The sequence below is a fragment of the Balaenoptera musculus genome, chromosome 19 (genome assembly GCF_009873245.2).
Source record: "Balaenoptera musculus isolate JJ_BM4_2016_0621 chromosome 19, mBalMus1.pri.v3, whole genome shotgun sequence".
Classification (NCBI taxonomy): domain Eukaryota; kingdom Metazoa; phylum Chordata; class Mammalia; order Artiodactyla; family Balaenopteridae; genus Balaenoptera; species Balaenoptera musculus.
This window is the reverse complement of record NC_045803.1, coordinates 59,565,008-59,686,903: the sequence shown is the minus strand read 5'-3', so window position 1 is coordinate 59,686,903 and position 121,896 is coordinate 59,565,008. Positions and strand designations below refer to the sequence as shown.

Genomic DNA, 121,896 nt, shown 5'->3' with positions numbered 1-121,896 from the left:
GGAACCCCGGGCAGCGGGGCGAGGGAGACTCCGTGCGGCGAGGCGCGAGGAACCCCGGGCGGCGGGGCCCGCGTCCTGTCGAGCTGAGAGCAGCTTTCACCCCACGTCTTCGACCGCAACAGCCGCGCGCTACCGGGAAGGCCGCCGCCACGCGCCTGCGCACACCCCACGCCTGCGCAGAGCCGGCGCCTGCGCGGACACCGCTTTGGGACAGATCCCCGCGCCTGCGCAGAGTCGGAGCGCGGCCGCTGGCCAGCGGGGGCGGGCTCAGCGTCGGCAGTCCATCGTCCGATCCCGCTCATTGGCTGGGAGGTGGAGCGTGGACCGGGCCCGCCGCTGATTGGGCGGCACGCGAGCAGGTGGGGCGACGCGGACCAATCGCGGGGCTGACTGCGGCGCGGGTTGGAAAGGCCTGCTGCCGTGAGCTGGGGTCGCGTTGTTTTTCGGCCATGGCCTCGGAGGAGCCGGTCGAGGTGGTGACCTGCACCGCGCCGGTCAACATCGCGGTCATCAAGTACTGTGAGTGGCGGGCCTCGGGGCGCGGGATGTGGGGGCCCTGCGGACGGGGAAACTGAGGCTCGGAGGGGCCGGTTTGGGCGGTGGACCGGATCCTCCGCCCGCGGCAGGTGGGCTGGGCCCTCGTCTGGATGAGATTGTGTGTCCGTGTGCAGGTGTGAGGACCCGCCGCGCCCTCCACCCGGCAGGGCAGGGCGATCGCGGAGCTGGGCACCCCTGCAGCCGGGACACCTGGGGCACTGTCCTTACGGGACGTCCGTCCCCGCGGAGCTAGACACCGGGAGACACAGTCCGTACAGGACGCCCGTCCCCGCGGGGGCTTGGCTCCCATGGTCACGCCCACTCTGCCACCTCCACCTGCTCTCCGTGTCTGTCTTGTTCTGGTCTCAGGAATGCTCCTGGGATTAGCTCTTCTTGCTCACTAGTTTCTGGAGAGTCGCCCCGGTGAGTCTTGGAGTCAGTACTTCTCTCCTGTTCTGTTCCCAGCGTAGAGGGGCCGCAGTTTGCTTGGCCATATGCCCTTTCAAGGCAGCTGGGCTGTTTCCAGTTTGGGTCAATTATGAATAAAGCTGCCGTAAACTTTTCTGTACAGGTTTTTGTGTGAACATAAGTTTTCATTCTTCTGGATAAATGGCCCGGAGTACAGTTGCTGGGCCATAGGGTGGTTGCATGTCTGGTTTTTTAAAGAAACAAACTTTTCCTGCGTGGCTGTACCATTTTTCATCCCTACCAACAACATATAATGTAGGTGTGATCCAGCTTTTCTGCATGCCGTGTTGTCACCAGCTGTTATTTTAGCCATTCTGATGGGTGTGTGGTGACATCTCACTGTGGCTTTAGTTTGTGTTCTCCTGCCGCTCAGTGATGTTGAACAGCTTTCCCAGTGCTCATTTGTCCTCTGAGAGTCTTATGTGAAATGTCTCTTTAGGACTTTTGTCCACATTCTAACTGAATTATCTGCTTTTTACCGTTGAGTTTTGAAAGTTCGCTTTGTATTTTAGATACTAATTCTTGCTGGATGTGTGGTTTGCAGATATTTTCTCCCACCGTGTAGCTTCTCTCTCCATCCTCCTAACAGGGTCTTTCAAAGGGCTGAAGTTGTTAAAAGGGCCCAGTGGGTCGTCTTCTCCATCCTTGGTACCAAGTCAGAGACGTCTTTCCTAGTCCTACGTCCTGAAGAGTGTTTATGTTTTTTCCTAAAAGTTTTAGGCTTTTACGTTTTAAATCTAAGTCTGTGATTCATTCTGAGTGATTTTTTTTTGTCCAAGGTCTGAGATGTGGGGCTCGGCTCTGCTCAGTGGTGGATATCCAGTGACCCAAAAGTGTTTTCGGAAGAGGCTGTGCCTCCTCCGAGGAACTGCTTTTGCACTTTTGTCAGAAACCAGTTGGGCGTGTTTATGGGGGATCCTTTTGGACTTTCCTGTATTACCTACCAGGATTCGTCTTTCTTATGTCCCGTTAACTGTCTGCCACCCCAAAGACCCTGCACAAAAGTGCAGCACCTGTGCCTAACAATGGATTTGAAATTTTGGACTTTCTGGAAGGTTTCCTGTGTTTGCTGTGATATGACAGGAGTGGAAGTGCTCAGCGGAAGTGGGGGGAATGCTGTCTCCAGGGGGAACGAACAGGGAGATTTGAAGGGTTTTCAGTAACTGGGGCTCCTTCTGTTTGGGAGGAAAAGGCAAGGGCCTTATAATCAGAGCACTCAGCACTTGGTAGGCACTCCAAGACTATTTGTTGAGTGAGTGAAAGACAAAACAGAAGCAGTGAAGCAAGGGGTCCAGCCCTGCTCTCGGGAGCTAAGTGAAGTGGGGGAGCAATCCAGGAGGGCTTCCTGAAGGCAGGGGCACAGCAGGAAGAGGACTTAGATTGTGCAGTGAGAGAGCAGGGTTCAGGCAGCTGGGGAGCTGTGGGGTGGCAGTGAGTGTGGGGAGGGGTGGGGCGTTGGTGGGCAGGGGCAACAGTGCGCCAGTCTGCTGGGCTGGGACACTGACTGGCTTTGCCGTGGGCCATGTCTTCCAGGGGGAAAGCGAGATGAGGAGCTGATCCTGCCCATCAACTCCTCTCTGAGCGTCACGTTGCACCAGGATCAGGTGAGCCTGGGCTGGCGATACACACCGAAAAAATACTTACAAAACCTTTGTTTACAGATGGTGGCAGTAAACCCCCAGCCAACAAATGCTGTGTGTCCCATCGCCCGCTGTGAGGAGTGCTCAGCGCACAGGCATTCACACGCCTGGCCCCCCCCCGGGAGGTCCCTGCCCTGCATTCTCTGCCAGGAGATGGGAGCATGGGCCGCGCCTTGGGTAGTGGACGCCCGCCCATTGGGTGTTCCCACCGCCCGAGCCCGGCCCGCCTTGGCCTCCACCTCCAGCAAGGCCACTGCTCTGAGTGGGCGCCCAGGAGGGACCAGAGCCAGAAAGGCCCCCGTAGAGAGGGGTGCTTGGCCGATGCCCCCCACTCAGGTGGCCCTGCACTTTCTTTCCCAGTTAAAAACCACCACAACAGCCGCCATCAGCAGGGACTTCACAGAGGACCGGATTTGGCTGAACGGCCGGGAGGAGGACGTGGGGCAGCCGCGCCTCCAGGCCTGCCTGAGGGAGAGTGAGTGGGGGCCCCGGGGATGCTGGGGTCAGGCCAGGCCCGCTCCTTCCCCTGTGCCCCTTCCTTGCGCTGGGCGGGTCCGAGTGCACAGAAGGCGCTGCCGGCCGTCACCTCCCACCCCACCCCCCCGTACCTCCCACGCCCCAGGGGCAGCGGACGCCCGTCAGCACAGCGGGGTCTGGGCCTGGGGCCTGGGGTCTCCCGAGAAGGTCGGCATGCGGAGCTCGGACAGAGGCCGGTCCCCTCCGTGCTGACCCACAGCACTGTCTCCTGTCCCCGCAGTCCGTCGCCTGGCCCGCAAGCGGAGGAGCGACGGCCACGAGGACCCGCTGCCCCTCAGCCTCAGCTACAAGGTGCACGTGGCCTCGGTGAACAACTTCCCCACGGCCGCGGGCCTGGCCTCCTCAGCGGCAGGCTACGCCTGCCTAGGTGGGTGCCCGGGATGGGTCCCAGTGCTGTGCCCCGGGCATGGGGCAGTGGCCTCGGCCGTGTCACATGTCTGAACGCCAAGCTCCGTGTATAGGATCCTGTGCGTGACAGAACGCCCCTCAAACTGGCTTAAGCTAAGTGGGGACGATTTCTTGGCTTACGTAGCAGAATCCCAAGGACTGTGGCCAGCTCCAGGCTCTCGGACGGCCTACTGGGAACCCATCTCTCCCTCTGAATCTCTGCTCTGCCCTCCCCTCTGTTGGCTCACCCTCCAGCAGGGACCCCCACCCCCGAGCTGGGGCACTTACCGCAGAGGTGGGCAGCTGAGTCACGTCCTCCGTGTAGCCTGAGACCAGTGAGCCAGGCTGCATCGGGGGCAGACGGCCTGCCTCGTGGACCCCCAGGTCCGCATCCTGGCATCAGACCCTTGACCAGTTCTGGCCCTGTGCCCAGCGCTGCCAGCAGCCCCGGGCGTGCACACTTTTTGCCCTCTGTGCCTTGGGCCCTGCCCCAAACAGCGCCCCTCAGAGCTTCTCAGAGAAGCTTTCTCCGGCCCCTCGGCACACAGGCCTCCCGGTCTCCAGGGGGGCTTGCCCTCCCGCCAGAGCCCCCTGCGGAGGCCGAGCGCATGAGCACGTGGGTGCTGGATGCCAGCCGTGGAGCTGGGGGCCGAGCCTCCGTCCCCCGGGTGCCCCCCGCCCGTGGCACTGAGCACAGGCCAGGGCCCCTCCAGCCTGTCTGAGCCTCCCCGCCCCCATCACTGCCTGCAGCCTACACCCTGGCCCGGGTCTATGGCGTGGAGAGCGACCTGTCGGAAGTGGCCCGCAGGGGCTCGGGCAGCGCCTGCCGCAGCCTGTACGGCGGCTTCGTGGAGTGGCAGATGGGGCAGCGGGCCGACGGGAAGGACAGCGTCGCCCGTCAGGTGGCCCCCGAGTCACACTGGCCGGAGCTCCGTGTCCTCATCCTCGTGGTGAGTGGGAGGGCCAAGCGGGGGGCGGGAGGGCCTCCCCAGCCCCCGGGGCCGCGGGCGTGGCGCAGACCTCCCTCCCTCGCCGCAGGTGAGCACCGAGAGGAAGCCGACGGGCAGCACGGCGGGCATGCAGACCAGCGTGGAGACCAGCGCGCTGCTCAGGGTGAGGCCGCGGCCGGCTGGGCGGGCGGCTCCCGGGGCGCTCGGAAGCCGGGCCCCGTGGCTCTGCTGGGCTCACGGAGCGGCCGCCTGCCTTGCAGTTCCGGGCCGAGGCGCTGGTGCCGGCACGCATGGCCGAGATGAGCCGCTGCGTCAGGGAGCGCGACTTCCAGGCCTTCGGCCAGTTGACCATGAAAGACAGCAACCAGTTCCACGCCACCTGCCTGGACACCTTCCCGCCCATCTCCTACCTCAGCGACACGTCCCGGCGGGTCATCCGCCTGGTGCACTGCTTCAACGCGCACCACGGCCGGACCAAGGCAGGTGCGGGGCCGGGGCGCCCGGGGCCGGGAGCCGGTCGTGCCGGGGCTTCCCGGAGCCCGCTTCTCTGGGGGCTGCAGCTCCCTCTCGCTCGCGTTTTGGTTGCGCGGCCCCCCACCCTCGTCCTGAGCGGGCGGCCTGCGGGCACTGGGAGCTGGTCTGAGCCGGTCTGAGCCACCTCGTGGTTCCAGGTGGCATACACATTTGACGCGGGTGCCAACGCTGTGATCTTCACCCTGGATGACACTGTGGCCGAGTTTGTGGCTGCCGTGAGGCACAGCTTCCCCCCCGAGCTGAACGGAGACAAGTGAGTTGTGGGCCCCAAGCCGGGAGGCCACGGCAGGTGGGGACCCGTGGGGCCGCAGGCGGTGTGTCCCACGTGTGCCTCTGTGTGACCGCGGACGCTTCTCCGCTCGGCCCAGCCCCGGGGCCACACGCATGCCGCCCGCAGCTCCTGTGACGGCAGTATGTCTGGATTTCTTCCTCGCCGCTGTTTAAGGGACCCAGTTCTCAGGGAGGGGATGCCTGCCCGCTAGGGGCGCAGGAAGCGTGGGTGGGGCCCTTTGATCTGTCACCCAGAGGGGGCGGTGCCACTTCGAGTGGGAAGAGCCGGATGCTACCTTCCACACCACGTGGGACCGGCCCCACGACCGACGACTCATCGCGCTGGTCACCCTGGGGGTAGTTTGTAGGTTTAAGCACCAACCCGAGTGTCAGCTGAGGCCTTTTCTTCTTAAGCTGTGTCCCGCAACGGGCGCAGCAGCAGCCGTGGGCCAGGGTGAGAAGCAGCACCAAAGCCTTGTGGAGGTTTCCCGAAACCCTCCCCTCAGTGACGGCGCCTGGCCCTCGGCATTCCCGCTCAGCGTCTGTGTGCCTGGTGAACGCTCGTAACGTAAACCCACCATTCAACCGCTTTGAGGTGCACAGCCCGGGGCGTTAAGAACATGCTGGGCACCCTTGTCCGTCAGCCCCAGAGGCCCCGACTCCGTTGGTAGTCACGACCCCCCGGCCCCCGGCAGCCGCGTCGTGTTCCGTCCTGGATCTGCCCGTTCTGCACACGCCCCATCCCTGCACTCGCCGTCCAGTCCTGCCTTGTCTCCTAGGTTTCTGAAGGGGCTGCCCGTGGAGCCGGTCCCGCTCTCGGATGAGCTTAAGGCTGCGCTGGGTGCGGACCCCACCCCCGGCGGCATCAAATACATCATTGCCACGCAGGTGAGTCCTGGCCGCACACCGCACGTGCCCTGCGGGCTCAGCCCCAGACCATCCACCCCCAGTGTGTCCCGGCGGGAGGGACAGTAGAGTAGCCGTGAACCTGCTCCTTGGTTTCAAAGCACCTGGCGTTTCCCTTGCTCACTCACAGCGGATGTTTAAGGATGCAGGCGGTGTGCGGGGCGGTGCTCCCGTGCTGAGGGGTGGGGAGGGTGGGGCTGGAATGTGCGGACCCCCAGAACAGACCAGGGTCCCCGCTCAAGAGTGGCAGGGCCGGGATTTCCGCCACATCCATCCAATTCCCAGACCCGTGACCTGTGCACCCAGGCCTTGGCCTCTACCGTCCACCCCAGGACTTGCTGTCCAACCCAGGTCTGCCCGGAGGGACTGAGGCTCTGCTGGAGGATTGGGCCCTGGGCCCGGCGTCACCAAGAGGGTGTCATCTGACCGGCACTTCCTGGAAGGAAGTCGTTCCCTGTCACCTGCCCTGACATTGATTCCTCAACCCCCTAGGTGGGACCTGGGCCTCAGGTCCTGGATGACCCTGGCGCTCACCTCCTGGGTCCCGATGGTCTGCCGAAGCCAGCCGCCTGACCGCCTCCTCGACGGAGCCCTGGCCGCCGCTGGGAGAAGGGGCCGCTTTGCTGGGACTGGGAGCCGGGTGTGGCGGCTGCCCGGCCGTGCGTGTTGGGATTTGTGGGTGGCCGCGTGGCTCCGGGCCGGGCAGTGTGCTGTGGCCGAGTTGGACAGTGGAATGATGCCTGCAGGTGCCCAGGCGGTCAGGAGCAGGGGCCCCCCAGGTGCCTCACCTTTCCCCGACCTGCACCCAGCACCTTGCTGAGATGGGAGCTTGCTCCCAGATCCAAGCACTGGGGGACCGAGCCGGCCAGTGGGGAGCTGCCGGTGCATCGCCAATAAAGGGCTCTGTCCCTGAACTCGGGGGTCACTCCCACTGCCCCTAACAGCAGCTTGGCCACTGGAGATGAAGGCGTGTCAGGGGTCCCCCCTCGGAGCTGGAGCACGGGCCACCGCACAGGGTACAACCTCAGGACACCCCCGTGAAGTGCTCCGCCTGACCCTGAGCCCAGGCCCCCGAGTGGGTACAGGGTGTCTTCACAAAAAGACCAGTGTTGTGTCTGAGGGGACGGGGAGCAGCGCCAAGGCCGCAGTAAAGGCAGTTCAAGGACTCTGCCTGGCGTGCTTTCTCTTGGTCCAGGCAGAGCTCACCGAGGGGGCTGGGAGGGCACGGCGGGAGATGGGGCTGGGGACTCGACTTCTGCCCCCAGCTCGCCCTTTGTTGCCCAGCCACATATGGGGTGCTCAGCTGACCCTGCCCCACGGCCATGGCCACCACCGTGGTGGACGTGGTCACTCAGGCTGACAGGCTGGGGACGCGGTTTGGGCCTGTCTCTAAGCTCCGTCCAGGAAGGGAGGTGGGAAGCGGCTTTGCGGGCAGGAGCCCCTACTCAGCCCAAAGCTGTGGGTCTGCGACCAGAGCCCTCCCTCCAAGTGAGCTTCTCCATTCTTCTGACCTGACTGACCTCACCTTTCGCATCCCTCCCCGTTGTCCTAACCCAGCTGGGGGTAGGAGGGGGAGGGCATCTGAGCTCTCGCTCTCTGACCTTGACCCTGAAGCAAGGGAGTGGGGTCAGAGGATGGAGGTGACAGAGGACAGGGCCCAGCACCCCTGCATTCTGGGTTTTCCCAGAAGCTTCCCACACTCTCACCACCGCCCCTCCCAAATTAGTCTCTGAGCAAAGGGTTGCCTGCAGAGGCCACCCCTGTCCACACCTGCACTAGCCCAGGGCCAGATGAGGCGGAGGCTGGGCCTGCGCTGACCTCCGGGGAGGGATCCCACGAGGCTCAGGGGTCCTGGCTTGAAGCCCCGCCCCCACTCGAGTCCCCCGCAGCCGAGCTGGCTGGGTCTGCACGGAGGAAGGCCTGGCTGGGGCTGGGCGGGGCCCCTTCCTGAGCTCCAGGGCCCAGGCTCTCATGGAGGGGGTCCGGGACGAGGCTCCTGGGAGCACCGGTACCCCACCTGCCGCCAGGCCTGCCTGCCACCTGGGGAACCGGGGCTGGGGCGGGGCCAGCGGCGGGGCGGGGCCGGGCGGCGCCGGAACCGGGGGGACTCGGGGCGGGAGGCAGGCGGAGCTCTGGGGACGCGGGGTGCGAAGGGCCTGAGCCGTGTCCGAGCCGGGTCGCCGCCATGGGGCAGATCGAGTGGGCCATGTGGGCCAACGAGCAGGCGCTGGCGTCCGGCCTGAGTGAGTGGGGGGCCGCCGCACCGGGGGCGGGGGCTGCAGAGCGCGGCTGCGCCTGCGGTGAGGGGTGCCGCGGCAGTCCAGGCTGGAGCCCGGGCTGGGGAAGTGGGGGCCCGGAGACCCCAGGCTATGGCCGAGGAAAGGGGGAGGGGGCAGGCGGGAGAGGGTCCCGAGGAGCCAGAGACCCTGGGCTGCAGGCCAGGAAGTGGGAACTGCAGCCTGGGGGTGGGGGCCCCGAGACCGGAGGCTCCAGCGGGAAGGGGTCTGGCGGCCTGTGTTGGGAGCAGGCAGCAGCCTCTGAGCGGAGCCCTGGGGCTGGGGGGGTCCGGGGCCCTCCTGCCCCCGCAGAGCCGGGCACGCCCCACCCCATCCCCTGTCCCTTCACTCCTCCACCCCTCCCCAAAAGAGGAAGTTGCAGTCGGGGGAAGAAGCATTTGCCCCCGGTGGTTTCCGGAGAGTCACCGCCCAGCAGGGTTGGGGAAACCCGGCCTGACCCACCCCTGCCTGGACTGGCCCCCCTGCCCCGGGGGTCCTGGGGTGTGGAGGTGGGCTCCTCCTGCCTCCTGGCCTTGGACTTGGCCCGTGGGGGGCGACCGCTCTGTCTCTGGGGCCCAGCCCTGAGTCTGCGCAGAAGGCCATCGCACAAGGCGGCTGGAAACAGCCCGTGTGACCTCCTCCCACCCAGCTCCCTGGGGCTGCTTCTGGGGAGGGACGGCGCTGTCACCCTGCCACCCTGCGCTCACAGGGGCGGAAGCCCGAGCTGCACAGACTCAGGAACCTCTCAGGAGGCGGGGGGCCTGAAGCAAGAAGAAGCCGCTCACGGCTCTGCCCCTTCCAGGAAGGCCCCACACCCAGTCCGAGTGGGCGGGTGGGAGGACTGGGGGATATGGTGGTGAGGAGGGTCTCAGCCCACCACCGCTTTACCTGGGACCCACCCTGAGGCCCCCACCCCCGTCCCGGGGACTGGAGGAGCCGGCGAGGCTGGGTGGGGAGGGGAGCTCCGTAAGGTCGCGTTTTGGGAGGCGGGCAGCTTTGGGGCACCTGCCCCAAGATCTGTGTCCAGGCAGACAGGCCCCCTTCTGGCGTCTAAATGGCTGAGAACTCAGTGGGTCAGTACCTGGCTCTCCTCGCTTCTGCCCAGAGCTGCCCTCTCCCCCCACCGTCCCCCCTGCAATGACTACGGCTCAGCTTCCTCCGCCATCAAAAGGGGCGGTTTGTCAGAAGGTCCCCCTTCTGGCTCCGAATTCCTCCTTTTGCTGACTTTTCCTCCTGATTCAGTACTAACTACAGCCCCCCTGGGCTGACCAGGCCAGGCCCCACGAGCATCGCAGCCCGTGGGCCCTTTTTATTGTAGAAAGTCCCATCTAATCAGACCACGTCCCCTCCGATTCCGACCGCTCCGCCCCTGGCCCGCCAGTCCTCTGGGGCCCACCCACCCTGGCCTTTGCGGAAGCGGCTTCTTCTTGAAGCCCACCTCTCAGCTCACGTCCACCTGCTCAGAGAAGTCTTTCCAGAGCACACAGCCTGACGTAGACAGCACCTCTGCCCACGTTCACCTTGTTCACCACGAGCTGAAGTTTCCACCCCCATCGTGAGACCACAGCCCCATGGGAGCTGAGGCTCTTGCTAATGATGGAGGCTCAGGCCAAGGAAATTACACCCCCAGGTCGAGTGGACATGGTGCTGCCTGAATGCAGGGGAAATGTCCCTTCCCTCCTCCAGCTCGGGGAGGTGCTGACAGCACAGCAAGCGTGAACGTGAACGTAGCTGAGCCTGACACCAGCGGAAGACGATGAGGGTTCAGGGGCCGAAGGGAGGGGCGCCAGGAGTCAGGGCTTTTACCAGGTGAGATTCTGAGGCCAGAGCCGAGAAGAAACAGACCAAAAGATCATCCCCCCCAAGGAATTGTGCCATCTGCCACTGGAGCCTGGACGAAGAAAGTCTCGAACAAGACAAAACCGCTGGAAACTCAGGCCTGTGCTGCGCATGGGTGGGGGTGGGGGCGGCTGCCCTCCCCCACCCTGTGCCACAGGAAGTGTGACCAAGAAGTTCAGGTCACCGGAAAGAACTACTGAAGGATGTGCTCCAGCGAGAGCAAAGCTGGATCCGGAGAGAAGGACGGCAACACCAGCGTGAAGACACTGACTGTAAATAATTGATAATCGTGGGTAATTTGGGGTGAGACTGAAGTTAAACCTTCTAAAGTCCACATGTGGTTCAGGAAGAGGAATTTTTTTTTTTTTTTTGGCTGCGCCACGTGGCATTGGGATCTTAGTTCCCCAACCAGGGATTGAACCCGTGCCCCCTGCATTGGAAACGCAGAATCTTGACCACTGGACTGCCAGGGAAAGTCCCAGAAAGAGGAATTTTAAAATTAAAGTTTGATCAAGTCAGCGGAAGGCAGGAGAAGCAACAAAAAAAGCTAGTTCAAGAGAAGACACAAATAAGATAACAAAGTAAGTTATCTGCAACCATAGTCAATAAAAGGTGTTAAATTCACTATCAGATCGCTTAAACTATAAAGAATTTAGCTCTATCAGCTTATTCATTATAGCCCAAGACCAGAAGCAACTGACATGTCCCAAAGGCAGGAGAATGGATAAATAAATCGTGGTGGATTCACACAGTAGGAAACTACCCAACAAGACAAAGAGTGAGCTGGAGCTCCATGCAAACCACCGCAGGAAGGGCCTGGACAAACCTGTTCAGCAAAAAAGGGCCCTCAGAGAACTTTCCGGGGTGGCGGGAATCTTGGTTCGGGTGGAGATCACGTAGGGGGTCACACATGTAAAAAGTCTGTGCACTTTATGTAATAATTATACCTCAATAAATGACTGGAAGTCCTGGGGATGGTTGGTGGTGACGGTGCCACAACAATGTGAATGTGCTTCACGCCACTGAGCTGTTCACTGATTTTACCACAGTAGAAAAAATAAATTACTGGGGAGGAAAGACAGAGATACACTCGCTCGCGGCAGGCGCACACAGAGCGGCAGGTAAAGGGCCGGAGCGACCAAGTCCACTCCGAACTGGTGGGAGTTTCAGCATCAGACAAAACACACGAATGGGGTCGACCAGGACACCCCCAGCCGGGAGAGAACGTCCACGCAGCCGGTACAAAATAGGCAACCAACGGCGCAGTCTTTAAACATATCGAGCAAACACTCAGCGTGTTGAGGGTCCCGGGCCTGGGGGGTGTGTCCAGGCTGGAGCCCAGGCCTCGCCTCTCCCCCACATCCCTCAGCAGCTCCTCAGCCCCCTCCCCGGCGCGAATGCTGCTTCCCAGGGGGAGGCGTCCTGACCCCCATGCCTACAGCCATTCCCCATCACCGGCCAGGGGCTGCACCCGTCTGGGTCCCCTTCCTGGGCTAACACGGTGGCAGACAGAGGGCAGCTCTGGTGGACTGCTGGCCCCTCTTGGGGGGGGGCGTGCACAGGGAGGTGGCCGGAGCCCCTGCAGGGATGCGTGGAGCACCTACTAACCTGCTTCTCCTCTGTCCACAGTCCTCATCACCGGGGGCATTGTGGCCACGGCCGGCCAGTTTGCCCAGTGGTACCTGGGCGCATACTCCATGTATCCTCCCGCTGCACACCCCGGGTCGGGGCGGGGGAGTAGAGATGCCGCCGCCCCTGGAAGGCAGGAGGGGCTCAGAGCAGGGAGGTGACAGACCCACCGGGCCGGGCCCTGGCAGGGTGGGAGGTGTCAGTGCCCCCTGAGGGTGGCACTGAGGCCTCGGGAATGCTCGGGATCCCCTCCACACCCCCGTCTCTCAGCCACCCTCCCTAGCCAGCCGGGCCTATCCACGAGTGGACCGGGTCCCCCCTTCCCCCCGCCAGCCCGGCTGTTACAGGCTCTCTGGAGGCCAAGGCACGCGTGGGGGGAGGGAGGGCACAGGACAGCAAAGAAGGCAGCAAAGTGGCCAGAGCTATGGGAATCCCATCCAGCTGTTTCCCAGCTGCGTGACCTCAGGCAGTGGCCGCACCTCTCTCTTTTCTCATCAGCACAGGGGGCTCACTGCGGCCCCTCAGGCTGAGCGGGGCTGTTCCTTAACCGCAGCTTCAGTGCGGCAGGGGTGTTGATCTGCCTGCTAGAGTACCCCCGGGGGAAGAGAAGCAAGGGCTCCACCATGGAGAGGTGGTGAGTCTCCCCCACCCTGCTCTGGGGGTCTCCCTGGGAGCTGTAACCACGGAGGAGCCTGGTCCTGTCCCCAGCACCAGCCCACTCGCTGTCTGCCCAGCCGCCGAGCCCCCGGACCCCTGGGAGGAAGAGCGGGTGCTCTGGGCCGGGGTGGGCGGTGGGGTGTGCTGAGCTGGACGCGGTCTGTCTCCCCTCCCTCCCTCTGCCTAGCGGACAGAAGTACCTGACCAGAGTGGTGAAGGTGTTCGGGCCCCTCACCAGCAATTACTACATCCGGGCCTTCCTGCACCTTGGGTGAGTCTCTGCCCACTTGGCATCACCAGCACCGCCGGCAGAGGACTGCTGGGGTCAAGTCAGGCCCCTCCCGGGCTCTGCCAGAGGTTCCCTAAACCTGTATCCGTCATTACTTACAGGGTAACGATTCACCCCGACCTGGTAGCGTAAGTCAGGAATAATCAGTGTTCTGGGGCTGACTGGGCTCAGCTGGGCGGTTCTGCTCAGCCGTCCCACAGTGAGTCTGGCGGCCGCTGCCAGGGAGACCGCCACGCCCAGCGCCTCTGCAGCTGCTTGGGCCTCCTCCCTGGGTGGTGGCTGGGGGCCCAGTGCCCTGTCCCTATGTCTGCCTGGTTTGCCCTGTGCAAACAGCTCAGGGGCCAAAGTTAGAAGCCCAGCCTGGGCAGCACTGGGCATCCCCTCCGCTCAAGGTCCTGGGGGCTTTGTCCTGAGATCCTGTGGTCTCTGACCAAGGCCTGGGGCTGCAGACCCCGCTTCTGACTGTCTCCCGTCCTCCACCCCCTCCCCAGGCTGTCGGTACCTGCCGGCTTCCTGCTCGCCACCATCCTGGGCACAGCCTGCTTGGCCATCGCAAGCAGCATCTACCTGCTGGTGAGTGGCGTCCTCCGTGCTCAGCCCCGCTGGTCCTTGACAGCCTTGGCCCCATGGCTGGCCCTGCAGGCCGAGCCCGTGTCCTTGCTCACGTCGTGGGGACAGTTACAGTGTAGCCTCCATTTTGGTCCATCTAACGTGCTAGCCGTTCCCCTACGTCCTCTGTAACCTGCGCTGCAGCCCTGCGAGGTGGGAGGTGGGGCCCCCACTTCACAGACAAGCGGCGGAAGCTCAGAGAGGGGACGTGGCTGGCCCAGGTCCCACGGCCGGCAGGCCCGGCCTGGATTGGGATCCATTGCTCAAAGGTTTCTCATCCAGTTCGGTATGCTGTCAGGAGCACTTCCCGGGGAGCTCGTGAGCAGGGCAGATGCCACGTGCAAAACCCTCGGGGCTGGGTTGGCCTGGAGTCCAGGTTACTCAAAGCGCCCCTTGTCGGTAAGGCTGCACGAGGCCACCTTTACAGCAGGGCAGGGGGCGGCGGGGATGGGGCAGGGCCCCCACCAGGTGCAGGCTGCTGGACGCTCGCCGTTCTCCTGCGCGTGGTGCCCCCGACCCGCCGAGCCGTGGTTCCAGCCCCGCCACGGCCACCAGCTTCAGTCAGGCCGACAGGGCCTGATGATTTTGACTTGATTGCTCCACTGATTACGAGTTGGCCGCCTCCTCATTCGCTTCAGCTGTCTGAGTGCTTCTGTGCTGCCTGTTCAGATCTTTTGCCCATTTTTCTATTGGGGTTTTGTTTCTTTCTTGTTAGTTTGCAGGAATGTCACGTGTATTTTAATTGTGAATCCTTTGTAAGTTTTAGCCATTGTGGATACTTCCTCCCTCTTTATTAAGGATCTAACTTTGTCCATGAATTCTTCACTGAGCAGAAGCCTGTCTGTCTAAGATATTTATTTGCTTTATGGTCTGTGCTTTTTAGAAAGGGTTTTCCCTGCCCATATGCCCTATTTTCCTGCATTCTCTTCCTTCAACTTTCTAGTTTTACCTTCTGGGATACAGTGTTCTAGTTTGGTTTTCTTTTTTCTCTTAATTAATTTATTAATTTATTTTTTGGCTGCGTCGGGTCTTCGTTGCTGTGCACGGGCTTTCTGGAGTTGCGCCGAGCAGGGGCTACTCTTCGTTGTGGTGCGTGGGCTTCTCATTGCGGTGGCTTCTCTTGTTGCGGAGCATGGGCTCTAGGCACGCGGGCTCAGTAGTTGTGGCACTCAGGCTCAGTAGTTGTGGTGCATGGGCTTAGTTGCTCCGCGGCATGTGGGATCTTCCCGGACCAGGGCTCGAACCCGTGTCCCCTGCACTGGCAGGCAGATTCTTAACCACTGTGCCACCAGGGAAGTCCCAGTGTTCTAGTTTTTAACTTAGGAGGTGTGATTATAGAAATTCACTTTATTCTTATGCTTCATAAAGTATATGCTGTCACATTTTTTTTTTATCAACTAATGTATTAGGGGATACAAAATGAAAGATACACGTTCTTAGGTCCACTTGGCCTGTGGCCCTGGAGTCTGCGTTTCAGCAAATTCCCTGGGCCGTGCACTCTTCCTCCTCAACACACCTGGGCCCCTGGCCTCCCTGGCCACCCTCCTGGGCCTCTCCCCAGCCCCCTCACCCAGAGCTGCCGGCCTCAGTTCAGCATCATGGCCACTCGGGCCTGGGCTCCTGTCCTGCTCCTGGCCCTTAGTCCCTGGGAGGAAGGCTGTGCACCTGGAAGCTGCCTCCAGGGGATCTTTCAGGAGCCCCGGGGTTCAGCACCCCTCGCCCTTGTGGGGCCCCTTGTGTTGTGGTGAAATAGCTGGGATCTGGCTGTGTGGCCTCAGGCCCATCAGATAACCTCTCTGAGCTCCAGTCCCCTCAGGTCTCACTGAATTCGGTCGTGTCCTGGCTCCTGGCGGGGGTGGGGGAGCACAGGGGCGGGGAGGCGGTATGGCGGGGTGGGGGCGGCCCGGGAGGATCCCCAGCCCAGCCCCTCCGTGTCCTGCAGGCGGCTATCCGCGGGGAGAAGTGGACCCCCATCGAGACCAAGCCCAAGGAGCGGCCGCAGGTGGGGGGCACCATCAAGCAGCCCCCCAGCAACCCCCCGCCCCGGCCCCCGGCCGAGGCCCGCAAGAAGCCGAGTGAGGAGGAGGCGGCAGGGGTCCCTGCGGGTGGCCCCCATGAAAACCCCACGCCGGTGACTGATGAGGTCGTGTGACCAGGGCCTCAAGCCACTCCCGTCCCGCCAAAGCTTCGAGGGCTCCTCCTGCAGACGGGTGGGGGTGGGCGGCCCCCAGCCCGGGGCACCCCCTTTTCTGCAGACTCCTTCGGGTTCACTGGCAACAGGGCTGTCATCTTCCTCACTGGCACTGGGATCTTGGTGCATCGCCTGTTCCATGAAACACGTATCTGGAATTCCAAGTGTTTGTGTTTCTACTCTGGAAAAGAATGTCTCAGGTCTGGGGGGAGGGCGTGTGTGTCCCTCCAGCTCCCTGACCTGCTAGGACTCACCTGCTGGAGCACCCCGCGGACCACCCTAGGGCCGATGTGCTGTGGGCAAGGTGCCCACTCGGGACTTCCGCTCCAGCCAGGTCGCCAAAATTGTTACCAAACCAAACTTGGGTCCGCTCACCCACACACAGCGAAGCCAGTCTGCTGACACGCGTTGTGGTGAAGGCAGGTGCAGGGTTTATTGCAGGCACCGAGCAAGGAGTCCAGGCAGCTCGTGCTCAAAAGACCCCCCCAACTCCCTGGTGGCTTTCAGGGAAAGGTTTTTAAAGACAGAGTGAGTGAGGGAGGGAGGGTGGGGGAGTAATCAGTGGGTGAGTGAACCCAAAGTGGGTTCGGTAACACATACACACCCACACACCATACATGCCCCCCTCGCACATGCCGCACACACACCACACTAGCCATGGCGGGGCCAGGAGCCCCTGTGGCCCCCAAAGCTTTGCCTGGCTTCGGCTCACACCCCAGCCTCGGAAGCCCCTTCCTTCCCCGGCACCCACTCCCCCGAAGTCTGGAAAAGCCCTTACATCACTCACCTCCTCCTCTCACACTTTCAGAGCTGGGGGTCTCTAGGGACCTCTGGCCTGGAGGGCACCCTGCCTGTCAGCCAGCACTCTTCGTCTTCAGCATAAATCCAGTCGGCCCACCGTTCCTCCGCCCCCACTCCCAGGCCACTCCCAGCGCTGCCCTGTCCCGCCCGGTGCCCGGCTCGGAGCCCACAGGCTCCCATAGCCCAGGACGGACACTGTCTCCGGCCCCCGCCCCCATCTGCTCTGGCCCTTGTCACCCCGCCCACTGGGCTCCAGCCACACTGACCCCCGGGCACAGGCAGGCCACCTTCTCAGCCTCTGCACAGGCCATCCCCTCTGCCTGGAGCAGCGGGCCCTGGATGGCCACTCAGGTGGTTCTCAGGTGGCCTCCATTGCAGCCCCTCTCCCTTTCCTGATCCTTTCACCACCAGCCGGTCCAGGGCTTCGCTGCTGCGCCGTGGTTGTCGGTCACCCAGGGGGCAGGTGGGGAGCTATCCGTTTTGTTCACTGCTCTGATCCAGGACCTTCTGTCGTGATAGGTCAGGTGGTTCTCAGGTGGCTGGCTGGGTGCCTGAGCTGGGAGGTGCCCGTTAGCTTGGCTGCCCCTCGTCTGGCAGGTCACCCGTGGTGGACAGAAGCCCAAGGGGGTGTCCAGAGCTGCCTGGGCCTCTGCTGGGGTTGGGAGAGCATGACTCAGCCAGGCTCCAAAGACATGTCCCCCTGAGCGAACCCCCGGGGAAGTCACCCCAGGACACCTGTCCATGGGGTAGGGAGGTAGTCCCCAGGGGCCACACCCACGTCTGTGGGTAGGGGGCTGGGCTTTGGGAACGAGTCCCATCGCCAGACCCGGGAGCTACTGCATGGCCAGCGGGGCACACCTGGGCTCCACTCCGTGAAAACATAACCCCGCCCTGGGTGCACCTGGGTCCGTGCACAGACCTTCCTAGAAGGACGCACGACGATCTGGGCCAGTGGCTGCCCCTGGGGGACCAGCTGGGTGTTGACGACCAGGCAGGGGAGAGGGTGAGAGAGTGGCTTCACCCACTGCCCTCTGCCAGCCAGTGCTGTGCTCTGAGATACTGTTTACCAGGGAGACAACGCGTATTCACGTGTAAATAAATAGCTGTTTTAGAAACACAGGGGTGCTTGTTCCTCCCAGGGGGCTGGGGTGAGGGGAGCCCAGGGGCCAGGAAGTGGAGGTGGCCGTCAGAACACCTTTTCCCTTTTCTGCAGCTGTTTCAGCAAGTTCTGGAAGAGTGAGAGTGTTCCTTCCAGCCCAGCTGTTTTTGTCAAAGGATAAACTGCATCTCGAGCTGGGGGCTGCCCAGCACAGGGTCATCCCCCAGGCACCGGGGACTGGGTCCTTCCCAGGCCAGGTCTCAAAGCAGAGGCCTGGAGCCTCGGTACCTGCCCAGGGCCCCAGGGGGGCACATAAATAACTGATAAATACACATAAATAGGAGGGGCGTCCCTGAGGCCAGTCCAGGAGCCGAGCCGGTGATCACCGGGCCGACCTGGGCAGGACACAGGTGCAGCCCACGGGCACTCGGATGAACTCGGTGTGGAAGGCAAAGGCCCCGGGCGTGGGCGCCCCCGCCGCGTCCCGGGAGCAGGGCCGACGGCGCAGCACCAGGAGGCTCTGGGCCAACGGCACCGAGTTGAGCGCAGCCGTCTCGCGGCCCGTCTTGGCGCTGATGCAGCCCCTGCACAGGCACTCGGCGAAGGCCAGCTTCTGGGGGTAGCGGCTCTCGTCCGTGTCCACGCTGCGGGACAGGCAGGGTGTCAGAGAGCCTGGGCAGGCGCCCCCTTCCCTGCCCGCGGCCCCACGGCTGCCCCACGCGCTCAGGGCGGCTCCGGGCCGCAGGGCGGGAGGTGTGCGGCGCTGGGAGGGCTTGGCATGCAGCTGGTGCCCAGGAAGTGAGACTGTGCGTGTGCCCCACGGCCCTCCCAGAGCCCAGAAGCCCCCCTCTCTCCCTGCCAGTCCCAGCCCCACCCCTGCAAGGACTCAAATGGGGGACCCCCCCAATTTTCCCAGGGGGACCCCCCTGGTGTCTGAGGTCTGGGCTGAGGTCTGAGACACTGGGCGAGGACCAGCTCGCGGGAGAGCCTTGACCTCCCAGTGGTGGGGCCGGCCGGCCGGAGGTCAGCAGGTGAGAGCGCTGAGGCTCAGGGGGCCCAGGGGCCCGTGCCCAGGGAGGCCTGCTCTCACCGGTATCTCCAGGGCGAGATGGAGCGCTGGTGGACGTCAGCTTCCAGCACCTCCTCAGGCTGCAGCACAGGGCACTGGTTCCCGGCCGGGGGCCCCGCGTGCCGGCTCCTGCGGCCCGCCGCCTCCAGGCTGGACACCAGCGCCACCGGCAACGCCTGCTCCCACCTGGCCGCTCGCGCCAGCAGGTGGGGAGGGGCGTGGCCCAGGGGCAGCTCCTCCGCCGAGTAGCAGCGCGGGGTCCCGGCCGTGTGGGTGCGGGGCCCCGCCCGGAGTGGGGGGCTGTGGTGAGCCAGGCTGGTGGGCAGCCAGAGCAGGAGCAGGAGGACAGGGGAGAGCTGGTGGAACAGGCGGTGGGTGGTCAGCGGTGCCCAGGGCAGGGGCCCCGCGCTGCCACCCGCCGGCTCTGCTCCCTGTGGAAAGTGGGCGGGGGCACGTAGCCTCCCTCTACAGTTGGGGAAACGGAGGCCCGGAGGGGTCTGGGCTCCTGGGTCCTGGCTCCCTTCTGCCCCCAGATCTGGGCGGCTTCCTGGACCCTCCCGCACCGTCCTCAGCCTGGGTGTCGGCGGCAGGCCAGGCGGCACCGTCCAGGGGGGAGGGTGGGGAGAGGAGCGGCTCACCATCGCGGCGGGGACTGGGTTCCGGGATCTGCAGCGGTGCACCTGGCGGTCCCAGCGGACCCAGTGGCTGCCCTGGCTGCAGCCGGCTTGCGGCGCCCTTTATACCTCGGGCCACACCTGGGGAACATCCGGCACCCTCCCTCCTGGGGAAGGGCCTGGCGATGCTTCCTCCTCCCCTCCCTGCAACTGTCCCCTCCCCTCCAGGACAGGGGGGACCCACTCCTCCCTCCTCTCCCCCACCTCCAGGGACCCCACCCCAGGCCAAGCACTTGCTAATGGGGCTCAGAACGGTCTTTCCTGTGTGACAGGCACTCTCGAACCTTCTCTAAGTGCCGAGTCCTAACCACGTGCACGTTTTTGCTGTTTGGACCTGGTGACCTGAGGCGAGAGCTTGCTCACTTTGCGCTGCTGCCCGGTCCTCCACCAGGGTTGATTCTCCCGTCCCCTCCTCCTGCCACGTGGGGAGGTTCTGGAAGGGACCGGGGCGGCTGGGGGCCAGCAACCCCTTCAGGATTCTCTGCTGGGCTTCTGTGGTTTCAGTCAACAAAAGGGCAAGTCTGAGGTGGAGGAGGTGACAGTGCCCTGGAACCTTTAAAGGGCAGGGTGCCCTAGGAAGCTTCCTAAGGAGGCCCCCGGAGCCCACCCGCCCCAACTCCGTGCTGCTGGTGAGGGTGCTGGTGGTGCCTTCGTTATCCTAAAAGGGAGACGGTTTAGGGCCAGATCCTGCCAAGCTTTGAATGCTGAGGTTTGGATGCCATGCTGGCGAGGGCCCGTCTGCCCTGGTCCTCTCGAATCAGTATAAAATGTCCCGCTGAGGAGGGCCGGGGCGTGGAGGATGGAGTCAACCTGCCTTCTGGATTTCCTCACCTGCTGGCAGGAGCCAGAATGTACACCACGAAGGGGCCAGTCTGACTCTGGAGGCGCAGACTCGGTGGGCAGGAAGACCGCTGAGAGGGGGACGGAGAAGGCAGTGGGACGCCGGGGCCCGCCCAGGACCTCCAGTGGGCAGCGTGTGACTCTGGGCCCCGAGTCCGCCCGCCCTCCCAGCCTCGGTCTGGAGGAAATGTTCCCACAGCGGGCATGGCGTCACAGCTGTTCTCCGGCTTCTTTCTGACCGCTGGATGGATAGACACGTGGAGGCCCCAGGGCTGCTCCTGCCTACCGCACCCCTGCCCGTGGCCATCCACTCTCTGCTTGCACACCTCCTGCGGCAGGGAGCTCACCACCTGTATTCACCTCCTGGGGCGGCCATAACAAAGTGCCCAAAAATGGGGGGCTTAAAACAACAGAAGTTTATTCTCTCACGGTCTGGAGGCCGGAAGCCCCAAGTCAAAGTGTCAGCAGGGCTGGTTCCTTCTGGGGTCTCTGAGAGGGAATCCTTGCTGCCTCTCCCAGCCTCTGGCGGCTCCTGGCAATCCTTGGGGCCCCGGGCTGTAAACGCACCAGTGCAGCCTGTGCCTCACTCCCACATGGCCTCTCCCCATGTGTGTCTCTCGTCTCCGTACCTTCTACAGACATTCACCTACCCAGGGTGATCTCATCAAGAGCCTGACCTTAAGCACAGCTGCAGAGACCCTTTTCCCAGATAAAGACACATTCTTCCCAAGCACTGGGGCTAGGCCCTCAACATAGTTTTGGGGGACACAATTGAGCCCCTTCCACCTTCCACCGGGACACTCAGGTCCAGAGAAAGACCCCCCTTAGGCTGAGCTGAGGCTGGCCTTATTGCAGGGCACGCAGGGCCTCAGAAATCCCAGTCCCCGCCTGCCTCAGCCCCAAAGGTAGTGTGAGCCCCTCCAGGGCAGGGACACCGTGCAGTGGACCTGCCCTGTCCCCAGCCGTGGAGCTGCCCTCGCAGAGTGAGGGGAGGGGGCACCCATGCCTGGCACTGGCCCCTGGGGGGGGGGAATCCAAGGGGAAGCGGCATTGCCTTCGTGGGGCTGGGGTCCCCCGCAAAGGATCTTCGGAAGTGAAAGGCTCAGGGGTCCCTACGCCAAGGAGCTGAGCTTCAGCATTTTCTGTGTCTTTGGGTGGGCAAGTCGGGGACAAACCCCGGGGCCGGGGCTCACGCCTCCTTCCTCACTACCACCCCGAGCTGTTTTGTGTGCACTGGTGGCCTGCCTGGGGTCAGGGTCCCAGGCACCCACGGAAGGACAGGGCGGAGCCCAGCAGTGCCTCATTCCTGCGGGCAGCTGAGGCAAGCAAGCCGGTACAGGGTTAGGCAATACTGGAAAGGCAGCTGCAGGAGGAAGGCTGGAGAGCGTCCTGGAGGAGGTGCCCTGGATGGCTCCGCCCCTCAAACCACACCCACCACATCTCTGCCCCCAGACCACACCCATTCGACCAAGCTCCCAAGTCCCCCTGCCTGGAGAGATGTAGAAAGGGGATGGAGGGGCACAGAGAGGAGGGGGGAATGGACGTAGGGGAGGAGGGATGGATGGAGACAGGCACAGAGATCTAGGGAGACTCGGACAAATGCAGAGACCACAGATGGAAGGCAGGGCAGAGAGAAAAGGGCAGAGCCAGGGCAGGAAGGCAGAAACACAGGAGCCACCGGGACACTCAACAGGGCCAGTCCCTCTGAGTGCCTCTGGGGTGGCCCTGCCTGTGGCTCGGAGCCCTTGCAGCCTTGGCTGGACAGGAGCAGCCCAAGTGGGCCTGGGCTGGGGACGCGGCCTGCAGGAGGGGTTTGCTCCAGGCCCTGCCAGCTCCAGGCTCGAAGTTCTCCCCCGTCCTAGAGGGAAGCCCAGCGGCAGGCCTCAGTCCCGTCTGTGAAGTGGGGGTGGCAATACCCTCTCCCCCTTCCCTCCTGTGGCGTGGCCTTTGCGACCACGGGGCCCCAGGCAGCCCTGCCCACAGTCAACCTAGGACACAGCCCAGTTTTCTCGTGCTCCCAAAACTTGGCACCGTCAGGAACGACCTCTTTGCCTCATGCTTGTCCACGGCCCCTCAAGGGCTGGCTGCCCAGGGCAGGGGTCCCTGCCCACTCACCCAGGGCCTGGGCCTCCTCCCGCCGACGGAGGCTGACTGCTGTCCTCAGGGGCTGACAGACCTGCAGGGGCTGAGGCGCTGGCTGAACCGTCACGGGGGGAGCTGGACGGTTGGCAGAGAGTGAGAGGAGGGTGGAGGCCCAGGCCTTGAGGGAACGGGGGGCACAGGGCTGGCGCTGCGGGGAGGAACTGGCACCGGCTGTGCATCACCAGCAGGCGTAAGAAACCCACAGGGACTTATCCGCACTGAACTGAGCTGCCCCGCTAGCTCCATGTATTCACTCATGACGTTGGAGGTGACACTTCACACTTGAGTTCGGAAAGTTATACACTGAAAAAATGAAATCTTTTTTTTTTTTACCCGTTCAAGAGCGAGAGGAGGAGAGACGGGCACGCTCGAAGCTGGCGAGTGCCTTGGCCTGGGGAGGGCGGCCCGAGGGGTGCGGCTCCCCTTCGGTGGAGCTAAGCCCCGGCCCCTTCCCTCAAGACGAGGAGGGTTAGTATGAGAAAACTCAGAAGGGCCGAGGCTGGGCTTTCTGCCTCTGCTTTACACTCAGGAAAAGCACACCAAAGTTTACCCCTGAGGAGGCCAGCTCCAGGACAGCACTGGCGCAGCAGACAGGGGAAGGCCTGAGGGGACGGGGCAGGCCTGGCCTGAGCTGGGAGAGGAAGGGTGAGGTGCAGCTGGGTCACAGTTCCAGGAACAGGAAGCAGTGCATGCAAAGGCCCGGGCTGGGAAGGAGGAATGCAAACAGGCAGGGGAGGGGCTCGGTCGGTCGGGGTCTGCAGCTGCGGAGGAGGAGGGCTGGAGGGAGGGGCAGGGGTCAGTAGGCAGAAAAGAAACTTGAGGAACTGGGAATCACTCCCAGTGATTTTGCATGTTAACCGCCTGGCAGGGCCTCAGCCCTCACGTCCCCTGCGGGGCAAAGACGCTGAGAACCCATTATACCACAGAGCCTCCCTTTTCCCACATGCCTGGCCTGGAATGTTCTTTCCACTAGACCTGGGGGAGAGTTGGCTCGGGGTGTGACTCTCACCCCTCCCAGGACACACCCCTGCCCCCAGATAGCAAATGGCAAGCTGCTAGTTTAAACCCAGCTCCGGTCCAGGGGTCCCAGGGCCATAGGTCCAACCCAGGCGCTGGAAGCCAGGTCAGCCCAGCTCTTTGGCACAGGAGCTGGCTGGTCAGCAGGGCCGGGGGGGCGGCGTGCAGACACCTGCGTAGGGGACCCGCTCACCTGCGGGCTCCTGGCTTCAGAGGCCATCACTGCTCGGCTGGCTTGTGGGGCCCAGCGGCTGGGGTGCAGAATGCAGGGACAGGCTGTCACCCAAGGTGTCCTGGACTCTGGCTCTGTGTCCTTGAAAGCCGCCCTTCGGAGAATGGGAGTTCCCTCTGCACCTGGCTTTGACCCGAGGGCAAATCAGATAAGTCTTGAGAAATTGCCCAGACACACTATTGAGGCCGGTGACGCAAGCAGCATTGCGTGTGCTGTGCTGTGGGGCAGGCGTGGACTGCACTGCAAACAGTCCACGCAGGAGGCCCCACGGCGTGGCACTGGCTCCCGGCCGGCTCTCCTGTCCCACATGTCAGTGGCTACGCAGCCTTGGGACCGAGCACCCGGTAACTGAGGTAACTGAACGTAGCCTCAGGGTCACAACCCCAGACCAGAGCCCCAGGCCGTGGCCTCCTGACGGCCCAGAGCAGGGCTCTGGGAGGCATGTCTGCAAGGACTCACGGAACTTGGTTTAAAGTCATCCAAGAGCAGAGGTGCCGATCGGGGACCGGGCGGGGGCACTCCCAGGCCCCGGCACCACTCTGCAAGTTCAACCCACAAGGAAGGGTCTCCCCCTCCAGTGGTCTTGGTCCCGCTGGGAGGAGAGCAGGGGCTGAGGAGGGCACTGCGGGCAGCGGCTCTCAGACTCGACGACAGCCTTTCCCAGCCTGCAGTGAGTGAGACGGCACCGTGGTCCTGGCCGGGGCGTCTCACGCTCAGACACCCGCATGTCCGAGTGGGGTCCAACTGTGCGTTGAGGCACTGAGCGGAGAACTGGCTTTCGGGCTGGGGTCACCTCTCTGGCTCAGGGCCCGCTGCTGGGGAAGGTGGGCTCTCGCTCAGGCGGAGATCTTGGTGTTCAGGAAGCCCTGCCAGGCCAGCCCCCGCGAGGAAACCAAGGTGAGCGCTCCACAGGGTCGGGCCTCCTTCAGTCAGCAGCCCAGCAGGCACTGCCAAGCGGAGGGCCGAGGCGGGGGCCCTGGCACAGGCACACATCACCACCAGGGCAAGACAGCTGTTTATCAAAATATTTTATTTTAGGAGACCCCTCAAAAAAAGACCCTCCACATCTGACAGATGCCCAACAATACCCTCGGCCTTTTTTTTTTTTTGGTCTTTTCTGTATTTTTTTTTCCTTTTTAAATCAACTAAAACAATTTGATGCTTAAAATAAAAGACAGGAGTATTTCCCAATCAGACTTTAGTCAAGAATATATATATACTTTTTGATCCTGGGGGCGGCAGGGGCGGGGAGGACGCTCGGCAGCCTTGGTGTTCCTGGCGACGGGAGGAGGGCGGGTGCCGAGGGCGCGGCCGACCGGGTGGTGAGGACGCCTGACTGTCGAGCAGAGGGAGGACTCCTCGTTTACATAAAATCGACCCGGTCCTCACCGCGCGGCCGCCCGCCCAGCCGGCTCGCCGCACTTCTGCTCTGCGAAGGGGCTGCTTCAGTCTGGGATTCAGCGTCATCTTCGTTACGTGTGTGGCTTCTTTTCCAGCTGAGAAACTTTTTTTTTTTTTTTTTTTAGTTTTTAAAAAGAATCACAGCCAAAATAAGACATTAACTGCAAAATCCAAAATGGCTGCGCTTACCCTATTTATAAAAACAAGTGAGTCCCTGCCTCGGGGCGCAGAGGCCGGGCTACACCTTCCCAGGGATCTTGGCCCGCTTGCGGGCAATGGCGTCCTCCACGGCCTTCAGCTGCTTCAGCAGCTCCTCCCGCCGGGACAGCGTGCTGGCCTTCCCTGACTTGGTGCCTGTGGACGCGCCGGCGGCAGCACTGCTGTCCGAGGCCTTGCCGGGCACACTGGTCACCTTGCTGGAGCTCTTGGACTGGGGGGACAACGGGCGCTTCCTGTGGGGGTGGGGAGGCAGTCAGAGGGGCGGAGGGCCTCTCTCTGCGAGCCTCCTGCCGGGGGCCTGGACCCCAGGAGCGGCACCTGCCAGGTGGAAGGCGCCCCTCCCCAATGGGCGAGGCCCCCCACGATGGGTAAGCGTGCGGGGCCCGGCCCGGCCTCCTGCCTGCAGCCCGGGTTCTGGCCACAGTCGAGGTGGCCTCCCCAGCCCGCTCCCACGCCCCCGAGCGTGGAGCAGAGACTGCGCGGGTGAAGGCGCACAGCGTCGGGGCTTGCCTGGAGCCACGCTATCCCGCCCTCCTACTCTGGTCCTCGTACGCGCCCCGCTCTGTGCTGACGTGAAACCCCACGCTGCTGGACCCCGGCTTCAAGCAGTGCTGTGGGCCGAGGGCTGGGGGCTGTGCCCACCCTCCCCGCGGCCCCTCCCACCTGGCCCTTGACCCAAAGCCAGGGGTGCAGGTGTGCAGAGACTCAGCCCGCTTCCTGGGAAAAGGGGATCCATGCCCCTACTTCCTGTGCCTGACGTGGGAGGGAGGGGAAGGGGTGCCACCATCTGGTCCTGGTCCCCTGGCCGGGAGCTGCGCGCTCTGGGCCGTTCCTCATTCTAGGACCCACTGGGGCAGAGTTAAGACACGGGCCAGACGGCCCTCTTGCCTCTGGATCTGAGCCAAGTGCCACACCCCTGCTGCCTCTGAGCCTGCCCTTGGCTAGTCCTGCTGGCCTCCACCTGGGGAGGGAAGCTGCGCCAGCCCTCTCTGTGGCAAAGGAGCCAGCGTGCTGTGCCCAGGGCATGGGGGCGGGGGGGAGACACTCACCTGTCTGTTGGGGCCGCGGGTGCCTTGGAATTCTGGCCCCTCTGCCGCTCTGGCTTCGGGGAGCTGAGTCTCCCACCTGACTTTCGGTCCCGAGAACCTGGGCAACAGAGGACAAGGTAAGACAAGGGTCCCAGTTCCACACGGGGCCAGCTGCGCAGGGGCTGGTGTGCTCAGACAGGGATGGGGTGGCCCCTCTGGCCACTGGTGACCCCATGCCACAGAGAGGTGGCAGCTCAGTTCAGCTTCCTCATTTTCACAGAAAGACGTAAGGAGCAGAGCCAGTGAGAAAAAGGAAAAGGGGAGGATTGATTACACTGGAAAATGAAGCCCCAGAAAAACACGGAAGCCGAGGTCTAATTTCGGTTCTGGTTTCTTGAGCCAGCATCAAAACAGGCCACCAAGCTCTGAGCGTCCAACGCCAAGCAGACAAAACCCTCCTTCCGTGCCTTGCAGAAACTCACGGTGAGGGTCTTCAAATGGGGAACAAAAAGGCACGGCGGCTTAAAAACTAGAAGCAAAACCAAGAACGGCAAGGAGTGCTTGCTGTCGTGCAAGCGCGGGGGCCCTGAGCGAGGGCAGACGGAGGGGGTCCCGCCCCGCAGAGGCATGCAGGCGGCCCCGGGGCGGGGGGGTGCTTCGGGGCAGGCGGTGTCCACCTCCTGCTCCTGGTGGGGTTCGCGGGACCTCTCCATTTTAAGGGGGAAAGACAGCTTGGAAACACTCAGGCTTTTGCTTTACTAGTTAGAGCCAGTCAGGAAGGGGCCCTGCCTGGGCCAGTGGTTCTCTAGGTGCGGCCGAGCACCGCCGGGGCAGCAGTCAGGTGCGTCCCGCGACACCGAGATGCTGCGCGCCCTCCGCACGCTCACGGCCTCACAAGCCCGGGTGGGGTTTTCCAGAGGCCGAGTGATTCGTGTGACCAGAAGAGATGGGATCCCAGCCGTGAGAGGGTTGTTAAAAAACAAAAGACCAATGCCATTCCTACTAACGTCTGTTTTGGAAGATACAGTTATTTTCTATAAAAATCTTACCTGTGTTATTTAAAAGTAAGTATTATATATAGTTATAACTTCTAAAGTCGTAAACGTGGATAGACACGACCCACCCAATCAGAAGTCCCTTAAGGCCCTCAAGACTTTTTAAGGGTGAACAGGGCGCCGGCTCCAGACGCGGGTGGCTCACCTCGGTCCGGGGAGAGGTTGGCCCGCTTGGCTGGAGGTGGGCTCTGCCTGTCCTTGTCCGAGGGCTCGTAGCGCTTCCTGCTCCCTTTATCAGCAGCCTGGAACGACACGGTGTGTGTGAGGAGGACCAGGCCCTGGGGCAGGCGGCCACCTGCTCTCCGCCGCTGCAGGCACTCCTCTGGGGCTCCTGTGCCACGTGGCCCCGAGGGGGGCAGGGCTCACGGTCTCGAGGCCTCCACGCCAGGGGTGGGACTCCGGCCTTCCAGTCTCTCAGGGCATCGTGGATGTCAACTCAGAGGCCAAGTCGGCTTTGCTCCCTGCCCCAGGTCCCAGGGCTGCCGTGTGGGAACTGGCCCATCTCCCATCTACCCTGTGCCCACGTGGCACTGCCCACGGGGCTGGCCACGAGGGCAGGACGAGCCGGGTGACGTGGAGAGCCGCCTGCCGGCCCAGCCCTGGGCCCCGGAGCCCCAGCAGCACCGCGCACGGCCTCACCTTGTTCAGCAGAGTCAACTTGATCTCCTTGTGGGCGATGAACGCGGCCGGTGGGGGCTGGCCGGGCGGCGCCTGCTGGGGGGTCGTGGGCTGCTGGGAGGACCTGCCGCCCGCGGGGGTTCTCGAGGGTTTGGGCGGCTGCGTGGACGGATCCCGCTTCCGCTTATCTGCTTTCACACCGTCTTCCTTCTTAGACTTTCCTGCCCGTGAGAAACGCCCATCAGAGCCTCCGTTGAGGTGAGGCGGCCGCCCGCGGGCCGGCGGGGGGAGGCGTGCCTCACTGGCACTAACACACCCTCACTGGCACAGTGCCGCTCCCCTGCACACAGGCTCTACCTTTCTCCTTCTTGGCCTGGGCTGGGGTGGGGGAGCGCGAGCTAGCCGAGGACACGGGGCTCGCCAGGTCTGCATACATGTCGTCCGAGTCCACGCTGTGCGCTGAGCTGCTGCTCGATGTGGCGCTGGACACGGAGGAGACGCTGCTCACGCTCAGGGACCTGCACGCACAAGCACGTCTGCACCGCGGCCCCAGCCTGAGACCCGATTCCTGTTCCCAGGGAAGGGGAACCCACCCAGCCCGAGATTGTGGGGGCTCTGGGCACTCTATAGGTGCCGCCCACGTGGCTGTGGCCAGGCCCTCGTGCTCACAGGTGACTGTGCTGTTAGCTGGGCAGGGACACACGGCTGAGCGTGACCAAGAGCGGGACACCCACCCTGGCGACGGTGCATAACAGAGGGCGGACATGGGCCGCAGCGCGAGCAGACGCTGTGCCAGACACCCCAGCGGGCCCACTCGGGAGGCTCTGCACATGGCCGATCTCCTAGGCCCTGGTCCCCTCACAGCCCAGGCTCCACAGGGACTCCCGCCCTCTGAGAAAACCGGCAGCACCGCGTCCTAAGGTGTGTGGATGCTGCAACTGGGAAGGGAAGAGCCCAGCCTTTTTGAAAGGTTAGGTCTTTAACACACCCCAGACCTACTCAGACAGCTTTGGGCAAATGTATACACCACCTGCTGCCTGCAAATGAAAGAGAAAACCAGATTCAAGGAATCTAAGGACTGATCCGATCCTGTCTGCTTTCTCAACAACTGAACAGCAGAACGCTCTCCTGCTTATTCCTTCCTCAGATCTTTTCCATCGGCCGTCCCCCAGCTGCCTCAGCCCGTGCCCGCTCCTCACCGGGGCGGCTCAGGAACAGCCCCTCGGACCCGAGGGAGGGGGATGCTCACACCTGAGGCGGCCTCTCCCGGGGCGCCCTGGACCCTGCCTGGGGGACAGAGGCAGATGCTGATGGGACTGGGGCCAGGGAGACGTGATAATGACCTGGATCTGGAACTAGAGCCGCTGTAGCTGCTGCCGCTGCCGCTGCCGCTGACGGTCCGCCTGCAACGCAACCAACAGTCCGGCTGCTCACGTGTCTGTGGCCTTGACACGCGGGTGCTCCTCCAAGCCAGGGCTCGCTGGCCGGAGACCAACGTGCCCCCAGTGGCCCGCCACCGACCGGGCAGCGGGCGGGGCTCTGACGCCCTCAAAGTGAACCAACCACAGCCCTGGCCAGCTCCCCCACACTGTGCCTCCAGCGGGGGGACCTGGCATCAAGAGAGCAGCCGGGCCCCTGGGGACACCGAGGCTTGGTGACGTGCCGCCGCCCCTGGCCTCCGCTGCCTGGCCGCACTCCTCCGCCAGCCCTGGAAGGCCGGTGCACTCACCTCCTGGGCGGGCTCCTGGCCTGCCGCTCCCTCCTCCTGGCTTCCCGAAGGTCTCCGGGCTTGGCGGGCTCGGGGGCAGGAGCGGTGGTTTTGGGGGCCTGCGGTGGGGCTGGAGGTGGGGCTGGCTTCTTCAGCAGCTTCTCTCTGTGACGTGGGACAGAGGGAGGGTCAGGCCCGGCTGGGCAGGCGGAGGCGGCCCTGCCGGCCGACCTCGGGGCGCGTGCAATGCACGCACACACCCCCCCCCGTGAGGGGCTGTTTCCCGCCGACCCCACCCCACACTGAGCATCCTGCGGCCTCCCCCTCCAAGAAAGGAGCGGGAGGAAGACGGGGCCGTCTGAAGAGCCCCGGAGCAGTGCCGAGAGCTGGGCTGTGCTCCCTCAGTGACTGGGGACCCCACCGCAGTCGGGAAAACGGCTCCCAAGCTGTTCTCCACTGCTGTGTGGGGAAGGTACCCTGCCTGTTTGTTAATAAGCACCCTGAACACGCACGGCGCAGAGGGACCACAGAGCAGACGCTGCCAGCCACGCGACGCCAGCAGGAAGCAGAGTCTGGGTAAAGGAAGCTGCTCAGCACGGCAGCAGGGCTGAGCCCAAGCCCGTGCCGACCAGGAGGCCGACCTGCGCTCACCCCTGCGCGGCGCTGTCTGCGTGAAGCCTGGCGGCCCAGAGCGCCTGCACTGTGGTCGGGGTCCCCACCCAACAGTACAGTGCAGGTGGACGCGGTGCCTGGGGCCTAAGTCACATACCAACACCGTTCCCTTTCTAACAGTGAGCCACCCAGGACTCCCTAAGCCTGAGGCCCGGGAGTCGACCCCGTTCAGGAGGAAAACCTGCCACGGGGGCTGGGCCAGGCGCACGTGGGGACGGCCAGCGTCAGGACGGGCCTCGCGCTCGGCAGAGCTGCAGGAGCGGAGCCCACTCTTACCCGGCGGACCGTGCACCCCAACCCTGCACGCCAGGTATTGTGAGGTTTGTGTACTACGTTCTAGATGCTTCTAACCCCTCCCGTCGTCACATCTGTTGAGAAGGATCGATGTGACCAGCTCCAGGAGCAGCAGAGAAGGTGAAGGACGGCAGGGCTGAGGCTGCCACGGACAGAGCCAGGGCGGAGCACGGCAGGTCCCCAGGGCAAGGGGCCCTCACGTGCCGCGTTGGCTCCTGACAGGTGAGGCTCCAGCCCCAGAGTGAGCACGCTGGAGCACGGACGTGGCCCGTGGCCCCGAGGCCCACACCCGGGAAGCGCGGGGCCAGGTCTGCACCCCGCGCCCCTGCCCACTTCCCGGGGCCCGTCGCAGCACTCACCCTGCTTTTGCAGGAGGCGGAGCCGGCTCCCCCTTGGTTCTGACAGGTCTGTGCGGCGAAGGCGTCGGGGATGGGGACGGGGACGAGGAGAAGGACCGGGACCTAGGGAGTGAACCAAGGTGAGAGGAGGCGCTCCACCCAGCCCGCACCCCCGGAGGGGCTACCGATCGGCCTCGGACGGGTCTCGGTCATCTCCTGAAATGCACGTCAGAGGGGAAAAGAGGTGCCAAGGGGCAGGCAGCACCCCATGAGCCGTCAGCCGGGAGCCGGCAGGAGGCCCTGGAACAGTCAGTGGGGCTCGCAAACACAACCCGAGGGGAAGGTTAAGTAGCGAAGAAAGCATCCCCGACTTTGTGAGAAGAGCTCAGCCGTATACAGACCACACACAGGGCCTTCTTCCGTCTGTCCCCGTGTCACCCAGTGCTCACAGAGGGGAGACTGCAGGTAAGCCCCCCACACCCTGGGGTTTCCAGAACCCCCAAGTTTATCAGCTTGGTTCCAGGCTTCTTCCCCACAGCTCACCAGCCTTATTTCCCACGTGGAACCACAGAAGGCGTCTCCTGCCACTGATGATGGATACCTTTGCTGTCTCCCTCCCAGCCTCCTACAAGCAGCCTTCCCCTGGACACCCAGGCACTGCTTACACTTCTGGCAGGGAGGCCGTGAGGCCCCAGTGCCCACAGCTGGCCCTCTGGATACCCTTAGCCAAAGGCTGGCTTTCCTTTCTCACAGCTGTCACTCAGCACAAGATGACACTCAGGAGAAGCAGGCCCAGCGGTCATCTAACCCCACAAACCCAGGAACGCGGCCTTCAGACGCAACAGCTTCAACGACCTCCTCGTGCTGCTCCCACCCGCCCTACACTGTCCTAGGGTGAGACAGCCTGCCAGGAAGGGGCGCCACTGGGGGCCACAGACCCCGCAGGAGGACCCGTCGGTTTACCCCAAGAACACTTTGTGACGTGCTCCCCAGGGAAGCGGTGGGCACGTGCGTCTGTGTGGGTCTGTGTGTGGTGTGCGTGTGAGCGCGCAGGGGTGGGTCCATGCCCCGCTGCGGCCCTCTGGGAGAGCTGCGCCTGTCTGCGACTGCGGGGACAGAACCACACAGGCGGCCCCGCCCCGCGCAGCCTCCCTCTGGTCCCAGACCTGTCCTGGGTGGGGCCCCACCTGCGCGTCTCAGGCTGGCAGGAGGCAGAGAGGGCGGGGGAGTGACTCTGGGTCCGTGTGCAGGTGGCACCGGGGGTGGAGGCGCACGCAGCAGCCTGCCCTGGTTGAAAAGGCTGAAGAGGCAAAAACGGTGTCAGCCGTTTCCTATTCCTCATGCGAACCAGTGACTCCTCCCACCCAGACGATGGCCAGAAATTCTCTAACATCCCAAGCAGTCTGCCTATTTTCAGTGGGGAAATACTCCCCATCTTTCTGGAACAGGGCAGTAGCACCTTCTGCGAAGATGGAAACAGTCTGTATCTGAGCCCCCAAACAGGGGTTGCGCACACTCCAAAATTCCAGTGTGCTGGAATGTGACCCACCACGTGTGGTCAGTGCAGGTCCACAGGAGGTCACCCGAGCTGGCGCTGACCCTGTGGCCGCCTTGTTCATGATATGAGCACAGCCCCCAATCAGGCCAACAGCGGTGTGGCTTGCGAGCCCCGATGTGCACCGTGCACTGTGTCGGTTCCTCAGCCCCTCGCTGTGTATTCTTCAGAATTCACCAGACACCTAACCTAGTGAGACTATTCCTCAACAAATGAGGAGCTGGAAGGCCCCCGTCAAAACAGAAAGCTGCCGTCACGCAGGAACCTGGACGAGCCGGCGCTCTCCACACCTGCTGGGCCTCAGGGACGCACCTGGACCGGCTGCCTGAGAACGAGCTGCGTCTGGAAGACCGGCTGGAGTAGGAGCTGTAGGAAGAGGACCGGGACCGGGACCGGGAGGAGCCAGAGCCGGAGTAGGAGGACGACCGCGACGAGGACCTGGAGCGCCGGGAGAGAAGAGAAAGGCTGCGTCCCCTCCGCCCGCCCCGGCTCACACAGACACGCCGCCCTCCGGGTGCCTCGTGGACGCGCTGCATTCCAGCCCCCTTCTCGTGGCAACGGTGCTTGGAAACCAAGACCTGCGTGCCGGGCGCGCTCGCTGTCGCTGGTGACCCAGCTCCCAGGCCCTCGGGGGACAGAGCCAGGATACGTGTGCCCGTGTGTGTAGGTGAGCGTGTCTGACGCGGGCAGACACACGCGTGGGCATCTGTGTGTCCACCAGTGCGGGCAGTGGAAACCCTGAGTCCACAGACACGTCCAGCCCCCGTCCACCTCCGCAGGCCCCTCCGGGCCCTCTTCAGGGAGAGCCCCCGCTCTCTCCGTCCACAGCAGCCTCACTGGTCTGTGCAGACCTAGCGCACACGCAGACTGCACAGCTGCTGACCCAAACTCGCAGGTGACGGGGGGACCGACTGGGCACGGGGGCCAGGCCGCTCTTCTGGTCTTCCGCCACGCAGTGTCTCTCCCCACACTGACCCCTGCCCAGGGCTGTGCTCCACTCTGGGTGGCCTGCACCCCGGCTGACCTTGTTCTGGGGGGTATGTGAAGCCTCACCAAGGTGTGAAGTGTCAGTCCTGTTAGCCAGCGATGCTCTAGAACCCAGCTACGCCACACCCCCGCTGAGCAGACAGACGCTGCTCAGTCCGCTGACCTCCCTGCCTCCTTACCTGGAGGAATTAGAGGCAGAGGCCGACGAGGCTGATGTTTTCCGACGCCGTCGTGCCCGGCTAGGGGAGACCGATATCCCAAGTTTCTTCTTGGGAGACTTGGACCGGCGCCAGGGGTCCTTCCACTCGTCGGCTCTCTTCACCTGGGGCCCGGCAGAGGCCGTCTCCTTCTTTGGTGGCTCAGCTTGACGGCTGAAATCACAGAGGGGTTAGCAGGTCTAGGGCCACCTCCCAGCAGACAGCAATGTCGTTTGCTGAAAGAAACTGAGTCAGAGGAGAGACCGCGACCTAACGGCTCACTCCAGGAACGCCGAACACACAGGGCAGCAGGTGCTCTGTCTACGGGAGACCTCACCTGGAACCAGACACGCGGGGCTCTCTCCACGAGCGGTGCCTTCCAGGGCAGCAGAGTAGCTGGCCATCTGGCGCCATCCTCCCCCAGAACCCCTGCCTTCCCCACTGCGTGGGCTCCGGGAGCACAGGGAGGAAGGGGCATGTTCTCTCTAGAGCTGGCGCACAGTGGCCACACACCGGCACTTAGGAAGCTCAAGGGATCGAGGAACCCCTTGTCTGCAAATGAGTTAAACCCAAGCCTTACACATGTCCTTTGTTCTCTAAGGTTTAATTCACTGAAAGAACTTCATCTCCCAGCGAGAGGGACGACAGCAGGACAAGTCAATGCTGTGACGAAGAGCATCAAACCCGAGGGCCAGCGGGTTAGTGAGAGCAGCCCGCCGCCACAGCGGGCTACCCACGTGGTCACCACCAACTGGGAATGCAACAAGGCCGAACCACGCAGGGGAGTGGGAGCAACGGGGTCCTGAGGGTGTGAGCAGGGGGCCGGGGGCCGGCAGCAGCTCAGCAGCGCCGCACAGGGGACAAGGCTCAGCTCCAAGCCAGGGTGCCCCACACCCCACACCAAAGCACCCCTGCTTTACAGTGAGCCAGAGCACAGGGTCCTAGAACAACTGGCAGCAGTTCAATATGAAGGTATCTGCTGGCCTTGTGATACTTATTAATTAAAAAATCACACAGAAAGTAAAAACAGAGAAATAAAAACCCCAGTATCCCGCTCTCTGGGGTCAGCCACCGCTTAGCGTCTCTGAATCTCCTCTCTGCCTTTACTTCACTCCCCACGATGAACCCTGGAAGCACAGCTGAGCCCGCCTGGGGACTGCTCCGCCCGGAGCTGGCCTCCCTGAAGGTGCAGCAGTTCACTGTCAGGTGTTACGTAATTTAGACATTTCTCTACGGTTAGCTGTTTCTGTGTTTAAAAAGCACAAAGAACAGTAAAATCACCCTTTATGTAAGTCTTTATGGACATCATGTTTTTCCAAGGGCAAATTCCTAAGATGGGGAATCAGTGGGCCAAAGGAGGTGAGCGTGTAACAGGTTCTTGGTAAACAGTCACACGTTCCCTGCAAGTTGAGCAGCTTGCACTCAGCACAGCGGGGGCGCCTGTCTTCCCTCCCTCTCATCAATTCTGGGCTCCTGTGTAACCGGTGGGGGGCGCCACGGTGCAGCCCACGCAGAAGTAAACCTGAGCCCTGGCAGCTCCACGCACAGAAATGGGCTCCCACCTGTGCAGCGGCACCTGGCGGCAGGGAGGCCACCTGAGCTCTGGTGGTGCCTTGTTCTTGGCCAGTTTTCTGGGAACGCTTCTGCGTCCTGTATTTCTCCCAGGCCACTGGCTTTCACTTGCGCTGGCGGTGCTAACGCTTGTTACAAGTGTAACAGCTTCTTCCAGGCTCACAGAGCCTCCTCCGTTCTAAGCCACACTCGCTTCTAGCTGCTCTAGACCTGCTGTCTTTCTATTTTAACCCCCTCCCCCTCTCTGGTGCACGTTCCTGCCCACTATCCCGCAGGCCAGTGGACCCGCTTCCATTCCAGAATGGCTTGTGGGCGATGCCATCTCTGGGGCATATAAATTCTTACTCCGAGGGGCTGTGCTCTCCCATTAATCTGACTTCTCCTATTCTAGAATCTTATCTGCACACAGGACCACAGTGTTGTCACAATTCCGGATACTCTCAATTTTCAGAGGGTTCTGGGCGTGTCCTGTCCGTTGACCTAGAGAACAATGGTAGCGGTGCCGTCAGCCCTGCCCCCAACCTGCTGGGCTTTGGGTTAGAGCGCTGTCAGACTTAGGAACTGTGTCTTGCCTTTGATTCCCACCTTCTATGGGTGTCAGCAAAACATCACAGTTTTATTCAAAAATGGTCCTGCCTTTTGGGACTAGAATTTTAGAATTACATAAGTTTTCTATCACCAGCATCTACTTACATTACATCATAACATACAACAACCAACACCTGTTGATATTTTCAGACCTTTTCAATCAATCCACCAACGAGCAAGTTCCATGCCTACTATTTGCTAAGAGTCCCACACCAGGAACAACACCCAATGTTTAAAATCGTCCCAAGAACACACTAAACTGAGGCATAAAACCCCTGTAATCTCAGCCGCAAATGCTGAGAGCCACTGCCCCATCAGCTCCTCAGCGTGTCCTCCTGGAAGTGTCCAGGAAGGGAGTGAAACCCGCCTGATGACTCTGCTCTGGCCCGGGCCATCCCAAGCTGCTTTCACCTTTACACTTCGTGTGTTGTTCTCTCTAAAAATGCAACAGGAAACGGAACACCTTGGTCACTAGGTTTTTCATAAGTCATCACAATGGCCCAGCTCTGTCAACCTGTGGCTCTTCTAACACAGGGAGGAACAGACGGAAACCAAGGGCGTGATTCACGATGCAGCCATGTCAGTATGGAGTGTCAACAGAGTTCATTAACAGTTCTCTTTTGGGAAACTGTTCCTATACTACTGGGGAAGGGTGGGGAAGAGGCAAAGCAGGTCTGCTCCCAACTCAGGCCTCGGGGGAGCCGTGACAGAGGACGGGGCCTAGGTCGGTACCCCTGACACGCAGCCTGTCCCTCTGCTTGCTGACAACACACCAGAGGAGAGCCTAAAGAGACCTGGAAAGCCTGGCAGCCGGACAAGCAACTATTCTGGACCGCAGTAAACAGCAGGCGTACCAGGCTCTCCCCACGGGCCACCCACCGAAGGCTGGCGCACGGGCCGCTCCACGACGGGAAGCTGGAGATACACGGGAGGAAACCCGAGGGAGTGGGGACGGCTGGGAGGAGGACGACTGCCAGCCATGCTGGCATCGAAAGCTGACAGAACAGATCTGGAATTTGCATAAACCCTTCTGAACAGAGAGGGGGAAACACCCTCTAGTGATCTCCGAGCAGCCCACCCCAGCACGGCCACAAAACAATCTTATCTTCCAGGCACCTGATCCTTTGTTCAAGGCCACAAGAGAGGGACTCTGAGGAGCAAAGGGCACGAGAAAGGGCCCCCGAGTCCCCTTGCGATGCCAGGGCGGAGGTGAGAGGCACGGCAGGCCACAGCAAGGGCGTCTGCAAACTCCAGCCTGAGTAGCAAGCCCAGTTTTGGGTCAAAGATAAGAAAAGATAAAAAGGAGGAAGGTTCTCTTCGAAGACGGAAGGGTTAAAGAGAGGGAGAGACACAGGGAGAGGGAACGGGCAGCACCCGGGTGGCTTTTTCCCAACTGGAATCGCTCACGCCTCCCGAGGGCCTTCTCTCAGCCCTTCCCCTCGAAGCTGCCGGCCTCGGTCATCCCGGGGCCCGGTGGATGTGGAGCCGGCCCCCAGGGCCCCGGCCGGGACGGCCATCAGCCTGCATGACCTGCCCGGCTGGGAGCAGGCCTCCTCCAGGCTCCGCCAGGCTGGCGGCACCCGGGGTCCCGCACGCAGATGAGCAGGGGATGGAACAGGCCCCGTTACTCACGCCCCCGCCCCCTCACTCCTACTCACTTTCCCCAGGGGGCCTGGGAAGGTGAGGGCAGTCCCCAGGGAGTGGCACCTGGGACCACAGACCTGTTGCTTTAATCCTCAGATTTTGAAAACATATTTCAACTTCAATGCGAGGTTGGACTTCAATTTCTGGGCGGGGTCGTGAAAACTTTGTTTCCAAGGCGAGGCCCTGTTACTCCCAAGCCCACTCCCAAGCTTCCTTCGGTTCTGTGTGGACCCCAGGCCCCACGCCGTTCCCACTGTGAAGCGCAGCCATGGCCTGACTGCTTTCATATTCACCTGCATTTACCCAGTTCCCAGCAACCCGCACGTCTGCAGTTAGGTCAGAACATGTGAGAGACCACGAGTCTCTCCATCTTCTCAGTCGGGCAGCCTCTGTAGTTCAGTGCATTAGGCAAGAAGTTAAAACACAGGTACACCTTTCCTCGAAAACACCCCGGGCACGGTGACTTTCTCAGAGCAGGTCAGCAGGTAAGCCGTGACCAGGATAGATTGGAATGAGATGAGAAAGATAAAGAAAGGTTTCCTGAGCTCTCAGGGCGCATCTTTCTTGCTAACAGAAAGGTCAGTGCTGGGGATCTAACTCCTTAAGCGCGAGGACCGAGACAGAGTGGAGTGGGAGGTGCCCGTGGCCCGGGGACAGCGCGGCAGGTGTCCAGTGCGAGCGTCTGACACCCTCGAGGTTAGCAAAGGCAGGCGACACCACCATGGGGGCCTACACAGATCACAACTCGTGGTGTTCAAATTCATGAAACCCATGAGTTCCACATAGAAGACGGATGGCACTGAAGGCGGAGCCGCCGCGGCAGGAGCTGAGGCCGGAGGAGGGGCAGCAGCACTCAAGGAAACAGGGAGGAAAAAGCACCAGAAGCAGAGGGAAACCTAACACGCACTTCTTTGCAAAGACAGCAGAGTCCCACGGACCAGTCAAAGCAGACCTCGGCGACCATAACCCTTGTCTCCAGGGCAGCAGCAGGCCGGGCAGCCTCGGCCCACGGGCCAGCGTGAGCCGAACGGAGACGCACGGGCAGGGATCCAGCCGCCGCTCGGCCAACCGCACAGCAACCTCCCGCCCCCAGGGCCTTCGAGAAGAGTGGCTCCTCGCCTGCCCCCAGACCCCCCGGTGGGCACGCTTGAGCAGGGCACCTCCCTGCTTTTGAAGCGACAGCCTGCCAGGCTCCAGAGACTGTGAGGAAGCGGGGACAGCGCTCCCTCACGAGGACTACCGGTCTCCTAGGAAATGAGAAGCGGGCCATTGCAACCAAGAGGCACCGAACCTCACACTACACCCAAATGTTCAGTAAACAGCTTTAAAGCTAGCAGGCAGTCTGGGCAGGAAGGTCCTGGTTACTGCTTCTGTCTGGAATGGAACCCCTCTGCCTGGGCCGAGGACACCCTAATTACGGCCGGCGCCCCCCACCCCCAGCAGAGCGCACCCCCCAGCCGGGCTGTGAAGAGCAGAGGCCGCTGCACAGCAGGGACTCCCCATCACAGAGATGCGCCCCGCAGAGCGGGCTGACAGGCTCTGCTCTGGTCTAGAAACAGCCCAGCTACAGCAGTGGGCAAAACGTCTCCAAAGGCCTAATTACAAAGGCAAACCTGGATGAAAGGAGTGGCGCCATCTCCAAGCACAGCCACACTGCGGCGTCCGGCCCGGGGGTCTGGAGAAGAGCCAAAAGGAAGTAGGCAGCTCACCAACCACCTGTCTCAGGGCGACAGCTCGGGCAGGTGAGGGGCAGGGGTCGGAGGTGGTGTAAGAAGGGAGCCCCGGGTCCTGCCGGCGCCGGGCAGAGGCAGTGCCCACACCGCTGTGCGCCCGCCTCCCTCCCCCTCCCGACTGCAAGGTGGGTTTCGGGAGCTCGTGCTGTTGCAGATGAAACAAAGACCCATCACCACGCTTACTCTGTCACCTCTCCCCACGTACAGCCGCAGGACCCACAAGTGAGATCCCGGCACAGACTCTGCCCCACTGTCCAGAGCCCCTCACACACAGGTTGGAGACAAGAGCTTCCCAAGTGGTCTTTCTGGATGAAGCTTTGTCAGTCTCTTGTCTCAGGTGAGAAAAGTTCTTTCTATTCAGCTGTTGATGAAAAATTCCCGGGGCTTCCCTGGTGGCGCAGTGGTTGAGAATCCACCTGCCAGTGCAGGGGACACGGGTTCAATCCCTGGTCCGGGAAGATCCCACATGCCGCGGAGCAACTAAGCCCATGTGCTACAACTACTGAGCCTGTGCTCTAGAGCCTGTGAGCCACAACTACCGAAGTCCACGCGCCTAGAGCCCATGCTCCACAACGAGAGAAGCCACTGCAATGAGAAGCCCGTGCACCGCAACGAAGAGTAGCCCCTGTTCGCCGCAACTAGAGGAAGCCCGTGCGCAGCAACAAAGACCCAACACAGCCAAAAATAAATAAATAAAATAAATAAATCTATTAAAAAAAAGAAAACTTCCCAACCTGTCAAAGGCTAAATAAACGAGCTCTTCTATAAAGGGAGGTCACATAAAGGCATCACGGCAGGGAATCTGGCCGCCTCCTAAAGACGCGGCCGCTCCAGCTCTGGCTGATCAAGGGAAAGGAAACAGGAGGCCACGCTGGAAATCCTGCTCTGGTGAAACCCCACCCTCCAGACTGGCCGCAGGGCTGGCGGGGCCCCAGCCAGGGTGATCAAAGATGGAATTCAAGACACCAGAGACCAGTGAGCCAGCCTAACCCGAGTGATGGAGCGCCCCCCGCAACCGCCCTGAGGGTAGTAGGTGCTGGGGGTGGAGACCCATGGGAGCAGAACTGAGCCCAACAGAAGGAAGCAAACCAGGTCAGAGGCCGGCAGCAGAGCAGATCAGCCCATGAGAAAAGCTGCATCTGATTTTAGGAAGAATTCACGAAGTTTCCTGAACCCTGACCCGATAGTTCAGCCACTTTCTCACTGAGCCCTTCCTCATGGGAGACCCTGTGGTTGTGTAAACGTCAGATCTGGAGGCTATTCTCACCGTGTTCTGCTGCTTGGGGGCCAGGCCAAGACATGCTACTGCCTTTAAAAAAACCCTCCTTTTGGATCTGCTTATACTTCCCTGTGGAGAGGCCAGGCAGCCCTGGAATGTGAACACAGGCGTCTGCCCCATGAGCTACAGATGGTCCCTGGCTTACGATGGCTTGACTACAGTTTTTTGACTTTCAATGGTGCGCAAGTGTCATGCCTTCAGTAGGAGCTGTTCTTTGAATTTTGCATTTGGATCTCTTCCAGGGCAACAAGCCACAGCGTCTCCATCAGCCACGTGACCACAAGGGCAGACAACCACTACACCAAACAACCCTTCTGGACCTAGACAGCCATTCTGCTTTCACCTTCAGTATGGTGTTCAATAAATTACATGAGCTTTTCCACACTTTACAACGTCTGGCAGGTTAGATGCATTTTCAATGCACAACGGGTCCATCGAGACGTGACCCCTTGTAAGTTGGGTGGATCTGTGGTCACACGCAGACACAGCTGGCCTGCCCTTCCCCAGGGTCCCTAAAGCCACACTCGTGTAGAGACGCCCCTGAGCTGGAAATATAGACATCTACCTGGGAAGAGTCAGCTGGCTCCTTGGAAACAAGCAGAACATCCTAATAGGGCTGGGGAAGGCGGCCTATAGCCGGAGGAAGTATGCTCAGAAACCGTGAAACCACAAGAGTGGACTTGCTAATGTGATTCAGGAATCCACAGAGTTACACGTAGTGACACCCGAGCTATCACCTGCCCTTCTTCCTTGGGTCCCTGCTTCCAAGACCAGGCATCTGGATATGCATGAAAACAAAGCCATCTTTTGAACCTGGAAAGCAGAACGCTCTTGTGTGTCACATTAACCCAAAACTCACGACGGCATCTGTCAAGTGCTCATGAGCGCTCCCTCTGTGCCGGGCCCTGAGACTGCAGTGCCCTCTGGGGGTTCCATTCTACGAGGGCCACAGATGACAACAGATAAATAAGCGAGTAATGTGAGGTCAGGGGGTGACAAGAGCTGTGAGAACAGTGAAGCAGGGTGAGGAGACAGGAGTGAGTGGGGTGACCCCCTGAGCAGTGGGTAAAGCCCTGGAGTCAGGGGCAATGGCAGAGCAAAGACTGGGGCGGAACGCTCGCGGTGAACGGTGCAGAGGTGGAACAGCTGCCGGGTATGAGCAGAAGGGCAAAGGGCTTCTACCAAAAAGGGGCATCAAAGGGACCAACAAGAGAAAGATCAAAATAAAGCTCTTCAAACACTCAAATGGATATATAAATTTCAGATAACTTAAAGAGTGATTACTGTAACGTAAAAAGATTCATCAAAGTAGCCTTTTAAAGAAAGAACTCTCTCTGGGTTTCCCTGGTGGCGCAGTGGTTAAGAATCCGCCTGCCAATGCAGGGGACATGGGTTCGAGCCCTGGTCTGGGAAGATCCCACAGGCCGCGGAGCAACTAAGCCCGTGCACCACAACTACTGAGCCTGCGCTCTAGGGCCCGCGAGCCACAACTACTGAAGCCTGTGCGCCTAGATTCCGTGCTCTGCAACAAGAGAAGGCACCGCAATGAGAAGCCCGCGCACGGCAACAAAGAGTAGCTCCCGCTCACCGCAACTAGAGAAAGCCCGCGTGCAGCAACGAAGACCCAACGCAGCCAAAAATAAATTAATTAAAAGAAAGAAAAAACTCTCTCAATGCGTCTAAAATATGATTCACTCTGAGTGCTCTGTAAAACCTCACTTTGCCCAATGTTAGGAAAAAATACAGTAAATTCAAGGAGGTCAGCTCATTGTAATCTAGAGGATGAAAACAGTCAGATCTGGCACTGACCACAAACTAAAATGAAAGATTACAGTCCGGACATTTACTTTCAGAAACAGAACTGCACACAGGACGGAAGTTTGTCCAAACGAAAGGACAAGAATTAGGGATGAGAGCCTTGTTTCATCCACCAAAAAACTGTTAGAACTAATAAACGTATTCAGTACAATTGCAGGATACAAAATCAACATACAAAAATCAGTTGTGTTTTTATACACTAAACAACAAACTATCTGAAAGAGAAATAATCCTATTGATAATCGAAAATAATAAAATACCTAGGAATAAATCTAATGAATGTGGTGAAAGAGCTGTACACTGAAAATTATAACACTGATGAAAGAAACCAAAGAAGACACAAAATACTGAAAGATGTTCCACGCTCATGGACTGGAAGAATTAATATTGTTAAAATGTTTGTAACACCCAAACCAATCTACAGATTCAATGCAAACCTTACCAAAATTCCAATGGCATTTTTCATAGAAATAGAAAAAACAACCCTAAAATTTAGGATTTAGTTATTCTAGTTATTACTTTAAAATGTATATCTCAGAAATAACTAAATTTCCTTGTCAACTGCATTATTATGAACTTTCATCAAATCTTTAACCGTGGTCATTTTTAAGTCTTGTCATTTACAGACAGTTCTGGGTGTACTCTGATGCTTTTGCAAATATGTTCCTATAAAAGGGTTTCAGGGCTTCCCTGGTGGCGCAGTGGATGAGAGTCTGCCTGCCAATGCAGGGGACACGGGTTCGAGCCCTGGTCTGGGAAGATCCCACATGCCGCAGAGCAGCTGGGCCCGTGAGCCACAACTACTGAGCCTGCGCGTCTGGAGCCTGTGCTCCGCAGCAAGAGAGGCCGCGATAGTGAGAGGCCCGCGCATAGCAATGAGGAGTGGCCCCCGCTTGCCACAACTAGAGAAAGCCCTCGCACAGAAACGAAGACCCAACACAGCCAAAAATAAATAAATAATTAATTAATTAATTAATTAATTAAAAATTTAAAAAAAAAAAAAAAAAGGGTTTCATCTTCAAGGAATTCATGGAAAAGACTCTGACAAGTACAGGTTTCTGGTAACTGACTATACTGCTGAACTGAACGAATAAGCATTTTCAGAACTCTAATGGAAAACTGATGCGAACTCGTAAAAGTGCTAACAAAAGATCAAGATGAAAAAAAAAATTAATTACATGGGATGGAGTGAACTGATGAGGATGATTATAATTTTTGTGACTTTCTGTTTGAATAAAAAAAAAAAATCCCACAAGGACTCAGAGGCAAAAAATATACAAATCAATTTTCACTGCAAAGTAAAGGAGCTGTTACAGTGGAGGATTACTGGACTGAACGTCAATATTATGACATAGTATGAGTGTGTTTCGTGTTGGGTAATTGCAATCATTGTTGCTTTTGTTGTGGTGATCCATTTACAATGCTTGGTGTCAGTCTATCAAAAAAAAAAAAAAAAAAAATTTGTATGGAACCACAAAAGACCCCAAATAGCCAAAGCAATCCTGAGAAAGAAGAACAAAGCTGGAAGCATTGCACTTCCTGATTTTAAGCTGTACTATAAAGCCGTAGTAATCAAACCAGTATGGTATCGGCATAAAAACAGATACAGAGACCAATGAGCGGAATACAGAGCCCAGAAACAAAGCCCTGCATATCCGGTCAATTAACATGTGACAAAGAAAAGGCAATTATGTGAGGTTGGTGATAACAAGCCATATTGTGGGAATTGTCCTGCAATGTGTAAGTGTATCAAATCACCACATCACACACCTGTAACTCACACAATGTTATCTGTCAGCTGTATCTCAATAAAGCTGGAAAAAATAAGAGGCCTTCCTTTAAAAAAAAAAAGAAGAAGAAGAAGAAGAAGAAAAGGGACATCATCAAGAAAGTGAAATGACAACCTACAGAATGGGAGAATGTAGCTGTAAAGTAGACATCTGATAAAGAAATTGTCCCTAGAAAATATAAAGAACTCTTACAACTCAAATTAAAAACCAAGCAAAGTATCTAAATAGACATTTCTCCAAAGAAGATATACAAACAGGCAACAAGCACATGAAAAGATGCTCCACGTTGTTAGTCATCAGGGAAATGAAAATCAAACCACAATGAGATACCGTTCCACAACCTCTAGGATGGCCAGGACCTAAAAAATGGGTAATAGTAAGTGTTGACAAGGATGAGGAAGAAATCCAAACCCTGACATATATCTGGTGGGAATGTGAAATAGTGCAGCTGCTGTGGAAGTTCAGCAGCTCCTCAAAAGGTTAAGCATATTTAGCACGTGACCCAGGAATTCTACTCCTAGATATACAGATACCTAAGAGAAATGAAAACTATGTCCACACAAAGACCTGTACATAAATGTCCACATTCACCGTCGCCAAAATGTCGGGACAGTCCAAGTGTCCATCAACGGACGAATGGATAGACAAAATGTGGTCCATCCACATAATGGGTTAGTATTTGGCTATAACGAGGAACAAGGTGTTGATAAATGCCACAAAGTGGCGGACCCTTGGAAAACATTATGCTAAGTGAAAGGAGCCAATCACAAAAGACCACACATTATATGACCTCATTTATATGAAACAAACCCACAGAGACAGAAGTGGATGAGCGGCTGCCAGGGGCCAGAAAATGAGAATGACAGCTAATGGGTATGAGGTTTCCTTCTGGGGGACAAAAGCGTTCTAAGATTGTGATGACGGCACCACGACTCTGTGACTATGGTAGAAACCACTGAAATTGGACACCTTCAATGGGCGCACGGCATGCTATGTGACTTACATCTCAACAAAGTTGTAAGACACACAGGACATACACACTTCAGCCCGCGCTATGATCTTCTGGAGAGGACCACGTATCCTGGGCTGGTACTCACACACGTGCTTGCGCTTCTGTTTCCAAAAGGCTGCCCGAAACCCCTGAGCCGGGCCCCCCTCCCAGGCCCTGGGCCTAGGGCCTCCTGCCGGCGCACAGCCCAGAGGCAGCAGGGAGGGCCGGCCCCCCCCCCGGGCCTCCAGCTCCAGCACCCCAGCTCTGGGAGCGCCTCACCTCGGTGGCTGCGGGGAGCGGGCCTTGGGCTTCTCCTTCTCCTTGTCGCGCTCCTTGTCGCGCTCGCGGTGCTGTCTGTCCTTCTCGTCCCGCTTGGCGCGCTCGCGCTCCCACTCCTCCTTCCGCCGCTGCCGCTCCTTGTCCCGCTCGCGCTCCCGCTCCCGCTCGCGCTCCCGCTGCCGCCGCTCGCGCTCCCGGTCCCGCTCCCGTTCGCGCTCCCGCTCCCGCTGTCTGTTCTCTCGCTCTCGTTCCCGCTCCCTTTCCTTCGTGGAAAAGCCAGACATACGCACATGCCACGATTAGCCACTAGGAAGGGGAGGCGCGGGGAGGACACACGAGAGCAGGAGGAGGAGACAGAACCGCCGGGGCGGGGTCTTGTTTCAGCGCTAGAAACGGACTTGAGGCCACGTGGCGGGGGTGGGGGGCGCCCTGCAGAGCCTGCCCTTCCAACATCAGCACCCAGGCCGCTGGGAGCTGGGCAGACCTCTCTGGCCTTAGCTCTTGTCGAGGGATGGAGATGACTGAGCTCTGCACAGGCAGCCTGGCCCTGGGGCACCGGGGGACGTGGTGGCAGGGACCCCAGCAGGTCCTGCTCCCTTCGAGGCTGCCCCGGCTGTCACGAGGCACCTGGAACCGCAGGCCGGCCCCAGCGAGGAGTCTGCTTTGCCTGCCGGGGAGAGGGCACAGCGTGGTCAACCAGGGGCCCCTTCTCACCACAAGCTCACCATCTGATGGGCTCCCGGACAGTCACTCCCTTTGCTCCAAAAAACTCACGAATACGACTTAAGTCGTGGCACAAAAACTGCTACCCTGCTTTTTTTTCTCTTTTTTTAAATAAAGTTATTTATTTTTGGCTGCACTGGGTCTTTGTTGCTGCACGCAGGCTTTCTCTAGTTGCGGCAAGCGGGGGCTACTCTTCATTGTGGTGCATGGGCTTCTCATTGCGGTGGCTTCTCTTGTTGTGGAGCACGGGCTCTAGGCGTGTAGGCTCAGTAGTTGTGGTGCACGGGCTTAGCTGCTCCGCGGCATGTGGGATCTTCCCGGACCAGGGCTCGAACCCGTGTCCCCTGCATTGGCAGGCGGATTCTCAACCCCTGTGCCACCAGGGAAGCCCTGCTAACCTGCTTTTAACAGATCTCTTCCAAGTGGCAGCTTCACACCAAAAGCATAGAGTCAGGGACTCAGAGACTGAAGTGCATGTGTTCACAAATCGACTACATGTCAGAGAAGCAGCAACAGCAATGGCTGTAAGTGGCCCAGGCAGCCGGCGCATGAGGCGGCACGACCCGTGAAGGGTGGTCCTAAGGAACCTGACAGAGTGATGTGCTCAAGAGGGTGGGACACACCCCGTGCCACTGGCATCAGTCACCCAACCAGCAGCTCCGGTGAGAAACAAAGCAAGAGCACAGACCAACCCAAGGAAGGATCTGTTCAAATCACCACAAAGTTAGTCCACGGACCCGAATTAGTTCTCCACGAACAGTCAAGCGGGGCTTGAAATTAGTACACCACGCCCACACAATTAAGCTCATATAAAGTCCTATAAATAAAAAAGGGATGATTTTAATGGGTCCATCAGTGAAGTTCTGACCTACACGCATAAGACCCACATACCCGGTAGTTATGGTACGGCTCCGCTTCTGTGTACTGCACCCGGAAATTCTCGTACTGCCCGCCACGCCAGAACCGCTCTATCTCATAGTCGTAATAAGGGTCTGCGTAAGGCTCAAGTCTGGAAAAAGAGCAAGTAAAAGTCAAGCTTATCGCTTAGGAATATTAATGCAAAAACATTACATAAAATATTTGCAAAGATTCAGATACCACATTAAAAAAAAATAACACACCACCATTGCAAGGCTGAGTCAATATTAGAAAATGAACATACTAAAGAAAATCACAGACCTACAGAGAAAAGTCACAGGATTACACCTACAGATGATGAAAACGTTTGTGACAAAAATCCAATACCCCTTTCTCAATGAAAATAGGAAGTGATCCTTTCTTAACGTGATAACATGTTTTTATACACTTTAGAACTGAAGCCAGCACCTAACTTATCGGGAACAGGGAGGCATTCCCGTTAAGATCTGGACGGGCTGAGGAAGCCCAGTGCCTCTCAGGCAGCCCACCCGTGTGCTGCAGGCACCGCCGTGGTCAGACTACAGGAGACCCCAGAACCACCTCAATCTGCACATTAAATGATGCTGTACACGAAAAGCCAAGACACGACGGTGAAGCCGATTCAAGTGGCCAGAGGAGCCCAGTAAGGCAGATGCAGAGAACTTAACATACAGAAACCAACACCCTTATGTGCATAGATAATAACCAGTCAGGAGACAGAGGGTACAGAAAACCCCTCTTACACTAGCAAGAAAGAAGGAAACATATTTAGGAACAAAATTCATTTAATCAGAAACGTGCAGAACCTGTTTGAAGAAAACTTTAGCACTCTTGAAAGACACAAAAGCACGTGTGAATAAATGAGACCACCTCCCTTGTCTTTGGAAAGGACAACTGAACATCACCAAGAAGTCAGTTAATTTACAAAGCCCTTTGTTAATTTACAAATTTAGGGCAATCCCTGTAAAAACGTTGATGAGATTCTTTATGCAGCTAGACAACTGATCCTCAGGTTCACATGGACACCAAAACATGTAAGACCAGCCAAGAAACCATGGGAAAGACAAGACACACCCTCCGAGGGACTTCCCTGGCAGAACAGTTGTTAGACGCCGCGCTTCCACTGTAGGGGGCACGGGTTCGATCCCTGGTCGGGGAACTAAGATCTTGCATGCCGCACGGCGCGGCCAAATAATAGAAAAAGGAAAAAAAGAAAAAAAAGACACACCCTCCGCGACCTCACAACATCACAGAAGGCCCGGCCCGTGAAGAAACAGACCCAAAGAATAAAACAGAAGGTCCGGGAGCAGACCCCTGTGTGGGTGATAAAGGTGGGCCTTCAATCACACGGACAGGACAGCTGACTAAGCCCTGGGAAGAGGCAAGAGGCGGCCCCAGCTCCCACACACACAGACCCAGAGGACCTGCACAGGTCCCTGACTCAAACCCTGGGTGGCGTGCAGGGAAGGGAAGTGTACACCAGCAGCAGATGGCCCTGGAGGCTGTTTCAGGGACTTCTTGGCTCCAGACTGACCCTTCCCGTTGGGTAAACTGGCGGGGGAAACAGAGACGCCCAGAGCTTGCAGAGGCCGGAGGCCCCCGCCAGGCCGTGCTGCATCTGTGTGGCCTGCAGGGGCTGCTTTCTAGGAAATCTCTCCCCCAGCACTTGTGGGGTGCTGGCGGGGTGACCTGGGCTGGTCTACCAAGTGACACAGCTGTTTCTCATTCCCAACAGCCAGACGCCTTCCTAACGCTCCAACCCTCACGCCGCACAGGCAAGCACTGGTGATCTTGGAAACGCAGAGCCAACCCTACGTCCTTTTTCTCAGCCTCTGACTGTGATTTCAGGCAGAAATCAGTGGTTGTGCTTTGCAGCAGCAAACCTCCACGCACGGTGTCACTGTGAGGTAAGACGATGCTGGAGCCGGCCTGCTCAGGAGAGGCCTGGCCCGCTCGGTCCTGAGAGGGGAGTGCAAGAAAGCGGCACCTGCCCCGGAGCAGGCGTGCTGCGAGCTGAGGGCTGTACTTGGGACGCTACATAGCTCCTCAAGAGCTGACAGGTGTTTCAACCCCATGTACTTCTGCAATTTGTTTTCAAAGACCCCTGATAAAATGTCTGGAAGAAACAATGAAGAAACCTGCCATACTCCCGGATTTTAGTGACAAATTTCACAGCTTTTCCTGGTCCCTGGGGAACTTGGGGAAAAGTGGGGAGGACACTCACGGGGCCCCAGGGGCTTTAGGAGCAGCTGTAAAACCTCTCCGAGCTCTCGGAGGAACCCAAACGGGCGTGAGGCGCCCTGCAGTCACAAGGCCCAGGCACGGAGCTAAAACGTGTCCTCCCCAGAAGCAAAACAACAAGGAAAGTCAGCTGCAAACTGCCTGAAACGCTCTCGGGGAGGCCATCCTGAGGCCAGCGGGTGGCCAGGCCCCCGCGCGCCCTGGGTAGCCTCGGCGCTGCTGCTCTCCAGGGTGCAAGCCCCACGCAGCTGGGGACACTGAATCCTCTCTCAACAGGGAAGGAAGAGGCAGAGCCGTTCCTTACGCTGCGTCTCTGACATCCCTCGTGATCCGATAGTTCCAGTCTCGGAAAACTTCGTTTTCTTTGTCAAACTCCCGTTCATCTTCACCAATGGTCACCGTAAACCTTTTCTCTTCAAAGTCAGGCTCTTGTTCTTTTCGAATGGTTGCTTTTTTTAAAACCTACCATTTTAAGAAGAGAGAAGCCAACACCAGTTACTGTTAGGAAGACAGAGGGGATCCTGTCCCGACTGACCCCGGCAGCCTGGGCTGGAGTGGCAGGAGAGCACGACCGAGCACTCACTGGGGACACGCCTAAGCTCCGTGCTGGGGGTGGACACGGGACCCCACGCACCCTTCTGGGGAACGGGGGCGCCCCGTCCCTGCAGACACAGTGAACCCTGCACTCAGCACACACCCAGGTCTGGGAAGAGGGGACGGAGTGGTGACTCCCTGTTCCCAGTGCTGGCACTGAACCAGGGGGCTCCAGACGTGCCCTCAGAGGGGAGGCAGGTAGGTGTGCTCCGGGCAGGAGAGGCACTGGGAGCGGGTCAGGGCTGGGGGCGGGGAGCGTGTGCTGAGGGCAGGAACAGCTTTGCCTCAGTCTGCCATCTCCCTGAGGGGAAGGCAGGCCCAGAGCCAAGAAGGGTAAGCCCGGGCCCCTGGGCCGGGTGCGGCCTGGAGTGTTGGGGGAGAGGGGAGGCCGGCGTAGCACCGCTTCTCCAGACGCAGAGGCCGCAGGGAGCGCGGGAGCGCTAAGGCTCTGGGGAGTGCCTCCACGGGGCCGGGGGCTGCAGCCCTGGCTCAGGCACGGCCCGATGCACTGCGAGCCCCAGGAAGCCCGTGGGCCGCGTTCCTGGTGGGGCCTCCCTGGCCGCCTGGGCTCTGTCACGCCCCAGCAGGCCTCGGAGAGACAGAAAGGCTAGTTGTGCGCGAGGACCGCCACTAGTTTTCTTCTCGGGTTTTCTGCTGATTCCGTTACCTCCTTTGCATGCCGGAGTCCTCGCTCCCAAGCACTCTCTGTAGGGGGCTCTGGAGGGGGTGGGGGCAAAATTTCATCAACTACTGGCCCACCCTATTAAAAAACGAGAAGGGAAAAGTTAAGAGAGCAAGCAAACTTTAAAATCTACACAGAAACGGGGGAGCCAGAACACCAAGGAGAACACCAGCCGGCTACCACCTGCTCTCTCCTCCAAGCCTGCCTCCGCCCCATCCAGCTGCCCTGAGCCTGGGGGGCCTCTACCTGGAGACACCAGAGTAGCTAGAAGGCGGAAACGCCTGCCATACAAGGCGTATTAGCGTGCTTTGAGTCGGAGAGTCACAAACAGAGCTTAGGTGTGATTTGCTAGCAATGAAAGAGGTGTTCACGCACCCACGGGTTGGCAGGCATCAGAGGGTGAGGTCCGAGAGGCGGGGCACCGTTGGGCGGGAAAGGTTCGGCTTTGGTGATGAGGGAGTAGTTGCCCTTGTCGTTGACTCCAGGGTGTATAAACCTGCAGTTCATGCCCCAGGTACAGTTCCCTACGGAAATAAAAGCCAGGTCAGAAGGGGCGCCCGGCCCAAGCGCACAGGTCAGCTTCCCCCTGCTCCCGCGGCGCCGGGCCAGGCTGCCAGGCAGCAGGCCGAGCGCGGTCCCGGCCACCCCACGAGGCCACAGCAGGCAGGCCTGGAAGGTCTGGGACCGTCCTGCGAGCGGCACCTCCTAAAGGGCTCCCGCAGGGCCCCTGTCCCACGGTCACCGTAGGAACACTTCATTTCCCCTGAAACAGAGAAGCCCGAGAGCGCCCCGATGATCGGGACGGCCCTGCCTTGGGGTTTGCTGCTCAGGACACATGTGCCCTGGGGAGCGTGCAGGTGCACGGACAGGGTTGTTATTCTGACTCAAAAGACTGCCCGTACTGAAACAGAAAGCAACCAGAAGCACAAAAATGATCAGAATTCTGCACGTTTATGCCAGGGTGATCTTTACCAGCTCTGTACATTTGCATTTCTCCTACCAAACCACTTCAGGCTATTTCTGGTACTTAAAAAAATGCGTTAGAGAGAAAACACATAGACAGATTGGGTGTTTATACTTTACAACAAAGAATTAAGAAGGTCAACTTTTAGCATTATTCAGCAACAGAAACCAAGATTATTCAAGAAAACCACTTGACTTTTCAGCACAGGAGGCAAGAAGTCTACATTTTAAAATTAATTACTGAGTGAATTACTTTTTTTTTTAAATTAATTTATTTATTTATGGCTGTGTTGGGTCTTCGTTTCTGTGCGAGGGCTTTCTCTAGTTGCGGCTAGTGGGGGCCACTCTTCATTGCGGTGCGCGGGCCTCTCACTGTCGCGGCCTCTCTTGTTGCGGAGCACAGGCTCCAGACGCGCAGGCTCAGTAGTTGTGGCTCACGGGCCTAGTTGCTCCGTGGCATGTGGGATCTTCCCAGACCAGGGCTCGAACCCGTGTCCCCTGCATTGGCAGGCGGATTCTCAACCACTGCACCACCAGGGAAGCCCTGAGTGAATCACTTTTTTAAAATTTAATTTTTTGAATAGGTAATATGTACATAGGCTTAAAAAATAAATATGGCATACAATATCTAAGTGGTTTTAAAAAACATTTTCAATTGGTTAGCATGTAGTTAAATTGTAAGCCATCTTTTAATGTATATTCACTTCTAAACATGATATTCCATTTGAATGTTTCTGTCAACAAAATACGCTTTTTCTTGTATCATGTAAATTGTAGAGAAATAATCATTTGGTATTTAAAGAAACACTAAATTTTACCTTTTAAACATTATGAATATTTAAACTTGTATTTAAAACCAACTTAATAATGCTCCAAATTAAATATGAAATAAAGTATGCTTAAAAAAACTGCTTCTCTGAGAATGCAAAAATAACCAATTAACTTTTTAATTTCCAGAAGTGTCTGAGAGATCACATATAAGTCAGAGGCTGGGACATATACACTACAGGGGCTTCAAAATCCCAGAGACTCAGAGAGTTTCAAAGAAACCAGACTCTGCGGTCATGTCTCTAAATAAAGCAGTCCAGAACATCACACGCTTCTCCAGTGCATGACTCCTACAAACTCGCGTCAGAGTCCACACTGCTTATGGGGTTAAAAAGTCACAAAAGCTCATTGTAGAAAACTACAAGCACAGAATAGTATTAACAATATAAACCACAGCATTTCTATAATTTTTTAAAATCTAAAATAAATATGTGGGTAGCAGATAAATGAGTATTTGTGATTCTCTGTTCTTTTTGTATTTAACAAATTTTCAAAACAAAACAAAACAAGAACGTCACCCCTGAGCGCAATGACAACAAAGCTCTTCCGTCCCTCATGTTGGCAGGGGAGGGCGGTGAGCAGTGGTGAAACCGAGCCGCCCGCCCCGGGCCCCCGCTCCCAGAGGGCTAAGGTCCACACTGCATGTGTCTGGCCTCCAAAGAGAAGGAGGGGACTACTCCAGGAGGAAGTGTGGGCAGTCTACACACGGGCAAGGACAGATGTCCCACACCTGCAGGCAGGAAGAGCAGCAAGAATAGTGTAATCCCACCAGCCTTTTGGAAAGTGAATGTTTAATTGTGTAGAAAAAAGTCTGGAAGGATACACCCCAAACTGTTATTGTTTTGACTCTGTCAGCACATATTACTTTCATAATTTAAAAAAGCAATTTGTTCGGAAAAAAAATTCTCCAGGAAATGGAAGCAAAAATAGATCTACTGGTTTAAAAATTGTATAGTCTTCTGCTTCTAAATGAAACTTCACGAACACAAACTTTATGTGGACTGCGATTGTGCCTGGATGACTAACAGGCTTACTGTTGTGTAAGGACACTGCGTGCACAGGGATACGAGCCCAAAGGGAACGAGGGAGAGGATCTGGGAGTCCCCTGGCGGTCCAGTGGTTAAGGACGCGGCGCTCTCACTGCCGGGGCTCGGGTTCAATCCCTGGTCCGGGAACTAAGATCCTGCAAGCCTCGTGGCACGGCTGAAAAACCAAAAACCAAACAACAAAAAAAGGATGCAGCGTGGCAGCAGTGTGGTGCGGGGCGTGGTGAGGCACGGGAATGCAGGTCAACAAAGGCATCCCAATACTCAGAAAGGTACTCAGTGCTGTTTCCCCATCTCCAGGGCCCTGCACCAAAGGCAGTGACCCATTTGTGGGGGATCGATCGATCAGTCAATCAGTATATCCATCCCCATTTTTTTCCTGGTTGTATGATACACTCTGTGTTGAGCCCTGCTTTTCTTCACTATACAATAAATATACCTACAAAAAAGGAACCTGCAAGCTCAAAAGTAACAAACCCAAACTCTACCAGTGAAACAGACACATACACAGAGAAAGCCTACCTGAGCCTCAGCAGAAACCAAGGACCTGAACACAGAGACAACAGGAAAGGAAAACCCACCACACACAGCAGCCCAAGGAGCCCATCTCGCTCATGGTGTGAGGGGAGCTGAAAGTGCCTGTTTCTGCGGGCACAGGTGTGAGTGTGGCTGCCGGTGGGTCCAGAAACACTACAGACCTTAAAATTCTGACTGCTGGTCTGACTGGCGTCAGCGTGGTGCCTCCAGATGGCATTTATAAGCCGCGTGTCACCGCATTTGCAATGCGTCCCACTGCAACAGTGGAGATAATTTTACAATCTCTCTCTAGTTTCCATACAAAATGCTTGTTTCACACTAGAATTTTAAACAAAGACTTTCTTATTTCTAAATAAGACATAGTGGTCTTACTTAAATATTCCTTGGTCCCATTTCCTGTTAGTCGAAACAACTCAGAATAAGTAACAAATATAGGGATTGTCAAAGTAAAATAAAGAAGTTTAAAGTGCTTCATGGTTTTTAAAAATTACTTCCTAAAAGGAAGGCAGAATATATAAAAATCTAATAATTAAATATTAAAGACCAACCCAAGATCTACAAACGCTTATTCTAACACACATAAAATCCCATGAACTGTCGCATACAAACTTTTAATGAAAGAACACAAAAAACTCAAGTACTTTCCTATTTCACAGAGAACTGTGACAGACAACTACGGTCATATTGAGCAGTATTCTGAGCTATTTTAACTTCTTAAGGAATACAGTCATTATGGTAGCTGAAAGAATTAAAATAATTTCTGCGCTGCTTCTCTGTGAACATAGGCCAGTGGTTCCTGTAACTTTGTGGTCTCAGGACCCCCAAAGAGCCTTTGTGATGATTATATTTATTGATATTTAATAACTGATTATATTAATTGATATATTTATATTGGAAATTAAAACAGAAAATTTAAAGACATAAAATATAACGTATGTAATTTTATGTTAGCAATAATTGTTAACATAAAAGTTTTATGAAAACGTTTTAAGAATACTTAGCAATAGGAGTAGCATTATTTTCCTTTTTGCAAATCTCTTTAATTTGACATTAGAATGAAGACAGCTGGGTTCTCACAGACAACTGTGCCCTGCATCCCATCTGCTGTGCTGGGTGGCTTCAGAGAAGGAGGTGCGGCCGGCCTGCGGACACCCATGACAGCCTCTCCAGACACTGCGCGTCCTCTGAGGCTCCGATACAGCGAGCTGCAGTCCTGTCACTGAACCTCCCCGACTCCTGGGCGGAGGTCCACCAGTCCACCTTGCACTGTGAATGGCTTTCTACCCAGGTATGCTTTTGTGACACCACATGACAGTCATCTGGAAAAGTCATCAAACCCTGCGAAGCTGGCAAGTTCTCCAAAATTCTGATTTTCACTTGAGAGCCTGAACCTTATCATTAGCACAGTCACTGTCTTGGTCTCCTGGGTGTCCTGGAGGAGACGTGGCCATCTGGGCTCACAGCCACACCTGGCACGCCCTCCCTGTAGGCGCCCCTCATGCCTCAGTGTCAGCAGACGAGCTCCGTGAGCACTTGTAGTTTCGTCAGACGGAAGAGCGAAAAGACACACTGAGGGGCTGTGGTGGGGTGATGGAAATATTCTACATCTGGACTGTGGTGCTGGGTGCACAACTTGGTAAACTAATAAAAATCATTGGACATTTAAAACAGGTGAATTTTATGCCATTTAAATTATACTTCGACAAAGTTATTAAAAAAAAAAAAGACCTAGACCCAAAAATAAAGTTTAACTATGCATCTTCCTGCTCTATCCCGGATGTCATTTCTCGGTGCACATACAGTGGGCGACACCTGCCGACCGGCGCAGTGTTACTGTCATTAGAGCACTGACCTCAGGGCGCCCCTGGGTCTCAAGAACACACCTTGAGACCTGCTGCTTTAAACACAAGAGGATGCAGGGATTAAAAAATGGGCAGTAGGAACTTCCCTGGTGCTGCAGTGGTTAAGAATCCACCTGCCAATGCAGGGGACACGGGTTCGAGCCCTGGTCTGGGAGGATCCCACATCCCGCGGGGTAACTAAGCCCGTGCGCTACCACTACTGAGTCTGCGCTGTGGAGCCCACGAGTCACAACTACTGAGCCCGCGTGCCACAACTATTGAAGCCCGCGCGCCTAGAGCCCGTGCCCCGCAACAAGAGAAGCCACCGCAGTGAGAAGGCTGTGCACCGCAACGAAGAGTAGCCCCCGCTTGCCGCAACTAGAGAAAGCCCGCGCCCAGCAACGAAGACCCAATGCAGCCAAAAATAAATTAACAACAACAAAATAAGGGCAGTAAACATTTCTCAAAAGAAGATACACAAATGACCAAAAAGCACATGAAAAGATGCTCCACATCACTAATCATGGTGAAACGTAAATCAGAACCCTACCTCACACCCACGATGATACTATCACAAAATCGGAAAACAAGCGTTGGCGAGAAGAACCTGAACACTGTGCTCAGTGGTGGGATGCAAAGCGATGCAGCCATTGTGGACAACAGCAGGGTGGTTCTTCAAAATGTTAAAAACACAACCACCACCTGACCCAGCCATCCCACTTCCGAGTGTATACTCAAAAGATTTGAAAGCAGGGTGTCAGAGAGATGTTTGCACACCCATGTTCACAGCAGCATTATTCATAATAGCTAAAAAATGGAAGTAACCCAAATGTCCACTGATGGATGATGGGTAAGCAAAATGTGGTTCATCCACACAGTGGAATATTATTCAATCTTGAAAAGGAAGTAAATCCTGACACCTGCTACAGCCTGGATTAACCTTGAGGACACCATGCTGAGTGAAATAAGCCAGTCACAAATGGACAAATCCTGTAAGACTGTACTTCTATTAGGCACATGGCGTAGTCAAATTCATAGAGACAGAAAGGAGAAGGGCAGATGCCAAGGGCTGGGGAGCTAGTGTTTAATGGAGACAGTTTCAGTTTTACATGATGAAAGGAGTTCTGAAGATGGATGGTGGGATGGCCACAATGTGAACGCACTGAATGCCAATGAAACGTACACTTAAAAATGGCTAAGATGGTAAATTTTATATGTGTATTTCACCACAATTTAAAAAAAGGGAAAGCAAGAGGGAGGGAGAGAAAAAGGAGAGCAGGAAGGAGAGGACACAGGAGGCCTGGCCCACAGAACAGGCTGGGTGCTACTGACAGCTAGGTAATCAGAGACCCAAAGCAGAACACAGTTTAAAGAAAATGCTATTTATGCCTTTGTGGATAGAACTTCATGTCTTGATGACTCACCTAAATATAAGACAGGTAAAAATACACCATAAACAAGTACTGGTGTTTTAAAATGTTTCAATTTGTATTCCTAAGTACATTTTGTTGTCAATGGTCACAAATATCAATGTGTCCATTTGGGCAATTTAACAATAAACCTGCAGATCACAATAACAACAGAAATATAGCTAACAAACATTTTTTTTTTACAAACATTTTTTAAAAAGCATTTTCAAAGATATAATTTACATACCATAAAATACCCCCATTTAAAGTGCACAATTCAGTGGGTTTTAGTACATTCACAAAGTTGTGCAACCACTGCCACTACCTAATTCTAGAACATTCCATCCCCCTAAAGGAAACCCTGCACTCAATGACTACCCATCCCTCTCTGGCCTAGACAATGACTAACCTACTTTCAGTCTCTATGGATCTGCCCACTCTGGACAGTTCCTGTAAGTGGAACTGTACAATATGGGGCCTAGCGTGACTGGTTTCTTTTACTTGGCAGTGTCCTCAAGGTTCAACTGCGTTGTAGTATCAGGATGGACCACATTTTGTTTATCCGTTCATGAGCTGACGGACACTGGGGTTGTTTCCACACAGTCACGCAGCTGTTGTGTCTATGCTGCTAGTACGAGTCTCGGCGTGGCTCACGCCTTCATTTCTCTTGGACAGACACCCAGGAGGGGTGTGGCCGGCTCAGAGAGCAGCTCCGTTCGCCACACTCAGGAGGCCGCACCCAGGGCAGCCACACCGGCTCACGTTCACACCGGCTGGGTATGAGGTTCCACTTCCCCACATCCTCCCCAAACACGAAAAACTTCATTGTATTTTTAAAGTGACTCTCCTGCTACCGGAGAGAACTGAAACGCATTCATCTCAATTCAACACCAATCTTACAAACTGCAGGTAAGCAAAAACATTTACATCCAAAACCTTTCTCATAACTAAGAATAAGCAGGATATGTTCCAGAACACCCATCTCCTTCTGTACTCTGTACTCGCATTATTCTGTAGAATAAACAAACAGTATGGGGGAAAGGTGACTAAATATTAAAAAAATACATTCCTGAAACAAGTTACTGAACAGGCCCAACTAAACTGCAAAAAAGGCCACTTACCACTAGCTTCAGATTTTTCCACTGCGAAATGCCTGACCCACTGGTCTCACTCCCTGAAACCCCAACTGGGCGCTCAGTGTGACCTGGAGGCACCTCCCCTCCTCCTGTGATGTGACCCCCATACGTCCCTGGAGAGGGCACCCTGTCCTCGTCTGGCCAGGCGCCTCCCGATGACGCCGACCCCGCAGTGCCGCCACCAACTCCGCTTCACGGTGTGTGTGCTCCTGGGGCTAAATGCTGGAAAGTGCTTCCGCAGTGGGGCCCCAAGCACCTGGACCAGAGCCTCCGTGGCCTCCACAGTGGCTGCCGCTGCCTCCTGCCCTCGCTGCCACGGGGGCCTCCGGCTGCTCCTGGCCGATGGCCAGGTTTCTGAAGCACACGGTGTGTGGCCAGCGCTGACTGGGGATGACTGCAGTACATGTATGTGTATGTGTGCGATGACTGCAGTACATGTATGTGTATGCGTGCGATGACTGCAGTACATGTATGTGCATGCGTGCGATGACTGCAGTACATGTATGTGCATGCGTGCGATGACTGCAGTACATGTATGTGCATGCGTGCGTGTTCGTCTCCATCATTTTACTCCAGAAATTCCAGAGATGGGCTGACGTCATTATGAAAAAGAAGTCTTCGGCTTAAGTTTAAATTTTCTGAAATAATGACACTTCAAATACCAAAGCCGTTGAAGACCTGTAACAATTTACTTTCTACAAGGTACTGCACACGTATCTGCATCCTGAGGGCGGCTACGCTCCCGTCCCACGGGCACAGCGCACACGGCCACACACGGAGCCATCGCGCGGCCGTCTAACTCAGACGAGCCGGACTCCCCCACTCGGCAGCAACCAGCAGCACAGAATCAGCACGGCCGAGAGGACACGGCCCCGGCACACGCTGACCGGGGTCCCGAGCGTTCCTGTGCACCCTCATCCCTGGGTCACCTCGGGACAAGGGACGGGCTTGTTCGAGGCCACTCGTAGGACGGGGCTCCACCGCCCCCATGCCCCCCGTGCCCCCACCCCCGTGCAGGCAGCACGCAGCTCCCGTGAGCCTTGTCATGGCCGCTCTCTGCCCTCAGGGCCTCCCCTTCCCCTGGCTTCACAGCAGCATTCTGGATCCAGGAGAAAGGAGTCTGGCCTCCGGAGCAGGGGGACTGTGAGGTACTGAAGAGATGAATATCGTATATTTTGTACCTTTAACCTGGCCTCTGAATGGTATGGAATTTGGTATTGGTGAAGGAGGAGTGGACAGTGGTGTCACAACATCTGGAAAAGAAGTACAGGAAGCTCTTGTGAACGTTAGGCCGCATGGGTGGGCTGGGTCACTGTGCGAGGCATCTAGGGTCAGAGCAGGGCAGGAGAAGAACACCTTCCTGCCGTGCAAGGGAAACGTTCAATCACAGACGCACACCAGACGGTGCCGTGACACGTCTCCCCAGGCTTGAGTGCCCACTGCTCACCAGCCTTGTCACACTGCCACTGTCACAGCTACTTGACTCACTCTGTCCACTTTTCAGGAGGGAGGGGCCTTGCCGCCTTCAGAGGCCGACCCTCTCTATTTAGAAGTCCATTCCAAATGAAAGATATGCCTCTGAGACATCTTGCAGAAAGCGGCAACTCCCCTTACAGAGGTGGGAAAATGTCACAATTGGTGGCCGGGGCATTTGGCCTTATAAGAAGGACCACTTAGAAAAAGAGTTAGCATTGTCTACAGTGAAGATACAGGTCTGTGCTAGGCAGGTGGGCCTGGCATCCCAGGGTGAAATGAGCAGGCTGGCTCCCCTCCGAGAGAGGCATTAGAGCGACCACGAAAGGCCCACAGCTGACATCGATGCACTGCCGCTGCCGCCACAGACCGTCGCTGCCGGCCCTGAGAACTGCCCTGCACAGGCCCAGGGCTGAACCACCACCGCAGTCCCAGGAAAAGCCGAGGCCACACAAACGGGCCGCGCAAAGGCCCCTCACTCAGACAATTACCTTTCATGAAGAATCGGCAGGTGGGACGAGGCCTCACCTTCCTGTCACTGGGGTCCTTCACTTCACCCTCCTCCAGGTCATCATCCTGAAACAGAGGACAACGTGACTTGAAAAGAGACTTGTCTTCATGAGGGCTGAAGAGGCAGGAGGGGCATCTACCACCATGCACGGCCTTCACTAAACCAGAAAGGGTATTGTCACAACACTCAGGTCTTGGCCACTCATGTGGCCAAGTTCACGTACATTTTCCAAACCTTAGACTCCTCATCCACACAATGGGGATCTCTCAAAGCTTACCCACAAAAGTGCAGCATCACACAAGACCAACAACGTTCTGTGAAGTACGTGATGCATGATAAAAAGCAGGGTGTCATCACGTTTCTCTTAATTAGCAATTCTGGGCAGGAAATGGCTACACTTCAGGTGTTTAACATTTTTTACATTTAAACAAAATTCACAGGACAAAATATTTTATGTCCTTTAAATTAGACACTTTCTCTAATTGAAAAGTCTGGGGGCAAGGAGGAGGGAATTTAGGCGACTCAGGCCAGCGAGCGTATCCACCTTTCGCTTAGACCTGGGCCCTTCTCTTCTGGTTCTTGGTGCAGAGGTCCTAACCTTGGCTTTAGAATAACGCAGGAGGGTTTAAAGACCACAGCCCGGGGAGGGGGGGGGGGTCTCTCCCCCAGGGACTCCAAAGAGCAGCCTTGACTTGGACCACTGCTCTGCACCCTCCTCAGTCCCCGCCTGTGCCCCTGAGACCCCGCTCCGGGACCGCCCCCAGCTTGGGCAGGTATCCAGCGCCCTGCTAGCATAGCTAAGTAGGTAAGTCCAAGATGGAGCTCCTCACGGCCCCCCACCCCGCCCCCCCCGGTTCCCAGCCCATTCCAGAGCGCGCTCATGTGGTCCAAGCAAGGGATCACAAGCAGGGCAGCGGTGTGGGAGTCACCTGGACCTTTGTCTCCCCGTCTCCCACAGCACCACCCTCGTCCAAACTACTGCCCAGTCCCACCTGTCCGGGGGACTGCGTCCTGAAGGGCGTCCGCACTCCTGAACCCTTCCACGTGCTCCCCGCTGTGCCGTGACCTTTGCAGGTCTGGCCTGACCACACTCTCGCCTCTCTTCGCCGGCGTGGAACTCATCTCATGTCCAGGCCGCAGCTCGAGTCCCCTTCCTCAGGGCCCCCCATCTCCCTTCACAGCCGGTCCCACAGCGCCCTGCCCCTGGAGCACGGGTCCCAGCCGTCGTGGCTGCGCAGCCGGCCCCTGCCTTCTGCACACCACGGGTCACCGCTCCAAGCACAGCGTCAGGCTCAGAGTAAACAGCAAGTACTGCTGTTTACCGAATGAAGAAATACTGACGGCAAACCCTAGATTTATGATGACTTATTTTAAAGCTTAAATATTTGTATAATTTTTACCTTAAAAATACCAAGTTATTAAAAGGCATTTTATAACAGAAAACAACAGATGCCTCAGAGTTATATCCCTTAAAAGAGAGAGTCAGCAGAATTTCTTTGAGAGAGAAAGATTAAATAAGTTATTCAAGGTTTTTTTTTAAAGGTCCTGAGAATTTATTCATCTTATAACTGAAAATTTGTACCCTGTGAACAACATCTCCCCATTTTCCCGACCCCCCACATGATTTCAGTTTGAGGAAAATGTGCTGATTTTATGCTATATGACAGAAGACCCCGCCCTTCTGGTCTCCCAGCCGTGTTTTCCTTTCACTACTTCCCTCCCGGCATAACCTCAATGTGCTATTATCTATTACACAGGAGCTCACGTCTAAGTTGAGAGCAGACTCTGTTTGTTCTCATTAGAAAAACAAAACTCTTTTGAGAGGTCAGAACTCATTCAAATCCTCTGCTTCGTTTGGAAGTCAATGCACAGGAGTTGAAATGATGAGTACAGAGTGACTGCTTTTCAGAAATCAAGATTCAGTCAGTGCACGAGATGGGGTTAAAGAGGTGTTCCTGCAAAGATGTTACTCTCAATAGTCACAAGAGCAGCGAGGAGCCAGCTCCCTAGCTCAGGCGGGGAGCAGCCACCTGAGCCACGAGCCACCAGGGGGCGCTCTGCGGCTTCTCAGACGCCAGGCAGACGAAAACATCCACAAATCACTCAGCAGTCGAATACCCTCAAATGTCAACTAACTGTTCATTTAGTACAATGGCCTTTCAAGTGCTGGACAAACCAAAGGAGTTCTTAAATCTTATAAAGAGTTTCACGCAAATACGACTCAAGAAGGAGGTCTCTGAAGCCAGACTCCCAGCGCTCAGCTGCTGGACAGCCGTCCTGTCAGGTCAGGGCTGGAACTGTCAGGTGGGAATTCTGACGGGCAGCCCCTGATCCCGGAGCCAGCAGAGAGCAGAGGTCCAGCAAGAAGCAAACTGGTGGGTCTATAAACAGCTAAAACGGCACCAACAACTAACTCAGGGGGTGAGTGCCAGGCCCTCCACAGTTTACAAATCTAGGAGAACCACGGCAGCGTGTCCTTGGGGTGAGTGTGCACAGGGCATGGGGCACAGGGCAGCCTGGATCACACCTGCCACCATGACCGTGGACACGGCCCTCCGCCCCAGCTGTGCTCTCCCCGCCCGACCTTCTGAGCACCCAGAGCTCCCACCCGGGGCGCGAGTATCATCGTGATAGAAAAACCCCCTCAGAGGCAACACGTCAAAATGTGAGTGAGGGCTTCCCTGATGGCACAGTGGTTAAGAATCCGCCTGCCAATGCAGGAGACACGGGTTCGAGCCCTGGTCCGGGAAGATCCCACATGCCGCGGAGCAACTAAGCCTGTGTGCCGCAACTACTGAGCCTGCACTCTAGAGCCCACGAGCCACAACTACTGAGCCCACGCGCCACAACTACTGAAGCCTGTGCACCTAGAGCGCGTGCTCCGCAACAAAAGAAGCCACCGCAATGAGAAGCCTGCGCACCACAACGAAGAGTAGCCCCCGCTCACCACAACTAGAGAAAGCCCGTGCGCATCAAGGAAGACCCGACGCAGCCAATACATACATACATATATACATAAATAAATAAAATTTATAAAAAAAAAAAAAAAGTGAGTGAGCGGAGCATGGGTGACTTCCACTTTCTCCTTTGTGCAGGTTTTTATTTTCCTTAAAACGAAAACAAGGGCTTCCCTGGTGGCACAGTGGTTGAGAGTCTGCCTGCCAATGCAGGGGACATGGGTTCGAGCCCTGGTCTGGGAAGATGCCACATGCCGCAGAGCAACTAGGCCCGTGAGCCACAACTACTGAGCCTGCGCGTCTGGAGCCTGTGCTCCGCAACAAGAGAGGCCGCGATAGTGAGAGGCCCGCGCACCGCGATGAAGAGTGGCCCCCGCTTGCCGCAACTAGAGGAAGCCCTCGCACAGAAACGAAGACCCAACACAGCCATAAATAAATAAATAAATAAATAAATAAATAAATAAATAAACCCAAAGTTTTTTAAAAAAAAAAAAACCGAAAACAAAACCACAAAGCCTGTATATGTCCTCAAATAACAAAAAGAAGTCATTTCCCAGCCATCAGCTCCGCAGTCTCGGCAGATAAGGAAGCAAGACGCGGCACGTGCCCTGGAGCAGAGGCCCAGGCACCCACCGGGCCAACCAGGGGCTCCCTGAACCCTCGATTCTGCACCTGTGAAGTGGGGTAGCAATTCGGGTCTATAATCCCGCATTCACACCCTTTGGGGCCAGAGGTGATGTTCTGGCCTCAGAAAGGTGATCGGGTGGGTGGCGCGGCGCCCGGGACGGACAGTCATCCTCCTGTGAGGGGACCCGGGACCAGCCCACAGCGGGTAAACACAAAACCACAAACGGCCTCCACGGGTTCTGGCCCGGTCAGCCACTGGCAGAAGGAGAGCTTTCCCACCCCAGAACTCTGGGCTGCTCAGCTGAGCAGGGACAGTGGCCCGGGCCCCCCAACCGCCCCGAGGGGGGTGGCAGGCCTTACTTAGTCCCTTGCGGCCAGGCCACCACGGTTGCTTCCCCGGCTCCCACCAGGGGACAGTGCTGTGGATGTCCCCAGATCCCTAAGCCCGAGGCCTCACCTGCCTGGAAGCCCTTTGGCAGAAGATACTGTGTGTCCAGATGCGAAAGGAGGAGGTAGATGTGAACAGGAGAAAAGACAAAAGACCGCCTGCAAAGAAAACGCCTCCAAGTGTATCTGTCTGTGGCTGGGCCCAGAGCTACCACTTCTGCCCAAGGAGTCATGTGGCCCATCCACTCGGGGCGCGCCCCCCCGCCCTGTCTCTGAGCGCGCACCCTATCAGTGTGACAGTCACTGACAAAAGGAGGAAGGGAACAAACTACGCCACGCTTTCCCAAGGGGATGGCACACTCCAGGTGGCTGTAGTTCTGTCAACCAGATGACAAGCGAGATATAAAAAGAGAACCAAGTCCATAAGCGGAGGAGACAAAGGATGGACCAAAGATGGAAGGCCTCGAGTCTGTTAAGGTGAATCACAGAGCCACGAAGGAAGGGGGTCTGTGTGCGGAACTCAGCAGGGGTGCGAGAGTGAGCCAGGCAGGCCTCACACGGCCGCTTGCTCCGTCTGCCTGTCCTAAGTGTGGCTTCGTGCACAGGTGAGACCGCTGACGAAGTCGAACTCACCCGCGCTTCAGCTGTCGGTTGTCGGGGACCCTCGGCCCCCGTCCACAAATAAGCCGGGTGCTATAAATAGTTGGTCCACAATCCTGTTTGCAAAATCCCATCCCCACCGCAGCAGGGAGTGGCACTTCCAGAAAGGCATTTGTATCTGAAGGTAGCACACCAAAACATATAAAAGTAATTCAAGGCCTGAGTTACAAACTATGTGGTTCAGACAAAAGAATGTCAAAGGTTTATTGTACAAATTGATGCCACTATCAAGGAAACCACTAAGAGAGCAGAAAAGCTGCGGAGGGTGGGGGTGACTCCCCCCCAAATCAATTCACCTGTCCCAGTGACCCAAAATCTACAAGGGAAAAAAGAGGGACAGTGTACCCCGACAGGAGAGAAAAGTGCTTCTCAGTTAACAGGAGGATAAACCACAGGGCCTTTTAGACGCTTCCACTCAGCTGGCCGTTCCCAGCAATTCCAGGCCTGGATGCTGAGGGGAGACGGGAAGCGAAGTGCAGGAGGGGCCCTGGGAACGGTGAGCCTCTTTGAAGAGTCAGCGGGGCTGCCAAGACCCCTGCCAGACGTGGACAAGCTCAGGGGCCTCAGTGAACGCACACTTGCGAGGTGTGAGCCAAACGGCCCTTTTCTTCTGCATAAAACATCCAGGTAGTCCACTTCTGATACCAAAAAACGTGCTTGAAAGCAATGGGGAAAAGGCCCCCTGGGACGGATGCTTTCCACTTGGACCAGAGGCTACTTGGCAGGGATTTAAACTAAAGGGGACCAGGCCAAAGGCCTGTCAGAAGCAGGCTGCTCACGGACCCAAGTGCACACCTCTGGCTCCCTTTCCATCTTGGGAGAGAAAGATACAGGAGTGTGTGCTTGCGGGACCGTGGGGCAAACTCTCTAGCCGAGATTCTGACAAGGACGGACGGACGGGAACTGGGACGGAGAGAGCAGGAGAAGCGAACCAGCAGTAGTTTTTCAATACGAGCTAATGTGTATCTACACTGGGTTCTTCCAACAGCGGCTAGTGCTGGTGCTGGTCACCCACACGCAGTGCTTGAACTGCCTCTTTATGCGAATGGCTCTCCAGTGTAGACCTTCCACCCACTGCCACCCCCATCTCAACGGCACTCAACTTCAACACGCCCCAAAGCAGCTGGAGTTCGCCCATCTGCTTAGAGGGCAGTTACCGGCTGCCTCCAAAGTGCCAGGTCCTGGGAATAGAGGGGGAAAGCCATGCAGGTCCCAGACTTAGGGAACCTGTGTTCTTGGAGGTGTGGGCACGGAAGAGCAACAGAAACAAACACACTAATGACCCAATCAATTCAGACTGTGGAAGCCCAGCAAAGGCACTGAGCCAGAGGTAACAGAGTCAGGGGCAGGAGGCAGAGCCTGCAGAAAGGAGGTGACATGGAAGCCAATGGTTAAAGGATGGGGAGAAGCCTGGAACGCAGGCGGGCACAGGCAAGGGCAAATGAACCAAGGGGCTCCTGGAAGGCAGGTGTGCTCCCATGAGGGCCCAAGTCTCCATTCATAGCGCCCACTCCCGTTTAGGCCTGCCTATCCCTGAGGGGTGATGGGCTCTGCCCTTCCCAGTTACACCCCCAGCGTGTTACAATGAGCCTGACACACTGCAGGGTCCGTGGGGCTGTGTGTGGGAAGGGCAGTGCCGCCCCGTGGCTGAACGAAGCTGTGCTCTGGTCCCAGCAGCCTGCGGGTCCAGTAGGGCTGGGAGGCCCTTGCGAGAGGTGCCAGGCAGGCACAAGCCAAACCAAACAACCATCTAGGATCAAGTGGGCAAGAAAGTCAAACTGGATTTCTACTTCACCTGCCGTTTCTGGGGGAAACCAGCAAACCTCCAGATGATGGGTGCTTTCCCGGGCCAGCTCAGTTCAACCCATGTCCCACGCCACCACATCTAAGTGTGGCAGGAAAGCCCGGGAGTGCGATGACAGCAAGGCCCCCCGGGACCTGCAGGGAGACACCTGTCCACAGATGATCATGGAAAGGCAGGAAAGTAGATGAATTTTCCCGTACAGCTTATTCAACAGTTGAAGCAAGAAGAGCTTGCAACTGGTCCTTTCTTAGTGGGAAACAGACTGCCCAGAACCGCCGGCCACAGCACCCCAGTCATCAGGAGCCCCTCAATCCTTGGTGGCAGGATGCAGACGTGGCTTTTCTCTTTGTAAACTGAAAAACCAAACTCAAGGCAACCTCAACCAATGATTTCATCTTCTGCCCAAAATGTCGTCCAAACTGATTAACTGGAGTCTCATGGCATCTCCTTTTCCTCTGGTAACCCTGTGGTCAAGGTGAACTTTCCAGATGGGAAGGGAAGCATAGCTGGCGAAACCTAAGAGTGTTCATAGATAATGTCCCGACAATACCCTTTTAAATGAGTACAGTATTAATAAGTAACGGCTGTTAATTTAGGAGATCATCTCCTACACTTAGTTGTGAGAAGATAAAAGATCTAAAATTCTAAGCTTGTAACTACATACGCAATCTTGTAACGCCCCACAAAGTTCTGCTCTCGTGAACCAAAGCTTGAGAAGCACGGTCTTTGAAAACCAGGCCACAGCCACGGCCACCGCGACGCAACGTTCGCACCAGCTGCCGCAGGAGCCTGGCACTTCCGGCGAGCCGGGGTTACGTACTTAACCAGCCCCTCCTCTCTCGGCAACCCAGAGCGCTTCTGAGGTGCTCCTCACACCTCTCCCCACGGGGACTCTCCGGGGAGCAGAATCTCCTTGCTGGGATATTAAAGGCCCCAGATCTTGTCAATCTGCTCCGTCCCTCTCTCAACCCCTTTTAGTAAAAGCATTTCTCAGCAGGACTTCAGGCTCTTCTCCCCCAAGACTCAACTTCTTAAAAGATCGTGACGGAAATTCTTTCAACAGAATCATCTGTCATAAAAACCCAACCTGCGCACAACTAAGATGATTATTACTGGGTACCTTCTCCTTAATCTGAAGGCCAGATTAATTTAAATAAGTTATAAGAATGTGATGCCTTGGTCAGAAGCCAAAGCGTTCTGACACACAACCCCATTTTATCCAGTCCTGAGGGTCTTTTTAGGGACACTCCCAAAGAAGCGTGGCCTAGCTGTGACCCTCAGGAGCGAAGAAGGGCAAAGATAAAAATGACTAAAATAATAGAGAAAGCTGGAAGGAAGTTTTTTCAGTCTCAAGAACCTAACAGGGGACCTCCCTGGTGGCGCAGTGGTTAAGAATCCACCTGCCAATGCAGGGGACACAGGTTTGATCCCTGGTCCGGGAAGATCCCACATGTCGCAGAGCAACTAAGCCCGTGCACCACAACTACTGAGCCTGTGCTCTAGAGCCCGCGAGCCACAACTACTGAGCCCGCACACCTAGAGCCCGTGCTCCGCAACAAGAGAAGCCAGGGCAATGAGAAGCCCACGCACCGCAACAAGAGTAGCCCCTGCTTGCCGCAACTAGAGAAAGCCCACGCGCAGCAACGAAGACCCAGTGCAGCCAAAATAAATAAATAAGTAAATTTATATTAAAAAAAAAAAAAAAAAAAAAGAACCTAACAGGAACTGAAATCCACAATGGTTCTAGTTGAATACTAACTCAAATATTACTTAAAGACAGCAAAGAAAAAGGCAGAAAATTACTGCTTGTTAAAAAAAAAAAAAATCTAGAATTTTACCGCAATCCAACCAACAGCACCAGATGAGTGAGGGTCCACGGGACTTCTGCCAGCTACCGACTGGCAGACAGTCTTCTGACTCTAGCCCACGTCCCCTGATTTCAGCGCTCCCTCGTCACCACGGCCACGGCTCCCAGCACACGCCTCGTGTCCCCCTCCTCCGGGGGCGCTGCCGGCTCGGCTCCGCTGGGCATACTCACGTCGATCTCTCCGTCGTCGATCTCTCCGTCGTCGTCCTCTTTCCTCTTCTCCTTGGCGGCCTCCACGGGCTCCCTGTCCTCCACGCCGCGGACGCCTGCCTTCCCGTCCTCCCCGGGAGCCCCTTCTCCCCTCTCCTCGTCCTCCTCGGGCCCGGCCTTCTCGGTGTCGTCCTCCTGCGCAGCGGGGGCCGGCTCCTCGGGGACCTCCTCGTCGTAGTCTAACTCGTGCTCGTCCAGGTCCCTGGTGACCGACGAGGCCTCGTCCCTCAGGTCGTTGGTGCGGTCCTCCTCCCCCCGGCCCCCCTCGGCCCGCGGGGGGCTGGCCGGGGCCCCGCTCAGCTCCTGAGCCTCGGAGTCCTGGTCCTCCTCGTCGGAGCGACTCTCCTCTTCCTCCTGGCTCAGTCCCGGGGCGGCGCTCTCCTCAGCCTCCAAGTCAGAAGCCCTCCCCCCCGCTCCATCCAGGTCCTGCTCAGACCCACTTTCCCTCAGGATGTCATCGTCCGAGAGCCCCTGCTGCTCCTCTTCCTCATCCTCCGGAGAGCGAGGGTCCCGGTCAGGGCTCTCGGCCACATCCATCGGTACCCACGGTTCTGCAAAACAAAGAGAACACACACTCACAGCATCCAGCAAAAGGGCCAGTCAATCTCGCGCTGGTTTGCTGGGCCCCGTGCTTGCCTCTGACCAGCAGGAGGGCTCGCCCCGCCTGGCTCCTCCACACCCCAGACCCCAGTCCGCAGACCACTGGCACTGCACCCCAGGCCTCCGCGGGGCCGGGCCGAGCGTGTGGAGCTGTGCGCCAGGAGCCTCACATCTGGAGCCACCGGGCAGCGAGAGACCCGGCGTGCCCACCTGCACACAGGGCACCCCGACTGGTTATCAGACAGTGGGCAAGAAGACGGGCATTGCAAGCGACAGCTTTTTGGGTTCGTAAAGTAATTACTTGTGAAATTCAGGAAAACGTGCATTCGGAAGGAGGTGGCAACACTGAAGGCAGCGCCTGGCCTCTTCCGGAGTCACCCCGCAGGGTCTGGAACAGAAAGCCGGCCCCAGGACATGGGCCATCTCCCGTTCCTGCACATGCCTCTCCAGGTCCGGTCGTGATGGCCGATCAGACCCTACTGGAGCAGCCAAGGGACGCCCGGGAGGCCTTCGTGCGCTGTGATTCTCGAGAACCACTGTTCCAGGACAGGCAGGTCATGGGAAAGAACTCTGGCAGAAAATCTTACATATTTAAGTAGTTTCTTATATAAAAAGACCAACAGTGTCATTTTAGAAGATTTCATTTCTATTTTTACTCACTAGATTTAATTATAAAGTGACTATTTTCTGGTTTTCCCACCCCAATGTGCAAAGATAGGACATTGTTCCATTGGTTCTAAACGCAGGTTGCAGAAGGTGGGCTGAGACGGTGTGTGCATGAAATCAACACCAAACAGCCTACAAGCAAACATTCACCATCCACCATGCAACGGGTAGCGAGTAACCACTAAGCTGGTGTGAAATAGCAGGAACAGTGAAGGGTTTAATGTTCACTTGATTCTTCAAAATTTTTTATTTAAAATAATGTATGCCCCAGTCATGCTACTTGGTACCTCAGTGAGATCTGGAAACGCACAAGTATATTTATATACTCTATATAAAATTACTTTATGCATTTACATAACTAAAAATTTAAAGTGTATCTTTTAACTTTATACCTTCAAAAGGAGAACCTATGTTTAAAGATGCACATACCAAGAGTTGGTACATGAACCCACAGTTAAAAACAGTTTTGTTTTGTTTTGTTTTTGCTGTTAATGGAAATTATTAAAATTCAGCAAACATGAGGACAAGTCACTTAAAATTCATCACTTAATAAATAAACTAAATGGTTAGCAGTAAAAGAAATTTACAAACCAACCAATCCATTCAAAGTCACTTAAAAGTAGACAGCTTTGAAAATGATTCACTTTTCAGTCTTCTAACTACACTATCCAGAGGTAGGACTACTGGAAAGAATTATTAAAAAGTTAGCCCTAAAATGGAGTATTTTGCTGCCCCGTGGCTTCCTGGCTTCCCTGTGCAGGGCACAGCCTGTCACCACACACATCACCCCTGCAGCCCAGGGCAACGAGCAAGGCAAGAAGCCTACCGCAGACAGGGCCCGGCACCCGCACCTCTTCCAGACAGCGTGGGGGCGTTAGGGCAGCCAGTCAGGGGCCAGTGGCAAACCGGCAGCCTCCCTCCTTAGCTAATGACATCAGTAAAACATAGGAGATTTTCCTTTGTGTATGATGTCCTCTGCCTACCCTTGTACAGTTTTTATTACATTGTATATAACAAAACCTCTCCACAGAAGGGCAGGGACTTTCATTCCCCGGCTGCTTAGGCTGGCACCTGGGAGCCTGTAGGCAGGCAGTCACGCGCAGCTGGTCACTGAGCCTCAGACATATCCCTACTGGAAACCTGACAAATTCTGATTCTCACATCATAAGTCTAATGGCAACCTTGGGAACCAAGTCACCTCTGAAATCAATCAACTGGTAATCAAAATTAAGTGTCCCCTTAAACTAGTTTAAAGTCCACAAAACTGATACTCTAGCTTTGCAACATATTATTATCCTGTTCATGGCACAGAGGCTCCCTCACTAGTAACTTGATAGCAGCCCCTTCTTGGGGCCCAGGTGCCAAAAGGTTTCATTGTCATGATTAGGTCCAACCAAATTGTTCTTTATATTCTGGCAAACTTCGATTTAAATCCTAGGGTAAGAAATGGGAGAAAGAACGCCTAACTTCAACTATATGAACTCAAGCAAGTGGGCCATGTCTTTCTGGGACACATGGAACAGGGCACACAGTGTGGGCTTCTGAGTCAGAACCTGAATCCCAGCGCTGCTGCTGCTTCCCAGCTTCAGGGTCTTGGGCAAATTACGTAAACTTGCCAGACCCCAGTTTGTTCATCTGAAATACGGGGAAACAGCATCCGCTGCAGAAGTCGTTGCGACACCTAAATGAGATCAGCCTGATGGCTTCCAACACCCACACCCCTCTCCCCACCAGACTGCGGTCAGTCTCCTGGGTGCTCAGGAGACAGCCATCCAACACACGCTGGATAATCAACTCTGCACGACCACGTGTGCAATAAAATCAAGTCCCCCCACCTGCTGAGAGACTACCACTCCGCCAGGCACTCGACCCAGTTCCTCGCATCAACCTTCCAAACAAACGCTGCTCCCCTCACAGAGAAGGAACCCAAGGCCACGTGGCCACTGAGCGCAACCCGGGCTTGCATCTCCGAGCCGCTGCCGGAGCAGGTGCCCAGTGCTGGCGCCGGCCCGATGCATGACGCGAGCTCCTGCTACCTGCCCAGGGACTAATCCCCACTTACCGCCACTGTTTCGACAGGAAAATGGGACCTGAGCTCTAACTGACTTCACACGTGCTTGTTTGGAACAGAGCCGTCACATAAATCGGGGACTTGGACTGAACCAGGAGATTTTGCCTGTTGCTCTTTTCTCCCTTCTAAAGTTTTGTGCTGATCCAGCTAGGTTGCTATCTTAGCCCTTCTAGAACCAAAAAGACACATTTTCACAGAGACGGAAAAGTTACTATATGATCCACACAGACTATTAAAGAACAGTGATGACCATATGGGAATCAAACTTGCGACACCAGTCACTTATTTTTTTATTTTAAATGTGTCTGAAGTTTGAACCTTAGGCACTTACACTGAAGGTGAATCTCGTAAAAGAAGCCCTCACAAAGGTGCACACTTCTACACCGACACCACAGGAAACGCTGCCTCAAATTAAACTCCTGAGGCTGCTGTACTGTGTGTAAAACAGAAGTACTTGCAGAGCCCGCGTGCCCCGCGGAGTTTGTACTATGGTCACTCCAGCCGTCCAAGCACAGAGCTAACTTCCCTCCTCTCACGGGCAGTTTTCAGTGCTGACCAGAGGTGGTAGAGTGCAAGGCCCTGTGTGCACCTGCTCCTATCGGGGAGGACTACCGCTGGCAGCCTTCTGGGCAGCACGGATCGCTCCGAGAATCCGAGGAAGGGGATGGCTCCTCTCCCTAGAAAAACCTGGACATACACAATTTATCCCCCACTTTCGGAGTTCAAAACCTCCTGAGGTCCACCCACTGAGAACTCCTGCCCTAAGTATGCTGTACATTATTCTACTACATGCCCAAACTCGCCACACCGTGTACCGCAACTATCTGTTTGCAAAGTCTGTTGGGAGACCCCCCCGCCCCCGGCCCCATGAAGGGCCTGAGTGGAAGGGCTCAGAATCACCTGGGTTCTCCGAGCTCAGCAAATGGCTGGCACTTGGTAGCAGAGCTACCATATAACTTATTGTCTGAACTTGGGGGCGTGTTTGAGACTGAAAGGGGGCACGGTTAACCATTACAGCAGGCATGAGCCTGGCTGTCCTAGGCACACTGGGACACACAGTCACCCTCAGGAGGCCCTGACAATCTCCTGAGCAAAGGGGTCCCATCTCTTCTTTCCCTGTGGAACCTCCTGGGATTTTCCAATCTGAGGCTACACACAGGTGAACAGCTTGCAGAGGAAAACATGCCAAAGAATCTTCCTGCTTATCAGAAGCAACCTGAGTCACACCCTGCTGCACAGAAGGGGTGTGTCGCTGGGGGTCAGAAGACGGTGTGTGTTCCAGGCCCCACTCTGGGCGAGTTAACTGGCTCTCTGGGCATCAGTGTCCTGTTTTGAGATTAGTTCAATTCGGCAAATATCTGAGTACGTGCTCTGTGTCAGGAGCCAAGAAAACCATGTGGTCTATTAAATGCACACAATGAAGTGGAGGGTCCTCTGGTCACGTCTTCACAACCCCCAGGCTCACTATTCTTACTCAGTCTGTTCTTCTCACACCATCACCCTGTCATCGAGCGTTCTTGGCAAAGTTTAGAACTCTTTAGTCCTCTGGCCCACAAGACAGTGAACTCGCCTGGAGAACAGAATAGCAGTGTCCATCACTGTGTCTCCACAGCACACTACACTGGCACACGGGGACGGAGAGACGCTCGTTGAATAAATCACAAGGTCTCATTACTCGATGAACTACCTGTTGCACGCCAGAAAGAAACTTGAAGTAAGTGCCTACTTTTTAGAAGACTATTCTAGAACTGAGAGACAGAGTGGGTGCTGCCTCGTTTCCCAGCGGTCATTCTGGAAGGCTGCGCCCTGACTGCAAGGACACTGCTACAGTACACAACATGTGGGAACTTTTCTTTCCCAGCAACCTTTAGAACCTGCAGGACACTCCCCTGGCACTCTCAGTGGCAGCAAATCTTCCCTCTCTCACGGTGGGTCACTTTGACAAACCGCAGGAAGCTGTTCAGGGCCTGGTCTGGTAAGTGAGGTGAGTTCCCAAGCCAGGTAAGATGGTTTTTGGTCAAACGTGGGGTGTGACTATTGAATGAGACTGATTTTCCTCCTATGGCTTGTATATTTACTATGGCTTGTATATTTACTACCAAAACAGGAGTTCCAAAGAGGTTTTGGCAAAGGAGCACCAAAGAAATACAAGCCTAACCTTCCAGGTTAATAATTTTTAACAGAGCACTCCCTATCTGAATGCCCAAGTTCTGCTACATCTGGTTAAAATTCAGACTCGTAACTTCATGGATTTACAACATCCAAAGGAAGGATGTCAAGGTTGGTGATAGACACCATCCCCAAACTGACTAAACTTGACATCAAACGACTCCTCAGGGAGGAAGCACTCACCTTGAGATGATCTGTGAAAAAGGAAAAAACCTCTTCAGTGTTTGATCGTTTCCCACCCAGAACCGGAGACAAGTTCCAGCCTCTGGGACACACGTGATTGGTTTCCAGAGCTGGCTGGGCTCCACACATGTGCTCAGATTGTAAAATCATCAGGCAAAGACTCCCCTGCCTGGGAAGCGGGCATCAGCCTGGGTCCAGGCTCACCCTGAGAATCCCAACCTCTGCTCTGGGACAGGACCACTCCACAGGCAACACGAAGGAGATGAGAATCAAAGGAGAAAAGATGACAGCACTGCTATGCCTCTAAATGCCCTCTTCGTCCATTCTCCCCAAAATGATCTGAAGAACTGACCTGCTCTCACAGATACAGAACTGAACAGCTCATTTAAGACGATCAACCACTCTAGCCGGCAAACTCAGCTGTCATGAAGTAGTCAGTAAAACTGAAGTTTTAGCAAGAGTAAGGCTGAAAGTCTTTAAGTCTTAGGTTCTCCCAGCAATGAGCCGGCATCCTTTGGGCTCTTAACCAAAGGGGCACAAGGAATTTTATTCCAAAGAGTGGCGCGCGTCTTGGGACACAGCCAATAGGTCCTACCTGTGCCTCCGGGAAGCCGAGGGAGCAAGTTCCAGGAGGCTCCGGGGAGCTCAAAGCTCCCGAAGAGCCTATCCCCAATCCGGAGGGCGAACCTGTGTGCCTCCTTCCGCCCCCCACCCCATCTTTGTGGGCGGAAAGCAGTGCCACGCGAATATCCCGGAAGAGAAATGACAGCTTCGGGAGATCAACCCCACTGCAGGGAGCGGAAGCAGCTGTCGGGCGCTCGAGCTGAGGGGGTCCAGGACCCCCAGGCCGGCTCGCCCGAACCGAACGTGGGATCGTGCCTAGCTCAGCTTCCCCTTCCCGGGGCCCGAAAGCCACGTTTCGGCGGGGGGCAGCCTGGAGCGCTCCCCGGAGGCGGAGGCGGAGGCGGAGGCGGCGGGGCTCCCGGGCCTCGGCTCCGCGCAGCCGCCACGCTCCCCGCCCGGCCGCCTCGGCCTCCTCCTCCCGCCGGCCCGGCCTCCCGCCGTCGCCACCACTTACCTCAGCGCAAGGGCAGAGAGGGGGCCACGGCTTCGCAGGAGTCGGGGCGGCGCGGGGAAGACGTCCCTCAGCCCTTCCGCTCCTCACAGGCTCCGGCTTGAGGCGCGACGCGGGCGGAACAAACGGGCTCCACTACCCGCGGGGGCCGGCCATTGTGCGACGTCATCAGGCCGCGACGGTTGTCTGCGGGCCGGCGGGCTTCCCTCGCTCGCCACGCCCTCCGTCCGCTTCCTTCCGGCCTCCGCGCGGCCGCCTCCGTGCGGCCCCGCCCCCTCGGCGCGCGCCCGCCCGAGCCAGCACGGCGCAGGCGCGGCCGGGGCACAGCCCCTGGGGCGGGTCTCCGAGCCGGCGCACCGCCCGCCTAGCCGTAGGGTGGGCTTCCCGCGCCGCGCGGTCTCGTGACCCGCGAGCTGCGGTTCGCGCCTGGCAGTCCTCTCCGCGGGCGGTACCGGACCCGCGGAGGTGGGTCCTGCGACGTCGGGGCTCGGAACTTACGTGCTGCCATGCGGCTGGAGAGGTCCCAGCCAAAGTTAATCCTTTGCGGGAAATGAGTTTAAATAGCAAATCTTAAACATTTTAAACTTCTTCCCGGGGACTAAATAGCTCCCTCTCTGTTAAATATAATCAGTGCAACGCAAAATTAATCATTTTCGAGAAACTGAGTTTAAATGTCAAAGACTAAACATTTTTTTTACAAAGAAAATATTTTTATTTGTATAACAAATATTCTAAGAAATGATGACATAATAAAATTAACAGAGTTGATGTGATGTCGAGACACAAATAAGTATGTAATGCTATTGATGATTAATCATTTTGTTTCATCCAACCTCCCATCGATTATTTTAGAGAGCATCTCTGGTGTATTTCTGACTGAATCTTAAGCATGATGTATCCAGGTGATTCAATTAGGAAATCTTTGAAAGAATGAAGCCTAAACATTTTTAAAGACTATTTCTATGCGACTAAATAGCTCCTGCTTTATCAAGTATAATCAGTCCAACACAAAATTTAATCATTTTTTTGAGATACTGAGTTTAAATGTCAAAGCTTAAACATTTTATTATTATTATTATTATTATTATTATTATTTTTTGTAAGCAATCCAGTGTTGAAAAGTTTGCTTCATCATTTTGTGGTGTTATCTTTGGGTTAAGAAACAGGATCAACTAAAAAGAAAATTTCATAGAGTCCTGGTGGATTTTGCCACACTGTGGCTTGTAACCTATTTGCTGGAAGCACCATAAAGTTCTCAGTAGTAAAAAATCAACCTTAATTAGCTTTTAAATTGAAAAGCAAATTTTTTGTGTGTGCTGTCTTAGAATGAGAGGTCCAGGGTGGGATTTTCCCCATAGGAAATAAATAAAAATAGGAGTCCCGGCTGGCAAAAGGACATAGACCACTGAAAGCTTAAACATTTAAAACTGTTGCCAATGTTGTTAAAAAGTAGCAACAGGTCCAAAATGGAGTCACTTATGCTAAGCCTATCAAGACTTAATACCTAATTTAATTGAAGTTTTAGCCTCTCCCTAGAGTGGAAATTTAAACCCATCAGTCAGCACTAGGGAGGTGATCTGCCTAAGACCCCTGCATCCCCTAAGGGAAGGTGCCCTTGCTGGAAGTAACCCACCCTTTTAACTTCCTTGTCTCACCCTCCTGTACCTGTAACAACCTCCATTTTGTACAGCTTTTAGAAGCCTTTCTGCTTGCTACATGGGATGCAGCCTGATTCATAAATTGTTGAATAAAGCTAATTAGATCTTCAAGATTACTCAGTTGAATTTTTAACACTGATTTCTTTAAAATAATCAGCTCAAAAAAACAGAAACAAAAACCAAATAATAATCAGCTCAACACAAAAGTTAATCATTTTTTAAAGATACTGCGTTTAAATATCAGAGCTTAAAATTTTACACTCTTTCCATGTGGATAAACAGCTGTGTATCTTACTAAATGCAGTCAGCTTAATGTCCTTGATCAGAAGGACATCATGTGGCATTGGGAGTATTTTTACAGCTTACCAACTGCCTTCACAGCCCTCAGGGTGGAGCCACACAGAGCCTCCTGCAGAACATCAAACTGTCCATGTTACAATAGGAACCTGCACTTAGAGGGACCCTAGGCTTGGTCGAATGCTCTGCTGTCCTCGCCTTAAGATTCTTAATCATTTTTGAACAAGGGGCCCACGTTTTCACTTTGCAGTGGACCCTGTGTGAATGAATGAGCAAGAGAAGAAATTGAGGGCATTGACATGGAGCTACCATTTGACCCGGCGATGTCACTCCCAGAGAAATGAAACGTGCGCACAAAAACCTGTACACGAATGTTCCAGCAGTGTTATTCACAACAGCCCCAGAGTGGAAACAACCTAGGTGTCCATCAACTGATGATGGCTCAGTAAAATGTGATCCAGGGAATTCCCTGGGGGTCCGGTGGTTAGGACTTGGCCCTTTCACTGACAAAGACCCAGGTTCGATCCCTGGTCCAGAAACTAAGATCCTACAAGCCGTGTGGCACGGCCAAAAAAAAAATGTGGCCCATCCATACGGTAGAGTACTACTCAGCCACACAGAAGATTGAACTCTGTCTAAGAAGAGATGCCGTGGTCCAACCGTAAGAGGACACAAGAAGGTGGAAGGGGGCTTTCACCAGAGCCCGGATCCTGGACTTCCAGGTTTAAGAACTCTGAGAAATAAATGTCTGTAGTTGAAGCCCCCCAGTCTGCGGTATCTGTTATGGTCATCTGAGCTGACAAATACATTCTATTTACATGAGATATCCAGAAGAGGCAAATCCACAGAGTCAGAAAGTAGGTGAGAGGTTACCAGGGGCTGGGGGAGGTGGGATGGGGAATGACCACTTAATGGGGACAAAAGTTCTTTTAGGGGTGATGAAAATGTTCCAGAGTCAGGCAGTTGTGATGGTTGTACAACTTTGTGAATATACTAAAAACTACTGAACTGTGCACTTTAAAAGGGTAGATTTTTGGGGGTGGGAGGAATTGGGAGATTAGGTTTGACACATATACACTATTGACAGTAGGTATAAAATAGACAACTATCGAGAACATACTGTATAGCACAGGGAACTCTACTTAATGCACTGTGGTGACCTAAATGGGAAGGAAATCCAAAAACGAGGGGATATTTGTATATGTATAGCTGACTCATTTTGCTGTACAGTAGAAACTAACAATATTGTAAAGCAACTATACTCCAATAAAAATTAATTTTAAAAAAGGGTAGACTTTATGGCATATGAATTATACTTCAATAAAGCTATTCTTTTTTAAAAAAATGAAAAGAGCAACTAAGCTTGTGCACCACAACTACTGAGCTTGCACTCTAGAGCCCGCGAGCCACAACTACCGAGCCCGCGTACTACAACTACTGAAGCCTGCCCTACTAGAGCCTGTGCTCTGCAACAAGAGAAGCCACAGCAATGAGAAGCCCACGCACCGCAACGAAGAGGAGCCCCCGCTCGCCGCAACTAGAGAAAGCCTGTGCGCAGCAACAAAGACCCAGCGCAGCCAAAAATCAATAGATAAATAAATGAAAATTAAAAAATAAAAGGAAAGAAATGAAGGGAGATGGTAGAGGAGAGGAGGAGGGTGGGAGCTGAGAGGCGGTGGGAGAGGCTTGGGGGAGGGGACTCCTCATAGGTGAATCTCTGAGTGTCCTCCTGTTTCTCCCTCCCCTTGCCTCTGGATCCAGCCACATCACCACCTGCCAGGATTAAGGCCAGAGCTCCAGCCACTCCCCCCGTTTCCCGCTCCATCACTGCCCCGAGCCCTACCCTCTCCGGGCACTCAGAGCCATGTGTCTAAATCTCGGATTGGTTCCAATCTCATCACTCCGGCCTGAGACCCCTCCAGCAGCTCCCTCTGCCCCCAGATAAAACCCACCCCTGAGCACGCTGCCCCCCACTCTGTACCCCCGGGCCGCTGCTGGCCCCTCCGCCCCTCCCGCCCGGTGTTACTAATCACAGTGTTTTCAACATCTGGAGTGTGTGTGTGTGTGTGTGTGTGTGTGTGTGTGTATGGGGGGGGCGGGGAGGTGCAATTAGAAAGACAGAAAATGGCCAAGGTGGGATTAGAACCCAGGTCTCTCTGAATCTAAATCCTCGACCTTGAGCCACTGAGTCCCCAGGTGTAAGGATGCAAGCAGTGTTCTCTAGGCCTCAGTGTTCTGGCTCTGCGAAGTGGGGCTATTCACCCCTGCTGCCTCCCTCTCAGGAGGGAAGGAAGAGACAGGAGGTGATAGGCACAAACATCTGTCCTTATATGGACTCCCAGCAGGCCTGGTGCCCAGCGATCTTGTGGAATCCTGGGAGGCAGCCCCACCATTCTCTCCGTTTTATAGTCAGGGAAATAGAAACTGTAACATCTAAGAGCTGGGATTCCACCCCAGGCAGTTGGACCACAAAACCCAAGTGGTTGGGCTTCCCTGGTGGAGCAGTGGTTGAGAATCTGCCTGCTAATGCAGGGGACACGGGTTCGAGCCCTGGTCTGGGAAGATCCCACATGCCGCGGAGCAACTAGGCCCGTGAGCCACAACTCCTGAGCCTGCGCGTCTGGAGCCTGTGCTCCGCAACAAGAGAGGCCGCGATAGTGAGAGGCCCGCGCACCGCGATGAAGAGTGGCCCCCACTTGCCGCAAGTAGAGAAAGCCCTCGCACAGAAACGAAGACCCAACACAGCCAAAAATAAATAAATAAAAAAGAACCACTATGTCCATCGAAATAAATAAATAAATAAATAAATAAATAAAAATATAAAATACTCTAAAATCAAAATTAAATAAAACAAAAAACAAAAAACCCAAGTGGCCTAGCGAATGAGGCTGTCTCCAGATTAAGGTACTCTGGCTGTGGCTGTTACGTAAGAGAAACGTAAACACCTGTTTCATCCAGCCCTGGTCATTTGGGGTCACTGTCACCGGCAGCCACTGTGACATTAACTGGCACATCCCCCCACGTTCTGTGGGACAATAGGTGTGGTTCCATCAGGCAAGGGCCTTTGGGTCAGTCGAGGGCCTGTATTAACATTACTTATCGTATAAAATAGCTGTGGCCACGGGCTGTGACAGACCTCTGCACGGCCGTAATCGTGGAACGCTGGATGGGAACTTAACGGTGTGGTAATCTGCATTGGGCCACGACCACCTTGGGAAACAGCGTGGCGTTAGTGAGAGCAGCGCCTGGGATCAGCAGCTCCACCCTAGACAGTGGGGTCCCTGGATTACCAACAGCAGCAGCACCTGGGGATTTGTTAGGAATGCACATTCTCAGGCCCCGCCCCATTCCTGCTGCTTGAGGACCGCTGGCTGTGGGCCAGCGGCCTGCAGGTTAACAGGCCCCGGGGAAGAGTAAGAACCACTGGCCTGGGACTCTCTTGCCCATCCCAGCAAGGATGTTCATGGGTCCCTTCGTAATAACCGAAAGAACAAAGGCAAAAACGAGAAATGGCCCAAATGTTTACAGGTGATTGTAATATCGCACAATACTTGCAAGATTGTAATTGTTTAGCACTGTAACATATGGATCCCAAGCTTCTGTGTACGAATCTATACATAAATCTATACAGGGGTGAAGCGAAGCTGCTTCCAAGGTGGGAGGGGGCGCTGGGTGCCCTGCTGAGGAGCCATGGGGCCATGGGAGGCTCCTGAGCAGGGCAGTGACAAGAAGGGCGCGGCAGGTGATTATTTTAAAACCCCTGTCTGACAGCTCTTGCGTCTGGATCACCCGGGGGTCTGCCCCGTTTCCTCTGGTTTTCAGCGATCTGGCCCTTTTTCATCGCACGACTTGTATTTTCAATTTGCTGTGGGACATTGTGGATGAATTATCTACTCCCAAAGAAGGCGAGGCTTTATTCTTCCCTGCAGGTGGTTTTAGCAGACCACTGGGCCCTGTTAAGATTTGCTTCTAGGCGTCACCAGGGCCGGTCTGTGCTCCCGGGGAGGGGCCTCCGACGCCCACCTCCCGCATCTGCGGCCTGTCTCTCCCAGTGCCACACATTACTGGCTCCGTGCCGCGGACCTCCCCTCCCAGGTGCTTTCCGCTGGTTCCTGAAGTTTTCCCCAAGGCTCACTTTGCCCTCTGCCTTCGCTCAGGGCTCATCCCCTCGACCCCGCCCCAAATGCCTCAAATTATGCGTGTGTGTCTTTATGAGTTTGTCCAGGGGCGAGGGTGAGCCCCGCACAAGGGCTTCTGTCTGAAAGCCACATTTGCGAAAATGAATCTGCTGGACGGATCCACTGGGAGGAGGGAACCAGGAGTTCTCGCCTCTCCAAGCGACCGGATGCCAGCCAGCCTCCGCGCTGCCTCGGGCTGTCACCAGAGGGCGCGCCACTCCGGGCATTTGGGGTCCCATGCTGGGAGGGGCCTCAGGCTCCTGGACGTTCAAATGCTGTCCGTCCCCTGCACTAGCTCACGGTCACGTGGTGAGGGGCCCAGGTGGGCGCAGGCTCACGTGCGGGCCCTGACACGCACACACGTGCACACTCCCCCATCTTCATCCAGACCCCACTCACATCGCAGCCCCTATGCAGACGCGGTGAGAGGGCTCCACTCAGGAAAGGATGGGCTCCACCGTCAGGGGTGCTGACCCCCGTGGGGCCCCTGGTCCCTCCAGGCTCCATCCTGGCCTCATGGGGTTCCCAGCACTGACCCCACCTGGCCTCCTTCCCTCCCTGGAGACATCCAGGGGCGACCCTGAAACCCAGCCAACAGGTGGCTGCCTGCGCCTGTCTCATGAGGTTCACAGGCCCCGGGGAGGTTGGGGGAATGGGCTCCTGGGACCTCCTCGCCTGAAGCTGTGTTGTTTATGTGGCCCCAGGGCCCCTCACACGGCAGGGCCTAGGCAGGCTGGTTCTGGTGAATGAATGAATGAATGAATGAATGATTTTTTTTTTTTTTTGGCCTCGCCGCATGGCTTGTGGGATCTTAGTTCCCCCACCAGGGGTCGAAATGACGCTCTCAGCAGTGAAAGCGCGGCGTCTTAACCGCTGGGCCGCCAGGGAGGTCCTGATGAGCGAATACTGAGCTAAGGGATGAAGGTCAGCTCAGTTCCCACCTCGTGGCCTTTATCGAGGACCCTGGGTTCCCTCTCATGGTGGACAACCCGGGGGCGGCAGTTTCACACCCCAACGCCCTCCTCCACTCTGGCCACCAACAGAGCCCACGTGAACCCGCAGGCCATGCTGTGGTCCAGCCGGCAGCCTCCTATGCTGAAGACAAGTAGACGGTGGTGGCCGGGCTCCAGGACGGCCCCAAGGGGTCCTGCCTGCCTGCCTGCCTGCGGGGACGGACCTCCCCAGCAGCCCCTCAGTCAGGCTGGGCCTTGGCGACGCAGGGGACAGCGTGCTGAGCTGCCGTGTAGGGAACCCGGTTCTCTGCTGGTCTGGCCGCAGGGAGAGGCAGACGCCCCGTGCAGCTGGCCCATCCTCCCTGTGGGCTCCAGCCAGGCAGCGGACACCGTCCCAGCCGTCATCACGAGCAGAGGAGCCGCCGACAGAAAGGCAGGATAACGAGGAGGCTGCAGTGTCAGTCCTGCGCTGGGGGTGGCCAGTCACCCGGCACCAGAGGACCAAGGCGGCAGGGGCACTGCCATGGCGGGGACCAGGCGCCCCACCCACAGGTGCCCCGCCCCTGTGTGAGCTCACTGCCTGAGTGTGACTTCTCCCCTTTCAAGCACCAGCCTGCCGAGTCTCTTTACGCCTACAATCTTCTGTCTCTGCCTCCGTCTTCCTTTACACAGACATCACCTCACTCTCCAGGAGCACCTCCCACCCCACCCCTTCCTCACCTGGCCTGGAGCCACCCCCTCCTCTCTGCCCAGATTCCAGCAGAACCCATGGCCAAATACCCAGGCGTGCTGCTCAGATATTCATTCATAACCAGACAGTGTGGCCACCAACCAGCCAGAAGGGCCTCCGACATAGGACCAGACATTTACGCTTTGGATCCTGGGCCGTGGAGACGTCTGGACGGTTCCAGGGAGTGTCAGGGCAGCAGGGTGGAGGGCCTTGGGACCAAATACAGGAAGGATCCCATGAGACAGGCAGCCTTTCAGTGGGGTATTTCATCTCCTTTTCTTTCTTTCTTTCTACAATATATTTTAAAAATATTTATTTGGTTGCACCTGGTCTTAGTTTCGGCAGACTGGCTCCTTAGTTGCAGCTCACTGGCTCCTTAGTTGCAGCATGCGGACTCTTAGTTGTGGCATGCACGTGGGATCTAGTTCCCTGACCAGGGATCGAACCAGGCCCCCCGCATTGGTAGCTCGGAGTCTTATCCACTGCGCCACCAGGGAAGTCCCTCGTCTCTTTTCCTAACTACAGAATCAACCCACATTTATCGATGCAGACAGAGAAACAAGGTGACCCAGGCGCTGGGTGTCCCTTTTCTCCAGACATTTCTGGAGCCTATGGCCGAGGACACCAACTTTGTAGAAGGAGAGATTTGGGTTCAGATACCAGCTTTACCATTGGCTAGCTCTGTGGCTTTGAGCTAACCAACTTGCGTCTGTGAGGCTCTGCTTTCTCTTCTGAAAAACGGCGACAATAACAGTTGCCACCATGAGGGGATAGTTGTGATGGCCACACAAGATGCCCAGGGCCGGGCCCCATGCCTGGCACATGCCAAGCTCCTGGCGGATGGCTGCTATTAGACACGAATACATTTTGCAAACAGGTGAGAGCGCTCACCTACTGTTTGCAGCCCGCCCTTTAACTCAGTGGATTGCATGCCAATCAGTTTTTCTCAACCACATCTGTTTTAACTGCCAGACATCCAGCTGTGGGGACATAGCATCAAGTCCTTACCACTCTGAGTGGACATCTAAGTTGTCAGCGAGTTGTCTTACTGCGAACAAGAGCTCCATAACTGCCTCATACCTGGGAGAAGACACCGAGGGTTCCTGTGCTGCTTGGGCGGGGTGTTGCTGGCTGTAGGACTCCACGGGCACCCGGAGGGTGGAGACGCGGGAAAGTCTGCGGGCTGTGGTCTGTCCACAGGTGAGCTAGTGGGTGAGAACTCAGGGCGGGTGAGGCATTCTGTACATAGGTGCTGGGCGGCGACGCCCCTGCCCCTCTGGCACCTTTTTCCTGTCCGAGAGAGAGAAGGAGGAGCCCCGCGCCCAAGAGCAAGGCGAGGGGTGTAGAGCGAGGGCCTAGCGTGAGGCTGAAGACAGATCCTAGTCCAGCGTGGTGATTTCAGCACCAGCCAGGAGGACAGCAGTCGAGAGCCGTCCTGGGAGCGGAATTCCCAGGGGAGGGCCATCCTGGAGGAGAGGGGGGAGGTGCAGGAGGTGGGTTAGGGCTGGCAGGGAGAGCCAGGGAGATCCCCTGCCCACCGGGTACTGCGGAGCCCTCCGTGTGGCCCTCCCAGGGTTCCAGGCAGCCCCAGTGGGGGCCTGGGCTGCCATGTTTGGGGCAGTAGGACCACAGCCTGCCAGGCATGCTGTCTCTTCTGCCGCCCTTTCTCCTCCCCAGCAGCCCTCCCCCCCCTCCACTCATCTCTGTGTCCAGCCAGGTCCTGGGAATCACATCTTAGGGACCAAGCAGATGAAAATGCACTCAGCCAGGATTCACGTACAGGAGTGTTCACAACAGTGGCGCCTGATTCCCCCAAACTGGAAACAACCCAGAAGTCCACTGAGAGTCCATCACGCGTGGGCATATTGCAGTCCAGCCCTACGGCGGAGAATCACACAGCAGGGGAAACGGACGAGCTGGTTACACACAGCCAGGTGAGTCCCCACCCGCCGGTGTCACTGGAATAAGCAGGACACAGCTGCAGTGGCTCTGGTTATAGAAAGCTCCGAGGCGGGCAGAACAGAAGACAGTGATGGGGCGCCCCCAGGGTGGGGGCGGGCGATGGCACGCATGTGCTCGCTTTATTCATTCAACCGTTGTTTCATGTTCTGTGCACCTTTCTCTGAGTATATTATGTTCCAAGATCAAAACATAAAGAAACAAGAGAAGACGCTAGGTGTTGTTGGTCTTTCTGGAAGACATGTATTCAAGGGCACTTCGCCTGGATGCTCGATTTGGTGGCCAGGGATCTGCACGCTACCCAGGTCCCTCCAGCCTGAGGCCTCCGGGCCTGGGACTGGAATCTGCACTTTATTTTTTTTTTTTTCTTTTTAAAGTAGTTGCTCTTTATTTTATTATTTTTTTAAATTTATTTATTTATTTTTGACTGTGTTGGGTCTTCGTTTCCGTGCGAGGGCTTCCTCTAGTTGCGGCGAGCGGGGGCCACTCTTCATCACGGTACGCGGGCCTCTCACTATCGCGGCCTCTCTTGTCGCGGAGCACAGGCTCCAGACGTGCAGGCTCAGTAGTTGTGGCTCACGGGCCCAGTTGCTCCGCGGCATGTGGGATCTTCCCAGACCAGGGCTCGAACCCGTGTCCCCTGCATTGGCAGGCAGATTCTCAACCGCTGCGCCACCAGGGAAGCCCTGGAATCTGCACTTTAAATGCCTTGGAAGAGCCAGGCCGCTGGCCACTTGGGGGTGACAGCTGGGATTCCTGCTTTCTGAGCCAGCTGAGGGGGCCCTTCGGGCTCTGTTCCCAAAGGCTAGCCGAGAGAAGGTGTGCCAGCCGTGGGGTGCACAGCGGCAGTCCCAGCCCAGCAGGAAGGGTGGGGCACCCCTGCTCCCTGGAGCCCCCAGGCCAGGGCCCCAGTCCCGCTCCTCCACCTGGACCATTCACACCCCTGCCCAGGCCTCAGTCTCCCAGCCAGCACGGGCTCAGCTCAGGGTCCCCTCCTCTCCAGATCACAGTGGAAGGCCCTTGGGGGGCGGTCCCCGCACCAGACTCACCTTCAGATTCCAGACATCTGAGCCCCCCGCCCCCCGCCCCAGTAATCCCAGCCCCCCGGGTAAGGGGACCAGTCCACGCCCTCCCCACCTCCTCCCTGGGTCTCCGCCTCTTCCTGTCGGGCTCTAGGGGCTCAGCGGGCTAGCGGGGTCCTTCGCAGCCTGGCGAACCCGCGGCCTGGGGAAGGCAGGGGGCTTGGGCTTTCTTCTCACCGGTGTCCCTGCGGGGGAAGCTGCATCGGCTGCCTTCAGCTCCGCCAGGGTGGCCGGTGGGGGGCGGGGAGAAGGTGGCGGCGCGTGCGTGTGAGCGCCCACACGTCTGTGGGCGGCACTGCAGCCTGCAGGACCAGAAGCCTTGCTGTGGGATCGGCTCTCCTCTCCCCCGTCCCCCTCTGGGAGGAGGAAGGTGCCGAGGCTCTTCGCTGGGTAAGTTCTCAGCTGGGAGACGGTGGTCCCGGCTGCCCGCCTGGCGGAAGGCTTTGTTCAGACAGGCTCGCGTGCAGGCAGGAGGGGGAGATGGCGGTGAGGGGGAGGGGGGCCCCCGAGACACCGAGGCGGCAGGGGCCGCTGGGTGAGCGCCGGGCCGCAGGGGGCCTTGCACACGGGGGTGGGGGGCTGCTGGGAGACCTCTGGGTCTGTCCTGACCCCGGGCCGCCGGCTGGAGGGAAGTGGAGCCTTTGGGGTCGCGGCGGCTGCTGTGACCCTGGGGCCATCGTCTCCTCCAGCTAAATGGGAGAGAGGCTCTTTTCCAGGAGAGCGAGGGGCCTCAGGCCGTGTGCATCCATGTGTGGGAGTGTCTGAAGACGCCTGTGGGCACAGGTGTGTGGCGTGTTCTGCGTGCTTGTGCACCTGGGTGTGTGAGCGTGGACGGTGTGTGTCTTTAGCTACAGCACAGATGCCTGGGTTGTGATGTGCATTTGTGTACTTGTGTGTGCTTTTGGGTCCCTGTGTTGTGGGTACAGGTGTGCGCGGGGTGAGTTAAGTGTATGCATGCAGAGGTGGGTGCATGTGTGTGTGTGTGTCGTTGTGTGTGGCGGGTATGCTGTGCAGGGGGGGTTTGGTTCATGTGTGTGTCTGTGTGCTTGCGTGTCCGCATTTCTGCGTGTTGCCGCGCACAGGGGGAGTTGGGCTGTGTGTGTGGGCAGCATGTGTATGCACGTGTGTGAACACCATGTGACTCTGTGTTGCATGCGTGTGCGGTGCAGGTGTGCTGTGGGTATGTTGTGTGTTGTGTGTGTGCTGCGTGTGTGCGCAGGCGTGTGGTCGGCGTCCTGGGGCCACCAGCTCTCTCGCAGCCCTGCCCTAACTCTGCACCCTGGTCCCTGCCCCGTGGGCCACAGCGGGGGCCGCCCTGTGAAGCTCTGGTGGCGTCAGCCTTGGCTCCCGCCGCTCAGCAGAGCTCCGGCTCCGCCTTGGTCCTGGGGCGCCTGTCCAACGGGGAGGCGGGGCTGTCAGGGGCGAGGCTGGGCTCTGCGGGAGCAGGCAGGCGGCACTGCTGGCCGGTGACACCTACGGGGTTAAAGGGTGGAGGTGGGTGGCGCGTGGTGTGCGTGTGTAGGTGTGCTGTGTATCGCGTGGCATCAGTGTTGTGTGTGCTCTGGGCCTTCACCCGTTTGCCCGAGTCCCAGCTGTGACTTCACTCCTCGATCAGCTCACGATACAAACCCTTTTGCCATCACTCCAGGAGCTGAGAAGGGAGAGAGGGGCGCCTATGAACCTCGATGGGTGGACGGGGGCTGGCTGACCCTGGCGTTTCCAGAGCAAGAGGGAGCAGAGCCCGCAGAGCCACGGCTGGGGCCCTGCGGATGCCCTGGGCGCTCCCGTCTCATCCACTCCGCACAGCCCACCCGGGGTTGAGCTAGGATCCCCTGAAGGATGGGGAGACTGAGGCCCAGGGTGATTAAAGCCTCAATTTTAACATTAGTAATGGACACGCGACAGGTGCCAGGCTCCAGGCCCTGTGCCTCGCAGTTTTGTGGGACTCACCGTGTCCCTGAGAAGCAGGTGTCTTGATTCCCGAGCTGGCTGGGGCTTGGACACGCTGTGTGGCTTCCTAGTGACAGGGCAGCTGTCCGCTGAGCGCTCAGGAGGTGCTGGGCTGGGGCTTGACGTGCGTCCTCCCAGGTTTAACCTCCGCTCGGCCTCACGTCTTCGGGATGACGGCCGTCTGCATTTACGTACCGGGGCACTGAGGCTGGCAGAGCAAGTGGCTCGCTGACTGTATTCACGGCAGAGACCAGAAGGAGCATCCCTGTTCTGTCCCTCGCCTGGCCAAGCAGTCACGTCCCGAGCGCCGGGTTCCTGCGTGTCCCTGGGGCCGGGCTCTCGGAGAGGCAGGTGTTCATCCAGCGGCGTGAGGCCCGGCCGCTGGTGTGGACGCCTCCCAGAGCGCCCTCCCCCGCCAGCGCCTGTGCCGCCACCATGGAGAGCGGGAGCGGGCCGGGCAGCCCCCGCACCGTGTCCCTGGTTCCCGGTGATGCCGTCCCCAGCCCTGAGGACAAGATGGCCTCGGTCCTCCCGGCGCTCCTCGTGTGCGTGGTGGGCGTCGTGGGCAACGCCACGGTGGTCCTGGTGGTGCTGAACACACGGGACATGCACACGCCCACCAGCCGCTACCTGGTCAGCCTGGCCCTGGCGGACCTTACTGTGCTGGTGGCAGCCGGGCTGCCCAACGTCTCCAAAAGCTTGGCTGGGCAGTGGGTCTGTGGCCACGCCGGCTGCCTGGGCATCACCTACTTGCAGTACCTGGGCATCCGTGCCTCCTCTTGCTCCATCCTGGCGTTCACCGTGGAGAGGGAGGTATACCCCGACCCCTGCTGCAGGCCAGGACTTCCTGGCCACGATCCTTGGTAAACTGAGTCTGCTCCCCATTTATGGAGGGGGCGCTGTGTGGGACCCTGGAGGAACCCGGCAAGGGTGGGGGCAGGCGCCGGGAAGCGGGCTTCTCATCTCACCTCTGCTACTGACTTGCTGCGGAATGCCAAGGCAACCCTGCACTTCTCTGGGCTTGGTGTCCCCACCGGGAACGTGGGCACTGGGGCCGGACAGTCTCTTGGGCCTCTTCCAGCTATGAAATTAATGCCTGAGAGGCCATCTAGCCTCTAAGCATGTGGACGCTGAAACCCACTGACCGGGTTCAAGCCCAGCTCTGCCTCTTCCCAGCTGCGCAGCCTTCAGCACATTGGTCCAGAGGATCAGGATGTCTCGTCCAGGGCTACACAGAACGGGGACATAACCAAGGCCTTCTGACATCCATACACTGGCCCGGTCCTGGCTCTCCCCTACTGTGCCCATCTAGGGTCGCAATGTCCTTGACCCCTCAGCCTGTGACCTTTGGCGGTGGACGGTAGAAAACCCACCCTGGGACTTGCACAAAGGTCAAGGTCTTCACAAGGGCACTCTGAACCTTGTGGGCCTGGCCGGACCTTGAGGAGCTGCACCTTCCGACTCGGCCCTGCCCTCCCCTCAAGACTGGCACCTTTGCTCTGCCAGCCCCCGAGGCTGCCTCAACATGGCCTCCCAGGTCCCCTATGAAAGGGCCAGTTCCACCATTGCGCCCACATTCGGCTCCCCATCCGGGAATCTGATTAGCTGAGTGGACCACCCTCCATGGCCCGATCCCACGGATCAGCAGCTGGGTCACGTGACTGCCCTGTGGCTTGCAGGTACTTCGCCATCTGCCATGCGATGCGGGCACAGGCCGTGTGCATCGCGGCGCGGGCCAAGTGCATCGTGGCCGGCGTCTGGGGGACCACGTCCGTCTACTGCCTGCTCTGGTTCTTCCTGGTGGACTCGGACGCTGGCGGGCACCGGGGGCCGCAGCCTGTACCTGCCCATCTGCCTGCTGGACTTCACCGTCTTCTTTGTTACGCCCTGCTGGAGGCCACTGTCCTCTACAGTCTCATAGGGAGGGTCTTGATCCAGAGCTCCCCGGCCCACCTGCCACAGCTCGGGGACCAGCTTGGGGGCCAGCATGGGGGTGGTGAGGACCGGCCAGAGCCCAGAAGCCAGGGGAGGCAGCCCCGTGGGCCAGGTGGGGCGCAGCGGCTTCCCTTCTTCCAGGAAGCAGGTGGGCGGGGGTGGCCGGTGGGGAGCAGGGGTGGGCGGGGTCGGTTTGCAGAGAGGCAGGGAGATGCGGCAGAGGCGTGAATGGACAGAGAGGGGGTGCCGGCTCCACGTTCATCCACCCACTCACTCAGCAGGTGTCCCCTGGGCACCGACTGTGTGCCAGGCGAGTTTCTAGGTGCGGGGACACGGGGGAGAACAGAACAAGATAAACATCCTGCCCCCGGGGCTCATGGCAGGACAAGTAAACATGGACCCTGTCAGAGGAAGAAATGGAGCCCGGAGGAGTGGGAGTTTAGGCGAAAGTTTGGAAGACTTTGCTGAGGTGATGACTGAATAAAGATCTGAGGTGACCAAGCAGACACCCAGGAAGTGGTCCAGGCGGCAGGGGAGGGGGGCAGGGGGAGGGCCTGGTGCACCGAGGGTCAGCAAGGATGGGGGAGCGGGGTGGGCGCCCCGGGGGCCCGGGAAGCAGTTGGCTCTGACTGGAGGTAGCAGGGGTTCTGAGCGGAGGGGCCGCACCCCCCTCCAGTTTCAGGGGGATCCCCATACGTTTGGAGCCCCAGACAGGTGTGCACAGGTCCCACATGTAACCACGACGGGCACTTGGAGAGGCTGAGGCAGGGGGAATGCTGAGCAGAGAGGGCCCCTGTGGGTGAGCAGCAGAGATGTGAGTGGAGGGGGAGAGACAGAGAGGGAGACACAGAGACAGAGACAGAAACAGAGACAGAGAGACAGAGAGAGAGACAGTGAGAGGGAGAGATGGAGAGACAGAGGGAGAGAGACAGGGAGAGAGACGGAGAGAGAAGGAGAGACAGAGGCAGAGAGAGAGATGGAGAGACAGAGGGAGAGAGACAGGGAGAGAGACGGAGAGAGAAGGAGAGACAGAGGCAGAGAGAGAGATGGAGAGACAGAGGGAGAGGCAGAAGCACAGAGCGGCCAAGGCCCGCTGGCACTCAGGGCGTAGCATGGCCCCAGCACAAAGCTATGGACACAGAGATGTCAAACTTCCTGGGGCAAAAGAGTGATGACTTCATGGGGACTCCTCACCCCACTACCCCTCCACAGACCAATTCATGAAGGACACTGCTATTCTCCTGATGCCACAAGTGGGAGAGGGAGGCTCAGAGAGGTTAAGTGGGCTGCCCAAGGTCACAGAGCTGGGAAGTGGTCACGTAGCTTAGGCCTGCCGGCTGCAGCACCCATGCTCCCACCCACTGCCCCTGCATCCTGAAGGCGGCAGCAGGGAGGGCCCAAGACTAGAGCAGATGACAGGCCCCCCTGAGACCTCCCCTCAGTTCTGGGGCCCACAGGAAGCTCCTTGCATGGGTCAGTGGAGGCTGCCCTCGGAGGTGGCCAGGACACGTGCCCCTTCCCCTCCCATTGACCCTCCTCCCTCGCAGAGAAGCCGGGACCCTGGGTTGGCAGCTGGAAGTTAGGTGGAAGAGCCCAGAGTATCCCTGTCCTCGGCACCCCCTCCTGACAGGACTGTCTCCTGGGCCTGGCGACTCACTCCTGGGCTGAAAGAACAGATTGGGGCGTAGAATGGGGATATGACCGTGGCTGGCTGGGCCACTCAGGACAGTGGCAAGCACAGGCGGGCTGCAGGAGAAGCCGGTTCGTGGTGCGTGTGCTGTGTCATCCTTCACTCTGAGCCCCTGCTTCCTCCTCCTTTTTTTTTTTTTTTGTCTGCGTGGCTTGCGGGATCTCAGTTCCCAGACCAGGGATTGAACCTGGGTCCTGGCAGTGAAAGTGCCGAGTCCTAACCACTGGACCACCAGGGAATTCCCTGCTTCCTCGTCCTTCGTGTGGAGATGATAACAGAACCACTGGGAGGGCCCGATGCAGGGGACGTAACCTAAGCGCCAGCAGCCACAGCGTCCACCTGGGGCCTTCCTGTGTCATCCCGGGCCCGAGGCCCCGCTCCAGGCATCCGGTCTTTACTTGCTGGGCGTCTGAGAGGTCTGGGGGATAGGGTGCGCCAGGGGGCTCAGGGCAGTGAGTATTTACCACCTGAAGTGGGGCTATTTCATGAGCGCATCGACCAGCACAGCTCTGAATGCCGGCCATGGGCTCCTGCACAGGAAACGTTTAGCGCAGAGCCATACGCAGCGCTAGTTTAAGTGATTATTGCAGTCACGTCCTCGTCACTTACTCAGCAAACATGCCCTGAGGCAGGAGCCGTGTCACTCGGTCACTCGGTGTGCCGGGTGCCAGGGGCTTCCCACCCCTGCCCTCCCGCCCTGCAGGTCACCACGATGCTGGTGGTAGTCGTGCTACTCTCTGCCGTCCTGCGGATGCCCGACCGCACACCGGTGCTGCTCAACTCCTCTGCGGCCCCGCCTTTCCTGGACCCCTGGGGGCTTCTCCTCTGCCGCACCTGTGTCTACACCAACAGCGCCATCAACCCCATCATCTACAGCCTCGTGTCCCCGAAGTTCCGGCTGCCTTCCAGCGGCTGTGCGGGGGTGGGGTGGAGGAGCCACAGACGTGCACGGCTGGCCTCAGCTCCACCAGCTACGGCGTGGACCCCAGAAGACGCGGGCCGGCGGGAGTGAGGTCACGGGCCCTCAGGCAGCTGGGCCCCCACTCCAGCAGCAGGGGCCTGGTTTCAGCACCGTCTGAGAGCTGCCGTCCCCCTGCCCAGCCCCTCTCGCTTCCCTCGGTTTGCTCCGGTGCTGGGTCCTGTCCGCTGGTGGCTGGCAGGGCCAGGAGAGGGGAGACGCCCCTTTGCCAACGGCTCTTCTGGGTCCCTGGTGCCTTCCCTCCCCATGAACGAGGACTGGTCACGTGTCCTAGTTCTGGCCCGGTGGTTGGACTCCATTTGGGTAGCGCTCTCCCCTCCTCTGGAAGGGGGGGAGGTTAGGAGCAGGAGGAAGCTGGGAGGGTCCCAGCCTTCACTGGTGTAAAATTAGGACCCTCCATCTGTTATTATTCATTCGTTTAAGCACTCTGTTTTCCAGGGGAAAAGTCCTGATGGGTATTACAGGAATGCATTTCCAGTCTCTGGTGATAGCATGTGTCAGTCTGGCTGTGGGCAGAGCCCATGTGCGATGTTTTCCAAGTGGGACGGTGCCACCTGGTGCCACATAGAAAGGGTACCCAGCTCTACCGCTGACACCCAGAAACACCGCTGGCAGACTCGCCACTCACGTGTGCTGAGGCTGGCCGGTACCCCGGCCTCCGGCCTCCTCCCCTTTGAGCTCTGTCCCTGGACCACAAGCCCTGAGTGGTGCTGCCTCGGGTCATAAACAGAGCAGAGCGCTGTGTCTCTTCGGGCCCCTCAGCCAGAAACAGGAAGCCTTCCTGAACCCCTCGCCCGAAGCGTTCAAGCTCTGCTCTCGTGGGGCCCGCTTTGCTGACCACTGCCCTCTACACCCAGCACTGGAGGGGGAGGTCAGGGCATGGGACGGCCAGGCCCCAGGCTTCTTGCTCTCGGGCTCCATCTCTTTTCTGGGTGGAACACTGCAGCCAAAGGCATTGACAATTCAGGCGTCAGGTGGCAGAAGAAGTCCTCCATGGGGGAGCCAGATGTGTTTCTGGGCCAGCAGGTGCGTGGCACCATTGCCTGGCCCGGCTCTCAGAACCGCAGGCCTCAGTTTCCTCTCGCCACTTCCCAGGCGAGACTCCGTATGGAAAGTGCTTTCAAAATCACGGGTGGGGGGGCTTCCCTGGTGGCGCAGTGCTTGAGAATCTGCCTGCCGATGCAGGGGACACGGGTTCGAACCCTGGTCTGGGAGGATCCCACATGCCGCGGAGCAGCTGGGCCCGTGAGCCACAATTACTGAGCCTGTGCGTCTGGACCCTGTGCTCCGCAACAAGAGAGGCCGCGATAGTGAGAGGCCCGTGCACTGCGATGAAGAGTGGTCCCCGCTCGCCGCAACTAGAGAAAGCCCTCGCACAGAAACTAAGACCCAACACAGCTATAAATAAATAAATAAATAAAAATTTAAAAAAAAAATCGCGGGCGGGGACACAGATCAGCCGTTGTCACATCTGCTGTGACTCCAAGCGCCAGCGGAGGGCTGGGCCGAGGGCCACATGCGGGCGGCCAGGACCTGGGACCCCAGAGCCAGGTCAAGGGCCCGGCAGGCGGCCTGCTATGTGTTGAGCGGTCCAGGCCCCAGGGCAGGACGCGGCCTGTTTACAGGTGCCCTATGGTGTCGGCCAAGCGGGAGAACTGATGCCCGGCCTTCCATTGGTGCTCGCGGCTGTCCATCCTGCTGATCCACCAATGAGGGGAGAGCGTGGGTGTGAGTGGTTGTGGCCGTGGTCACGTGACAGCCGCAGACAGCAGGCCCCGCTGGCCTTTTGCCCGCCGCCTATCCACGCCAGACCGTCCTCCTGGTGGTCCTTACTGATGGTCAGGGGCTCCGGGCCAGCCCGCTACAAGCAGCCCTTCTAACCCAGCAACGACCCTGTCAAGGGAGACCTCCAGTTCTCCCGGTTTTACTGATGAGGAAGCTGAGGCCGGGAGACCTTCAGGCCGTCACCTGTCCCCTGTGGGTGAGCCGCTGAACTCCTGACCGCAAAGCTCGTTAGGCCAAAGGCACGGGACCCTGACCCCACCCCCATTCTCTCCGAAATTATTTTCCTCTTGGGTCCCTGTGATGCTCATTAAAGCAGATTTTCCGGGGACACTTGTTTGGAAGGAGGTCTGTGTGTCCAGAGGTCGCCCAAATGTGACTTCCAGGATGGAAGGAGGTGGGAATGAGGAAGTACTTCGGTCAGGGAGGAAGGGCGTCCTGAAAGCTGGGGCCGTGGTGGGGCTCTGTCCCCAGAGAGAGCCGAGGGACAGATGGGGGACGATGAGAAGACAGGGCCTCGCTGGAGGGAGGGCGCCCTCACCTTGACCTTGTGGCTGAGCCCAGGGGATGGAGGCTGCCCGGGCGTGAGCATCTCCTGTGGCCGCTGAGGGTGTGTGGGGCCCAGGTCTGGGCACTGGCATTAAGAGGCCAGCCCTGGCCGCGTCACTTAATGTCCTGAGCCCTGAGCCGTGGCCCCTTCTTCCTTCATCTGTGAAATGGAGGCGAGCCCTGCAGGCCTTCCTGCGTGGGCGCCCACGGACGCAGCACAGCTGGGACAGCTTTTCCTGCTTACTCTGTTCCTGGCTTCAAGCTTTGTGTCTGGTACCTTCTGGACGGTCTCCTGACGCTGAGGTTACCTCTCCAACCAAACCGAGACCCTGCTGTGAGGCTTCGGGTCTCCTCCTGGCCTTTCTTGATACCCTTCCCGTCACCCCGTCACACACCTGGGCTCGGGTGCCCCTGCCCCCAGTTAAGACCGGGCCGAGGGAGGGTACTTGTCACGGGAGTTCTGGCCTCACCTCTGTGCCGGTCCTGCTGTCTGAACTGCTCCTCTTTTCGTTTGGCACAGGGACATGTCATTGACAGGGAGGTTGACTGCTTTATTGTCCCTTACCCAAGACATAAATGCAAATCAGGAAATAAGTTAATTTGGGCACCATCCCCCCGCAAATGAAAAAAGGGAACTTCTGAAAGTCGGGGAGGACCCCAAACTGCTGCCCTGATGCCCAGGAGTGAGCCTGTGCTCCGGCTTCGCTTTACACACAGCTCCCAGGAGCCCTGTTGGGTGGTCCAGGGCTCCCCAGACCTGGTGTGTGTCAGGCCTTCCCCCTGAAGCCCCTCGCTCAGTCGCTCTGATTTCTATTTCCTGGTTCTCACAATAGCCGTTCCCACGTCCCACCCCCTGGGGAGCCTCAGAAATACCAGTGCTGGGCCTGGGCCCAGAGTTCTGGGCGCCTGCAGCAGAGGGGCCAGAGCTACGCGGCGGGAGCACTGCCCTGGGTGGGAAACAAATCCACGACAACCCGCTCCACGCTAAGGGACGCGCCGGGACAGGCGGACAGCCCCAGCCCCCCACTGGGCGCCCCAGCCCTTAACTGTGACAGCGCCTGTGACAGGCAGCGCCCCCAGTTTAAGGGGACCAAGACCAGCACTGTGCTCTGGATGGATTTCCCACCCCGAGGGGCTAAAGGCGAGGAAGCTTTGGTGTGTGGAGGGGGACGCCAGTGGTTCACTCCCAGCTGGGCTGGGAGGCCCGTGGGGACGTGTGTGAAGACTGACTTGCTGCGGCTCAGAACTCAAGCTGCCCGGGACGATGCAGAGGAACCGTCGCCACGTGGGAGTAGATGCAGCAGTTAGAGGTTAGAGTGGGTGCTGCCTGGGAACAGGCCCAGAAAACAGTGCTCGGAAAAGGGACGGTGCCAGGGCCCCGGGCGGGGTGTGCCGTGCAGCGCCCTTGGGCCATCGGGACACCGTGTCCGGTGCTGGCTTAGTCGGTGCCATTCGGAGCTCCCCCGAGGCTCTGCTCTCTGATGAGTGTGTGTGGCCCTCGGGGTGAATGCCAAAGGGCTGCCGAGGGCGTGGGGCCCGGTGCTGGCCCAGCTCGGGCGGAGCCAGCGAATCCTGCTGCCCCCTCTCGGGAGCCTGTGTGGGTCACCCACTTCCCCCACCTCCAGCAGGGGCTGCCGTGGGTGCAGGGACATCGCCACACTCCCCAGCTCAGCGCTGGGCCCTGGGGGCAGTGGGCTCCCCTGGGAAATGCTGGAGCAGCCAGGGTGTCTGGGCGGCGTCCCCTCTGAGCCTGTGCTCCCAGAAAACAGGGGCAAATAAGAAGCCTCACAAACCCCTTGTTTTTCAAAGCGCCCTGGGAGACGGCTTACTGCAGAGACTTCCCCGAATGAAGCGGAGTTGATTCACTCTTCCTCAGGGCCCCCTTGAGGACCCCAGATACCCCCTGGGTTACCTGCGACTAGGCCAGACCCTGACCCTCCAGCTCCCCGATCTTCATCTCGTGGTTGATTAGCTGAGATTAGAGCCGCTTGTTCCCCTGAAACTAGCTACAGAGAAAACCATTTCCAGTTCAGCTGACCGAGATTCCCCTGATTGCCAAACAAGCCCAGCTGGAGACCACCGCCCTGTCACCCGCAGGCCACCCCCGTCACACCTCTCCTCCCCCCCACAGGAGCCCAGGGCAGGGCCGCCTGCCGGGACATCTGGTCTTCGGCCCCGGGGAGCCCTCCCCCTTGCTCTGGGTCTGCGGTTTGGCTGTCACTGCGGGCTGAGCGGCCCCACGGCGGCCCACGTGTTTCTTGTGAAGGCCGCACGCCGCAGGGGCGCAGGTGGGCTGAGTTAGTATCCACTCAATTGCTCACGTGTTCACTGCCTCATCCCGATATCCCAGCAGGCACCGGGCCCAGAGCTTGTTTTCCCTCGATTTGCCCGGTGCTGGTCTCCTCCGGCGCTGGTCTCACCCACCTCATCGGCCTGCATGGCGGTTTTTTGGTTGTCACAGGGCTGGATGGACCCAGCGGCACTTAGTGGACGGTCCAGGGGGTGCCTGAAGTCACCATCGTGGAGGTAAGATGCTTGTTTGCAGTTTCTTGAGCTTTGTGCGTGGACACGAAGGGCTCTTTGCACTTTTTGAAGCCGCACTGGCCGTTCCAGGAGAGTGACCACCGTGTAGCTGAGGAGACGCTGTGCTCGGCTTCATGTGGAGCCCGAACGGGCGGTTCACTGGGGGCATCGTGTCATTACAGCCAGTCAGTCGGGGTTTGTGCCTGGGGCAGTGTCTCTTTAGCTGCTACCTTCACCAGGACCCTCCCCCTCCAGGAAGCCCGGGGCAGCCCCCAGCTGGTGGCACCCCCAGCCCTCCCACATCCCACGCCTCCCTCCCCTCCCTCCCCACTCCTCCCTCCCTTCCTCCCGACCACTGCTTCCTCTCCCCAAAACTCCCGAGACCCTAACACTTTTCCCTAGGTGCTCAGCGTTGATTTATGGGCCCCGAGGGTAGTGAGTGCATTGCACGCGGTTTTGAATTCTAGTCTCCAGAGCTCCTGGGCTAGTGGCATGAGTCCAGTGGCTGGCTGGTCAGGCCATCCAGGTGCGACAGGCCTCGCCTAGCGCGGTGCGCACGGCTGGGTGACCCCGGAGAGCCCCTCCCTCAGGGCTCTGGTGTCTCAGGCTGAGCTCATGGTCTGAGCTGGTTCTGGAGGATCAAGAGGGGACTGAGAATCATGCATTAAAGAAATTGCAGAGAAAAACACCAGGGAAGAAGGTTCACCAGAGAGACTGAGTAAGGACGTGCAGGTGTGTGTGGACGCCGGTGCCTTTGTGCTCCTTTAACTGCAGGTGGGGCGGGGCTGGCCTGGGGCGATGGGACGCCCACTCCCCTGCTGGGTTCTGGCAAGTTCTCAGGCAGTAGGTGCCTGGTGTCAGCGCCACACAGATGCACAGCACTTTGTCTTCCTCCGACCCCAGGAAGCTTCAGGCCCGCCACCCAGGGCGCTTGGCGCTGCCTCTGGTCCTTCAGGGTCGTGCATCTTCAGGAGGCTCGGGTCCCCCAAGCCCGCATCTCCCTTGTCCTCATCCTTGCGAGGCTAGGGGCGCTCTCAGGCTGTCCCACCCCCGCCTGACTGAGGAGCTGGGGACCCCGGCCCAGACCACAGGCGCCTGCTGGCTCGGTGGGTGGGAAGGAGGGTGCCGGGGGGAGTGGTTGGCTCTGGGCAGGGTTGCTCTGCTTGGCCTGGGCCCGGGGTTCCAGGTGCTCAGTCCAGCCAAGTGAGAATGCCCGTGTCAGGACCCTGGCTCAGAAGGGATTTGGTGACTGAGAAGGAATTGTCCGGGAGGCGTGGCAGCTGCCACCTGGCGCTGGGAGGGGCGACTGATGCCACCACGGTGGTCGTCAGAGGCGGGCCTGGGGCCTTGCCCAACCTCTAACCCGCCCTGCGGTTGAGCGGGGGTGGAGTGTGCCGGTTGGGGACCGCGGAGCCTGGGGTGGAGGGCTGCTCCCAGCAGAGGAGGGCCTGGGGCCAGCAGGCACAGGGAGAGGTGTCCGTGGCCCACGTGAGCCCCCCAGCTCTCTCTTGACTCCCCGAGGTGGCTGCTGACTTTGAGCCTGGGCGGCAGGGCCGGGGACAAGTTGGGGAGGCGGCAGGTGGGCGGGGGGCGTGAGGGTTAGGAGAGCCATGCTCTGGTGGGAACAGCCCCAGAGCCTGGGAGACGAGGCCCCCGCCTCTCACCGGCCATTTGGAACAATCCTCACGCTGGTCCTGAGGGTGAAATAGTGTGAATTGTGTTTTGTCGGTGGTGAAGTGTTCTTGTTGTGGGGGCTCGACGGACACCTGGGTCGTCGCTGGGCTGCGGGGGGAGGGGGTGTTGCCTGGGGGCTTGGCCATCTGAGGGCCCCAGCGGAGGGGAGGGGGCCTTAATAGAGGCTGGGGGGTTGGCGAAGAGCTGGGCTGCGTGGGGTGGGAGCAGGGGCCACGCACAGATTCCTGTCCTGCTAGGGACGGGAGTGGCAGGGCTGGAGGGGCCCCGCACTGACATCACCGAGCCTCCAGTTTCTTCTTCAGGAAACGGAGCTGAGCCGGGTGGAGGGGTGGTGAGTGGTTAGTCTCCCAGTTCTCAGAGTGGGGTCCGTGGAACCCTCAAGGTCTGTGACGTCAAAGCCACTCAGACGCCACTTGCCTTTGGCACAAGGTGACCTCTGCTCTGATGGCCTCGGCCCGGGCTGTGCTCCCGTGTGTCCCCACAGCCGACGCTGAGGCTGTCCTTGATGAGGCAGCAACAAGATACTAATCGTACTGAATCTCAGCGCTTGAGTTTTGTCTTCTTAATGGTTCTGGTAATGAAACGGGAGGAGCAGGTGTGGCCGTGAGCCGAGGTGCACCACGGGGCCGAGTCCCCTCCAGGGTGCGCCCAGGAGACCAGCTCAGAGCCTGTGCTGATGATAGAGCTGGGGCTCTCGCGGGAAAATGAGAATTTTGCACAGCTTGAGAGCTTCACAGGGTTGGACTTTGCTGATGATATTGGTGGTGACGGGGCGGAGTGCTGTGTCTGTGTTTGATGTCGTGTGAGGTGCGTCTCCACTGGGAGACCCACTGGACCCCGTGAACTTAGATTTTTCCAAACGGCCCGGTCATGCCTGGGTAAAAGGGACAATGCTTTCAAAGTGCAAAACAGACCAATGGATTTTACTGTAACAGAGGAGGAAAGGGTCAGGGATAGGGTAGCAGAGTCCCCCTCGAAGCTAGTCTCTAGGGCCTGCTGGGGGGTCCGACGGGGCTCCTGAAATGCCTCTGCATTTCCAGCCACACATGTGTGGGGCCAGATATTCGTCACGTACTTCAACCAAAATAGTGTATTGACACAGATGCGAATCCCAGCGTCTGCTGTTAAATAGCCCACAGTAAAGCGATTTGAAGCACTACAGTGTCCTTCCTCTCCTTATTTTGGAAACTATTATTTTTCATAAAAACATTATTTCTGCTAACATGTAATGGGTTTATGACTGTTATTTTTAAATAACGTGAATATTTTAAAAATTCTCAGGCGTTTCTTTCTTTCTTTCATTATTTTTGGCTGTGTTGGGTCTTTGTTGCTGCGTGTGGGCTTCCTCTAGTTGTGGCGAGTGGGGGCCACTCTTTTTGCGGTGCGTGGGCTCTAGGCATGCCGGCTTCAGTAGCTGTGGCATGTGGGCTCAGTAGTTGTGGCGCACGGGCTCTAGAGCACAGGCTCAGTAGTTGAGGCACATGGGCTTAGTTGCTCCGCGGCATGTGGGATCTTCCCGGACCAGGGCTCGAACCTGTGTCCCCTGCATTGGCAGGCAGATTCTCAACCACTGCGCCAGAAGGGAAGCCCTGGGAAGCCCCTCAGGTATTTCTAATACGGTAAATACCTATAGATACAACCTACATGGATCAAAGCTTTTTGGGGTCCTCAGTAATTTAAGAACATAAATGAGGTCCTGAGATGAAAAGATTTCAGATTACTTAGACAGTAGGTGTGGAGTAATATAGTACCTGGCAAGTCCTGTTCCTGATAAATGGTCATTGTCCTTTCTTTCGGTTTCCTTTTGGGGACACTGAGGTTCAGAGAGGAAAGATTCACCCGTGACACAGGCAGGGCCAGGTGCCTGCCTTACTCCGGCCCGGCGATGCTCCCCCCACCCCCCTTCCTGCTGGTGACTCCTGAGCCGGGGGCGGGGTGCAGCTTGGAGCCCTTGGAGCCCTCCGTCAGCATCAGCCCCCGCCCCTCAGGCGGCCCGCCTCTGTGAGCGCCGCGAGAGGAGAGGGCCGCTCACTGCGGTGCCTGCAGAGGCGGAAGGAGCCCTGCCTGCCTGCAAGGGACCTGCATCCCTGTCCCTAATCACAAAACATCACTGCCGCTGCTTAATTCTAAACAGTGAGCGCCCGCTACAGAAAACTAAGAAGGTCGAGAAAGGTCAAAGAGCTCCTTTGCACGCGCAGACTACCTTCAACTCCATCACCTGCCTGAGTTTCCCCGAAGGCCTCAGAGGCAGCTGCCGGTACTGTCCCGGGAGAGTGAGGACGTGTGCGGGGCTGTCCTGGGCCACAGGCGCCCGGCGGGTCCAGACCAAGGCTCCGCCCTCACCGACACCAGCTGTCAGGAGACCCAGGCAGAGCTCGCTTGATGGCACTGCCAATCGCAGGTCTGTGGTGACCCTGCGTCGAGCACGTCTACTGGCGCCATTTTCCCAACGGCATTTGCTCACTTGTGTCTCTGTGTCACATTCTGGTAATCCTCGTGATATTTCAAACTTTCTCATTATTACAGTTGTTATGGGGATCTGTGATCAGTGATCTTTGTTGTTACTCTTGCACAAAAGATTACAACTGGCTGAAGGCTTAGAGGATGGTTAGCGTTTTTTATTTTTTTATTTTTTTTGAATTTTTAAATTTTATTTATTTTTTATGCAACAGGTTCTTTTATCCATTTTATACATATTAGTGTATACATGTCAATCCCAATCTCCCAATTCATCACAGCACCCCCTCCCCCGCCCCCCCCGCCACTTTCCCCCCTTGGTGTCCAAACGTCTGTTCCCTACATCTGTGTCTCAATTTCTGCCCTGCACACTGGTTCACCTGTACCATTTTCTAGGTTCCACATATATGCGTTAATATACGATATTTGTTTTCCTCTTTCTGCATTTTACATTCCCACCAACAGTGCAAGAGGGTTCCCTTTTCTCCACACCCTCTCCAGCATTTGTTGTTTGTAGATTTTCTGATGATGCCCATTCTAACTGGTGTGAGGTGATACCTCATTGTAGGTTTTTTTTTTTTCAACTTTTTTTTATTTATTTATTTTTTTAACATCTTTATTGGAGTATAATTGCTTTACAATGGTATGTTAGTTTCTGCTTTATAACAAAGTGAATCAGTTATGCATATACATATATCCCCATATCTCCTCCCTCTTGCATCTCCCTCCCTCCCACCCTCCCTATCCCACCCCTCTAGGTGGTCACAAAGCACCGAGCTGATCTCCCTGTGCTATGCAGCTGCTTCCCACTAGCTATCCATTTTACATTTGGCAGTGTATATATGTCCATGCCACTCTCTCACCTCGTCCCAGCTTACCCTTCCCCCTCCCCATGTCCTCAACTCCATTCTCTATGTCTGTGTCTTTATTCCTGTCCTGCCCCTAGGTTCTTCAGAAACATTTTTTTTTATTCCATATATATGTGTTAGCATATAGTATTTGTTTTTCTCTTTCTAACTTACTTCACTCTGTATGACAGACTCTGTGTCCATCCACCTCACTACGAATAACTCAATTTTGTTTCTTTTTATGGCTGAGTAATATTCCATTGTATATATGTGCCACATATTCTTTATCCATTCATCTGTCGATGGGCGTTTAGGTTGCTTATGTGACCTGGCTATTGTAAATAGTGCTGCAGTGAACATTGGGGTGCATGTGTCTTTTTGAATTACGGTTTTCTCTGGGTATATGCCTAGTAGTGGGTCATATGGTAAATCTATTTTTAGTTTTTTAAGGAACCTCCATACTGTTCTCCACAGTGGCTGTATCAATTTATATTCCCACCAACAGTGCAAGAGGGTTCCCTTTTCTCCACACCCTCTCCAGCATTTATTGTTTGTAGATTTTTTGATGATGGCCATTCTGACTGGTGTGAGATGATATCTCATTGTAGTTGTTTTTTTTAAAAAATATCTTTATTGGAGTATAATTGCTTTACAATGGTCTGTTAGTTTCTGCTTTATTACAAGGTGAATGAGTTATACATATACATATGTTCCCATATCTCTTCCCTCTTGCATCTCCCTCCCTCCCACCCCTCTAGGTGGTCATAAACCACCTACCTGATCTCCCTGTGCTATGCGGCTGCTTCCACTAGCTATCTATTTTACGTTTGGTAGTGTATATATGTCCATGCCACTCTCTCACTTTGTCACAGCTTACCCTTCCCCCTCCCCATATCCTCAAGTCCACGCTCTAGTAGGTCTGTGTCCTTATTCCCGTCTTAACCCTAGGTACTTCATGACCTTTTTTTTTTTTTCCCTTAAATTCCATATATATGTGTTAGCATACGGTATTTGTTTTTCTTTTTCTGGCTTACTTCACTCTGTATGACAGACTCTAGGTCCATCCACCTCACTACAAATAACTCAATTTCGTTTCTTTTTATGGCTGAGTAATATTCTATTGTATCTATGTGCCACATCTTCTTTATCCATTCATCTGTCGATGGACATTTAGGTTGGTTCCATGTCCTGGCTATTATACATAGAGCTGCAATGAACATTTTTGTACATGACTCTTTTTGAATTATGGTTTTCTCAGGGTATATGCCCAGTAGTGGGATTGCTGGGTCGTATGGTAGTTCTATTTTTAATTTTTTAAGGAACCTCCATACTGTTCTCCATAGTGGCTGTATCAATTTACATGCCCACCAACAGTGCAAGAGTGTTCCCTTTTCTCCACACCCTCTCCAGCATTTACTGTTTCTAGATATTTTAATTAATTAATTAATTAATTAATTTTTAGCTGTGTTGGGTCTTCGTTTCTGTGCGAGGGCTTTCTCTAGTTGTGGCAAGTGGGGGCCACTCCTCATCGCGGTGCGCGGGCCTCTTACTGTCGCGGCCTCTCTTGTTGCGGAGCACAGGCTCCAGGCGCGCAGGCTCAGTAGCTGTGGCTCACGGGCCTAGTTGCTCCATGGCATGTGGGATCTTCCCAGACCAGGGCTCGAACCCGTGTCCCCTGCATTGGCAGGCAGATTCTCAACCACTGCGCCACCAGGGAAGCCCTAGAGTTTTTGATGATGGCCATTCTGACCGGTGTGAGATGATATCTCATTGTAGTTTTGATTTGCATTTCTCTAATGATTAATGATGTTGAGCATTCTTTCATGTGTTTGTTGGCAATCTGTATATCTTCTTTGGAGAAATGTCTATTTAGATCTTCTGCCCATTTTTTGATTGGGTTGTTTGTTTCTTTTGATATTGAGCTGCATGAGCTGCTTGTAAATTTTGGAGGTTAATACTTTGTCTGTGTATTCGTTTGCAAATATTTTCTCCCATTCTGAGGGTTGTCTTTTTGTCTTGTTTGTAGTTTCCTTTACTGTGCAAAAGCTTTTAAGTGTCATTAGGTGCCATTTGTTTATTTTTGTTTTTATTTCCATTACTCTAGGAGGTGGATCAAAAAAGATCTTGCTGTGATTTATGTCAAAGAGTGTTCTTCCTATGTTTTTCTCTAAGAGTTTTATAGCGTCCAGTCTTACATTTAGGTCTCAAATCCATTTTGAGTTTATTTTTGTGTATGGTGTTAGGGAGTGTTCTAATTTCATTCTTTTACATGTAGCTGTCCAGTTTTCCCAGCACCACTTATTGAAAAGACTGTCTTTTCTCCATTGTATATCCTTGCCTCCTTTGTCATAGATTAGTTGACCATAGGTGCATGGGTTTATCTCTGGGCTTTCTATCCTGTTCCATTGATCTATATTTCTGTTTTTGTGCCAGTACCATATTGTCTTGATTACTCTAGCTTTGTAGTATAGTGTGAAGTCAGGGAGTCTGATTCCTCCAGCTCCGTTTTTTCCCCTCAAGACTGCTTTGGCTATTTGGGGTCTTTTGTGTCTCCATACAAATTTTAAGATTTTTTTGTTCTAGTTCTGTAAAAAATGCCATTGGTAATTTGATTGGGATTGCATTGAATCTGTAGATTGCTTTGGGTAGTATAGTCATTTTCACAGTATTGATTATTCCAATCCAAGAACATGGTATATCTCTCCATCTGTTGGTATCATCTTTAATTTCTTTCATCGGTGTCTTATAGTTTTCCGCATACAGTTCTTTTGTCTCCCTAGGTAGGTTTATTCCTAGTTATTTTATCCTTTTTGTTGCAATGATAAATGAGAGTGTTTCCTTAATTTCTCTTTCAGATTTTTCATCATTAGTGTGTAGGAATGCAAGAGATTTCTGTGCATTAATTTTGTATCCTGCAACTTTACCAAATTCATTGATTAGCTCTAGTAGTTTTCTGGTGGCATCTGTAGGATTCTCTGTGTATAGTATCATGTCATCTGCAGAGAGTGACAGTTTTACTTCTTCTTTTCCAATTTGTATTCCTTTTATTTCTTTTTCTTCTCTGATTGCCGTGGCTAGGACTTCCAAAACCATGTTGAATAATAGTGGCGAGAGTGGACATCCTTGTCTTTTTCCTGATCTTAGAGGAAATGCTTTCAGTTTTTCACCATTGAGAATGATGTTTGCTGTGGGTTTGTCATATATGGCCTTTATTATGTTGAGGTAGCTTCCCTCTATGCCCACTTTCTGGAGAGTTTTTATCGTAAATGGGTGTTGAATTTTGTCAAAAGCTTTTTCTGCATCTATTGAGATGATCATATGGTTTTTATTCTTCAATTTGTTAATATGGTGTATCACATTGATTGATTTGCCTATATTGAAGAATGCTTGCATCCCTGGGATAAATCCCACTTGATCATGGTGTATGATCCTTTTAATGTGTTGTTGGATTCTGTTTGCTAGTATTTTTTTGAGGATTTTTGCATATATATTCATCAGTGATATTGGTCTGTTATTTTCTTTTTTTGTAGTATCTTTGTCTGGTTTTGGTATCAGGGTGATGGTGGCCTTGTAGAATGAGTTTGGGAGTGTTCCTTCCTGTGCAAGTTTTTGGAAGAGTTTGACAAGGATGGGTGTTAGCTCTTCTCTAAATGTGTGATAGAATTCACCTGTGAAGCCATCTGGTCCTGGACTTTTGTTTGTTGGAAGATTTTTAATCATAGTTTCAATTTCATTACTTGTGATTGGTCTGTTCATATTTTCCATTTCTTCCTGGTTCAGTCTCGGAAGGTTATACCTTTCTAAGAATTTGTCCATTTCTTCAGCGTTTTCCATTTTATTGGCATAGAGTTGCTTGTAGTAGTCTCTTAGGATGCTTTGTATTTCTGTGGTGTCTGTTGTAACTTCTCCTTTTTCATTTCTAATTTTATTGATTTGAGTCCTCTCCCTCTTTTTCTTGAGTCTGGCTAAAAGGTTTATCGTTTTTGTTTATCTTCTCAAAGAACCAGCTTTTAGTTTTATTGATCTTTGCTATTGTTTTCTTTGTTTCTATTTCATTTATTTCTGCTCTGATCTTTATGATTTCTTTCCTTCTATTAACTTTGGGTTTTGTTTGTTTTTCTTTCTCTGGTTCCTTTAGGTGTAAGGTTAGATTGTTTATTTGAGATTTTTCTTGTTTCTTGAGGTAGGCTTGTATTGCTATAAACTTCCCTCTTAGAACTGATTTTGCTGCATCCCATAGGTTTTGGATCGTCGTGTTTTCATTGTTATTTGTCTCTATGTATTTTTTGATTTCCTCTTTGATTTCTTCAGTAATCTCTTGGTTATTTAGTATCGTATCATTTAGCCTCCATGTGTTTGTGTTTTTAATGTTTTTTTTCCCTGTAATTGATTTCTAATCTCATAGCATTGTGGTCAGAAAAGATGCTTGATATGATTTCAATTTTCTTAAATTTACAGAGGCTTGATTTGTGACCCAAGATGTGATCTATCCTGGAGAATGTTCCATGTGCACTTGAGAAGAAAGTGTAATCTGCTGTTTTCAGGTGGAATGTGCTATAAATATCAATTAAATCTATCTGGTCTATTGTGTCATTTAAAGCCTGTGTTTCCTTATTCATTTTCTGTTTGGATGATCCGTCCATTGGTGTAAGTGAGGTGTTAAAGTCCCCCACTATTATTGTGTTACTGTCGATTTCCTCTTTTATAGCTGTTAGCAGTTGCCTTATGTATTGAGGTGCTCCTATGTTGGGTGCATATATATTTATAATTGTTATATCTTCCTCTCGGTTCATCCCTTGGTCATTCTGTAGTGTCCTTTCTTGTCTCTTGTAACATTCTTTATTTTAAAGTCTATTTTATATATGAGTATTGCTACTCCAGCTTTCTTTTGATTTTCATTTGCTTGGAATACCTTTTTCCATCCCCTCACTTTCAGTCTGTATGTGTCCCTAGGTCTGAAGTGGGTTTCTTGTAGACAGCATATATATGGGTCTTGTTTTTGTATCCATTCAGCGAGCCTGTGTCTTTTGCTTGGAGCATTTAATCCATTCACGTTTAAGGTAATTACTGATATGTATGTTCCTATTACCATTTTCTTAATTGTTTTGGGTTTGTTTTTGTAGGTCCTTTTCTTCTCTTGTGTTTCCCACTTTGAGAAGTTCCTTTAGCATTTGTTGTAGAGCTGGTTTGGTGGTGCTGAATTCTCTTAGCTTTTGCTTGTCTGTAAAGCTTTTGATTTCTCCATCGAATCTGAATGAGATCCTTGCTGGGTAGAGTAATCTTGGTTGTAGGTTCTTCCCTTTCTTCACTTTAAATATGTCATGCCATTCCCTTCTGGCTTGTAGAATTTCTGCTGAGAAATCAGCTGTTAATTTTATGGGAGTTCCTTTGTATGTTATTTTTCATTTTTCCCTTGGTGCTTTCAATAATTTTTCTTTGTCTTTAATTTTTGCCTATTTGATTACTGTGTGTCTTGGTGTGTTTCTCCTTGGGTTTATCCTGTATGGGACTCTCTGCGCTTCCTGGACTTGGGTGGCTATTTCCTTTCCCATGTTAGGGAAGTTTTCAAGTATATAACCTCTTCAAATATTTTCTCGGGTCCATTCTCTCTCTCTTCTCCTTCTGGGACCCCTATAATGTGAATGTTATTACGTTTAATATTGTCCCAGAGGTCTCTTAGGCTGTCTTCATTTCTTTTCATTCTTTTTTCTTTATTCTGTTCAGCAGTGAATTCCACCATTCTGTCTTCCAGGTCACTTATCTATTCTTCTGCCTCAGTTATTCTGCTATTGATTCCTTCTAGTGTATTTTTCATTTCAGTTATTTTATTGTTCATCTCTGATTGTTTGTTCTTTAATTCTTCTAGGTCTTTGTTAAATATTTCTTGCATAGTCTTGATCTTTGCCTCCATTCTTTTTCCGAGGTCCTGGATCATCTTCACTATCATTATTCTGAGTTCTTTTTCTGGAGGGTTGCCTATCTCCACTTCATTTAGTTGTTTTTCTGGGGTTTTATCTTGTTCCTTCATCTGGTACATAGCCCTCTGCCTTTTCATCTTGTCTATCTTTCTGTGAGTGTGGTTTTTGTTCTACAGGCTGCAGGATTGTAGTTCTTCTTGCTTCTGCTGTCTGCCCTCTGGTCAGCAGGCAGATTCTTAACCACTCCGCCACCAGTGAAGTCCCCGTAAAGTATTTTTAATTATGGTTTGCACATCGTTTTTTATACATGATGCTACCGCACACTTAACAGACTACAGTGTAGTGTAAACATCACTTTCATGTGCACTGGGAAAGCAAAGAATTCATGTGCCCCAACTTATTGCAGTGCTTGCTTTACCGCCTGCGATGGTCTGGACCCATACCCACAGTATCTCTGAGGTGAGCCTGTATGATTAGAACAAATCCTCCTGCCAACCCAGAAAACCTCTCCACAGGGTAGAATAGAGAGGACGGTGTCATGATTGAATAAGCGTGAAACCGGAATGGGATGCTCATCACACCCGGTCGGCGGTTGCACACACGAGGGAAGCTCACCCTTTCATTTAGCCAAGAAGATTCAGCCCATTAGACACACGTTCCCAGGACAGACAAGAATTAGTCCTCACGCAGGAGGCCTTGACAGTGCCATTTGTCACACATAGTTCATGCCAACTCCGCCTCTAACTGGGGGCATCTGTGTTAGCTAATCGCCTTTATCTAAAGGGACAGTAAAAGTTCTGGCGTCTCTCAGGAGTGGGGTTTCAGCCTGGAGCCAGGCACCTGCCCCCATGGGAACTGGGGGTAGATAGGGAGCCACCTTCCTAAGGCTCACATGCAAAGAGGCAGCTCCCAGGTGCTTGAGAAGGATGGTCCTGGGTCGTAAAACCTGCAAGAGGCTTATGTAGCTGTTTATAAAATGACATCCATTTCACAAGAGGCAGAGAGATAATTTACAGGTTTTTTAAAATGCTCTAAGGAAAGAGAGGGGATGGTCCCATTCCCTTTTTGCACCTGGAGAATTAATTTTTTCCCTATTTTAATCTGTTTGCCCTCACACAGACCCCCTGTAGGTGACCTGAGAATGGTTAGGAAGTGACGTGCCCACTTGGATCGCGGCATAATTGGGAGCAAGGGGGTCGTGCAGACAAACAGGGGGATGAAGTGTGTGTAAGAGCAGGAGCGTTAAGCCTGCAGGGGCCTGGCCAGTGTTGTCTGTCTGTCTGTCTGTCTGTGAGCAGTGGGTCCCCCTTGATGGGGGCTGGGAGCCGGGAGTGACTTGTGGAGCTGGAGGGCCACTGGCTTGTGCAGGGGGGCAGTTGAGAGTGAGGGGTGAAGGGGGAGGGGGCAAAGCCCGCAGCATCAAAAAGATACCTGCCCCACAATGTTCATTGCAGCATTATTTATAATAGCCAGGACATGGAAGCAACCTAAGTGTCCGTTGACAGATGAATGGATAAAGAAGATGTGATACATATATACAATGGAATATTACTCAGCCATGAAAAAGAATGAAATAATGCCATTTGCAGCAACGTGGATGGACCTAGAAATTATCATACTAAGTGAAGGCAAAGAAAGGACAAATTTCATATGATATCCCTTATATGTAAAATCTAAAAAAATAATACCAATTAACCTATGTCCAAAATAGAAACAGGCTCACAGACATAGAAAACAAACTTATGGTTACTGAAGGGGAAAAGGGAGGGGGAGGGATAAATTAGGAGTGTAAGTTTAACAGATACACGTGACTTCATATAAAATAGAAAATCAACAAGGATTTATTGTATAGCACAGAGAACTACATTCAATATCTTATAATAACCTATAATGGAAAACAATCAAAAAAGTATATAACCAAATCACTTTGCTGTACACCTGAAAGTAACACAATATGGTAAATCAACTATACTTCAATAAAAGTATCTCTTATCCTGTGTTTATTCTGATTATATTGTTGAAATGTATTTTGTCTTATCAGTTCCTATTTTTTAAATTGAAGTATAGTTGATTTACAATGTTGTGTTAATTTCTGCTGTATAGCAGTGATTCAGTTACACATATATATACATTCTTTTTTTTTAATATTCTTTTCCATCATGTTTTATCATGGGATACTGAAATATAGTTCCCTGTGCTATACAGTAGGACCTTGTTGTTTATCCATTCCATATATAAAAGCATACATCTGCTCACCCCAACCTCTTACTCTACCCCTCCCCCAACCCCCTGCCCCTTGGCAACCACTAGTATGTCTGTGAGTCTGTTTCTGTTTCATAGATAGGTTCATTTGTGTCATATTTCAGATTCCACTTATAAGTGATATCCTATGGTATTTGTCTTTCTCTTTCTGACTTACTTCATGTAGTATGATCTCTAGTTGCATCCACATTGCTGCAAATGGCATTATTTTGTTCTCTTTTATGGCTGAGTAGTATTCCATTGTGTGTGTGTATGTGTGTTTGTGTATGTATGTATATATGTATATACCACATCTTCTTTTTCCATCTGTTGTTGGACATTCAGGCCATGTCTTGGCTATTATGAATAGTGCTGCTATGAACATAGGGGTGCATGTATCTTTTTGAATTAGAGTTTTGTCTGGTTATATGCCCAGGAGTGGAATTGCTGGATCATATAATAATTCTATTTTTAGTTTTTTGAGGAACCTCTATACTGTTTTCCATAGTGGCTGCATCAACTTACATTCCCACCAACAGTGTAGGAGTGTTCCCTTTTCTCCACATCCTCTTCACAATTAATTTGTAGAGTTTTTAATGATGGCCATTCTGACCAGTGTGAGGTGGTAACTCACTGTAGTTTTGATTTGCATTTCTCTAATAATTAGTGATGTTGAGCATCTTTTCATGTGCCTATTGGCTATCTGTGTTTCTTCTTTGGAGAAATGTCTATTTAGTTCTTCTGCCCATTTTTTGCGATTGGGTGGTTTGTTTTTTTGTTGTTGTTGTTGTTGAGTTGTATGAGCTGTTAGTATCTTTTGGAAATTAAGCCCTTGTCGGTTGCATCATGTGCAAATATTTTCTCCCATTCTGTAGGTTGTCTTTTCGTTTTGTTTATGGTTTCCTTTGCTGTGCAAAAGCTTGTAAGTTTGATTAGGTCTCATTTGTTTATTTTTGTTTTTATTTCTATTGCCTTGGGAGACTGACCTAAGAAAACAGTGGTACGATTTATGTCAGAGAGTGTTTTGCCTATGATCTCTTGTAGGAATTTTATGGTGTCATGTCTTATGTTTAAGTCTTTCAGCCATTTTGAGTTTATTTTTGTGCATGGTGTGAGGGTGTGTTCTGATTTCATTGATTTACATGTGGCTGTCCCAGCACCACGTGTTGAAGAGACTATCTTTTTCCCATTGTATATTCTTGCCTCCTTTGTCGAAGATTAATTGACCGTACGTGTGCGGGTTTATTTCTGTTCTGTTGAACCATATGTCTGTTACTGTGCCAACACCATGCTGTTTTGATTACTGTAGTTTTGCAGTATTGTCTGAAGGGTTATGCCTCCTGCTTTGTTCTTTTTCTTCAGGATTGCTTTGGCAATTCTGGGTCTTTTAAGGTTCCATATGAATTTTAGCATTATTTGTTCTAGTTCTGTGAAAAATGTCATGGGCAATTTGATAGGGATCACATTAGATATGTAGATTACTTTGGGTAGTATAGCCATTTTAACAATATGAATTCTTCCAATCAAGAGCTTGGGGTATCTTTTCCTTTCTTTGAATCATCTTCAATTTCCTTTATTTACATTTTATAGTTGTCAGCGTAAAAGTCTTTCACCCCCTTGGTCAGGCTTATTCCTAAGTATTTTATTTTTGGAGTTGTGATTTTGAGAGGTTTAAAAATTTTTTTTTTACATTCCCTTCTGATATTTCATTGTTAGTGTAAAGAGATGCAACCGATTTCTGTACATTAACCTTGTATCCTGCTACCTTGCTGAATTCATTTATCAGTTCTAATAGTTTTTGTGTGGAGTATTTAGGGTTTTCTATACATAAAATTTTGTTGTCTGCATATAATGACAATTTTACCTCTTCCCTTCCAATTTGGATACCTTTTGCTTCTTTCTCTTGTCTGATTGCTGTGGCTAGAATTTTCCAGTACTATCTTGAATAGAAGAGGTGAGAGTGGGCCTCCTTGTCTTGTTCCAGATTTTAGCAGGAAGGCTTTCAGCTTTTCACCATTGAGTATTATGTTGACTGTGGGTTTGTCATAAATAGCTTTTATGATGGTGAGATTTGTTCTGTCTATACCCACTTTGTTAAGAGTTTTTATCATGAATGGGTTTTGAATTTTGTCAAATACTTTTTCTGCATCTATTGAGATGATCATGTGGTTTTTGTCTCTTCTTTTGTTTATGTGGCATATCACGTAGATTTTGTGTATGTTGAACCATCCTTGTGAAACTTGTGATGAATCCCACTATGAGTGGGTGGGAATGTGCTGTTTTGAGCCATAGGTATGTGGTCATTTGTCACAAAAGCCACGAGACACACATGCAGGGACAAAGTCCCCGCCTAACCAGGGCCTCCCAGTGACCCCTTCAGACACCTGCCCCTCTCTTAGCTGGAAACATCTGTGACAAGACCACCAGCAAGAGCTGGAGGGCTTTGTCCTGTGGTGGTGGAGTGGCCATGGCCAGCCCAGGCCGAGGCTCTGGAAACACTGGGGCTTTCACTGAAGCCCCGTCGTTTTCTCTAGAGCTATTGATGATCCGGCCACCCCTGCCCCTCACCCCACTTAAGGGAGTGGAGGAGGCAGCTCCTAATGCCAGTGGGAGTCCCGGGGGTGCCCCCTCCCAGAGCGGCCACCCGTGCCAGTTCTGCATGGCCTGTGCACCCCCCTCCAGGGAACCCTGACCAGCTGCACGCCTTCTCCCCGGACCCCGCTCGATGGGGAAGTGTCCTCTGGCCAGCACAGCAGCCCCCCGACATACACTGCCTTTAACTGAACGTTGATACGCTCTCGCATCTGACTTATTGCAGCTAATGCGCGGCCTTGCTGGATGACGGACGCCCGGGAGGCGTGTCTGGCTTGTCAGGTTTTAAGTGTGTTTGTGGCAGCTGGTGGGCGCCAGCTCGGAATCATGAGGCTGGTAGAGCTGAGCCCCGTCAGCCCCACTGAGTGGCCTGTCCTGCTTCCTGTCGTTGCCTTTAAGACGACGCCCAGGAAAGCCCCTGCCTGCCCCAGGGACACGAGTCACGGCCGTCGTCTCTCCAGAAAGCAGAGACCCCGCCGAGGGGCCCATCGCGTGACACCTGGCCAGCTGCATCCCCGCCCCCCGGGGTCTAGCTTCTTGCACGGCAGACTCTGGCCCCAGCCCCGCAAGCCTGAGCCTCGCCCCTCACTTCCGCACGCCTTCCGGTGTGCTGTCCCCGCTGGCCAGGGCGCCCTTCCCGATCCTCCCCACCCCCAAGTCTCACTCCTTCCTCAGGATCCAAGTGCTGTTAGCCACTGCTCTCACAGGGGACCGGAGTAACCTCTCCTTCCTCGGAAGCCCCTCCCTTGGGGCCTGCTGTGGGCTGAACTGTGTCCCCTCGAAAGATGTGTCCACGTCCTGACCCCCTGCACCTGTGGATGTGGCCTAATTTGGAAACAGGGTCTCTGCAGATGTCAGCAGGTTAAACTGAGGTCATTCTAGGTTCGGGTGTGTCCTGAAGCCAGTACAGGGATTGGTGTCCATATAAGAAGAGACCGGGACATGGAGAGACCCACAGACACAGGGTGAGGCCGGGAGGCGCAGAGGCAGAGATGAGAGGGACGCAGCAGCCACAAGCCCAGGACTCCAGCGATCGCAGAAGCTGGAGGAGGGAAGGAAGCACCCACCCCTGGGCCTCTGGACACCTCGATTTCAGACTTGTTGCCTCCAGAACCAGGAGAGAATAGACGCCTGTGTTCTAAGCCCCCGGCGTGTGGCACTGTCAGCTGTGCGAAGCTCATACGGGGCCTTATAATTTATACCGTGAATAATCATCCTTTACATGTGGATTTACCTCCTGTGTCAGGCACAAGCCTCCTTGAAGACAAAGCCTGCATTTATTATTGCTACGCCCACAGCCTGGCACTCGGCAGCGGCTGAAGAATGGGGTGGGGGGGCGCGGTGGACGGCTGGGCAGCTCTTCCTGGACCCTGCCCCACGGATGAGGAAGGCCCTTCAAAGGCCAGTGTCCCCAAGTCCCCAAGAGTCATTAGCTGTCAGCATCTCCGTGTTTTTTCTTTTCTTTTTAAGTGCTTTCTTTACTTTTTTTTTTTTTAAAAGCATATTTCCTTTTTACTTATTTGTATTTTGACCACACTGTGCGTCGGAGCGTGGTTCCACAGAGCTCAGCCTACACGTGGCGGCACGCTGACCAGCCTTAAGGAGGGGGGTTTGGACACACGCAGCAGTGCGGACAGCCCCGGGTGTGCGCTAAGTGAACCAAGCCAGGTGCCCGAGGCCCGGGGGCGTGGGATTCCACTTATAGGAAGCGCGCAAGTCCTCAGAGATGGAGCGGATGAGAGGCTGCAGGGGTGAGCGGGTTGGGGCGTGAGTGCTGGTGGAGGGCGTCTCCTTCGGGGGTGATGCAGCGAGCTGGAAGTGGAGAAGGGGGTGTCTGCACGTCGGGTGAACGTGCCAGATGCCACTGAAGTGTCACGTGCACTTCACCTCCATTAAAGTAAAGGGCTGGGGAGGGGGTGGGGAGCCTGGGGGGCGGAACCCGCTGCTTGGTGACCTGGCAGCTCGAGGTCCTCCCGTGCGAGGTGCGTGGCTGCCGGACTCCTGTCCCCCCTGCCCCCCACCTGCCCTCGGAGGGTTTAGCGCCTCCAGCTGGTCTCACGGAGACCAAACTGGGCTCTTGGGGGTTCCAGTCTCCTGGGCGTAGGTGACGGGCTGAGGCGTGGGCGCTGTAAGGACCGTCTCGGGTCAGCATTTGGCTCCCCGCAGGTTGGCCCCGGGCAGCCTCTCCCCTCTGAGCTCAGACCCTGACTCCCCCCTCCCGGAGCCTGGCTGGTGAGGAAGGCCGCATGGTGGCCGGCGGTGGTCACTGGCCGGCTCCGGGCCGCGTGGCTGACCGCCCCTGCTCCCTGGCCTGCAGTCTGCGTTCCGGGGTTCGCACTGGACAAGAAGCAGAGGTGCGGCGAGCGTACTGGGGGGCCCAGTTGGGGTTCAGTAAGCGTGAGGTTCCCTCGTCTTGCCTGACAGCGGGGTTCCGATCGGGCCGAGCTGACCGCCGACCTCAGGAGGAGAGGTCGAGCCTTCACAGGGTTGGGGTCAGGCCGGCCAGAGGGGTCGGGGTTCTGACTGCTCAGCCCACCCTGACGGAAGCCTCCCCAGCCCCTGCCCGGAACACCCCCTCCCCTCCCCAGACATCAGACGGTTCCAGAAGTTCTTGTTGCTGCTTAAATGAGTGTTCGCCTGAAAACTAAATTTCTGACAGTCTGACGCGGATTGAAGTGACTTCCGCTTTTCTTTTTTGAATGAGCACTTAAAAAATCAGAGCCAAAGTATTTTAGACACTACAGGTAAAATCAGAGCCTGATTCCTTCTGTGAGGCTGACTCTGATATGAGACCTATTTTTAGACTAAGAAATTGACTAGCTTTACTCTGCTTTGGTATTTCCAGCTTATTTTGAAACCCAAGCTTTGTGTGCTCTTTGCCAGGTGAGCTTGGCATGGATTCTGGCTAAATGCAGCCAGATTTGGGTCTATGTGCTGTGGCACAGAGCAGCAGGGTCCTGCCCGGCACTGCCAGTGACAGGGCGTTCAACCCCTTGGACCCTCTGTTTCCTCCTCTGTAAAAGGAAGTTGGGGCAGGAAGCTTCAGATGGGAACAGAGGTTCCCAAGCCCTGACCCAGGGACCTGTGCTCTGTGACAAAGTTTCTATGAGTCTGCGGTCAAATGGGAAAAATTAGAGCAAAATCGGGGATTTCATGAAGTCAAATTTGCTTCACGTAAAAGACTCTCTTTTGTTCTGAGATTATGTCTTCCTCCTAACACTTTTTATGTTAAAATGTGTTTTTATGAAATATTGAGATGATTAAACAGTAGTTTTAAGAAATGAATGTCAATATCTGGGGAAGGAAGGGAGGAAGGAAGGAAAAGAGAGGAGGAGAGAGACCAGAGGTCATTGTTAACAGTTTTTGGTTTGTGAATTTCCAAAGCCTGGGGGCCCTGCTCTGGGGGCCTTGTCCTCTCCAGCCTCCAGCTCCAAGACCCACCACTGACCCCCTCGGATGAGCCACGTGCCAGGCCAGAGGCCCTGGGTGGGAGCTGGTGGCCGAGCTGTCGGGCCAGCCAGATCGGAGGGGGTGGTGCTGGTGGGCAGAGCAGGGACCCTCAGCTGGGCCACTCAGGGTCCCATTGACAAGCAGTCCAGCCCTGAGCGTGGGCTGGAGCCAAGGAGGTCCCTGGGATTCCATGCGTGACACCGTGTAGAAGGAAGGGTGGCGGTGGCCCCGCCAGGTGACACGGGTCCCAGCCTGCCAGGGCTGGGGGCCTGGAGCCCTTTCTGACTCCTGTGGGGTGAATGGGACGGTACTGCTGGGAGAGTGGCGTCTACCCCTGATCTGTGAGGGTGTGGTGGGAGCCCCTGTGGTGTGATCCTGTGAGACCTTCCCATTTCACGGACACGGCAAGGCGAGCTCAGGGAGTGAAGCTGCTGGGCCAGCTCCTGCTGGGGGAGCTGGGCCTCACGCCTGCGTCGTCTGTGTGGCCACTGTGTCCTCCTCTTCTCCCTCCCCAGAACCCACCTAGAATCTGTCGGTTCAGGACAAGCGTTGCCCCCAGCTCTGCTTCTGTCCCCTTGGGGACAGGGGTGTTCATTCTCCCCTCCACTCTGCGTCCACCTGCTGGCTCTGGGCGCCCGACTGCTCTTCTGCCTGCAGAGGGGGGACATGGTCACGCCGCCTGCCCTGGGGTTCGGGTTCAGAAGGGCTCTGCCGTGGCGCTCTGTGAACTTCACTACTGAGTTCCTGCTGTGGGCATGCCCTCACCCCGTTGGGCTGGCGAGGACACCAAGCGTCCTGGAGGTGAGCTGCCCGTGGCCGTGTGGCTGGGAAGCACCAAGGTGGGATTGGGTGTCTGAGGCCAGAGCCCATTCCTATCATTTTTAGACTAGATGACCTTCAGGTTCTGTTTTTTCACTTCAAAATGAACATAATAACCTTGTAGGAATGGGCAAAGGGTCTGAAGAGTCACTTCTCCAAAGAAATATGAATGACCAACAAGCACAGGAAAAGACGCTCAACATCATTAGCCATCAGCAAATGCAAATGAAACTGCAGTGAGGCCCTGCCCCCCACCTGGGGGACAGAGGACAGCTAAGGAGAAAGTCAGATGACAGCAAGTGTTGATGAGGACGGGGAGAAAGCAGACCCTGTCACTGCTGGGGGTGGGGTGTAAAATGGTGCCACTGCCGTGGAAACCGGTCTGGTGTTTCCCCAAAAGGTTAAAGATACAGTTAGCACGTGACCCAGCAATTCCACGCCCGGGTATCTGCCCAGAGAAATGGAAGTGCACGTCCACATAAACACGTGCGCGGGGACGTCTGCCGCAGCATTGTTCACGTAGCTAAGAAGTGTGCGTCACCGACTGAACAAGCGGAACGCGGTCCGTCCACGCGGTGGAATACTACTCTGCCTTAAAGGGAGCGAAGCGCTGACACGGCCTGGAGGCACCTGGAAAGCACGCTGAGAGCCAGAAGCCAGACACGAGCACGCGCATTGAGTGATTCCGTGTATGCGAGACGTCCAGGACGGGTGAATCTGCAGAGACAGAAAGTCCATCAGTCGTTGCGGGGGCTGGGGGGGGCCGTGGAGGTTGCGGGAGACGAGAAGGGTGTAAACTTGACTGTGGCGATGGCTGCACGACTCTGCGAATCTGCGGAAGGCTGGTGCGTCGTGCACTCCAGTGGGTGAATTGTATGGCGTGTGAGTTATACCTCAGTAAAGCTGCTGAAAGATCACTCGTGGCGGCCCCCCCGGGGCCTTCCTGAGGCCGACTCAGAGCACAGTCTGCGGGGCGCCGGGGTGGCCTGGGCGGAGCAGGGCGTGGGTGCTCGGCTGTCCCTTGGGAGGGAGGGAGAGGCAGTCAGCCAGCCCACAGCCCTGGAGGTGGGGGGCTGCCCCCAGGGCCTGGGGGTGACCAGCAGCCCAGCCCCCGGCCCCCCCAGGATGCTGTGGACACGGGCGGCCCTGGCTCCTCCCCTCGCCCCCCCGGCCCCGCCTTCCTCCCCTTTTCTCTCCATCTCTCTGTGGCTCTTTCTGTTTATCCTGCTCTGTTTATCTCTCTTGGGCTGAAGAAACGGGCTCAATCTCCCCACCACCACCAGGGCCTCAGGGTGTGTTTGATGCCAAGGTCACAGCCAGGGTCGCTGCTAAGCACAGAGGTGGCTGAACTTGGAGCCTGGAAGCCCAGCTACACGCATGGGATGGGAGCCCACCTGGGGCCCAGCTTGCAAACAGGCCTACGACACGCGGTAACCGTCATCCTCGGGCCGCAGACCGCCTGGCCCGGCCTCAGCTTCCTGGGCTGCGGAGCACTTCCCTCAGGGGAAACCAGCGCAGCCGGAGTAGCAAAGGGATTAAATGGAGCTGTTTTCGTCCGTCCGCGTGGAGCCAGGTCATGTGAAGGAGGTGGCAGTCCTGACACTTGAGGAGCTCCCAGGGAGGAAGGGAGGCCACGTCTCCCTGAGAGCCTTAGGGGGCATCGGGTTGGAAAGTGTCCCCCAAGTTCATGTCCACCTGGAGCCTCAGCCTGTGCCCTTGTTTGGGAGAAGGGTCTTACAGATGGGATTAAGGTAAGGATTGCACTGAAGTCATCCTGGATTAGGGTGGCCCTGAACCCCATAAGGGTGTCCCTAAAAGAGACAGAAGAGGAGAGACACAGACGCAGAGGAGAGAAGGCGGAGGGAGGGGTCGGAGGGAAGCGCCCACAGCCGGGGACTCCAAGACCTGAGCAAGGCCAGCATCGGGGCGAGGCCGGCAAGACAGACGCCCCCCAGAGCCTCCGGAGGAGGCGCCCGCCCACACCTCCACCTGCCTTCAGGCCCCCCAGCCTGTGGTCCTTTGCTCTGGCCTCCCCAGGACACTCTCTGGACGTGGGCAGAGTGGACCAGGGTTGGAAGCAGGCAGAGGCAGACCCGGGGATGCCTGCCGCTCGCCGCTGTACCGAATACGGTTCAGACTCTCCCCATCCCAGAGCCTCCTGGGGCTCAGTCCTCGGGGGGGGGGGCCTGCACGCCCCTGCGCAGCTGCCCTGTCCCGGGAGCAGAGTGCCCGGCCACCGTCGGTCCAAGGACACCCCAACCACCAGGCCCCTCTGTATCCCGCGTCCTGACAGGCGTCCGGCAGTTTCTCGAATACCCATCAGCACCTCAAGGCTCCCACGACTCAGTGCCTCGGCCCTTAGACGGTCTGGTCTTTCTCCCGAGCGATTCACAGGTGCTTACACGGACGGGGCTCCTTTGCTCTGAGGGTGGGCCAGACAGTCTGCCACCAACGGGCCCTCTACAGACGCCACTGCTGGGCACGATGGCGCCAGTGGCCCTTTGTGGGAGGGCACTTCTCCTGCTCCCGGAGAGGTGTGGTGGCAGCATGCGGTTTCTACGCGGGCGTCCCCCTCCCCAGGCCGTGGTCCCTTGTCTGGAGCAGGAAGGGCGCCCAGAGAGGCGGTGAGGCTGCTCTGAAGCTCTGGGGACTGCGGCTTGCAGGTGTGCAGTCAGCACCTGTGGGGACACACACACACACACACACACACGAAGAAAGGCACGGGTGTGACGGGGCCACTGCTCAGAGACCCTCGCAGGACACAGACCCTTGCAGGGGGTTTCGGGTCCCATTGGGCTGCTGTGCCCCAGGTGTCCCCCCTTCACCTCAGTATCCTGCTGTGAGCGTTTTGCTTTTTGAATTGGGGTGATTTATGCACAGTAAACGCAGTTTCACCTCTACACGTTTTAAACTGATACCTCACTGTCATTTTTGATTTTGACATTTGTCTTTTAGAGATTTTAAGGCCAGAAAGAGATGGGTTTCCTACATTTCCGTGTGCTCCTCTCATCCTGGGGACGCGGGTCCCACTGGTTTCGTGTCCCTGCAGCCTCAACACCTTCCTTCAGCTTGGGGGCGAATTCGCTTTCCACTTTCGAGTATCTTAAGTGACGATTCCACTGCTGTTCTTGAAGCATAGTCTCACTGTGTATAGAACTCTGGGTTGATGGTGTTATTTTTTCCTTCACTTTAAAAACATCTTGTTGATGGAGCTAGAGTCTGTCATACAGGGTGAAGTAAGTCAGAAAGAGAAAAACAAATACCGTATGCTAACATATATATGGAATCTAAAAAAAAAAAAAAAAAGGTTCTGAAGAAACTAGGGGCAGGACAGGACTAAAGACGCAGATGTAGAGAATGGATTTCAGGACATGGGGAGAGGGAAGGGGAAGCTGGGACGAGGTGAGAGAGTGGCATGGACATATATATACTACCAAATGTAAAATAGATAGCTAGTGGGAAGCAGCCGCATAGCACAGGGAGATCAGCTCGGTGCTTTGTGACCACCTAGACGGGTGGGATAGGGAGGGTGGGAGGGAGACGCAAGAGGGAGGAGATACGGGGATATATGTGTATGTATAGCCGATTCACTTTGTTATAAAGCAGAAACTAACACACCATTGTAAAGCAATTATACTCCAATAAGGATGTTAAAAACAAAACAAAACATCTTCTTGTCTCTGGAAGAGAAATGAGCCGTCGTCCTCATCACGTGCCCTGTATTTTAGTCTGCTTTCTCACAGTTAGCTGTCGTCCTCATCACGCGCCCTGTATTTTAGACTCTGCTTTCTCTGGGTGAGTGCGTTTCACCCGTGCACGGTTCTGTAAGATCCCCATCACCATTTGAGTCATGCAGCCTCCAAAGACCAACACTTTTCATCTCACAGCCTAAAAAAATTCTCATTTGTTAAAATCACCACCAATCTCATCAGAAAAGTCTTTAAATATTGAGAAGCTGTCAAGCCAGCAGTGATGGGCACAGGCGTCCCAGATTCTAGTCTTCACTTCAAAGCTCCAGTTTTGTTTTGTTTTTTTTTAATTTTAGTCTTGCTTGATTTCCCTTTGCTCACTTTTTTTTTTTTAATTTTACTTATT

At 55.6% G+C, this 121,896-nt stretch overlaps 5 protein-coding genes and 1 long non-coding RNA gene across 12 annotated transcripts; 4 read left to right on the top strand and 2 right to left on the bottom strand.

Annotated features, from left to right (window-relative positions):
• Positions 1 to 405: 405 nt before the first annotated feature.
• Positions 406 to 7,397, top strand: MVD (mevalonate diphosphate decarboxylase). The gene is made up of 10 exons (XM_036835110.1): positions 406 to 519; positions 2,539 to 2,609; positions 3,006 to 3,120; positions 3,403 to 3,549; positions 4,320 to 4,519; positions 4,608 to 4,682; positions 4,780 to 4,998; positions 5,191 to 5,306; positions 6,103 to 6,211; positions 6,722 to 7,397. Exons 1-10 carry the CDS (start codon positions 450 to 452, stop codon positions 6,800 to 6,802), a joined length of 1,203 nt encoding a protein of 400 aa, XP_036691005.1. The 5' UTR covers positions 406 to 449; the 3' UTR covers positions 6,803 to 7,397.
• Positions 7,398 to 8,345: 948 nt separating this feature from the next.
• Positions 8,346 to 15,883, top strand: LOC118885686 (cytochrome b-245 light chain). The gene is made up of 6 exons (XM_036834570.1): positions 8,346 to 8,472; positions 11,974 to 12,043; positions 12,533 to 12,607; positions 12,818 to 12,901; positions 13,411 to 13,492; positions 15,471 to 15,883. The coding sequence occupies exons 1-6, from the start codon at positions 8,415 to 8,417 to the stop codon at positions 15,678 to 15,680; spliced, it is 579 nt and encodes a 192-aa protein (XP_036690465.1). The 5' UTR covers positions 8,346 to 8,414; the 3' UTR covers positions 15,681 to 15,883.
• On the bottom strand, positions 15,736 to 19,415 carry IL17C (interleukin 17C). Of its 2 annotated transcripts, XR_005017529.1 has the most exons (4): positions 19,327 to 19,415; positions 18,710 to 19,044; positions 16,507 to 18,263; positions 15,736 to 15,871 (listed from the first exon to the last, which is right to left on the bottom strand). XR_005017529.1 is itself a non-coding variant. In XM_036834569.1 (3 exons), exons 1-3 carry the CDS (start codon positions 19,327 to 19,329, stop codon positions 18,002 to 18,004), a joined length of 600 nt encoding a protein of 199 aa, XP_036690464.1. In that variant the 5' UTR covers positions 19,330 to 19,415; the 3' UTR covers positions 16,023 to 18,001. The 2 variants fall into 2 exon arrangements, 1 of the variants encoding a protein (XP_036690464.1); XM_036834569.1 differs by lacking the exon at positions 15,736 to 15,871 and having other exon boundaries at positions 16,023 to 18,263.
• A 5,191-nt stretch (positions 19,416 to 24,606) lies between these two features.
• On the bottom strand, positions 24,607 to 75,690 carry ZC3H18 (zinc finger CCCH-type containing 18). 5 transcript variants are annotated; one of them, XM_036833739.1, is made up of 20 exons: positions 75,520 to 75,690; positions 68,714 to 69,303; positions 60,221 to 60,305; positions 59,438 to 59,509; positions 50,872 to 51,020; positions 50,482 to 50,574; positions 49,525 to 49,682; positions 46,974 to 47,091; positions 45,360 to 45,622; positions 33,648 to 33,839; positions 32,794 to 32,919; positions 30,948 to 31,049; positions 29,644 to 29,787; positions 29,258 to 29,317; positions 28,272 to 28,450; positions 27,936 to 28,135; positions 27,442 to 27,538; positions 26,263 to 26,359; positions 25,184 to 25,446; positions 24,607 to 25,097 (listed from the first exon to the last, which is right to left on the bottom strand). In XM_036833739.1, the coding sequence occupies exons 2-19, from the start codon at positions 69,287 to 69,289 to the stop codon at positions 25,233 to 25,235; spliced, it is 2,925 nt and encodes a 974-aa protein (XP_036689634.1). In that variant the 5' UTR covers positions 69,290 to 69,303; positions 75,520 to 75,690; the 3' UTR covers positions 24,607 to 25,097; positions 25,184 to 25,232. The 5 variants fall into 5 exon arrangements, with proteins under 5 accessions (XP_036689634.1, XP_036689633.1, XP_036689635.1 ...); XM_036833738.1 differs by having other exon boundaries at positions 24,607 to 25,446; XM_036833740.1 differs by having other exon boundaries at positions 24,607 to 25,446; positions 28,272 to 28,432.
• Positions 26,248 to 32,785, top strand: LOC118885240. Of its 2 annotated transcripts, none has more exons than XR_005017468.1 (6): positions 26,248 to 26,378; positions 26,522 to 26,724; positions 27,159 to 27,305; positions 28,130 to 28,172; positions 30,415 to 30,604; positions 31,680 to 32,785. It is a non-coding gene; the product is annotated as an uncharacterized LOC118885240 (long non-coding RNA). The 2 variants fall into 2 exon arrangements; XR_005017469.1 differs by having other exon boundaries at positions 30,415 to 30,614.
• A 10,968-nt stretch (positions 75,691 to 86,658) lies between the features above and the next one.
• Positions 86,659 to 89,211, top strand: LOC118885894 (thyrotropin-releasing hormone receptor-like). Its single transcript, XM_036835071.1, has 2 exons — positions 86,659 to 86,763; positions 88,022 to 89,211. The coding sequence occupies exon 2, from the start codon at positions 88,759 to 88,761 to the stop codon at positions 89,188 to 89,190; it is 432 nt and encodes a 143-aa protein (XP_036690966.1). The 5' UTR covers positions 86,659 to 86,763; positions 88,022 to 88,758; the 3' UTR covers positions 89,191 to 89,211.
• The last annotated feature ends 32,685 nt before the right edge of the window (positions 89,212 to 121,896 follow it).

Excerpts from the sequence above, each read along its gene's own strand:
- MVD (XM_036835110.1), top strand. The coding sequence starts at position 450 with ATGGCCTCGGAGGAGCCGGTCGAGGTGGTGACCTGCACCGCGCCGGTC. Across the intron at positions 520-2,538 it reads CATCGCGGTCATCAAGTACT|GGGGAAAGCGAGATGAGGAG; the intron begins GTGAGTGGCGGG and ends CATGTCTTCCAG. Across the intron at positions 4,683-4,779 it reads AGACCAGCGCGCTGCTCAGG|TTCCGGGCCGAGGCGCTGGT; the intron begins GTGAGGCCGCGG and ends CCTGCCTTGCAG.
- LOC118885686 (XM_036834570.1), top strand. The coding sequence starts at position 8,415 with ATGGGGCAGATCGAGTGGGCCATGTGGGCCAACGAGCAGGCGCTGGCG. Across the intron at positions 8,473-11,973 it reads GGCGCTGGCGTCCGGCCTGA|TCCTCATCACCGGGGGCATT; the intron begins GTGAGTGGGGGG and ends CTCTGTCCACAG. Across the intron at positions 12,044-12,532 it reads TACCTGGGCGCATACTCCAT|TGCGGCAGGGGTGTTGATCT; the intron begins GTATCCTCCCGC and ends CCGCAGCTTCAG.
- IL17C (XM_036834569.1), bottom strand. Across the intron at positions 18,264-18,709 it reads ATCTCGCCCTGGAGATACCG|CGTGGACACGGACGAGAGCC; the intron begins GTGAGAGCAGGC and ends CCTGTCCCGCAG.
- ZC3H18 (XM_036833738.1), bottom strand. The coding sequence starts at position 69,289 with ATGGATGTGGCCGAGAGCCCTGACCGGGACCCTCGCTCTCCGGAGGAT. Across the intron at positions 29,318-29,643 it reads GCCAGGAGCCCGCCCAGGAG|GCGGACCGTCAGCGGCAGCG; the intron begins GTGAGTGCACCG and ends GTTGCGTTGCAG. Across the intron at positions 27,539-27,935 it reads AGTTGACTCTGCTGAACAAG|GCTGCTGATAAAGGGAGCAG; the intron begins GTGAGGCCGTGC and ends GTGTCGTTCCAG.
- LOC118885894 (XM_036835071.1), top strand. The coding sequence starts at position 88,759 with ATGGAGAGCGGGAGCGGGCCGGGCAGCCCCCGCACCGTGTCCCTGGTT.